This window comes from Amaranthus tricolor, chromosome 1 (genome assembly GCF_026212465.1).
Source record: "Amaranthus tricolor cultivar Red isolate AtriRed21 chromosome 1, ASM2621246v1, whole genome shotgun sequence".
Classification (NCBI taxonomy): domain Eukaryota; kingdom Viridiplantae; phylum Streptophyta; class Magnoliopsida; order Caryophyllales; family Amaranthaceae; genus Amaranthus; species Amaranthus tricolor.
Window position 1 is genome coordinate 6,274,880 of NC_080047.1, and position 136,195 is coordinate 6,411,074.

Genomic DNA, 136,195 nt, shown 5'->3' on the forward strand with positions numbered 1-136,195 from the left:
TATTTACTGCGGTTTTTAACAAAACGCAACATTAAATAGCATAAAAAAATTAGAAAAAAAAAATAAAGATTAAATGCTGCGGTTTTATATAGCCCGCAGCAAATAAGCTTTTTTCTACTGCGGTTTTAAACAGCAACATTTAAAATAGGTCATTTGCTGCTATCACTATTGCTTGGGGCCAAAACCGCAACATATTATGGCCAAAAAATCGCAACAAATAAGATTTTTTCCACTAGTACATGAAAGTATACTTACTATTTAGTAATTATCAATTAAATATTACTTATAATTTAAGACCAAACTTTTTCATTTTTACTTGCTCGTAATTTTAATTATCTATATCTTAAATTATACTTTATAAAAATTTGATATTAGAAAATTAGTATGCAATTAGATGATTAAAACAAGATCTTAATTGACTATATTATTTCTTACACATTAGCCGCAATATATAAAATAAGTTTGATAGATGAATAGCACACTAAGTCTAATGTAGCGAGCATTCCAAAATGGAGGAATTATATTAATTATTAATTTATGTAGTTTAATGAATTAATGAAAAACATCCTTTTCCTTTCTATATCTATTTTTCAGATGATTTTACCTCTTTAACCTAAAAAAGTAATAACAAGGGACAAGATTTCATTAAGAGTAATTAGAGATTATTATTCATCAATAAGAGAGAATTAAGTAAATTTTTAGGGATAAATATGCATACATGTGATGCCTTTTTTCCAAAAAAAGATGTACCATAATCAAAAGGATCAAATGAAAAGAACTTTATACATTAGAAATTAATTTACAATTTAAAAAATAATAATTATAACCTTCAAAAATTTTGCCTCCAACCTTTTATAATTTTTTTAAGGAAATTTTATTAAAAATAATCTCACCTATGAATTATTTATCAAGATAATCCTTATTTTTGATTAATTTAAAATATTTTATATTATTTGAATCCATTTTTCATAATAATCCGAAATTTTATCAATCTTCTTAAAATACTCCTAATTTTTATTAAAAAAATAATATATTTAATTACTCCCATAATTTTGTCTCCAACCTTTTACTTTTTTTTTAAGGAAATTTTGTTAAAAATAATCTCATCTATGAAAGATTTTTTTTGCATTCAGTTATAATTAAGATTATTTTGAACAAATTTATTATATTGATTAACCTATCCTTGTCATTAACTTTGTAAATTTAATGATTCTGCTGATTATTGTACAGACCTTTATGAAGTATATATTATTTATTGGACAAAGTGCAACGTATGAATATGATGTATGAGATTTGAAGTAATTTATAACCAATTTAAACTATTATTTTTTATATTTTCTCTGTTTCTCCATTTAGAATTTTAACTTTAATTGAGAAATTTGATTAAAATTTTTTAGACATATATAAAAGATAAAATATATTTATGTAACTCGTGAGATCTCGTTAGAATTTACTTAATGTATACTTTTTAATAATTTTTTATGATACACATTAGAGATATTAATGCTCAAAATTTGCTTTTAAAAACTATGCAAATTAATAAACGATAAAAAAAAAAACCAAAGAGAGCTAGTAATATCCAATATTAAAACTACAATTCAAAAAAAAAAAAAGTAAAGACGCATTGAGATAAAACTCCAAGCTTAGAAAGTGAAAACGTACTTTGATTATTAAGTTTTATTATCATTTTCAAATTTAAATATATAATACTAGTTCAATTTACAGTTTACTAGCAAGGTTTATATAAACCCTGGAAAAGCCTTCGGTCTTCAATTTTACATTTTTTATATATCAAATTTTTCATTAACTATGTAAATTAAATTATTTAATTAAGCTAATTATTATAAGAACTTTCATTATTTACAATATTATGAATTGGAGAGGTACGATGTGTGATTGTGAAGTGTGAGGTTTGAAGGAAAACATGACATACTACTATTATTATCATCGATCAAAAAATTCAATATTTATTCGATAATACAAAAAATTAAATATTAAAATATAATACTTTTGACTAAAATGAAGCATGGTGATATAAAAAAATCCAAATAAGCATGCCATAATTCAAACTTGTTAGTCCAATCAAAATTATATTATTTAGGAAAATTAATTTTAAAGTGATCGATGACGAATCAAATTGTTACGTGGGGGTGACAATGATAAATATAGAGATATACTCTATATGGAAGTGCTAAATACTATTCTATTTCTATTCTAAGATGTTTGCTCCAAATTGTATAACATTAAAATTATGAATTGAGTCATATTTTTATTAGAATATACTCCATATATATCATTTTTTTAAAATTGGATTTTGATTTCGTTTCTCACCTCATTTCATTTTCTTCACTACTCATTTTCAAATTGTATATCATATTTTGTTAGGCCTATTAGGCGTAAATGATCTGCAGTAGCATGATATTGTAAGCTTTAGGCCAAATTCAAACAAATTTAGTTTTGAACACCTTTCAAGGAGAAAATTTTTTTAAATGATTTTTTAAAAAAAAAAAATCCAAAAGCAACTTCGAAAAATTTTAATTTTCAAAATAAACGTCTTTGTGTCCAAGCCTATGATCAGAGCTTGTTTTCTGTTAATAATAGCGAACAAAATTAGAACAAGTTGAAAGGCAGTGCCAAAAACATCACTACGAATTTGTTTTTGTTAGTAATAGCGAATAAAAAGATGACAAAATTATAATTTTTAAAAGAAAAAAAAATCGAAAAGCAATTGCTCCAAATAATTAAAAATCTTTGATTCCATGGAAATGATGAAAGGTGGTAATCCATTTTTAATTGTGGTTCAAACTTCAAAGTAACAAGAATATCATTGATTGTTTAAAGAGTCAAGAAACCTTGTTACTCATCTCTTTTTTTTTATGGAAGTCTTAATCACGACTATATTATACTCCCATCATTTTCTAATAATCTTCCCATTTGAAATATTCCACTTTAAGACGAGAGAAATTTAATCAATGCTTTTAACATATGAGATCTCGTTAGATTCGTCTTAATGTATACTTTTTTATCATGTATTTTTTATAATTTTTTATTATGTGCTTTTAAAGATATTGAGATTCAAAATTTACATTAAAAACTATGCAAAAAGTAAATTAAAAGAAGAAAAGAAACAGAGAGAATAGATAGATGGTTAGATAATAATGCAGTGTTGATTACGATATTAAATTTGTATTAACTAACTAATCTCTTGACAATCTCCTAGAAATCTTTGTCAAAATCATTAATTAACGTTAAACTCTTACATTATTTATGGAGTTGCACATGCATGCTAGGTGTTAACCCAGGCTAGATCCTGTTGGATTCCTATAAAAAAAAAATTAAAAAAAAAAAAAGAAAACAGTTCATCCAGGTTAAATAAAGCACTAAACATGCCTGTTAGAGTTAAAAGAAAAAAAAATCAATTTTAAATAAATAGAGTTCATTCCAAAATTATAAGCATTAAATATGGTGAAATGAAAAATGTTAAAAAATTTCTCACATTAGATCTCACATTTCATGAAACCAAAGTCCAAGAAGACATTACTAACCTTTCATATTCTAGAGCTTGATTTTGTGATCCTTGTAGATAGATTTTATGAAATTGAAAGTCAATTTAGAGGATTTAGGGTCAGGCTTTAAGGAAACTGGGGGAATTGTAAGGATGAAAGATAGAAAAGTTTCAGTTGGGGAAATGAAAATTCATCGAATGCAATAGCCTGGAGCACCAAGATAATGTTTGCTAACGTTTTTTGCGTAAAAAAGTCACGAAAAAAGCGTTTGGTAACCTTAGGGTTACCACGTGGATTTTTGAAAAGTTTTGGTTACCATATGAAAAATCCAAAACCTTAAGGTTACCATGCTGAAGTTCTCAAAAATTTTTATGATTAAATTTTCACTACTATAAAATTGGTATTAAAACATACTACAAAAATTTACACTACTAATTATGCTTGTTACTAACAATTAGTAACCAAATCGATTCTAAGAGTATTTAGTGAAAGATATTTATTCCGCAATTGTGGTATGAGCTTATGAGCATGACTTTTTCATACTCCTAAAAGCAAACACGGAAGATATTTGTATTACATTAGTGGTAATAAATATTAATATTAATTAATATGGTATGACCCTTCGTTCTCTCAAAAGAAACATGAATGATATTTGCGAAAATGATTTTTCATAAAATAATATCATAAATTCTAAAATAAAATTGTTTTATAATAAGATCATGAATGATTTAGTCTATTAAATTGATCATTACAATCTTAAGGTGATCAATTAAACCATTAGCTAATTATATGAGTCCATCTCATAATAAGACGATCTTATATAAGACGAGCTACAATAACATTTACAGATTTACTAGGGTCCTTTTTAATTATAAAATTTTTTTCTATTATGAGAAAGTTTTTTTAGAGAATGCGACAATTTAAGAAAAACAATAAAATAATAGTGTATCACACTTAAAAAAAATTATATATATAAATTATATTTATCATTTCTATCCAAAAGTCAAAATATTTATTTGAAAAGCGACTAGCCTAAAAGTGAATAAATACAACTATTGCATTAAAGGATCAAATAAGTCGGTTAAATTAACCAACAAACAAGAATTAACAAACACTATCCAAATTCGAAACACATATATATTAGTTGTTCGATTTATGCGGCATTCGACAAATATCTGATAGCTAATAAACGTTATTTAATTGGAGTGACAATTTTAACCAGTTAATTTTATCAACTGATTTTAAACACATTTTTAAGAGCAATTTATTTAAAATTAACTTATACATAATAATAAATTATTTGAATCAACTAATTTATTAAACATCAATTGATAGCTCATTAAGTAATTTTAACTTATTTTGCCAAATAATCCTTAATTATTAGAAATTCTTATATGAAAAATTTCACCATAAAACACTGCTTATTTATTTTATGGATGCGAGTGTGAAATATTTGGCGGGCGTCTAGATGTTTATGCCACAATATTCTTATGTTCATTCGCATCACTTTTGTCACACTTTTTCTCCAACAAGTGTTGAAACTCGTATTATTTTTCTCTTTTGTCGACTAAAAAGCCCATGTGATGATAGCCTTCGACCCTTTTTTTCTAGCTCAAATTTGAGTAATGGATTTGTGGGGTTTATTCTCTAGATGCTTAATTTACGTATGAGTTATCCATAATAGTATATAATAATATTTTAAAGTTTATAGAATAGTTTTTAACTCTTTTGATGAGGGTATGGATTATCGTCACTCTTTCTTTAGTATAACTTAAACATAATTTTTAAGTACACATTCTGAACATATTTTTGAAAAATGTGTCCCGTAAAAATAATCGCAACTTTATGAAAAATCTTAACCTTTTGTCTATCAAGTGAAAAAGTTAAAAGTTCAGGATAACCATGCGAATAAGAATTAAAAAACGTTTGCTACCATGTGAAAAAGTCAAAATTTCAGGGTCATTATGTAACTTGTTCCTTCTTTTACAGTGAAAAAACATTTTTAATCCACAAATTCTTATATGAGAAGGTCTTATTGAGATGCACCTCATATAGAATTAAATAGCATATATTATAATACAAGTTGATTTTTAATCTTCTAATCAATACAAAATCAATTCTTTTGCGGTCAAAAATAGATCTTATAATGTTTTAAATCCAAATGAAAAGTTTCCACATCTAAAACAGTTACTCCAGTAAAAAAATCACTTGAGTGCTTTTATTGTTTCCAAGATTGGCCTATGTGCTGAATGATGTGTGAAAATTTGAGAAGGATAAAACAAATTTTCTAAAAAATAAAAAAAAAATACAATTTTCAACTTTATTTCAAAACTAAGCGTGAAATTTTTAAATTTAAGGTTTGGGACTGTTTGCAGTTAGTAACTGCGAACAACTATATTACATAATTTTTCTTTTCCTAATTATTGAGTTGTTATTTGTTGTATTTTCATTAGAGACATTAAAATAAGTAATTACAAGTCAATGTATGTTTCAGGCGAAATGATTCATCGCCAAAACTCCGAACATTCGTAAGTCAAAACTTGAAGGCTATGATAAAGTAAATAAATATATATATACAACAAAATATATACAAATGTTTGAAATATATAACTAAATAAACACACACACACACACACACACATATATATATATATATATATATTCGATCTAAATACACAAAAGGGAAACGTTAACGCTCACGACCCTCATCTACCCTATCCAACTGCGTTGGTCTCCTACGCCTCCTTCGGTAATAAGAGGTGTTCAGGTTTCGCTCTGGCAGTGGAGGGAACTGGTACCGTGATGGCTGTGATGGCTCAGCCTGCGAGGTCCCCGCAATGTCAACAGGGTATGAAAGGTCCATCTCCTCCAAATGATAGTCATAAGCAAGAGATGAGACGTGCGTATGGGCGATAGCCGGTGAGGACTCTGCAGCGACTTCCGGTATGAAGTGCTGGAACTGCGTGCCGACGAGCATGCCTTGCGCAATCTCCCTTACCGGCTCCTCGTGGCTGTACCGCATCACTGCTGTCGTACCTTGTGCCTGCAATTAATATTTAGTTAATGTAATATTATATTATGTAATCGACAACTTAATAATTTAAATACAAATAAAGACTTACGAATTGGGTCATCGTAGGAGCAGCAGGTGCGTAATGTGCTGCTGCGATGATGCCACGCGGTGTCATCCATCGGCGAGTGATGCAGAGGAACCACGGCAAGTAGTCTGGTGTAGTAGGTGCGCCATGAACATTGATCGACGCAGCTTGGGCCAGCAGCTCTAGTCTACGATCCCAATGAGCGATGTGGCGCCAGTTGATCTCCATCCAGTTTGCCGTATCCTGATTTTTGCGCGAAATCAGGTACAGCTCGGGTTCAGTGTCACATGGCGGCGGAATGCCCTGTACCAACCCATATTGGCGCAGTACGCGCTCTAGTAGATGTACTTCGACAATGTCGAAGCATATGAGTGGCATAGAAGCCCTCCACGTACCTGAATGAATCCCCGAGTGCTCGGGTACAGCTGCGTAGGCTTCCGCAGGGTACGGGTCCCACAAAAACTAAAATACATGTTATGAAAATCTAAGTAATGTGTTAATTAAATTGCACTAATGTTAATGAGTACTAAAATATTTCTGGTTGGATCGTAGCAAGTCTAACTGATCTCGATAGAATTCGAGACCGGTCCCGGTGTGCTTGCGTGTCCGGCGTGCAAAACTTCACCTTGAACCATATGCAGCATCTGGTGGGGGTTGTTGCGGAGGAGCAGCATCACCATGACCAACGGTTCTGTAAGGTTGGCCGATAAGAATATGCTCCCACGCCCACAGCTGAACATTGGAAATGTAATTAGTATGTAATTCAACAACAACGAATTAGAATTAAATGCAATCTCCTTGACGTTCTTATCGGCAGCACCACATAGCCTCCTGTACAGGTCTCCTAGGGTTGCGGAGCCCCAGCTATACTCGGCGATGCGCTCCCATGGGTCGTCAAGTAAAGTCAAGTATAGAAGCTGTATTTGGTTGTTTGTTTTATCGGTAAGCAATAAAGCTCCTATCATATATAAGAGGTACGCCTTGCGTACCTCGAAATGGTGCCTTCATCAGCATCTTCGGGGAGATGCGAGAAGGTCTGAACCAACCATGTGCAGTGCAAACCGCTCCCCCTGATCCTGGAGCTGCTGGATCCATCTCCTCTACTGCTGTATTCGCAGTAATTTTTTAGTTAATATTCCTATTATGTAATTATGTATCACTACATTTGTCTTGTAAGTTTAACATTATTATATATGATATAGAGTATCATACTAGTATAATATATATAGTATATGTCACTTGGAGTTACATGTTCTAGTGTTGTGACCTTCACTCCCACAACGACGATAATTATTTCGTTTCTTTCTACCCTCATCCATTTCGTTGGCAATTCTCTTAGACTTAGGCCTCCCTTTACCACGAATTTGATCGGGATCATGTCTAAGTTCAAAGCCCGTGTATTGCGGCCATGACCTCTTATCGATCATTGGCATAAAATAATGTTTGTATGTACTTGCATAACTTTGAGATGTATAGCACGGATCCACAAACCGCTCATATAAAATAATGATGCCATTTTCTACATTAATACAAACAAAATCAACATCATCATCAACTTCATACCCATACAAGTACATTATATTCATTTAATTATAATCTTTTTTGGTCTAAAAATTATTAAAGTCCATAATGTAACTAAGTTCATACATATATAATGTACATAAAATCCAAAAAATAAATCAATTAATAAGTTCACAAATGATATTTCTAATACCAACATCAACATCAACATTTCTAATAATATTATCAACATTGAATTCAACTAATTCAATAAGCTCATCAACAACAATACTTCAAAAAACAACATAAAGCTATAAAAACAATTAAAAATTACCTTGAATAATTATGGATAATTAAGAAGAATCTTGATTTAAGAACTAGTAACCTACATTTGAAAAAATAAGCAAATTTGATTAAAACCCTAAAAAACTACATATATACTAAAAAACGCAAACAAGTTTACCTTTGAGCAAGCTACAATATCCCAGACTAATTTTGAGGTGCCAATTTGAAAGAGGAATGCAAAAATTGATGGATTGAATCTATGGTTTTAGAGGGAGAATGTCGAATGAAAGGTAGGGTTTTGAGAATTGGAAAAAATGGAAAAATAGGAAGCTGATCTGCGTATTCGTGGAGCATTCTGTTCGCAGTAACTAACTGCGAAGAGGTCAAACCAAGTCAAACAGCTGTTCGCAGTTAGTAATTGCGAACAGCTATTTTTTCTTTTTTGACCTGTTTAGTGACTGCGAACAGCCTCAAACTTCATGTTTGGGAATTTTACGCTTAGTTTTGGAATAAAGTTGAAAGTTGTATTATTTTGTTTATTTTTTTGATAAATTGGATTAAACATTTCAAATTCTCATGATGTGTTGGGTTTGGATATTCAGCTGATGAAAGTAGGCCCATTGCATACAAAAGCCCAAATTCTGGTAATAAATGAGCATTATAATTGTTTGCGACCAATGGTTCACAACAAAATTTTCGAAATGGAGCTATTCAAGATGCTTGAGTCTGGAGTACACTTCTCTACAAATTTTCACCCCCAAACTGACGAACAGACGGTGGGGGTGAATGCCTTGCTAGAGCTTTACTTAAGAAATTTTGTAGGTGCCAATCAGCAAAATTGGGTAAGTTCATGAATGTGGCTCTATTCTCTTATAATCTACAACTCTCCAAGTCGACCCAACAAACTCCCTTTGAGGTTGTAATGGGGAGACAACCCTTGATACCTCAAGCAGTGGCATCTGGCTACATGGATAGTAGCCCGACAACTTGCGAGCTAAAACGAGATTGGCATGAGCAACTAGATGTGGTAAGGTTATACTTGGATTGAGCATCAAAGATGATGAAGTGGGTGCCTAGGTGGATAAGCATAGACGCCCAAAGGACTTCGTAGTAGGAGACCTTGTCATGGTCAAGCAACTACCCCAACAATTGAAGGTCTTCCGCAAGGTGCACAAGGGTCTTGTATGCAAGTATGAAGGACCATTCAGGGTCCTTCACGAGGTCGGTAAGGTATCCTATACACTTGAGTTGTCTAGCAAGCTCAAGATCCATCCGGTCTTCCACATGAGCATGCTCAAACACTACAAAGCGGACGAGGAAAACCCATCCATGGGTGAGTCACATCGTGCCCAAACAGCAGTGGTGACTTCATTTGATAAAGACGACATTGAGGAAATACTAGGTGACTGGGTCGTTGCACACCAAGCTACAAGGAGTACTTGGTTTGTTAGAAAGGCGAACCGGACAGTAAGGCAACATAAGAGAAGTCTGAGGATTTGTGGCAATTTAAGGACAAAATTGAGGAATTTGAGGGTTGTGCTTAACGGGGATGTCAAGGATTCGTAGTGGGAGAGAATGTCACGGGACGCATTTTTATGCCGCAAGGACCGAGAATGGTGGTCCGAAAGATTGCTATCCAAACAGAAGGTGAAATTAAATCACTAGAACTAGTAATATATCATTTAACTCAATCACTTAATTTGAGGAGATTTTTGCAAACTAAAGAATTCTATACTGTTATGGTAACATTTAATTGTTTATTTATTTAATAATTATCATTGTGAAACTACCTAACTACCCTTTGACTTGTTGTTGACCTTGACTCTTAATCAAAGGGCTTTTATGACATTCCGTTCAATCTACTTAACCGACAAGTAAATAACTTCCTTAAACCCTAAAATACTACCCACTACTATCCATCACACCCATGATGACCTACTCTCTCTCAAATATAACTTCCTCTCTACCATTATAAATAGAGACAACCAGCATCATTTATCCCCAAGTACAAATACCATACCAAAACTCAGCCAAAATCTCTACTCAACATCATCTTCATCAACTCACCAACTTATAAATAACCCATATTCTGATATATACATTCTGGCATTCAACTTATTGTCATTAATTCATTGATCTCTCATCTCCTATCTGACTTGAGCTCGGAGAGATTTTTCGGGAGATCACCCTCGAACAAGGTTAACGTGTTGTGTTGCAGGATTTCAAGTAGCTTCCGCAGAAGGATCACATCTCACTTCTAATTCGTTGACCGTTAACTTTAATAACACTTCCATTTTAAATATTTTAAGTGTCTTTTGCACTTTCTAGATTCATGGAAACATATACAATTAAAACTTGGAGACATACCAAACAATGATACAATTTGTGTCGGTCAATGAATATTAACTTACTAATCTCTCACATAACAATCCATCTGGAGGGATACTCAAAATATATGAAAATATATATTTTAGGTGAAGTTTACAACGAATTAACGGTCCAATTTCTTGAGATGAATAATTACTTATATAGCGGTGAAATCTGAATTAGATTTGTCATGTAACTAACTGTGGACTTCTAAGTAAATGTTAAAACGAAGCAATTTGTTTATATAGTAGTCTATTAGTTCTTTTTTAAGCTTATCTCGAGCTATCACACTTACTCCACTTAAGAATCTAATATCCTCGTTGCATCTTAATTTCAGGAAATTTTTTCTACTTGATGCACTAAACACACTATCAGTCACAATCACAGAATAACTTTGAGCCTGTGATACCACTTATAACGCCCCGATGGTCTAGTGGGGCTAGAGTGTTACATCTTAGGTGGATTCCAAACCCATCTGTATCAATATAATAAATTTCCCCTATCTTTAAATGCAATACTATAAAAGTGATCGTCGGTTTCTTTGAGAGAACATCTTTAATTGTTCAGGCCCATTATATATTTTTTAAAATATTATAAGTAAATATTTAAGATATTGAAAATAGGCATTAAGAATACGATAAATAAGCATTAAAAATAATGTAAGTATTAAGAATATGATAAATAGGCTTTAATCTTTAATAAGCTGAACTTGAAATATGTCTCTTAAAGAGACGGTCTCTCAAGAAACTAACTCATAAAAATATTAGTAATAGTAATATGCACTATTTCAATGTCTTTTTCTCTTACATGATTCTTTCATCAATTAATGCAATGTAAAGTGTGTCCCTACTTTTTTTGAAATTAAATGTTTATGGTCTCTATAATGAGATGATTTACAATTTAGCTGCTTCGAAAACTATAATTAAAATAATATTATAAAAGTATGCGATTAAACAATTCATACAAGATTCCACTTGACTATATTTCTTGTTACACATTAGCCCTTTTATATAAAATTAATTTGAGAGATGAATAGTACTTCTAACTCTGATGTAGCAAGTATATGATAGATACTCCTAAAAAGTCCAATAATATGAGCTATCAATTACTAAACTGAGTTAGAATTCTACTATAAACACATTTATTATATAATATACGTCATAAAACATTCTGAGTTATTATTTATTATAAATCCATTGACAATCTCAGTGATTATATTTTGGTATTGTCAAAAAAATATAAATTTTGCGATTATATTTTGGGAATAGTATACGTATTTATTTTGGGAAAAACAATTATAACCTCAACAGAAAGGTAATAGTGTGCTCATTGATTACTTTTAATATGACAACATTTATGGTTGATGGATCCTAGAACAAATACAACAATTAAAAACAGATTTCCTTTTCCTCTAGACTCAAAATGCATCAGAATTTCCTACCATCGTCAATTTATCATGACAATTCAATGCCAGCCGAAAATAACAAACAAAATGAAATAACAGGCAAAAACTGTTCGTGATAGAAGCGAATACCAAGGTAACCGGCTCGAATCATAATCTGGGATTTTCTTCAAAAGATGGGTGATGTCACTTCCGATTGAAAATTTAAGCTTCAGGTTGAAGTTGCTTTAAGCGGACACTTAGAAGATTTTGAACAATAAACCACCGTGGGTAGCAAAGAATGGAGCAAAAACAAGGGACTCAACGGCCATAAGTTTGATCAAAATGTTCAACGAGGGGCCAGATGTGTCCTTGAGTGGGTCACCAATGGTGTCTCCAATCACAGCTGCCTTGTGTGGCTCAGATCCCTTTGGTCCAAGAGTCCTTGCATGCTCTGAAGCACCAGCCTAACATAGAATCACAGAAAAATATTAGTTATTGCACGTTATAAGCTCCGCATAAAATCTGAACTTTTTAAGGTCATCGAGTCCCAAGAGTAGTACCTCAATGTACTTCTTGGCATTGTCCCAAGCACCACCAGTGTTAGAGGCGGATATTGCTATCTGTTACATGGCAGTCAGAGATGTTAATAAGCAATAACAGAAACATAGAAGCTACATCTTAATACGTATAAATGGTGCAACAAGACCAAGCATTACCTGGACTCCAGAAACAAGGGATCCAGCCAAAACACCAGACAGGGTCTCGACTCCAAAGAAAGTTCCAACAATGAGTGGAGTGAGCATGACCAAGGCACCAGGTGGAATCATCTCTTTGATAGATGCATCAGTAGAGATTTTAACACAGGTCGCATAGTCGGGCTTGGCAGTTCCTTCCATCAGACCAGGGATACTGTTGAACTGCCTACGAACTTCTTCCACCATCTTAAGAGCCGCACTACCGACACTCTTCATGGTCATGGCAGAGAACCAGTATGGAAGCATGGCACCGACAATCAATCCGATGAAAACTTTGGGGGTCAACACATCAACAGTTGAAATAGATGCCCGACTAACAAAAGCACCGAACAACGCTAGTGAAACCAGAGCAGCAGATCCAATAGCAAAACCCTGGCAGCCAAACAAGATATCACAACAACCCCATAAACCAGCAATTTCTCATACAAGACTATAGACCAAAGAAAAGATGTGCATACAAATGGATCTCTAGGAAAAATAACCAAAAATTTCTGGAATAATATTAACAAATTACTAACTTATAACCAATCCAGTTACCACACAATTGTAAGGCAAGAGTAAACAAAGCGTGCTAATACAGAAATTAACCAATGTGTATCATAGCAAAGAAATGATACCTTCCCAATGGCAGCAGTTGTATTCCCTGCAGCATCTAGGGCATCTGTTCTCTCGCGAATACGGTGGCTCATCCCTGCCATCTCAGCAATACCACCAGCATTGTCACTGATTGGACCGTAGGCATCAATCGCAAGGCCAGTGGCAATGGTGCTCAACATTCCAAGGGCAGCAACAGCAATACCATACATGGCAGCAAAGCTAAAACTGACAAAGATGCTAACAGCTATCGCAAAGATTGGAATGATGACAGATTTGTAGCCCAAAGCTAAACCAAAAATAACATTGGTGGCAGCTCCTGTGCGGCAGGAATCAGCAACATCTTGTACAGGACTGCAACAAAGTTCATTGAAAGACTTTAACGTCAATAGCATAATTACATTTCACAAAGATTGAGATGATTAAGACGCTTTTTAAGATGATTACCTGTATGCATTACTGGTGTAGTACTCTGTCACAAAACCAATGATGAGTCCAGCCCAAAGACCAACACAGACACATAGGAATAGTTGCCTGCAATACAATTTAGCTCTGAGTCACATGAAGCAGCAAACGTGAAAATCCAATACTCTTTCGAATTAAAACTTTATTACTAAAACTCGGGACACATCCGAGATTTTAGATCTACTTAATAATTCAAACTCGTAACCATCTTTGGTAGATTTTCCAACACTCATGTATTGAAAATCTAAAACCTGGCAAAATGGGGACTTCTTAATATCTTTAGAGCTTTAATTTCCAATAATATTAAATAAGAGGATACGCCAAACATGTAATCAACATATTGAAGTTAAACAAGTAGCCATGACTCATGAATACGGTAGCTGAAAACTCAAAGCCAGAACATAAGCAAGCTCAAAATGATACTAGGCACAGTCATTCTTACCAATTATGCACAACCTTCTGAGTGCCAAAATTGAAGATGGTGAAAGAAGATGGGAGAGCAATCCAAGAGATGATAGCAATTCCCACAGTCATAAGAATAGTCGAGATGATAAGCTGCTTCTTCAATGCTGGCTCAATTTCTTTGACAGCTTTGATTTCAAAGAAATCAGTAGCAAAGAGAGTTGTGATCAAACAAACAATGATTCCCATGGAGCTGATAAGCAGGGGATAACACATGGCAGTAAACTCATGGTTGATGCCAAAGGAGGATATTGAGGCAACAACAAGGGCAGCACATGAAGATTCAGCATACGAACCAAAAAGATCAGAACCCATTCCAGCAATATCACCAACATTGTCGCCAACATTGTCAGCAATCACCTAAAACAACGGAAATGAATGGTGAGAATAAAGAACAGAGATCAGCCAAAAAAGAGACCTAATTCATGAAATAGTAAGATGATGCTTACAGCAGGGTTTCTTGGATCATCCTCAGGGATGTTTCTTTCAACCTTTCCTACGAGATCAGCACCTACATCAGCAGCTTTAGTGTAAATTCCTCCCCCAACTCTTCCAAAAAGGGCCATTGAAGAACCACCAAGACCGTAACCAGTGATAGCCTCAAAAAGACCTTCCCAGTCATCACCATAGTACAGCTTAAATAAATTGATGGCAATATAGAGGACCAATAGACCATTTGCAGCTAGAAGGAAACCCATAACAGCACCAGATCTGAAAGCTATAATAAAAGCCTTTCCAACACCCTTCCTAGCTTCCAAGGTTGTCCTCGCATTTGCATAGGTAGCAATCTTCATTCCTAGAAAACCAGATACAACAGAAGTGACAGCACCAAGCAAGAAGGATGCAGTACTGAAGACAGCTGTAGCCAATGCGGGCTTGCACTTCTTAAAAGGATTGTAAGTGCATGATCGGCTTTCCATACTGAAGCCTTCCACAGATCCCAAAAAGAGGAAAATGAGGACAGCAAATGCAGCCATGAATACTCCAACATACTGGTATTCCGTGAATAGAAAAGATGTTGCACCTGATTGCGAATCCAAAAATACAATTCAGTAATATCAACCAAGGTTTTCACCTCGAGAACCAAAAGACTGATAATTGAAGGTGGATTGATCGTCTTTTAACATGCTTCATCATCCGTTTCTTTTTGAATGTCTTTAGTTGCTTTTGAATTACTATTCATCAATCAGTCTTAATTAATATTTTATCTTGCATTATTCGTCTCAACGTAAAGTTTATTTATACTTCATTTAGTTTTTATAATTTTTAAATTATACATACTTATCACTATTAAGTATTGAAATAGTGCATTGATAATTATCACTATTAAGTAGGGATGGCAATGGGTACTGGACCCGACCCGGATCCGTGGATCCGTATCCGTCTTCACGGATCTGGGTCCTAAAAATATAGATCCGTCGGGTCCGGGTCGGATCCGGATCCTGTTAAATTTCACGGGTCCGGATCCGGATCTGAGAAAAATACCCAGACCCGGACCCACGGATCTAGAGGACCCGTTTTTTTTTTTTAAATTTTTTTTATATCAGCAGCCTAACTGCCTAAGTAACCCTAGCCCTGTTTTTGACTTTTGAATACCCACCTCCCCACTCCCAGTAGCCCGTCTCCCTCCCAATTCCCAAAATCCCATCTCCCTCCCAGGCTCCCACTCTCGCAGTCTCGCTCTCTTTGTCTCTCATACTCACAGTCGCAGGCTCGCAGCACGGCATTCCCTCGCTCCCAGACTCCTTCCCTCAGTCCCTCTGCCTCGAGTACTCCTCCCACTCTCCCAGTCTCGCACCGCCAGTCCAGCACCATCACAGGAGGTAATGAACTTATGAACCCTAATTTTTTTGAGTTTAGTGGTTGATTTATTTTGATTTATTTGAGTTTAGTGGTTGATTTATGTTGATTTATTTGAGTTTAACGGTTGATTTATGTTGATTTATTTGAGTTTAATGGTTGATTTATGTTGAGTTCAATGGTAATTTTTGATTTATGTGGATGACGACGATGATGATTCGGATTCAGATTCGGATTCAGATGATTCAATCGCTGCGGAATTATCAGACGAAAGCGATTTCGCCGATGACCCACTGGCTGAAGTTGATTTAGATAACATCCTTCCCTCGAGAACTCGCCGGAAAATTATTAACCCTGGAGCTTACCTTGCTACTGATCTCCCTGAAGAGGATTCCGATGAGATTGATAACCCTGATGCTTAGAATTTTCAGTCATCAATCTGAGCCACCTATTTTTTTTCTTTTTTTCTTTTTTTTTTTGAGTTATTGAGGAAAGTATATTAGTTGCTAGTTCTTGATGAGTGGATGTTTTATTTTGTTAGGTATAATCTAGAATATATGTTGTCAAAATAACACAATTTTTAGTTTTCTAATTAATTATTAATGGATTTTCAGCTATTATTATGTATCTAAATGTTTTATGATCTTGTTTGTTTTTCAATTTGTTTTGCTGATGAAATTTAGGTTTTACATTCAAGTTTATATCTTTTTTATGATGAGAGGGGACAATTGTTAGGTTTATAGGAATGTTGTTATCCTTGTCTTATGGATGACAGTGAGCTTAGGAAAAAACCAATCAGACGTCTTCAATTGCTGTGTTTCAAAAGATTTACATTAGGCTTTGAGAAGATGTGATCATTTGTTGGAACTTTTTTAAGTACATTTATCCTATTTCTTTATTGCAATCTAAACATATTTAAAAAAACAAAAAAAAATTTAAAGCTGGACCCGTTTTGGACCCGGATCCGGTACTGGATCCGCAGTATCCGCGGATCCGGATCTGGGTCCTTCAAAACTAGACCCGCGGATCCGGGTCCGGATCTGGATCCTGTTCTTAAAAACGGATCCGGATCCGGGTCTACCTGGACCCGGTCCAGATCCGTCCCGTTGCCATCCCTACTATTAAGTATTGATAATTATCACTATTAAGTATTGAAATAATGCATTGATAAACAGGGGGCGTATTGATAATTCAAGAAGTACTTATGTCCTCTACCCTAGGGAGTATTAATAAATTCAGAGAATTACCCTTGAGAATTTACAAGGGCAAACAATTACAAGTAAAAAATAGTAGGAATAATTAGACTGAATATAATTAAAAGCGATAGAAAATGAAAAAAATATGTTAATAACAATTATAGAAAATAATAAGTACACTAATCAAAATATAAATGTTGTAAAGTAGAAATTACAGACCAAAGTAAAAATGTTCATGAAATCACATGACATAGTGAGTACGACTAATGAGTACCTACATAATAAAATCAATATCAATATGCAAACGAATTTATCACCACTATTCTGAAAAAAAAACTAATGCTCATAAAGATAGACCTATAGTCATATTGTACGATAATCCCTAAAAAAAACTCCGATTTACACAAACCCACCAAAATCAGGGTTTCAGTACGCATAGCATAACCCACAAGGCCACAAACAAAACTTTCAAAAGCCCAAGCAAGTACTAGTACTAGTTTATCACCACTATTCTGAAAAGAAACGCACGTGAATCACACATGCACAACATAGATACAAGTATACAACAAATAATAGTAGTACTTTTATTTGGAAAGTGACAACAATCCTAAGCAGTAAGTACTCCTGTACAACAAATAAACATGACCGACAAAAAAATTTCTTTCAAAAACAATGTGAAGTGTTATACAGAATTTAAAATTTAAAAGTATAATAAGCAGATCAAATCGACTTTTCAAAATAATCTAGTAAATTTTTTTATAAGACATAAAATAAATATAAGAACATTAAATATAAAATCAGATCTATGCACTAATCTATATGATTTCAACTGTTAAAATCGCATCAATGACAATAAACACAAAATTAATCAATCCATATAAAGATGTAATCATATAAAAAAACTTAAATCTTTCGACATTTAGATCTGATAAAAGTAACTCACAATAATAGAAGTAGATACTGAAATATAATGAACATGGAAGAAGTAATAAATTAAAAAAATTAAAATAAATTCAAATCCAGAAAAATGTTTCACCTTCAGAAATGGCATTTTGAATGTCGGCACATTTAGCGACGACATTTTGGTCATTGACACCTTCTTCTTCCTCAATCAAATAATCATTGTAACCATTCTTAGCATTTCCGCCATTGTTAACGTGTCTCTCCGAAGAAAGCTTAACTTTCGCAACGAGGAACCATTGAACAAGAGAGAAAATGATTCCGACGACGGCGCACGCCGGAATCACGATCTCTGCAGCTAGATCTGAAATCATCTTCTTCACCAAAACCCTAATTCTCGCCGGAACCCTAGAAATCGGCGGAAATGAAGTAGTGCTAAGACACGAAGCGGCAAGGACAGTTATTGCGTGCAAGTGTGAGTGTGTGAGAGACTGCAGGGGATTTTATAGTAATGGAAAAACAGAGAAACTAAAGAGGAGTTTTTATTGGGTGATATGAAGTCTAGTGTGGTTACTGTGGGGATGCGATTTTGGACTGTTGACTTGAGGATGATTATTTGGTGGGTGTGATTTGTGGATATGATATCGCAATCAAGAAAGGGATTTACTACTTGAAGTATGGCATAATATCGGCTTCTTTATTCAATTATTATAAAAATAATATTACTTCTTTAAAATAACAATGTTTGTTGGTATTATAAAATAATCTTTAGATTCGTTAATAAGAGTAATATTCTTAATTGAGAATCGGATTTTATTTCAATTAGAGTAAGTATTGTCTTCTTCAAGTAAGTTTTGATATTAATTCTCACCTATTTCACTCTTTCGATGTACTTAGTAATTATAAAATACTAAAATAAAAACTCGTGCAATGCACGGTTATTCTTATATCGACATATATAAACAATGATATTAAAAAATAAAGACATTTATAATGCAATAGAAACACTCAATTTGACAGTTATATGCATAAGTTAACTCTGTAATTTTGAAAATTAACAACAATATATTATATTGTAGTCTCTAATTTACTCAATTTAATAATAAATAAATGCTAGTCATAGACTTATAGATACTTTAATAGTAGAGATATTAGTTAAGATTAAATGTCATATCATTTTTTCTTCAATCAATAAATAAGTTTCATTTCGAAAAGTCCTTCTCCTTCTAACCGTAACACTTAGAATTTCCAATACTTTTATATAATGTATGATATAATATTTTAAAAATATTCTTGATGTATGATATGATCTGATTTCTAACACATTTAACAATTTAGAAATTGTTTTTATTTATTAATTGGACAAAATTATAAAATATGTGAAGCAGAGGATAGAAAATCATAAACATTAATTAACGTTGGAAGACGAAAACTTGTTCGAAAAGGTTTATAGTTTTACGGTCCTTATCGTAAATCGTGGATAATACGTCCTTATCTACTCCAGCCAACTTGGATTCTCAATTTTAACGTTGTTTTTGTTTTTTTCCTTTCTGTTATATTCAATCTTCATGGAAATCAATTAGAAAATTATCTTTTGTTATTCATAATGTGGAAATTTTTCACAAAATATATCTGGTTGGAACTCTGAAAAAATATAACTAGTTATTTTTATTTATTTATATGTATTTTATCTATTTATATGTTTTTGACTATTGAGGTTTTATCTGAGGATTTATTTATGTATTTTTTTTGAGTAAAGAGATTCTTTGACCGCACTTTTTTTTTTGGGTATTAGTTGCGCCTTTCTTTCCTCTCAGATTCTAATTATAGTTTTCTATGAACGGAATACTCTGGGCATGATGATGTGATGATGATGATGATGGATGATTTGGATCAATTAGCCGGTTTTTTAACCGGATACCAAATCCAGAACAATATATTTGCAAAACTAGGTATTCAAGTTTTCTTTTTAAATTTTATATATTTGTATATAACAAAAAAAAAAAAAACCTATTCAGTTAGTGGAATTTACTAATATTACAATTTTTAACTACAATTAAGTTGCATTAGTGATTAGTTGTAATTATTTTGACTTTTGAAAATTCAATTATATTCTCAAAATGATTTTATTTCAAACTTTATAAAATAATTTTGATTAAAGAAAAGGAAGAGAAATAACTTAAATATAAGCGCAATAATTTTTTTTAAAAACATGAATTTAAAAATTGAATATTCAAATAGAAACCAAATCATAATTTTTAATATTCAAAAATTTAAATACGATAATTTAAATTGTCCGGTATCCAATTTTAAACATCCTAATTAAAATTTTAAAACTATATGGGCAAGCAGTGGAATGTATGCCAGCCTGCCACTGCTACTCAGGTGCATTTGTCTTTCCTTTTGTTTACGAGTTTGATTAAGTTAAAACATAACATATTCCAAATTCTACCAAGCAATAATAATGTGGAGAACATAATGGATTATTTTTAGCCCCGTAATCATGTTTTGTTTACAATTATATTTTTATTTAAACTAATTGTAAAAGGTGTTCAGTGACGAAAGTTATGTCTAGGCTGGATTGATGTGGGTTATTAGTCTATTAACTTGTTTTGTCCCACCTGATTTATTTCATAAATTCATTAATAAGATGATTTTATGGTGAAATTATTTTTATTGGGCTGACTTATGTACATTTAATGTGTTTAAATAATAGGAATAACTTGTAATTTTTAAGTAATCAACTAGAGAAATGAATTAATTATATTGCCCGTTTCATGATGAAATAATCTTATACAAGACGAGTTGTATTTATTCTAGACCCATTTAAAATCAGTTAACATTTCTTAGATGGTATTGTTGTAGAAAAATAGTTCCCAATGACACTTGTGATATAGTAATTAAAAACGTAATTTTATAAATATACACACAACTCAATTTACAAGAAGGACAATTTATAATTTAGAGGACGCACACTCGACACAATTATTTTGGGACACTTACACTTACACTTACACTTAGATTACAACTTACACACTCACCGACTAATACTCTCACTTTGTGTTTTCAACTCATTCTTAGTTGTGTCTCTCTTCAACACACAACACACTAGAGACACTTCCTATTTATACTAGTACTAAGTGGGCTAAACTATGTTATCTAGACTACTCCACAAGCTCCTACATACACTTAACTAGAATAGTCCATGAGCTCTAGAATTCTCTACATCAATTTTAGTCATTGACTTTTAGAACTTACACATAAACTTTTTAATTCATCTATTAGTTAATCTAGAATTTTCCTTATTATACTCCAAGTTTACATGTAGAAGACTTTTCTAAATTATCTTAAAAATATATGTTACAAACTTATTTGTTACTTTAAAGCTTAGATTAGATCTCTACCTTGTATCTAGGTCATAAATTTCTTCATCGTTACTACATTGGTTCTACAAATTGATCGTGAATTCATGATCGAGCATTATTGATGACTAGAGGCAAGATATTTAAGAAAATCATCGGTGTTGTACTATTTGCAGTTTTATTACATTCAATTTATATATATTATTATTAGGAAAATTTATCCAGAATAATTCAACTTATTTTTTATTTTCCTACAATTATCTCAACTTTCAATTAACCATGAATAATCTCATGTATTGTATATTTGTATCAATTTACCCGGAGTGCTGTTGAATCCATATTTACCTATTGTTCTGGTAAAGTTTTTGTAGCCTTTAAGCTTTTGTTTAACACAGCTTCATCATCATTTTACCATGAATTCTTTCCTCCATTAAAACCCACACCCCAAATCCTCCATTAAAACCGAAAAAAATCAGCAACAATCTCTGTTTTTTTTATTTTTTTCATGTCTCATGCTATAAAGAGCATTACCACATCTCATTCTTCAACATCAAGAAGGTCAATTGCAAGGAAAAGCCCTAAATGTGAACATGGTGTTCTAGCAAAATTGCAAACTGGCTAGAAAAGGTTCTAGAGTTGGCCATCGATTTTATGGTTGTGGTCTTTGGCCTGTAAGTTATGGTTTAATTTTTGTGGTTATGATTTATTTTAGTAAAGTAATTTAGTTTAGCTAATTTTGATTGTATTTTGTTTATAGGACTTAACTTGCAAATTTTTCAAGTGGGAGGATGATGTAATCAAGTCGTAAGCATTTGGAGGAGCATATTATTTGGAAGAACAAAATTCTATTTTACTTGAGAAAATTGACAAATTGAAGATGAAGAACCAAAAATTAAAGGAGAGTGAAACTTTGTTGAAGATTGAACTTGCTAAACAAATTAATGCAACAAAAGCTTTAGGATTTGTGCTTGTTGCATCATGGTTATTATTTGTAATCTTCTTATTTATGTTAACATGATTAGTACAATGTAATGAAAATCTTACAACTATAAGACAATTAATGTAATGAAATTAGATCCCATTTCCTAATATATTGTTTTACAAAATATTTGGTAAAATATCACTACTGTGTGCTCCATTACATTGACAAAATATCATTACCATACTTAAACGTTTGACAAAATATTTAGGTTTACAAAAGTGACACTTAAGTCATTAACAATACATTAATTAATTATACATACGCTTCATTGTTTACAAAAGCTCTTAAGTGTTATACTAACTATTAATCTGAATATTAATAAAGATTCTTCATTGCTTGGTTGTTGATGCTTGAGTTGAGAATACGTCTACATGAGTTTGTCTTCCCTTGCTTGGCCTTCCTCTTTTTCGTTTGCACTGTTAAAAAGGAACATAACAATTATTAGATTGACTGAACTTTTATTTGATGTGTAATAACTTTTTGGCATAAAGTTTAACTAACTAACCGTTTCAGCAGTTGTAATAGAACTATTGGGTAGGGATGGTCATGGGGCGGGTCTGGAGCGGGTCTGGCCAGACCCAGACCCGGACCCTATTTTTTTTTTGGATCCAGACCCGGATTTGGACCCTAAGGGTCCAAAATTTTCAGACCCGGACCCGGACCCTACGGGTCTGACAGGGTCTAGGGTCCTTAATGGGTCTTATACAAAGCCTCTTTGATTTGTCAAAATTGAACCTTTTTCGAGTTTTTTTGTATTTTTGTAAGCAACTTATTATCGTATTACTAATACTTGTTCGAGTCCATGAAATTCAAATACAAAATAATTACTAAAGCGTAAAATTATTCCACTGAGCTGTAGCATGTCATGAATATGACTTACCACATTCTGTAATGATTGAACATTAGATGTTCCAGAAGCCAATGCAAGAAGTCTAGATAGCTCCTTTCTCAAAATTGATGTATAATCACTCTTCTGCAAGGCTACAAGTGGTACCATCCTACATAATTCAGAACTGAAAGTAATTAGATTATATCCCGTCAACAAAATTGTTTGAAAAAGTTACCATATCTTGAACATTTCTGAACAAGAAGGATATGAAAATAGAGAAAAGCAGTCAGTGGAAGACCAACACTGTAATCTCAGTAAGAGGAGGCAACGTAAGGCTTATAAAAGTAAATAATTGAGAATGAGAATGACCCACTCCCACACCCATCCATTCATAATATCATAATTCAAAAATATAAAATTTAAAAGTTTAGGGTCCGGGTCTTCACCTTAGGACCCGGACCCGGACCCGTCAAAAAAAATTTGGATCCAGACCCGGACCCGGATCCGACGGGTCTCAAAAATTAAGACCCAGACCCTTATAAAAGGGGTGGGTCCAAGGCGGATCCTACAGGGTCCTGGACCCATGACCATCCCTACTATTGGGATTACCACCCTTGCTCCCTTGCCCTGTATGGATTCTTCTTCCGCCTCTACCTATTACCCTAGGATGTGCAGTTAGCTGATGAAGGGCTGGTTGACATGGTTGTGATTCTGGGTTTACTCTTCTTTCACTAACATCTTTTCTTGGTCTTCCTCTTCCTCTCTTAATTGGTGGTGGTGTAAGGTCAGCAACTTTACCCTTTTCTGGACAATTTTGTTTATTATGTGCAGTGGATTTACAAATGGCAGAAGTCATCTGCATGCCATGTCTTGTGAGTTTCCCTGGTTTTTTTGGGTCCTCATGAGCACTTTTGATTCGTGACTTTCTTGGTCTTCCTAGACCAATTTTGATGGGGGTGGATCGATGGACATATCAATTTTAGGCCAATGACGTTCTCCAAAGTAAGGAGCTATGCTACCTGTATAAGCCCTTGTGTATGCATCTTTGGTGTTACATTCATCCACAAATAACTCGACGTCTTTATGTAGGTAACTAATTGAGGCAACAACATGACAACAAGGAATCCATTTAAGATCCCATTTCATGCACGTACATGTTCTTCTTTCTATGTCCACCTCTAATACGTCAATGTGATGAGCAACTTGGAATACTGTAGCAGTAGACAGTAGAACAGTGCAATTAGATACCTCTTCTTTCTCTTTATCCAACAAAACTTGTACTTTCGGACATAATAATCCACTCCACTTGCTTGCACACTCCTCCCTCTTTGTAGCTATCCTCTTCATTAGCATTGTTCGAATATCATCAAGCATATCAATCAAATGTTTTGATCTAGCATGCATGATGTAATTGTTAAAAGTTTCGGCCATGTTACTCAATATCACATCACACTATGTATCAACCTTCACAAAAGCTCGACAAAATAAACAAGGATTAGCAAAGTTAAATGCTTCAGCAGCAACATGGTTTACTTTCTTCATTTCTGTGATTCCATCATTAAAATCAGCTTCATTATAAGCTTTTGCACACCTCCAAAATAAAAGTTTTATTTCTTCATCCTTGAAGGTTTTGTTCCAATTAGTATATATATGTCTCGCACAATGCCTATATTCGGCATTTGGAAGTTCAATTCCCACAGCCCTTACAATGCTTTGTGTAGTACATCCAATTAGCATATATATATATATATATATATATACACATATATATATATATATACATATATATATATATATATATACATATATATATATATATACATATATATATATATACATATATATATATATACATATATATATTGTATATATATATATATATATATACATATATATATATATATATACATATATATATATATATATATATATATATATATATATATATATATATATATATATATATATATATATATATATATATACAAAGCAATACACACCATGTTCACTAGCTCATATACAGCTAAAACAGTAGCTCATCAGCTCAAAACAGCTAAGAATAGCAAAGCAGCAAATAATGACTTGATTTAACAAAAACCAGCTCAAAACAATACCAAAACAGTAGGTAAACCAGTAGCTGAACCAGCAGAAACAATACCAATTACCTGAATTTCAACAAAACAACATGTAATGACTTGATTTAACAAAAACCAACAGAAAACAATACCAAAACAGTAGCTAAACCAGTTGAAACAGCAATTAATGACTTGATTTAACAAAACAACATGTAATGACTTGATTTAACAAAAACCAGCTTAAAACAATACCAAAACAGTAGGTAAACCAATAGCTAAACCAGCTAAAACAACAACTAATAACTTGATTTAACAAAAACAACATGTAATGACTTGATTTAACAAAAACCAGCTCAAAACAATACCAAAACAGTAGGTCAAAACAGCTAAGAATTTCAATAATATGGATGCAAATTTGACCAACTCTAAACAGCTAAGAATAGCTTGAAATCATACCTGATGTTCATCGGAAATCAAAGTCCATCCAGTGCCATTGTCATGTGGAACGCTTTTTTTAAGCTCAGAAATAAACCATTGCCAAGATTAATTATTCTCACCTTCAACCACAGCCCATGCCAAGGGATACATTTGCTCATTTGGATCCCTTGCAACTGCACTTAGTAACATGCCACCCAAGAAGGTTTTTATAAAGCAACCATCAATACACAAAACCTTCTTACACCCTTTAACCCGACCTTCCTTCACACCTTCAAAACAAACAAACATTCTTTGAAATGTAGGTGGATTTGTATTCCCATCAGTGACAATTGTAAAATGGCTTTTTGGGCTACTTTGTTTCAATGCTTCCATGTAACTCATTAGCTTGGAGTAGTGTTGCTTTATTGAACCATGTAACTTTCTGTGAGCAGCATATTTAATCTTATATGCAAAACCCATAGTAATAATTATCCTGTAATTCTTCCTCACAATGTCTACAATTTCAAATGATGCTATGTGTGGTCTACTTTTGAACAGATCAAGTAACTCCTACGCACACCAAGAAGCCTTGAATTGCCTACTTGAATCCATATTCCTTTGACAAGTATGTTGACCATCCACTGTTTTCACAACATATGAAGCCGTCTTCCTATCCCAACTAGCAAAAATCCTAAATGGACACCCTTCAACACATCTTACTCCAATTCTTTGCAATCTTTTTTTGTCACTTGCACAAATTTTAACATTTCTCCCTTGAGCAATAGCATATCTAGTAACAACTTGTCTAAATTCAAGCGAATTACCAAAACAATTCCAACACACCATTTAAACCTCCTAAAATCTGTCGTATCATTTACTATAGTAGGTGTGACAATTTCATCATCACTATTTTCATATTCAGACACAACATCATTGAAAGAGCACTCACCAATCTTCAAATTCGATTGAACAACACCTTCATCCTCCTCCACTGACAAGTCCTCACTCAAAACAAGCTTAATTGACTCATCTCCTTCAGTTTCATCCTCATCTGATATGATATAGTCTGGATCTGTGCTATCACCATCATCTTCAAAAGCTTCTTCATCACCCTCAATTATCTCACCAGATGCAATTTTACCAGGCCACGTCTCATACCAATCATAAGTAAAATCTAGCTCATCTTCAGATAAACCTTGTTCAATGGGGATTAACTTATAATTCTTTTCATGTTGCGATTTTATAAGGCTGTTTGGGGTATGAAGAAAGCAACTTTGGTTTTCAGATTCATTACAAATATCTTAAATATTAGGTGGGTTGGGTTTTATAATGAGGTCTTGGGGACCACTTGTCTCACATGTATCTTTATGTGCTTTCCTAGGTGTTAATTTCTTCCTTTCACCCACAAAGCCATGTGCTTACCTACATTACTGACTTCTTTTTTCATTTCCAGAGACAAATTGTCATCGTCTTTAACATCAACAACATATACATCTACAACCCTAAAGTCAGTACCAACATTACCCATTTCACTTACAGAAACATCATTGATTAGTTTCTTCAACCCTTCCTCAAAAGTCATTGCCTTAGGATCTAAGTAGTATAAGCTAAATGGAGACTTGAAACCAATGTCTTCCTCAACTATTCCCTTAAGTTCAAACCAAGATAACTTGTCAGGTTCTATGCTCATGGATTTACACATACCACCCACATACTCTAATTCAACCTTTGTTTTTTTAAACACCCCACCAAACCACCATTTTATTGTAAAGGAATCGCAAAGACTAGCCTAGCATAGATCAAATCAAGAACAAAATTTAGAATGCATAATTGGAGATGAAAATTCGAAACCCTCAATTTAACTTTACAAAATTAATAAAACTTACCGTTGATGGCTATGGTCACTGGAAATGGCGGAGTTGCGATTATATTCACTGGAAATGGGAGCTGAAAAGAGATGGGCTTCTTCACTGCTGCGTCATCAAGTTGATTATCAAAACTACCAAAGCTTACTCCAAATTAATCCTCTTCAATGGAATGGGAAGAAACAACAATGGAGGAGATGGGTGGGAAGTCACCGCAAATGAGAAGTAGAAAAGGATGGGTAATTAATAGGAAGTCCTTGGAATTAAACTTCAACCGGTTTCAGGTCATCCAACAGCACTACGGGTAAATTGATACAATACATGGGATTATTCATGGTTAATTGATAGTTGAGATTATTGTAGGAAAATCGAAAATAGGTTGGATTATTCTGGATAAATTTTTCTTCTTCTTCTTATTATTATTATTAAATAGATTTCCGTGTAAAACACAAATACTATAAATATTTATTGAAATCAATAATGATATTATTTTATAAAATCAATTAGTTTACAACATAAATTTAATTATTAAATCTTTGTATTTGTTATGATGTTATCATTATTATAGTGAATAAATAATATATTATACAATAATATTAAAACATATATACTCAGAGTAATTATTGATAATTAAAAGAAATAAAATTTAAAGTTCTTCAATCATGATAGATAGGAGGAAGGATTTAGTTGAAAAAATAGCTGAATTAGTTAGCTTATTCATTATGTGCGTGATAATGATTTATTTAAGGAAATTAGTATCTCAACAGAATGACAGATCATCACATATAGTTCTAGTCAATCAACAAATGTTACGTGCTTTAATGAGTTAATTATTTCCTTAAATATAAGTCAAACATTAAAAGTTTATCTGTCAATGGTAGAAAAAGCGAAATCTTTTTTTTAATAATAATGTGACACGTGTCTCAAATCGTTTCTTCATTAGTATATTTATTAATATTGATTGATATTGATTGTTTCTATATCATAGATTCTCATTTAACATGGTTTTATTATAAGACAATTTTAAATTGGATAAATAATGCAACTTAAATTATTTAGAACATTTTGTATTTATTGTGCTCCATGTATTGAACTTGTTCATCGTGAAATAGTCTCATACAAGACGATACTATCAACAACCTTCGTTTCATATTAGTTGCAACATTAACTTTAGTGCCAACGATTAAGGGCGACTTAACTTAGTGTATAGTAAAAAAGACGATACTACCACTGCCGAGGATGAGTTAAGCTTGCCTAAAAGGGTAATGGCCTATTATTACTTATTAGGATGATTTATTCTACATCACTGAATAAAAGATAGGTGCACACTTTATAAGCCATTAGAGCTTTTTTCTCTCATTGCCATATGATTTTGGATTGATATTCCATTGTCTTATGACTTGTGTGCATCCAATATTTTCCTGATCATATGTTGACATTCACAATAAGTCCAGTCCAATTTTACTTGGTATCAGAGGCGACAATTCGATTAAAAATTAAATGGTAGGTTCGAAAAAATTGATGCTCTCACCCTAAATGATTACTCTCGAACTTGAGGGGATTTCACATGTAAGGGGGTGTTGGGATAGTTTGCCACACATCAATGATATGAAGCATATGCATCCAATATTTTCTAATCATATATATGCTAACATTCACAATAAGTCTATCTCAATTTAATACATACACAAAGAGCTAGTGCTGATGGAAATTTATCCATATATATAATTAAAAGAGTAATTGTATAATTAAAGAGAGTACATAAAGAGAATAAGTAGAGAGAGTAGGAGTGGGTACGGTGTTGAAAGAATAAACAACTTCATCCATATAATAGATTATCTAAGGGCTAGTGCTAGTGCAACTAACCAACTACCATAGGCTCGCAATTTGGACTAATTCTGTTTCTATTAAAAATAGGAAACAGTTAAAGAGAATGGTACTTTTAGGTGGTTGGGGGTAGTACGTTGGTTGGCCGGAATCACAGATTTCATGTAAAATAATACCAAAAATTCACATATTAGCTATATGATGAAGTAGTAGTGTTTAGAGAGGGAAAATTTGTTCTCTTTTTAGTGAGGTAGAAATTAAATCACTTAAATAATTAGTATATGTAAAGACTTTAGGTTTAAACTAATTGGTCTTTTGTAGTGAACTTTAGCCTAAATAAAACATAAACTCATATTTTATATACAAACACTCAAAATTTGTTTAGACGGTTCCGGTTTTAGATCGATTCGAGACGAGTTTGGATCCTATAACCTAACCATGGCCATCACTACACATGGATAAGAATAATTAATAAAAAGAAAATACTTCATCACTCTTCAAAAGTCTTCAATATCCTTGACTATGGTTAAAATTAAACAATTATCCATCCACGCAAGCATTGACTCAAGTACCCAATAATCCCGCAAAAATATGCATATGAGATCCACCATTATTATTGGCTAATACAGCTTGGTCAACCTTTTCCCACCTTCCCACAATAAATCCAAAAAATAATATCCTTTCTTACACCCGATTCCCATTTCATCATCCTTCACATTGATTTGATCGAAACAAGGAAAGAGAAGAAAATATGTCAAAAGAATCAGAATTTTTTATTGGATCAATCGATCAAGGAACAACTAGTACTCGATTCATCATATATGATGGATCTGCAAAAGCAATTGCATCTCATCAGATTGAATTCACTCAGTTTTACCCTGTTGCTGGGTATTTTCTCACCCATTTTTCTGCATTGCATATCATGTGTTTGTTTAATTGTGTATTAGGGTTTTTTTTGTTGAAAACTTTTGATGGGTAATTTTTTTTTTGTTTTTAATGCCGATTATTATGTTTTTGAAAATTTGAAAAGGTGGGTGGAACATGATCCAATGGAGATATTGGAAAGCGTGAGAATTTGTATTGCTAAAGCATTGGATAAGGCTACAGCTGAAGGTTATAATATTGATTGTGGGTTGAAAGCTATTGGGATCACAAATCAGAGGGAAACAAGTGTTATTTGGAGTAAATCAACTGGGCTTCCTCTTTATAATGCCATTGTTTGGATGGATGCTCGTACTAGTTCCATTTGCAGGTTTTTATTATAATTTCCTGTTTTAAAATTTATATTGGATTTATATTGCTTTATAATGGTATATGAAATTGTTGTTGCAGTTGTTTTGTTCGGTTTTTTAGAATTTATAAATTGATTTTATCATATTTCTTGTTCGATTACAAGGTTGAATCAAAAACAATATCTTTGTTAATAGTGACAGGATAAGATTGCTTACGTCCAACTTTCCCCAAACTCCCGTGGGACCCATTTCAATTTACATGGGGCTGGGTAATGAAATGGTGTATCTTTCTTGTCTGTTTCATGGAGCACCCATTGATCATGTTACACAATTTTTAAATTTCTTGCTTTTCTTGTACATTTGTTTGGAGTCAGAGTCGGATTTTGGGCGTAAGTTAAAGGGTCAGGGTGAATATCCAAACAAAAGATTTGAGCTTTGAATGTCTATTTCAATAACCATATTACTATTGAGATTTTTAAGACAATATTTTGGTTTTAGATGATAACCAGAAAATTTTCAGGTAGGCCATACCCCTTTGCCCCAAATTTAGATTTGGCTTTTGTGCTTACTATTGGTTTGCCGGTTTCCACAATTAGATATGATATTTTCCTTTATTTTATCAAAAATGAAGGAGCAACGATTACTAATTTACTATTAGCTTCATCTTTGGATTAGTTGGGAATCTGTGATGGATATGATTGAATATTGGAATTGGGTTAATGCCATATGGCAACATGGTAATTGATACCTCAATCCTACATTTTGCAAGAACATTTATGACTAAACAAGGGAAGAGAAAAGATCGCAAAATGTTGATGATTTCTGTGCCATATTTTTAGCCTATTTCCTTGATGTTTAAACAATTTTGAGGTGTTGGTTAAGTACAAAATAGTCTCTTAAGGTCAACACATACATTTTTATAATTTACACTTGCAATTAGTGGATTAGGATTGCTTAATTTTTTATATTTTTGAGGAGCAAAAGATAAACTTTGTTAGAACTATTGAATAATCCATTAAAAATTCTGAAAAATCTGACCTTTTAAAGGAGGTGATTGTGGAGAACAACAATGGAAGCTGAATAGATTGGGTTGCTATCTCAATGTGATCAACAATTGTTTATGTTGGGTGTTGGGTAGCTCACTCACCCAGTAATGCAATTAGGAAAAGAGATTTATTTTATTTGTCAATCACAGTTTCACATGATTCACTAATCTCTTTGCTAATCGCGAATCGAAAAAAGTGAATTATGGTCGGTTTTGGGATATTTTTGGGCAAATTTAAGCGAATTGTGAATTCAAGAAGTGAATTAGCTAGCGAATTATATTACATTGATCAATCATGGGATTGGATTTCCTCCATTACTGCCTTAATTTGTCATATAATACTCGTTACCAATGACAAAACAGAATGTTGAACTTGATCAGCACTTGTTAATCAGTACCAGGAAAATTGACAAGAAACTTCAGATTCCGGTCCTCTATTACTTGAAAAAGCAATTTTTGGGTTCGTTACGCTTGTGTTAATGACTTTACGTCCAATTGTTTGTCGCTTCTGTTTATAAGCAGCCATTAAATGTAATTCTGAACATACTAGTATATCATTAATGCAGGAAGCTCGAGAAGGAATTAGCAGGAGGGCGTAATCATTTTGAGCCATCATGTGGGTTGCCTGTTAGCACCTATTTCAGTGCAACTAAGTTACTATGGTTATTAGAGAATGTAGAACCAGTTAGAGATGCTGTGAAAAAGGGCGATGCCCTTTTCGGAACAGTTGACTCTTGGTTGATTTGGAACATGACTGGAGGTGTGAAAAATGGAGTACACGTGACTGATGTATCGAATGCCTCACGAACTATGTTAATGAATCTAAAGACCTTAAACTGGGACGAAGATACGTTGAAAACCCTCAAAATCCCCCCTGTACTTTTGCCAAAAATCGTAAGCAATTCTGAGGTAATTGGAAACATTGCTACCGGCTGGCCTATCCCAGGTGTTCCGATTGCTGGATGTTTAGGTGATCAACATGCAGCAATGTTAGGGCAGGCTTGTAAAAGGGGTGAGGCAAAAAGCACTTATGGAACTGGTGCTTTTATACTCCTCAACACTGGTGCAGATCTCGTGCATTCAAAGCACGGGCTATTAACCACACTAGCATTTAAACTGGGGCCTTCAGCACCAACAAACTATGCTCTAGAAGGGTCTATTGCTATTGCAGGTGCTGCAGTTCAGTGGCTTAGGGACGGTCTTGGTATTATACAAAGTTCCGCGGAAATTGAAGAGTTGGCCTCAAAAGTTGATTCAACGGGTGGTGTATATTTTGTTCCGGCCTTTAATGGACTGTTTGCTCCTTGGTGGCGTGATGATGCTCGTGGTGTTTGTGTTGGAATGACAAGATTTACTAACAAGTCACACATTTGCAGGGCTGTGCTGGAGAGTATGTGTTTTCAGGTCAAGGATGTTTTAGATTCCATGCATAAGGATGCAGGGGAAAAAGGTGAGGTTAAGAATGAGAAGGGTGAATTCTTGCTTAGAGTAGATGGTGGTGCTACTGTGAACAACCTCTTGATGCAAATTCAGGTTATTTTTCTATCCTATTGATTGCATTGCCAAATGATGGTTCTTTTTTCATATTTCAATTTACATTTGTTGGAAAACTAACCCACATGTGATCCCACATCGAATAATTAGAGAGAGGTTGACTAATATAAAAGCTTGATGGGCTATTCCTCATATTATCAATTGGTTTTAGGATGGAACCTCATCGGGTTCATGTGTAGTCAACTCTCCTCTTGTATGAGTATTGTATATAAGTCTAAATTTATTATGGTATCAGAGCAAACGTTTCCCAATCAACTAGAAACAAAAAAAAGTCTTCCATAAAGGTTTGAAAAGAATGACGTTCCAGCTCAATTAAAATATAGGCTCACATGTAAGAGTGTTGGAAAATAACCCACATGTGATCCCGCATCGCAGAATTAGAGAGAGATTGACTAATGTATATATTTGATGACTACTCGTCCTAATACCAATTGGTTTTAGGATGGAACCTCATCAGGTTTATGTGCAACCAACTCTCCTCTTATGCAAGTCTTGTGTAAAAACCCGTTAACACATCAACCTTACTAATACTGATCCTGTTCTGTGATGCTGTCAGGCTGATATCCTGGGCAGTCCAGTGTTAAGACCTGAAGACATCGAGACAACTGCACTTGGAGCAGCATATGCAGCAGGATTAGCTGTTGGTGTGTGGACCCAAGATCAAATTTTTGCGACCGAGGAGAAAGCTAAGACTGCCCGCACTTTCCATCCAACATTAGATGACGACTTACGAAAGAAGAAGGTCGAATCCTGGTGCAAAGCTGTGGAAAGGACTTTTGATTTGGCTGATCTTTCTCTGTGATATGTGGTTTGATCTTCTTTGTCTTCTACTTATACTTCTCATATTGAAAATAACAGTCATTAGCTCACATTTAAATTTTCTTGAATACATCTTACATACATATCTATTATCACAGTCTGTTTCCGAGCTGACAGCTCTTTGGCTACATCGTCCTTTATGATTATAGTTTGACGTCTTTTGTTCTCCCCTTAGACCCTGATTATAGTTTCTATGAACGGAATATACCGTGTATTATCTGTATAACAGTGAAACTAATGAATAATGGATTAATTATTGGTAATAATATTCTGTTATGAATAATGTCATGAATGGTGTGACTTGAGTGCACAATTGATGTGTGCATTTATGTGTGACTCTTGGGATGGAATCCAAAAGTGTGTTAATGTGGGTGTATTAAGTTGAATCTTGATAATTGTGGTTTATGATGGTGATTAAAAGTATGGATTAATAAGGTAATGCAGTATGAGTTAATCATAGGAATATGAGACTTAATGAAGAAGTTCAAAGGTTTAATTCAAGATACTCTACTATGCAAGTCGAGCAATGCTGTCAGAAGCTCTCTGAAGTGCCGCTTTGCTCGATCGAGCGAGCTTCAGGGTGGATCGAGCGTGCAGACAGAATGCAACCAGAAACTTCCTGTAGCCCACTCGACCGAGCGAGCCCCTGTTTTGGTCGAGCGAAGTCTCTGATACTTCTAGGATGTTGTTTTTGACTCTTCGAGTACTTGGGGCTGTTTCATTATCATTTACTTAGTGTGATCTCTCCTATAAATGGAGAGCTCTCATTCACACATAAAATACATAAAAACACAACCGCGAAGCCAAACACATAGCCTTTTGATTTATATCTCTTACTCAATTGTAATACTTCATTTATAAGGGTATTTTTACTCCTTTGATATAATATAAACAAGAAACTACACACGACGGAGGACGTAGTCATCATTGGGTGAACCTCCTTAAATTTTTGTGTCTCTTTGCAAGTTTTACATTATCAAACATTGTTTAGTTCATTGTTATTAGTGTCGTATCAATCTTGGTAAATTATTTCATATTCTTTATCTTTTTAAGCCGGATACTACAAAAATGTTTTAAGTAAATAAATGTATTTATTTTGACATTTGTAGTTGTACTCTATTAAAGTTATATTGGTATAATTTTCTTGTTTAAATAAAGTGTAATGTTATGTATTGAATGATGAAACTAGTTGTTGTTATGTCAATTGTTTTTTTCTTAGCTATTTTATGATCAATTATTGGACAAAGAATAAAAGGGTCCTCTTTAGTTTCCTTTCTCTTTGTCTTTATGAACAATCAGCAAACTAATAATGTTGGTTGTTGTATTTTATTCCTTAAGTTTGTACTCATCCGTTTCTTTTTGTTGTTCCTACTCCCTATAACGAGCAGTTCTAAAGGTTAAGAAGCTCCGGGAGAAGTTGAATATGTATCTATAGTCATTAGTATTGTGGGGATTGGCGGGTTAGGGAAAACTGCGTTTGCCCAACTTGTGTATAACGATGATGGGATAGAAGTAGCATTTTAGTTGATATTCTGGGTTTGTGTTTGAGATGCTCAGGTCAGCCACACGGAGCAAATTCGAGAAGTTCAACATGCATTTCATTATTCCAATGTCATTGATGCGAGAAAAAAATGCTTACTTGTTGGCAGTCCACTAAAGAAGTCCATCTCCATCATTTACATACCTGTTGGATATCCTGATCCAGTTAAATTTTGTGATTCTGTGAATGGTATCCTAAATAAACATTGAACATTGCTTGATGACAATGTTGGTGAATGGATGTACTCACTGCTTTTGACCAATCGAGATTATTTTTATGATTAAAAAATGTTAGTTAAAACAAAGGCGTTGGGTGGGACAGTGGGGTAGTTGATTTGCGTGTATACCTTAAGATTTTGTTTAATTCGACTTAATTATCAATTGTCGCATCTTACAATGTTCCCATTGGTCACCTTGTTGTAAGTTGTAATTAGAGCTGTGCATCGGGCTGGACCTCCATTGGGGCCCTTGATCCGCCCCACTATAACAAGGGTGACTTTAGTCTTATTTATATTTTTTTTACATTTTTAATTTCATCAGGACAATCCATTCTCTAATCATATATTACAACTTTCTCAAAAAATTAGCCTCTATTTTCTTTGTTGCAAATCAAATGGAACAGATAAATAATTTACAAATCAGTCCTTTTTAATTTAGATAAGCTACTCTCTTTGTTTCTTAAAGTTATTTCCATAATGTTATAGAATTAAGAAAATTAGACTCTACAATGTTGGTTATATATTTATGGAATAAGAAATTTAATAAATTTTATTTTGAAGATAATAAATGTAATAAATTTTGTCAATTACAATTTGTCATTGTCATTTTGACCCATTAACAAATAACATGATTTTCATAATTATTAAAATTTATTTAAATTTTATATAATATTTCTTTAACAATTTATCCATGCTTGGCACGGGTCTCAAACTAGTAAAATCATAAAAGATAAATTAAAATAACAAAGCTCTCATCCTATTAAATCTTATCACATAAGCGTAATTTGTTAACCTTATAAATAACCGTTATTCATTAAGATCTTCTCTTAAAACAATTCGAGGGGGCATAATTGACGTATCAATTTGAATAGAATTACTTGAATATTACATATAGTAAGAGAATAGTGAAAAAGTTACATTAGAAAAAGAAAAAGGAAAAGGAAAATGAAAAGGGTATACAAATTTAGATGGTGAAATAAAAGAAAAGACAATGAGTTTTTGGAACCATTGTGTTAGTGATGGTAAAATATTATATTTTTTAAATGAAATTTGAGTTTGATATTTATTGATCCCTTTCTTAGTCTATCATGTAAATAAAAGAGATTGTTTTATTGGATGATAAGGTTGTCTTTATCACTATAAATTTATGAGCAAATTATTATAAAACCTTGAAACTACCAAAGTGAACATTTGACAATATAAAAATGCTTCATGAACTTTCCAAAACATCAGGAACAACTAAAAAAATATCTCTATTTTATTTTTTTTTATTTGAGAATCGATTAAAGAATCTTTACATGATGTAAGGGAAGATGGAATTAATCTTCATTTACGCGATAGGAATTAAACTTTTGTCATAATAATGAAAGAAAAGTCATCAACCAAATAAAAATCCTCATTATTAGACTAATTTATGATTTTCTCACATTTTTTATAGTTGTTAAAATATCAACACTTAAAAATTGGTTCTAAGAGATGAATTTAAATTATTCTAAATTGATATGAAGAGTAATATTTTTTCTTAGAAAAATATTTTTAATTGTACAAAAAATAATGATATATATAATGATATAACAAAATAAAGGGAATATTTGTATAACAAAAAAATAATGATATAATAAAGAAATTAATAAAACTTGTATCACATAAACGAATAACTTTCTCAAAAAAATTAATGATAGAAAAAAACTTAATGTGATGTTTAGAAATGAGATTTCATTTGAAAATTTAAAATTGGCTTAAATTTATTGTTAGCAAGTTAAAAATTTTCAAATTTGAATTTGGATCAAATTCTACGATTGTTTTTAAAGTAGTTAAAGTTGAGATCTTGAGAATAAATACCCAATCCTTGTCATTCTCAAATTCTTCATTTATGATTTTATGATTGAAATCCATAATTTAAAATGAAATATTTATTTTCAAACACTACATTAAAGTAAATTTATAAGATGTCTTAAATTTTTTGACCATTAACAAAATTGTCTTTTGTTTTGTTTATGTCTTGTTTATAGGATGTCTTAAACTTTTTAACCATTAACAAAATTTTAATTATGCCTTGTTTAATTTCTTTTTAAACATGTTGTTTAAAGTTATTGTATAATCTTTTTAAATTTGTCATGAAAGAAAATTGAGATATGCTAGAGAAACACGCAGGACGACCAATGACAAGAAAAATGGATAAAAAATTAATACAGTTATTTAACAGAAAAATTCTAAAATAAATGAATAAAATATTTAGATTAACAAAATATGTAGACAAATAAAAAGAAACAAAAAATACCACGATTTCTATGTGAATATGATGCTCAAAATTAAGGATATTTTTAGTATATCCAATTAGAATATAATGTAAGGGAAATACTTCTACATCATAATTTTTATTTGTCTCATTTCCTTGTCTTTGTTCTTCAACAGAAACCAAGAATCACAATTTTCTCTTATTGAATTTTAATGGAACTTACATAAAAACTAATTTTCTATTACTATTATTGTACGTAGTTACGTAGAACACTAATTTGTTAGTAATTACGTTATAATGTACACTTCTAATTATATAATTGTCCTATTTTGACCAAGTAAAGCTTCCACAAAAAGAATTTGTATATATAATTATAATTATGATTAAATACAGTAAAACATTTTTTAATTTGTGATATAAATTAAAAATGTTAGGATAAACACAATTATCAAAGATAAATCGAAAAACAATAAAAATCACAAACTACATGGATTTAACATGGTTTACTAACACTCTGTTAGCTACGTTCATAGGCAGAGAAAGAACCAATTTAATTTATATGTGGGAAGAGAATCAAAAACAAAATATATGATCATGATTAACAGGTATGTTAAGAAGGATTTATATAAGAGTTCGAGAAAATCTAATCAGAATAGGATTTTAGAAAACCTAATTAGAATACGACTGGTTCTAGACCAGCAAGGATATAACTCAATTATTTTAAAAAATTAGATATTTTAACTCATATTATCAAAAAAAAAAAAAAGATAAATAATTAGAATTAATTAATAACACGTGATCAAGATATCACTAATGACAATGGTAGTTGTTATCGAATGACAATGCCTTAACGTTTTTTAAAGAACAATATCCAATGACAGTCTCTTTCTTTCAATATCTTCAATAACCTCTAATTAATAATATTGTCTTTCTTTCAATGTTCTTATTAAGTAATCAACTTTGAATTTTTTATTTGGATTTTTCAATGTTACGTAAACGTCAAGTATATATACTTAACAAAATTCAAAATAACGACTATTCTAATTATAAATTATAATTACTACAATATTTAGGTTCAAACACGTAACATTATTTTGAGTTAGATTAATCAAAATTGCATGGTTTTGACCAAAATCACCATCCAAGCACATATCATTAAATTGCATGCATGTCGATCTACAAGGCCCAATCTAGAATTTTAGTATGGAATAATGGGCCAAATACAGGCCAACTTGACTATTATTTTTTTTTTATTACAACTATAATAAAATTAACTTTTTGTGATATAGAATTTAGTTACATTAAAAAAATATTACTGATTTATATTTTGTCTAATAATTATTGGTTTTTTTTTAGGTTCCACTATAAAGTGATTTAGTAACACTTTATTTGACAATTCTTGACATATGTAATTATTACTAAATGTCATTGGAATCTATGTCGCGAAAAACTTGAGTATGATTATTTATTATACTACTAAAGGATCTAATAAATATTAATGAATCTACAATATATTCCAGTACAAATTTAAAGTAGTAATATTTAAATTAAATGTCACAACGTATCCCTTTAAAAGTATATTATGTTATAATGTATAAATAATATAATTTAATATTTATAAGTTTTTAATCAAATAATTCGAGTCATAGCCTAAATAGAACACTGGAGTTATACAATTTTTAATTTCATCCATAAATTTACTTACTCTTATCATTCATCTCATCCATTCATTTCATAGCCATCATCAACATTTGATTTGTCTAACTACAAATTAATATTAGAACAAAAGTACAATTTCATAGGTATACACATACATCATTACTTACATCTAGATATCTTACTTATTGAACATCCTATACATATATATAGATATAATCTAGCATGAATCCATTAAAACCATACCAAAGCTCAATACATACCACCTTAAAAGAAAAATAAATAAATAAATGAAAACCCTAAACTCTAATTTGATTTTTCCATTAATCTTAATAATATTTTTTAGCCACTCTCAAGTGAATGTCCTAGCTTCAAACATAGACAATTTCCTAAAATGTCTTCCATCTCATTCAAATCAATCAAACCCAATTTCTAATGCAATCTACACTCATGAAAACCCATCTTTCTTAACCATTTTACAAAACTACATAAGAGAAAGTAGATTCAACACATCATCAACCCCAAAACCCTTAGCCATAATCACAGCCTTAGACGTGTCCCATGTCCAAGCAACCATTTTATGTGCTAAATCAAATGGGTTACAAATTAGAATTCGAAGTGGTGGGCACGATTATGAAGGTTTATCGTACGTCTCGAATGTTCCATTTATCATCTTAGACATGTTCAATTTTCGATCTATTGAAATCAATATCGAAAACGAGCATGCATGGGTTCAAGCTGGGGCAACCCTAGGTGAACTTTATTATAACATTGCTAAAAATAGCAAGGTTCATGCATTTCCTGCAGGAGTATGTTTTACTGTTGGGGCAGGAGGGCATTTTAGTGGAGGTGGGTATGGAAATTTACAAAGGGAATTTGGATTATCTGTTGATAATATTATTGATGCTATAATTGTTGATGTAAATGGTAGGGTTTTGGATAGGAAAAGTATGGGTGAAGATTTGTTTTGGGCTATTAGAGGTGGTGGTGCTGCTAGTTTTGCTGTCGTTTTGTCGTGGAAAATTAAATTAGTTCGTGTTCCTGAGACTGTTACGGTTTTTAATGTTCCAAAGAGTTTGGAGCAAGGTGCAACGGATGTTGTTCTTCAATGGCAGCGTGTGGCTTCAAAAATTGATAGGAAGCTCTTCATTAGAGTGCAACCACAGGTAATATTTATTATCTCGTGAAATCGTCTTATTATGAGTAGGACCCATATAATTAATTAATTTTTCTAATTTATCATTTATTAAGCCGTGATAATGCGTCATATAATTTCATAGTGGCCCACAAACCCACAGGTCAAGAGCGTTGACTTGCACATACACTTGGTGAAATTCATTATTTCCTAAAACCATATGGTAGTAGGAAGATTAGTTCAACCAATATATATGCAAGTTAATAACCCACTATTTTATCGATGTGGGATCTTGCCATGTGAATTATTTCCAACATTATTTTAATAGATTAAATGTACATTGATCAGCGCAATAAAATTAGTCTCACTATAAAACCGTCTTAATTTAAGAATTTGGAAATAATTAAAATCGTAGACTACTATTTTTAATTCCTCCGATTTTAATTGTTATACTTCTCAAAATACACATGCCAACACCTATTTTTATAGGTAAAGATTTCTGATTATACACAAGTAAAAGTTATTAAAATTGAACTGTGTATTGAAATCATATGTATAATGAGATAAAATTGGTGGATCTAGGTTTTATATTAATTGTGGTTAAAAAGTTAAGGTCAAAGTCAAATTTTACGTCAATTGTATGAATTAAAATTTACAATATAAAAAATTTAGTATATTTTATGATTTATTAAATAATTAAACAGTCTGATTAAATTAAATAACAACTAAGTTAGAATTTTTTTTTTTAATATAATTTTCCTCGACGTGGTAGGTTTAATTTTATCTTGAAATAGAATTTTTTAAAGCTTTCTGTTTATTATTTTTTTTTAAAAAAAAAATTTGTACTACAATTCAAACTAAATATTTTTGCTATGTTTTGGACAACTGAAATTTTAATTTATTCCAAAATTTTATTAATCAGTGGGGTCAATTGAATCTATTTCCATGCACCTTCCTTTGCCGCTAGAGATGAGTCAAACGACATTCCACTCGATTTTCAAAATAAATATTTTTGCTATATTTTGGACAATTGAAATTTTAATTTATTCCAATATTTTATTAATTAATTAGTGGATATATAATATCTCTAATTACACATTATAAAAAAATTGTAAAAAATATAAAATGAAAAAAACATATATTAAGATGAATCTAACGAGATCTCACATGGATATATTATATCATCTATATATGTCTTGAAAATCTTAATAAAATTTCTCTCTCAAAATAAAATATTTTAACCGAAAAAAATATAAGAAAACAGAGGAAGTAGTTGATTTTCCAAGTCAACATAAAATCTTAGCTCATGTAAAGATATTCCCTCCATTTCATTTCTAAGTAAATTTGGATTAATGGATGGATAGTCTCAAAATGCAAATAAAACTTAATTTGTAGTGAAATGGAGAGATTACATTTTTTGGAAACTATTTTTTATTTTAAAATATTTTATTTATATTTAATTATTCTTTGGTAGAAAAAAACCAATGGATCATATTCTATCATAGAATAATCAACATTTGAGATTGCATATTATAGTAGTAGATTTTGAAAATGCAACTACCGTAGAATTATTTTTTATTATTTATCATCATCATCATCCAACTCAGTATATCCCGCTCTTAGAAAGTTAAGGCCAGGGTCTGGGGAGGGTAAGACGGCGGCAACTCATACCCATAAAGGAGAGTACGGCCAAAGGAGTCCCCCGACTCGAGAAAGATAAAGAGACGCGAAAAGCACGAGTAAGACAACTTTAAGACCTATAGATAGAAAAACCACTATAAAAGAGAACAAAGAACTAAAAAGAAAGGAAACGGTAAGGGTAAGGGGTTGAGGGTACTAAGAGGTCAAAGAACGGACATCAGTAGTCTAAGACGTGGATATGAAGTCTCCAACTGCTCCTATCCCTAGTCAGGTCCGCAGAGAAGTTTAACTCCTTCAAGTATACTCTTATTTGCTCACCCCAAGTTCGCTTTGGTCTACCTCGACTCCTCTTACCCTCTACTATAATGCTTTCTACCCTCCTCACAGGGGCGTCGAAAGTCTTCCTCTGCACATGACCAAACCACCTTAATCTTTTCTCTCACATTTTTCCAGATATAGGGGCTACCCCTAGTTTGTCCCTAAGCTCTTGGTTCCTAATTCTATCCATCAAAGTGTGCCCACACATCCACCTCAGCATACGCATTTCTGTAACTTCCATTTTATGTTCGAAAATCTTCTTTACAGGCCAACATTCGGTCCCATATAGCAAAGCAGGTGTGATTGCCGTCCGGTAGAATTTTTATTTTAACTTGCTTGGGAAATTCCTATCACATAACACTGCGGTGGTTGCTCGCCACTTAAGCCAACCCGCCTGTATACGGTGCTTTATATCCCCGTCAATCTCCCAATCACTTTGAATGATCGATCCCAAATATTTGTACCTGGTTGTACTCTTAACTACTGTATCATCGATGGACACCTCTGTTTCACCTACCGGTGATGTCCCACTAAAGTCACATCGCAAATACTCAGTTTTCGTATGGTTGATGCGCAAACCTTTACCTTTTATAGCTTCCCTCCACTCATCCAATTTGTTACTAGCCTCCTCTCTGGTTTCTGCTACCAGCACTATGTCGTCTGCGAATATCATACACCACGGCACTGTCTTCCAAAAGTATCCGTTTGACATGTGAACTAGTTAATTTTTTTGGATAAGATTGTGTATGTGTAATCCTAGCTACTAAACTCTGCTTAGATAGGAGTTTACGTGAAAGTGATCATTTAAAAATATTAAATAATAAAATATTTTGTTGTACTTCAGGGTAAAAGATAAAAAAGAACCCTAAAAGCTACTTAAGACGTAATGAAAAATATAATATTCCTATTGTTTTTTATATTTGATATTTGAATTACTTTATACAAAAAGGACTAATAACACAAATTACTTAGAAAAAGTGTAAATTATATCTAAAAATGTAAATAACTCATAATTTTTTGAACCCTAAAAAATTTTATAAATTTAAGGTCATGGGTGATAACCCGCTTCACGCTTACTAATTAACAACCATAGTTATTAATGATGAAATGTTTTGTTGATATTATGGAAATACTTCCAAAAGGAGACGAATGCATAAAGAAAAGGACTTTTGATCATAATATGATTATTCTTTGTAACAAATATAAAATATTTTTATTATTTTTTTTTCAGCTAATAGAAGATGAAGGGATGAAAACTATTGAAGTATCATTCATAGGATTATATCTAGGAAGAGCAGATGAATTGGTTTCATTGGTGAACAAAAGCTTTCCACTTTTAGGGTTAAAAGCAAAAGATTGTAAAGAAATGACATGGATAGAAACTACCTTATTTTGGAATGGAAACTCGGATGGAACTCCAATTGAAGTGCTATTAGATCGGACGCCTTCACCCTCTTATTCCTTCACAAAAAAGAAGTCAGATTATTTCAATAAAGTAATCCCAAGAGAAGGATTGGAAACAATATGGAAAAAAATGATTAATTTGAAATTAAAAAATGCTACGTTATCGTTTCAATGGAATCCTTATGGTGGCAGAATAAGCGAAATTTCGGATAAGGCAACCCCATTTCCTCATAGATCCAAAAACCTATTTTTGATGCAATATATTATGACTTGGAAAGATGATAGTGCTGAAGTTACTCGAATAAATATTGAAGCTACTCGTCAACTTTATGAAACATTTACTCCATTTGTGACTAATCATCCAAGGGAAGCTTTCTTGAATTATAGGGATATTGATATTGGGACTAATGCTAATGGGAGTTTGGTTTTTGCATATGAATTTTTTAAGGGGAATGTGCCTAGATTGTTGCATGTCAAGGCCAAAGTCGATCCAACTAATTTTTTCACTTATGAACAAAGTATCCCTATTTTAAATAAGAAACCCTAAAAACATGGATGCTCCATCACGATAATAGTATATTTGGTTTATATATCTATTTATAATTATGTTATTGGTTTGTAGTTTAATTACTTTATTTTTAAGCTAATAAGTAAAATAAGATACTTTTACAAGTTAGGATGTCATATTCTGAGAAGATGACCTTATATGTATGTTGCTTATTTGTTCCATTACTTGCTTTATTTATTTGTGTATAAAAGTTGTAGAACTCAATAAAGACGGTGTTTGGTATATGACAGTTGTGTGTTGGTTGTTTACATTTTTGTTTAACTTGTTTGATGAGCGAAAAAAATTGTCTATTTTGCTGGTTTTTAAACTAGTTGAATAAGTTAGTTGTTTAACAAAATGAATGGTAAGATTATGTATAGGTTGTTGACTGTTTATTGAAGAAAAAATGATTCAACAAGCCAACAAGCAATTGAAAAACGTCAATCAAGTTAGCCTTTGTCATTTTGGCTTTCAACCATCTTTCAATTGGCTGAAAAAACCTTTTATCATATATGTTCTTTTTTATCAATTAAAAATCCAAAAGCCAAAAACCAACATAAAGTTATTGACAATAGCAACAAAAATTAAAGTGATATACGATGATTGTCGCCATCCTGTCGCCAAAACAAGTTTTGCAACAGGATGACGGCAGTTCTTGCCTGTCACCCGATACAACACTTTACTCCTATAAACAAGTATCATACATAGAAAGTCTTTATTTTCATTCATGATTGCTTACATGTCTTATTTATTCAGCATAAAGAGCTAGAAAGAAAGCATAGAGCTAACAAGGAAGTTAAGCACACATCAAGATGAGCAAAGATCTGGCTTGCTAGCTAGCTATATACTCATTTGTCCCTTTTAGTTTACATCATACGACTCAGAAAATTATTAAATAATAATTGTGTTTTATAATGAGTTGAATACTACTCATAAATTATTATTATTATTATTATTATATATTATAACAGTTATAGTCTTTAAATTATATGTATTATTTTTCTTTTTTGTCATCTCATTCTCAGAGATAATTAAAAGTGAAAACATTAAGATTAATTACTATATAGAATACATATTAATCTAGAAAATCTAATTAATATTATAATCTTGTTTTCCATATTTTTTCTGTGCAACGAAATCACGTAACCTTCGGCTTTGCTATTCTAATTCAACATAATAGATGATACTTATTATTGGTTTCCACCATTTTTGTCCCATTTAGTAATATCGATCGCTATTTATGTTGGATTATTGGGAAATTGTTTTACTTTATTATTTTTCTTTTCACCGTTAGATATTTTCTTGTGGGTTAACTTGTGGGATCCAGTTTTTTGTGTTTCAATTTCCATTCGTTTTCTTATCCTTTTACATCCATATATAATGGATCTTTTTTTTTTCTTTATTTACATTGCTTTTAATGTTATTGAAAATAAGAAAAATGACAATTTTATATAAGCTAGACTCTCGAGATGATTTTGTTAGATTATATAACACATTCTGGGGCCTCGACCATCAGTTTAAACTTTTGGTTGAGTTGATTTCTTAATATGATATCAGAAACCAACGTGATAAGAGATCACGGGTTCGAATCTCAACCACCTCTCATTTAAATATTTAGCACCAGGTATGAGGAGAGTCTGTACTGCATCTACACTTCTAGCCCAATGGACTCTCGTGTGAGGAGGTATATTAGAATATATAACATATTTTGGGGCCTCAACTATCAATTTAAGTTTTTGGTTGACTTTGTTCCTTAATAGATTTAGTTATACAATAACTCATCAAAGTAACTTTTTTTTTTATCAAAATTAAAATATTGATGGTATAAAATTAAGGACGGTGCATATAAACTATATTATTATTGCTAGGATCAAAACAAAGTCCCTAATAAAACAATTATGTGATTTTTTTGCGATAAACATGTGATAATTATACAGATTTACATGTGATTATTTAATCGACTCAAAGAAAGATTTCATAAAGATATAAAGGTAATAATAGTATTAGAGAGTACATGTGCATAATGGAAATGTATCATCTAGCTTCAAAACTCAAACATTCTCTAAGGTTTTAATAGTGTACTTGATTTTGATATCTCTTCTTGCAAATTTTAACCTGTTCAAGGTGATCTATAACTGTCAGAAAGAGACTAAACCTCTAAATGTGCTCATCTCACCATGTGTACAGGAAGTTGAAAGGTTGAAAATAGAGAAAACTAAAAGTGCTCGTCTTATCTTTACTTCAAAATCTAAAAGGAAAAACCCAAAGAAATTAGAAGCTGCAAATAAATAAGGAACATCAAAACAAGCAACAAAACGATAAATCAACCAATGTTGAAAATAAGGGTCATTTCTTATGTGGAAATCCTAATCATCGAAAGAAGCAATGCAATAATTTTCACAATTGGCGAGCTAAGAAAGGTATGCTTATTAATTAGTTTGGTTTGTTCCGAGGTTAATATAATTTAAGTGCCTAGACACGCATGGTGTATAGACTCTAGTGCAACCACTCGAATCAATGTGTCTTTGCAAGTTGCCTAAGTTGTAAAAAATAAACTAATGGTGAAAGATACATCCATGTGGGAGACGACAAGACGGTTTAAGTAGAAGCAATTAGAAATTAACGAAAAGACGACAAAATTAATTAAAATGACGTGAAACAGGAAAAAAGCCTATCACTCTTGTTCTTCAATACGTTTTTATTCATAAAAAAAGTATCATACAAAGAAAGTCTTTATTTTCATTCATGATTACTCACAAGTCTTATTTATTCAGCATATAGAGCTAAAAAGAAAGCATAGAGCTAACAAGTAAGCTAAGCACACATCAAGATGCACAAAGTGTTCAAAGATTATTACTCTTTCGTCCTTCTAAGTTTACTTCATACGACTCAAAAAACTATCAGCTGATAATTGAATCATATGTTGCAAACTCAAACGAACTAAAAAAGTACATATATCGTTGTTACATTTCAAGCCACGCATACACCACCGACAATACCCCACGGCACACATGCGAGCTAGTTGGTACAACAATCTGGCCCGAACCAAGGGTTAAAATACCAGCCCTGATCCATACACTGTAAACTTTTCTTGTCTTGCTTATAGGGTTGCTGCGACATTATCATCATTTTATAGTATCCCATTGGGGTGCGCCTTTCTTCTCTAAATGTTGTTGGTATGCTTCCAAACACTTGTTACAATAAATTAGATAAATTATACATTTAATTAGTAAATTTTATAATATATTTACGTATTTTTAATATCACATTAATTAAACACGTACGCATAGTTGCTAGATTTATAAATTAATTAATACTGAGTAATACTACAAATTAAAAGGATATGCATAAACAATACATTTGTGAAAAATAACTCTCTTTATTTTCTTTAAACACTATAATAGGGGTAAGAGGAGACGAGGAAAATCAAGAAGAACGTAGGATGTGCAAATAAAAATTAACTTGCACGAGTTAAACTTCTCTGAGGACTACCGGACCAGGGATAGGGGTAGTTGGAGGCACCTTATCCATGTTTTAGATTACTAATTTCCTCTTCGCTTACCCGTTGGTGTTCTTTTTATCTTGTTTTTTCTTGTTTCTATTATTATTATTATTATTATTATTATTATTATTATTATTAGTAATATTGCTTTCTTTTTATTTTATATTTTAATTTTAATTTTTTTTAATTTTTTTTAATTATTTATTTTATCTGTATGCTTTTTATTTATCATTCTCATTGCAGAAACTTATCTTAGTCCTCCTCAAGTCGGAGAACTCTTTTGGCCGCGCTCTCCCTTATGGCTTATGAGTTGCCGCCATCCTTTCCTCTCTAGACTCTTATCATAGTTTTCTATGAGTGAAAGATTGAAACAACTAAGTATTGTAAAAATAGAATTAATAAGTTAAATTTATTTAAGTAAAATAAACACTAATTATTAGTTTGCTTGAATTTGAGATCATTTTAAGTCAAAAATTATTATGGTCACTATATATTAAATTTGGGTTATTGAAGTAAATAAAACTAGAACAGTCGATTAATAATAAATAATAATATAGTTAATAGACGATTAAGTCAATCAATCAATAATTAAGGTTAAAGTTATATAAGACACTAAACCAAACACCAAAATCATGTTTATTAAACAAATATTTAAGAAAAGAAATTCAAAAATGGAATTGAATAAAGAAATTAAATAACCTGTTTTAGTATTCAGCAATAATAATATTGCTAAAACAGCAAGAACAAGTTTGTTAAATAAGCCCCTCTCCATTATTTATCTGTATTTTCTAGCTCTGAGTTGTATTATTACTTGTTTGTATACCATTTCCTTAAGTGTTGCCCAATTTATAGTACTAAATTAGTATTCCTCGTTCCAGTTAGTCGGTTAGCTTTAGTCATAATGTAACCAACAAACTGAAACAGAGAATTTTAAATTTAGCTGGATTTATTGTCAAAATAATCGAGAAAATGTCCACGAGGTACACATATTTCATAATAACTCAAAGAGATATTATTCCAAAACCATATGATAATGAGAGAAAGATCATCAATGACTTATAAAGTGTACATATCTTTTTTAAATAATCAATATGAGATAAATTATTCCAACCGACAATATTGTTTTAATTGTAAAAATATGCATGTTGTCATTTTAGTAAAATGCATTACGCAAATAAGGTTATTGTTGTATAAATAAATTTTCTTAAACGGAAAGATTCATAATGAGAAAAAGCTTTGGATAATTTTCATTTGAAAAAAAACAGAAAAAAACAAATAAAAACATAGGGGACATTTTTTTATTACGTAGTAGACTAGACAAGAGAAGGTTAGATGAAATCGAATTAATAACTTATATCATTGAGTTCAAATTATATTAGAGATAGTGATCTCAATAATATTTTATATTGTTATGTAAAATACCTTTAGAGATAATTTTCTAGTATAAAAATTAATATTTGTCATGATTATTATTGATGTATTAGTAGTAACTAGAATAATATTAATTCACGAATAGTTATTATTCCTCGATTTAAGCAAAGTCTGTAATAAGTAATAACTACAAATTATTATTAGTTATCCTGTTATAATTTATCCAAATAGATAAAACTAGCCATAGAGATATGATACAAAAGAGTCTTTATTTTCATAATTTAACAGTACAATACACATATACATTAACACACATATACAAGTCTTTATTTTCATAATTTAACAGTACAATACACACATACATTAACACACATACAAAAGAGTCTTTATTTTCATTTATTTAAGAGTACAATACACAGATACATTAACACACGTTAATTTTTGCTCGTTTACACGTCTTATTTATTATTAGCATTATTTCTTCAACATACGTGTATTTAAGCCACGCACACACCACCAACAAGACCCCACGGAATACAAGCAAAAAGATTAGAACAACAATCTGGCCCAAAAAAAGTGTTACAATACGACCCTTGGCTTGCACACTGTAATGACCCAATTTCTTCCTTGTTTTGAGCCTCATCTTTAACTTGAAGAATATGGGGTCGTTGCGACATTATCATCATCCTTGCCGCGAAATTCTCCATTGCCAGTTTATTAAAGTTCATTTTCGTCGGCATTTCTTCTTCAGAAGGTGTAGTTGATGATATCTTTCCTACAACTGGTGCTGCCAATATTGCCAGATCAAATTAATATTTTTAAATGAATATAATAATAAAAAACTGAATTGTGAATGAATATTTTGTTAAATTTAAGCTGGACTTATTGTGAACGTTAGCATATAATACGGGAAATTTAAGGTACACACCCTTCATTGTTATGAAATCAACTCAACCGCAAACCAAAGCGTTATTTGAGTATTTGGTCTAATTTACGGTCTAAATCGTCTGGTCTGGTTTTTTTAAAAAGAATTATGGTTTATAGTCTAGTCTCAATTTTTTATTTTTCAGACCAGATCAAACCGCAAACCTTACTATAATCGAAAACCATAATTTTTTTTTGAAAAATAGGTTGTACCTAAATATTTCAAGATGTAGTTATTTTTATATCGTAATATGTACTTGAATGGTTTTGATGCAATCTGCTAATTAAAAATTATTATATTTATTGATTGTAGTTACGAAATATTTGTACTAACATATATTAATTTGGAAAAGATATTAAAATTATAAATCTTACATTAGACCATACCAGAGCAGATCATTGTAGAACGGTCCGGTCCAGTTAAGATAATTTCAAACCAGAACTTTTGGTTTGGTCTGATTTTAGTGTCATACCAGACTAAATCGGACCGTGTACACCTCTACTCTAACACACCCTTTCATACAAGAGTCGATTGGGTTAGAAGTGTGGATGCGTACACACGCATAATATTCCACTCTAAATGAATGGTGGTGGAGATTCGTACGCATAACCTCTTATCACATTAGATTCTGATATCATATCATTAACCATTGACATACCATCCCAAAACTATATGTCAATCAAAAAAGAAGGGTTCCAATTACAAATTATTATATTTGGTGTTGTAGCCTGTAGGTGCGAAATATTTGTATAAACATACATATTAAGATGAAAATAATATAAAAAGAAAAACGTAAACCATACCAAACTAAACCATTGTAGGATGGTTTGGTCCGATCCGATCTGGTGATTTAAACGGTCCAGTTAGAAAATTTTCCAACCCGAAATTTTTGGTTTGATATAATTTTAGTATCAGACTAAGACAAATCGGACCGTGTGTACCTCTAATTCCTAACATATGGGTTTATAATTTAGATGATTATTATGATATGAAATTAAAATGACAAGATAGATGAAAACCAAAATTAAAGTAGTCGAAATTGTCTAGGTAAAAATCGAGTTTTAAATCGTATTTTTTTGTCCCTTTTAATTTACTAGATTCGACGACTTAAAAAAAAGAATTCAAGAAAAAAAAAAAAACCTGTTTTAGTAGTGAGCAATAAGAGTGTTGCCAAAACAGGTAGAGCAAGTCGATTAATCTCCATTTTTGGTCTTTCTAGCTTGACTTGTATTAATACTTCTTATTTTGGGTTTTCTTCTTAGCTAATTAATTAGGGTTTTAGTTTGTATACCATTTCTTCGGTAAGCCTTCCCTATTTATAGTACTTGATCATCTTTATGTTTCACTTTTTTTAATTATTCTTATTACATAGCGTATTAGAATGGTCCTCCCCTATATTTTTAGGGTTTATATTTTATATACATGATAATGTTAATTTTATGGTAAAATTAACATTTAAGATTTATTTTCTCTGTCTCACTAATCTTGTCCTATTTAAAATTTAAAAAATGGTAAAATAAAATAGTATTTTATGGAAAAAAAATATAAGATAAGAATTATAACAATAGTGCTCGTTATAGTCAAGAATAAAATTGGACTAACTTTAATGAAACGGTACAAAAAGAAAGTATATATGCTAATAACCATGCATTCCCCGAGGAACATTAACTCAAATCATTGTCATGCAATGCCTCAGCTAGTAATAGTATGCATGGTATTATATAAATAACATCAATTATATATGGATTAATCTTAATCAACTTTGTTCTTATAAGATTTTTTTGTGATATACAAAAACAGCTAGCGAAAATTTTGTGTAAAATAGACTCAAAATATAACGGTGTTTGATTGGAGCTATGTTTAATGGGTATCCAAACATTATATTAATTAAGTGGGTTTAAAAATTTCGAGTCAATCTTAATTTGTATGATCGAAAGTTTTGCGATTAATATTAATATTTAATTTTTTATATATGTCCAATAGCCATAAACAAATAGGGTGCAAAATCTGTTAAATATATGAATGTTTTTAAATTTAAATTTAATCCTCGCCTATTATATATTTATATTTATTCAAATTAATTAACTGAAAATTTTCACCCTAGTAATATACCATTTTCAAATTTATATGTTTTTCAATTTTCAATATGTCAAGTGTAGCATTATATAATTTTTCCCTAATTACGTACACATATTTTCAAAAGTAAAAAGAGTTAAGCGGGAAAAAATAGCCCTATAAAACAATGCAATTGGCTCCGCCTCTAATTACACCCTTACCCTTCTTGGAAACCTACTTCGTCTTCTTGTATTGATTGATCAATTTAAAAAAAAATACATTATTCACTAAATAATATATTTAAGTGAAATTAGTGGAAGTTTCAAAACAAAAAAAAGTGCAAGGATTTTAGGACCACAACACCACAATCCACAAGCTAGCTAGCTAGTCCATAGGCTACGTAGCTATCTGATTCATATAAGTATTTCTGTGTTCTATAATACTTGCTACTAAGTGCGACATATTGTGTGGAAAAATATTACTATCAGTAGCAAGTATTATAGAACGGATGAAATATAAAATAAAGGAGGTACATGCCAACTATTTTTATTCAAATACATTAAAATTTTTACAAATAATGTTCAACATCCTTTGGACATTACTAAATTAAAATATTAAACCTATTTTAAGTTTGTCCATAAACTAATAACTACTTTTGGCGATATAATGTCATAAAGTGATATTTACTGCTCCCTCCGTTATTTTAAGTTTGTCCACCTTACTACAACGGGTAGTTTTAAAAGTTTGTCCACTTTAGAATACTTTTTATTTTGGAAATCTTTTTTTCCTAATATACCCTCATTTCTCTCTCTCATTTCCTTATTTCTTTAGTATATTCACTCTCTAACTCCTTTTTTGTTCTTTAAATTTTGTTTTATTTTAATTTTCTCTCTCATTTTCAATACAATCATTACTTTAAACTACTATTTATTTAAAATAATATTTACTACAATAAAAAATTCTATTTTTCTTAATAAGTGTGAAAAACTCAAATTGGACAAATTTAAAAGAACGGAGGGAGTAGTAAATACTCCACCTTCAAAGTAGTATAAATAAGAACTTTGTTTGTGAAGAAACGAATTAAGCAATAATCAACACCATTAATTAAGATTTGTGTTTATATAATCTCTCGGTGAAAAAGAGATTAAAAGCAATAAAAGCTTATAACAAAAATATATTTCACTTGGTAATAAAGACCTCAAATGTGAATGGACCTTTTAATTTATTATATACTAAATTTTTTTGTAAACAGGGCATTGGAGATTAAAATTACAATTTTCACAACTATCTACTAAAATCTCTACTACTCACTCACCTATGACTTTGACACATCTCAAAAGTATATATTAAATTTTTAAATATCTTTTTATTATCACTTATATTTTTATATATTTTATACTCTATATTTTATTTTATTTTATTTTATATTTATTTTGTAAATTACTTTTCATTATTCTTATTTATTTTAATTTTGAAAAATTTGCCGAGAAAAGCCCACCTTTCACCCGTATATTTTTCTACAAAGATTCCACCTGTCGATTAATCCTATATAATCTCAACTTTAATTTGAATATTTTAATCTAATTAGATGAATTCCGTATCAACCTCCTAGCTCTTGCAATTTTTGCATTATTAATAATTAATCCTGGTTTGTAGTATTTTTAATTCTTTTTCTAATTTTATTTTAAATACTATAATTAATAAAATAAACTCAATACAATTTCTAATTTTATTTATATTGATTTTATAAAAAATAACTTAAATTAAGTAGTTTAAAATTAAATTTTCATCTTGAATGTCAAAAAAGAGGAGAAAAAAAAAACAGCAATAGATCAGATTGATGGCTAATAATAAGAATGATTTGCTTAAGTAAAGTTTGAAAAGAAAATAATTCTTATTTTGGTGCTCGGTTAAAAAAATTACCAAGAAGTGTTCATATATGTAAGACATATTACTAAGTTATTTTACTTTAACCATAAAATAGTAGGTCTAAGTAGAAATAGAAAAGAAAACAATATATTTCTCAAGTGTTCACTAAAATTTATTTTCTAAAATAGTTTTTAGATAGGAAAGCAATTTGACCAATTCATCTTAATTTAATTTGGAGGATTCAAAAACATAAAAATGAGACCGAAAAAATAACTGTATACACTTCCTATATAACATATGCTAGATAAAATCAATTATGAAAAATTTGAAATTGCAACAAAGAATTAAAATTAGTTTTTTTTTTTTCTTTAGATATAACTAAAAATATCATTAAATGTTATGGGTTGGGAAAATTTTTAAAAAAGGGATTATATGGTTAATATAATTAGGCCAGGGTTGGGGGAATTTAGAAAAAAATAATTTAATTAAATGGGTAATATATATATATATATATATATATATATATATATATATATATATATATATATATATATATATATATATATATATATATATATATATATATATATATATATATATATAGCTAAAATAATTGTATATTAAGGATTGAAGATTGTTTGATTTTAAATAAATTTTTAAAAATTTTGTTTTCTAAATTCCTCAAACCCATTTCATCAAATGATATTTTTAGTTATATCTGAAGAAGATAAAGAGTTTTAGCTTGAAGGATCAAAAAATTAAGAAATAAAATTAATAAATTTTTAAATGATATTTTTCTTACGGTTCGTTTGGTAGGTAGTAATAAACGGTGGTGATGAAAATGAAAAACTAGTGTAATTTTAGTTGAAAAATCTCTTGGCTACATTGATAGCCATGCTTGTCCAACTTCAATTATCTCATTTTCTTCATAAAATTCATTCCAATGCATTACCATTGGGAGAGGTGATATTAAGTGGTAATGGAAATTTGTAAACAAAAAAACTTTTTTGTGATCAAAGTTTCATTATCATGGAAATAATATAGAACATTTAATGAAATTTTACAGAATAAATCATTTTCATTATCACCATTTAATAGCATTAATCAAACGGAACGTTAGAGTCCATAAAAAGGGGCAATCAACAATATATACTTATAGAATCAAATTGATTGCAAACTTCAAATTGGATTTTATCGGCAATCACGTATAACACGAGGAAACTTTTTAACTATACTACTCAACATTACAGTGGAATGTTGTGTCAATTAATATTATCATTTGGTGGATCGGTGCATTTTTTTTAAATATATATAAATTTCTCTGTTATGGGACCTTAATCATCATCATAATCACATGATTGGTCAACTCCAGCGCATACAATTAAGTAATCCAATCCCGTCAAATTTGAATATGATCTAAATTAACCTGGAATATATACAATCGAAAATCACTAATTATAACTCGTAATTTTTGACTAATAACTCCAAAATAATCCAATCTGAAAACATTATATGTTTTCATGAAAAAATTATTCTGAATAATTTAACTTAATGCCCATTGCCTATAAATAATCACACCTTTTTAAAAATTTTAAATAAGTTGACGTTTGCCTTCATTTATTGTGAATGAACCCTCGAAAAAATAAATCGGCTATTTCATGTTACTACTAATTGTTACATTCAATAGGTCATCCTCCTCCTTCTTTATAAGATTCCTTTCATAGAGTAACACCATATTCAAGCCCAAAATTTAACAGAGAGAAAAAAAAAAATTTTTGCATCTTTAATTTAGTGAAAATCTTTAAAAGGTATGAACTCTAATTTCTCTTCTTCTTGAATTGTTGGTTCTATTTTTAAAAATTATGAAATGTGAGCATGGTTTCTCAAAGAAAAGTTGCAAAGGGAGAATAAAGGCACCCAAGCTAGTGAGAAATTAGAAATGAAGAGGAAGAGATAGATGGAGACTTAAATGAAGGTCAAAATGATATTTCAATTAGAAAAAATAAAAAAGTGTTTCATCATCATCATTATCGTCCTACCCAGTATATTCCGCTCAGAATAATAAAAAGGTGTTTGAATAAGTTAAAAGAAAAAGGGATTTGTCAGTTATAACCAGTTCTATGCAACAAAGATCCATTCACAACAAAAGGTATGCAAAGGCTAGATTTATAAAAATTTTCAAAAAATGAAACTATTAGCAAAGAATTGGTAATAAATTGAATTATTCAAGACAATTCTTTCTTAATTTTTTCCTATGTTGTATTGATTAGTTATGTTAAAATTGTGATGGTACAGTTTCTTACCAAAGAACCAACTCAACCAAATACACGTTGATGGTTGAAATTCTAGTATATATTCTAGGCTCTAATACGCCTATATATTGTAAATTCAAATACACATAATCTCCTTAAATTCGACTCGAAATATTCAAACACAACAATAAAAAACAATTATAAAGGATAGGAGTAAAAACTAGTGGCATCTATGATCTAATGAGCAAGAATTAATATAGTTGACTAAACTTTTGAGCTTATCTTTTTTATAAGTCCATCACTGATATAAATTTATTTAAATATTAAAATTAACCCTCTTTAAAATCATTAATTTCACTTTACCTAAAACCATAATATATAGAAACGGACGCTCAACATTATATAATTCTTTATAATTAAAAGTGATTGCAATCTTAGAATTGGATTTTACGGCAATCACGTATAACACGAGGAACTTTAACATATACTATTCAACATTACAGTGGAATATTGTGTTAACTAATATTATCATTTGTTGGATTGCTGGGAGAATATATTGGGTGCATTCTTTAGGTAAAAAAGGTGTAAATTATCGTTATATGAGAACTTTGAGAATTAATTTGTCTTACAAAAAAATATAAGTTACTTTTTTACTAAAAAGGTGTTACTTTTAGGTAAAAAAAAGTGTTACTTTTTAAAAAAATAAAATGATACTTTTGATCAAAAAAAATAATTTTTTCAGAAAAAAAAATTCCGAACAAAACTTATATAAAGGTGTTACTTTTTGAAATAAACATATTACTCTGTATTATATTTTTTTTTGAAAAATAAATTCTTTTCCTTAAAATAACACTTTTTTGCTAGAAACTAGAAAGTATCAACTTTTCTTTTAAAAAAATAACATTTTTTGCCCAAAAGTAACACCTTTTTAATAAAAAACATAAAAAAATTTTATTAGGTAGATTGATTCTCACGGTTCTTATAAATTTAGTTCTCACTTGTATTTGACCCATTCCAACATATATTATACTCCCTCCGAACCAATTTAGTTGTCCCATTTCCTTATTTGGCAAAGTCTTTTTAGTTGTCTTATCTCTATTTTTGTCAATCTTTTTTTACCTAAATATCCTTAGTTCACACAAGTAATTACGAATATATCCCCATATATCTTATTTACCCAACTACCCTTCACTACTTACCTTTTATTACTTATCCTTTTTAATGGACCCCACACCATCCTTAATAACCGTGTCCAAGCAAATGAGACATCTAAATTGATTCGGATGGAGTATATTTCAATATGCCGCTTCACACAAAAGTCCTTTAAACTAAAACGTAAATACATCACACCCCTCCGTATAAGTAATGCGAAATATTCAAATACAATAAATAAACAATTATAAAGAATAGGGGTAAAAGTTAGTGAAGAAGTAGTACCATTTATACAGAGAAACTCATTATTTGATAAGACTTAACACACATTATTACACACGCACATTCTTGCTCGCTTACAAGTCTTATTTATTTATCATTTATTCTAGTACTTATTTAGTTTTACTTAACTTAATGTAGGAGTATTCTACATAAGCAAAACTACATAGAGCAAGCGAAATAAATATGTAAATTTAAAGGGACAAAGTAAGTCAGAGTACGATGGTTGCTCTTAGTGTTTCAAGCAACGCACACACCACCAACTAAACCCATTGGCACACATGCGAAATCGTTAGTACAACAACTTGGCCCAAACACAATGTTACAATACGAGCCTTGGCTTACACATTGCAAATCTTTCTTAATCCCAAATGCTAATTCTTGCTTAATTTGAGTCTCATGCTTAATAACATCAAGATCATGTTGTAATTGTTGCGAGATTAACATCATCTTTGCTGCTAATTCATCGTCTATCTTCATTTTATCTTCGGATATTCTTATCGGAAGTATATTCTTTCCAACTACTGGAGCTGCCAAATTTTAAATATAATTTTGTTAGCACTAATAAGAATAGTACATATAAATAACAAATTGCTAATTTTTCATTGCACTTATAAAACTTGAATATGATATTAACTTAAATATAAAAAACTACTAACCAACTAAACAAAAAATAAAAAATTTATTTGAATTATTGACGTCATGTAACCAAATAACATACTGACTAACAAAACTAAAAATTAGAAAATTAGCTAACTCTTCAATCATAGAGTAATAACCAACAAGCATTGAATTATAAACATGGGGAAGGGTACTCATAACCAACAAGCACCGTAGGGGTGTCAAACAGATCGGATTGGGTCATTTTCAGGTTCGGGTCATATATAAATGGGTCGATAGGACCCTTAACCTAAACCTAACTTGTTTAATTAAATGGGTCAGAAATTAAAACCCCGACCTAATCTGTAGCAGATTGAGTCAATCTGCTAAATACTCATTTAACCTGCTTTTTTTTGTTTGATTTTATTCGGTTTTTTCAGGTCATTGGACCCATATATTTCAGGTTATTTGACCCATATACTTCAGCTCATGTGACCCATTTTTTTAAAATTTTGAAATTAAACACATAAACATTCACATTTCATAATAAACATGCTTCAAAGTTCTTGAATAGCAAAATCAAGATCATAACAAGATCAGAACATTAGAGAATAGAAAAATCAGAGGCAGAGAGGCTTAAGGTTCTTGAATAGCAAAATCAGAACAAACCCAGAACATTAAAGAATAGCAAAATCAGAACAAACCCAAAACATTAGAGAATAGCAAAATCTAAACAAACCCAAAACAAGACATAGCAAAATGCCGAAATGGATTTGTTCTTATCAAGATCAAAGAACAAAACATACAAGCAAAATCAAATCCAGAAGAAAATCGAAGAACAACAACAAACGAAAAAAAGAAAGAAAATGGAAGAACAAGAGAGAGAAAAAACTAAAATAACATACCTAGAAATAGAAGAACAAGAGAACAGTGGGTTAGGGACTTAGGGTTCTTATGAAAATGCCGAAATAGGTTTTATGAAAATCAGAAAATGAAATAAAAAGGGAAGGGAAAATGCCGAAATGAGTTTTAGTTTTATGAAAATGGAATGACTAATGAGTAATCAGTAAATTATAAAGAATTAAATATGAAGTTTTAGGTTAAATATTAATGGGTTAATATCATATAATATGGGTCGACCTGACCTGACTAACCCATTTAATAAATGGGTTAAACAGGTTTTTTTTGGGTTTAAATATTCAACCTGAACTTAACCCATTTAATAAACAGATCAGGTCGGGTTGACCCATTTAATTAATTGGGTCAAAAATCTAAATCCAAACTCGCTAATTTTGAGTCGATTTCAAATCAGGTTAACAGGTCGAGTCAGCTTTTGCCAGCCCTAAAGTACTGGCTAACTTTCACTTATTTTTTAAAATTATTAGTCTCTCTGTATTTTTTCTTTCTATTTGATATATGGGAAAGAACTAAAGAAATTATAAATGAGTGATAAGATTTCATTATGAAAAATTATTGATTGGAATAAGTAACACTTATTGTTACTTGATATCATAAAAATATCTAAAAGGATTTAGTTAAAGGGGAAAATAGTTATATATATAACGAGAAAAAGGTACCATTAATATGAAAAAATAAGTAAATTTTGAAGGTTAAAAAGGTAATGTAGACTGTATTAGAGATGGGATCAACAACAAGGGGGGGTGAATTGTTGTTTTAATAAGTTTAAGTGTTTTTGTCCTATTTTTGCAGAATCAGATAAAAGAAATAAAACTTAAACTTAGAGCGAAATAATGAAAGAGACAACTCGATTTTACGTGGAAACCTTCTAGGCCTAAATATAAGGAAAAACCACGACCCCACGGGATTTTAGAACTCTCTACTATGTTTAAGGCAACTCGTTACAATTACATTAAACACCTTGCTTCACTCGAAGCGTACTCCACTAGGCCAACTTCTCTTTTCAATTGCTTCACTCAAAGCAACTCTCTTAGCTCTACTCAAAGCTAATCTCTTCTCTAGCTTCACTAGAAGCTATCTAATTCTTCCCTAGACTCACCCAAGTCTAGTTACAATAACTCTCTCAAAAACCCTTACACAAGGATAAAATTCTCTAAAGATAAAATCAATGAGTTGCACAAGAAAATATTGTAAGTTAATTGGCAATTTTTGAACAAAATATTTCTTGTTGATTTTCCAAAAATAACGTATGAAGTTAATAGCTCATACGAATGCATAATTTGAGGAACAATCGAATCCTCTATTTATAGAGTCAATTTTCCTAATAAAATGGAGGTAACTACCCACTATTCCCTTCTCCCAAATAAAAAGGAGAATAATATGGATCTCAATTAGTAAGGTCAAACCTACGGTTATTACCTTAACAAAAGGAAAAATAGGCGTACATTTGATTAAATCAAAGCCACGGTTTCCTAACAATAGTTACCGTTCCCATTTACTAATAATAGGCAAATTAGTTATAGTTCCCCTATACTAATAATAGCTTACGGTTCCCTTTAACTAAAATTAGCTATGGTTCCCTTTTCCAATAATAGACACGGTTACCTTTCACTAATAATAGCTAAGGATACCTTAAAATCAGCTATTGTTCCCTTCACTATATTTAGCTAATTAGTTATTCACTAAATATAGATCCGAAACAAAAGCCTAATAAAAAGGATTTAGAAAATCATACGTTAAGTGGTTAGAAAATATTTTTCCAATTAACTTAATAATTAATTAAATAATGCAACAAACTAATTTTAACTAATACATCAACTAAAAATAAGAAAATATAATAATAATCAGAATTTCAGCAGACGTATTATCTACATTTGACATCAAACTTGGGAACAGTAGACCTCCTGTCTACATTTGACATCCTAAGCGATATACCTTTTCTAACTTATTTGGATTCCTTAGACAAGTACATGTTCATAGACCAAGTCATAGGTACCATCAACGATCTTAATCATGACCAGATATCGACCTACAACCAATCTCTAAAAATATATTTGTTTACTTAAAGTGTAGTCATCATTAAAACCTAAGAGGTCCAACAGGTAAATATGTGATATTCTTAAATAGCTAGGTTATTTTTGTACAAGATCTCTCCAAAATGGAAAGATTTAATATGAGAATAACATTGTGAAATTTTCATTTGGAAAAAATGAAAATAACAAACAAGGACAAGGGCAGTATATCTTTATTATGGTGTAGGTTGGGGTGAGGGAAGAGACTAGGTGAAAATTAAATCTGATATTCTTGAAAAGTGATATTTATTCTCTAATTAAGACAAGACGTGATATGCATTTTAAATTATTATAATGACATCAAACTGACAAGATGCATGAAAACTAAAACATAGAGTGTAGTCGAACAATTGTCTAGGTGAAAACAGAGTTGTAAATGACACTTTTTTGTTTCTTTCAATTTACTAAATCGACAACTTTACAAAAAGTAAATTCATAAAAAAAAAATGAAAAACCTGTTTTAGTAGTGAGCAATAAGAGTATTGCTAAAACAAGTAGAGCAAGTTTGTTAATTGAGATCCTCTCCATTTTTGTCTTTCTAGCTTGACTTGGACTAATACTTATTTTGGGTTTTCTTCTTACTATTTAATTAGGGTTTTAGTTTCTATACCATTTCCTCACTTGGGATGTACCCTATTTATAGTACTTGATCATCTTTATGTTTTATTTTTTTTTATATATTCTATTTCCTAGCTTTTTAGAATGGAGGGCCTACATTTGTTAGGGTTGATATATTATATATAATAAATTAATAATGTCTTTTTTATGGTAAAGTTAACATTTAAAGTTAACATTTATGATATAAGTTACTCTATCTTATCAATTTTGTCTCGATAATTGGTGGAAAAATTTTTTAAAAAAATAATGAATCAAGTGATTTTTTATGGAAAAAATGTGGTGATTAGAATTAAAGTAGTGTTGGTCATGGTTAAAAATAAAAATAGATAAATTTAATAAAACGGTATGCTCCCTCCACACCAATATAAATGTCCCATTTTCTTTTTTGGCAAAACCATATCATTTGTCCCATTTTTATTTTTGTCTATCTTTTTTTTACCTAAAAATCCTTAGTTCACACAAGTAATTACGAATGTACCCCCATATATCTTACTTACCCAACTACCCTTTACTACTTACCCTTCACTACTTACTCTACTACCACTTTTTCAATGGATCCCACACCACTCTTAATATCCGTGCTCAAGTAAATGGGACATTTATATTGGTGTGGAGGGAGTAAAAAATGGTGAGGTAAATTTGATTAGACACTGAAGTTGTATATACTATCATATATGCTAATGACCATGCTTTCCTGGGGAACATTGGAGTAGTATATATATTTATGATTTGGATTCGATCATAAATCATAAATATACTTTGTATTGAATTGTTTTTGTGATGGTGCTTCCACGAGTTTGAGTCTTATATCCGCCATTGATTATGCATTGCCTTAGTATGCTTGGTATTGTCAAAATAACATCAACTATAGATTAATCTAAATAAACTTTTTTCTTTGAGGATTGTTTGTTATATATAAAAAACAGCTAGCGAAAATTTAGTGTCGTGATGGAATGTAATATGAAAAAACTAAAATAAATTAGATTAAATTGAGCCTAAAAAATTAAAATAATGATAGAAAAATCTAGAAGAGTAAATATATAAGAATATTCTAGAGAAATATAAATTTGTATAATAAACTTCTCAAACTCCCTACACTTTAGTATAAATAGATTGTTTGGCTTACTAGGGTGGGTGTGCATCAATGATGTGCACAAGAGATGTACATCTTATAATGAGAGATGTGAGAGATAAAGTGAGACATGAGCTCACATGAAAACATAAGCGAATAGTGTATAGGTGTGGAACAAGTGTTCCACCAAAAATATTCTTGTACAAATTATGATATAATCAAATATTTGTATTCACTTAATGCAATACAATATTTATTTGGGTCCAACTATAAATTTCCCATGCGCTCAAAACTTCTATCAGTAATTAATGAAAGCAATAAAGACTCATAAATTTAACAGTGTTTTTTTCGATTTTTATGTCAAGTATAGTACTATATAATTTTTCCTCAATAATAAATTTCAAAAAATAAATATATATTTCAAAGTCAAAAGAGTCAAGTGGAGCAAAATATGAGGATAACATAAAAAGTTAAGTTTAATATGTAGATGAAAATACATAAAATATATATATCATAATCAAAATAAACACTAAACAAATTTAATAGGCAATCTAAAAATATAATAAGGCGAACTTTATAGAAAAGGGGTACTATATATATTAAATATTAATTTATAGTCCTAACGTAGCGTAGGAGATAGGGCGGAGGGCCTATGAGCTCCACTAAATTTTAAATATTATATGAACATTATTCGGGTTGATTTTGAGCCTACGCAAAGTAGCTATTTGTGTAGGGTTTAGAGTTTTAACTCAACGATACTGTCATGTAAAATATAGAACATCATGTTCTAAAAATGATTTGTAAAATTATAACTTTATTATAGCCCAATAATTATAAATGTTAATAATATAAAATACAAACAGTTATTTTTTTATTAGGTGTAATTTTTAACTTCAAAACTTACTTTATTATTTCAATGATTAAATGAGCAAAAACTAATATATGGGCCCACTACTATGAAATTTTAGTTTGCCTAGATACCTAAAAGATAAGAAACGGTCACTAAACATTATAAACTTATATAACTGAAGTGATTGCAAACTTAGAATTGGATTTTTTGGGTAATCACGTATAACACGTGGGAATTTTAACAAATATCTAACATTAACTAATATTATTAGCATTTTCTAATTAGTGTACAACTAAGAGCTACTTACTTCCTTAGCTACCCCATTTACTCGTGTATTTTTTGGATCAATTAGTGCATTCTTTCAATATATCTCATTCCTGAGCATATAATTAACCAATCCAATCCCGTCAAATTTTAATTTAATTCACTGATTATCACTTATAATTTTAAAGTGGTTACTTATTACAAATTTAATGTGATCACTTATAACCTACAGTAAGCACTAAAGGTTTATAATGTGATTACTTAACCTTATAATGATTATTTATAACCTTATAGTTTCAGTTTATAAAAATCAATTACAATCTTTAAACTATAAGTGCTTACCATAAGTTTATAAGTGATTACTTTACGTAATTAAATGAACATTTTAAGGTTTTAAGTGAGCATTTTAAGGATATATATTTTGATTGTGCATTTTTAAGCAACTGTTGTAATCTTGGTGGTAACGGGTATAAGAATTTTTTATTTTTTTATTTATTTGTTTTTTTGGCTTCACTTACTATGTTAAAGCTAAGTAGGAAAATTATAAACTTAGAGGGTGTTTGGTATAGTAATTGTAATGGAAAGGGAATCAAAACTAATAAAAGTGTGGTAAGGAAACCAATAGTGTTACTTTGAAATTTTATTTGGTAAGTATACTAAGTAACGGAAATAAACCAATAAAAAATTTGTTTCACTGGATCATTTGCGGTTACAAAGTAACGTAATCCATTACCGCTTGATAATCTATTATGTTACTTTTTATGTCAAACAAACAAGTAGTAACGGCATCCATTATTTATTTCCGTTTCCATCTTAAAATTTTACCAAACCAAACACTCCCTTAAACTAATCACATATAACCTTAGACTAATCGCTTATAATGTTCAAGAGAGAATTTATAACCTTAAAGTGATTAGTAACAACCTTAAAGTATTCACTAACAACCTTCAATCAATCACTTAAAACCTTAAAGTGATCCCTTATAACCTAAAATTTATCACTTATTGTCTTAAGTGATCACTTATTACTTACAAGTAGACATTTTAATAAGATTGTTAGCGATAACTTCAAAGTGAGCACTTAAGTGATCAATAACATCCTTAAATTATTCACGAAGAACTTTAAAGTGATAACTCACCGATTAAAAGTACACAGTTAATATCATTTTTGAATGTTGATGTTTTAAACGATGAAGTAGTTACACAGTTACACTAATGTAGTTTTTTTGTTTTGATTAGTTTTTCCTATTTAACCGCTAAACATTATTTTTCTTCAAGTTTTTCTCACGCGCAAATGAGAAACTAGTTATTTTTAGTTTAAATTAAACGGGTTGTTGTTATGAATCCGTATGATGAGATGATCTCATATAAGACGAGTTATATAACTTTTGTGTTACAATTAACATATTTGGTTTAATAGTTTTCTATGTTTCTTGTTTCATCTAATTTGCATCAAATTTCAATTTTGGATTATATCACTTACATTACACCAACTATCTTTTGATAATGATTTCACAATTCTCTTTTATTCGCATCCATAAATTAATTTTTCTCTTTCAATCTCATTCACTTATGTTTTATTCGATCCATTTGTTATTATTTATCTTATTCACCAATAAAAATAAAAATAAATGGAACAGAAGAAGTACCTTACAATTTTCATAGATAAGAGATACAAGACTCCAAAAGTGATGATATACATGGAACAATAGCCTAATCAGAATATTAGAAGGAAAAAAAAAAAAAAAAAAAAGTCATTAGCCACAAAATACAAGTTCCAGGCATATGAACTCCAGAGTCCAATAATATTGCATTACTTAGATAACCATCTAATGAAACTCTTTTAAGTATTATTATTGTTCATTATGATTCTCCCAAATAAAAAAAAAAAAAAAAAAAACTAGTATTGAGGTAGTAATAGATTGCATCATAATAAGCAGGCTTTAAATCCCTTTTCCAGTTCGTGAGCGTCCAAGTTCTTTCCGATGAATACTAATTTGTTGATGCGTGTCTCATTCGGTCCCCATGGTCGATCTGGTGAACCCTGAAATATGTCATGAACACCCTGTACAAATGAACACACTAGTCTTCAGCTTCCCACAGATCACAGCAGAACGACAACAACATTTGTAAATATACGCCACAACGATTAACCGTCGATATAATGCAAAGCTCACATGTATGTGTATCATTCGCAGTCAATCCAAAAACATAATTCTTGATACAAGAGAACAAAAGAGGCAAAATTAAGACAAGTTTGCACCAAGCGGCATGTTGGGTCAAATCAACTAAAAATAGTGTTTGGTAACTCAACTGATTCGGGGTGCTTATTGGGACAAAATCAGCTAAATTTGAACAAATTGCACTAAGCAGCATATTAGTTGGTCAAATCAATCACCTCAATCAACTGTAAACTATCAACTATCAGTTATTTGCCAAACACCCCAATATTTTCCTGCCATTAGTACAAGCTATTCCCTATAGTTTTCACATTTTTCTCATCTTTTCTTCAATCATACGAAAATAGCTAAACCAATTCATTACATTATGTGGCTTAATATAGAAGGACAATATACCTGAAATACAAATCTTTCATCCATACCCTGAACAGACAAAAGACCTTTCATCCTATATATGTCTTCACTTCGTTCAAGTAATAAAGTGCCTAACCACATATTGGCCTGAAAAAATGACAGCGGATTCAGACAAGCTAAGAATTGTAAAAGCAACCGGCTTTTATACATAATATCACAAGAAAAAATGTCGGCCTAATTTGTGCGTCGCTAACCCCAAACACTAACCTTATCAAGGTCAAGACTCCCTTCACAAACAATGCTGACTGAAGAAACCCCCGGATCATGAGTGTGATCATGTGAATGATGATCGTGATGATGTCCTGCAGTTGGCATTAAACATGAAGCACAGATAATTACTCATCGATTTCTTTTTCTGTTCAGATTTGTGTAGAAAGCCCATAAAACAAAGAACGATGAAGGAAAATTCAACCGTTACCATGCTCATGTTCAGATGTGTGTTCATGGTGATGATCATGATGATGATGGTGGTGGTGATCAGGATTTTGACAATCATGATCATGACAATCGTGATCTTCTTTCGAACTTTCATCTGTAACTGCACTCTCTATCCTGTCAATCGTCCAACAAAAACCAGTTGAATAAATACTACTAGAAATAATCCTTCTTGCGACAAAAATATTTTAGGACTTATAATTTAAGCATCTTAGAACAAGGTCTCAAAGCATGATTAATAGATGCCTAATTTCAACTATAAATAAAGAGTTTCTAGCAAAAAATGTTATTGCAGCCATCACCACCACCACTAACCCCTGCCCACAAGACAGCTGCAAGCACGAGCAGCTTATGGCCACCCCTTGCACAAGTAACTTGCCGCAACAAGGCAAATCAAAGACAGTTTGCATGAAATACAATGCCTTCTTCTGAATTCTAAAGATTTACAAATGTACAAATGACTTCGCCCCCGACAAGCAATTATTCAACCCTTACTTATCCAACTTTAGGCCAAAATCATTTACATTTACCACTATGATTTCTTAGATATAGATTTAAAATTGCGACAAATTATCTCTTTAGGTTGATCCAGTGAGCAATATAGAAGATTTTACGATAGAATGGAGAAAGATGACAAGTAGGATGCCAAAGGCTCTTCAGAAAAGTAAAAGAGCAAAATGATCTAAGGGAAAGGTGGTCTAGATGCATGTAGTTCCAAGTTGATGTGAGTATTATGAAAGGATTCTGATAGCTTAGAAGGGTGATTTCAATTTGATTAGAAATGGAATAAATAGAAAATTACTCATTAAGATATAGATAACACGAGTTCACGACCAAGTCCATTATTAATGGATAACAACATTTCAACAACACTTTATTAAGGACGATTATATTGTGACAAGTATGATAGTTTATAATATCAAGCAAACTCTCGGTAACCAAATACAAGTAGCCAGGATACAGTAAACAGTACAATCCAAATCCCATTTAAAATAATTATTGACATTTTGTCATATTATTGTTAAGCTGCGAGACATTTTACAAAACATCCTCCCTTTGCGTTATTAATATGATTAAATGGTTATGCCTCTGTTGATATCTGTCAAATTTGTGGAAGACTTTCTTCAGTATTGTCTTACTGAGCGAGATTCATTCCAATCATCGTTTCAAATGAGGGCTTATTATTTGGTCTTCAAGCTCCTTTCTGTTTAATTAAGGACAGCATTCGTCTTATATTAGTAACTTTTTATTAGCGAGGTTGAGGGGTTCAGGGAGTCACAACAATAATAATGTCAAAGCCTAAATACCAAAAGATTGGGGTCCGCTGATTGTTTCCAATGATCATCCATATGAAGTATTTTTTTCTATTCATTTCGATTTTCTACCAACTCAAATCCTTCATATCCATGATAATTGACATTGAGTATGTTTTAGTCAATTCACTAAACCACAATAAACATACGCTGTGGTTGAACTGTTGAAGTACAAAAGATGAAATAAATCCATATATGGGGTATCAACTATCAATTTATTACTACACACAATGGTCAAAAATGAAATAAGGACACGGAAGAATTTATATTCACAAAGTATACATAGATGAGAAGAAGAGTATCACCTTTCCAAGTCAAAACCACCAACTCCAAGAACATAATCCAGGTCAACTTTTCCGAATTGTGTTCGCCTTAAATTAGCCATACGGTTAATTTTCTGCATGATTAACAATCAGCACATTCATCAAAAATCTGAAAATTGTTGAAAGCTAAAGACATAAAGATAAGGAAAGTATACAGACCTTTATTCGTTGTGTTAAAGAATTAATATCTGGCTCTTCGACAAGATCAGTCTGGCACAACAATTCATGATTAGAAGATTATTAAAATATAAAACATTAGCAGGCTTCAATTATCTTGACCGACAAACAAAAACTTAATGACCAAAAGTAAAACAAAGTAAGGAAAATTTTTATTAACCTTAAACTATTGGTGGTCATTTTCTAATGATGCTCACTTATTTGACATTGTCCATACAAACAGTGACTGAACTTCAGAATGTAACATACAAGGAGAAACTACTACATTCACACAAGACTACATATAATTTTTTTGCAACAAAGTCAGGATCCTATATATATATATTTATGATAAACAGAATAATCCAAAATCAAAAGAAAATGCAATGAAAAGCTATAGAGAAATAGAAGATGGAGATGATACAAATAATTGAATTATTTTTTATAAATACTATAGTACCTTATTCACTATTATACGATCAGCATAAGCAATTTGTTCTACAGCCTCATTTACAACTCCATCAGGCTTAACCTCGTCTAAGTGTAATCCCACATGTTTAGCATCAACCAATGTGACAACACCATCTAACTTCACGTCGTTAAATATTACATCTTCGGCATAAAACGTCTGAATGATAGGGGCAGGATTTGCCAAGCCTGTATAGTGCAACATAACAATGGAACAAAGATAAAATATAGCCCGTGATATTGTAAATCCAATAGATAAGAGTATAACCCAGACAATTCATTTGACACGTAAATGTAACTGATAGTAACGTAATAAATTTATAAGTGAATTTGTTTTATAACCCATACACATTGTCGTAATTGTCCATCCCCAGTTCCCTGTTTCCGACCTAATTTACATTTAACTTTAAGATCTACTCATTTCAACTACAAAATTGATAAGTGCAATTATTTGCACTTATTCATGGCATTTATACTCTTTTTTGGTGTAGTATTAGGTCCATTTTGCTTGATTTTGTGATATATTTGTGTAATTTCACCTAATGATCATAATTGTAATATTTTGTTGTGTTTTGAGGTGAAATTAGAGGAATTATGACAATTAACATGACCATGGAGAGTTATAAGAGGGTGAAGGCTTCAAGAAATGACCTAAAACTCCTAACAAGTGAAGAAGGCGTGAGCGCCACAGGCCCACAAGCAGCCCAGTTGTCGTCAAGCTCATGCAACAACAGCCACGACTCACCGCCCAAGAAAAAGGCGCGACAAGTCACCGACTCGCCGCTAATCTTCTAGAGTCATCATTCAAGGGTGGCACCAAAGCGACGGCGGCGACTCATCACCTTCCTAGTTAACTTTCATGATTTAGTTAGTATTGACTTATTTTCTTTTATTTATTTTTATTATTTCTTAGGTTAGATTTAGGGCTTCTCAAGTAACCTCCCTCTATAAAAGAGGATTTACGTCAAGGGTTTAGAGAGTGTATTTTCAATCTTTTAGCGACATTTTTCATGTCTACAGTTTTCCTAATCACTCCACTAACACTCAATCAAACAAAGAAAGAAAGGAAGATGTAAAAATATTTGCATAACTTTAGTATACCTGTGGTTTCAATCACAATATGATCGAATTTTCCTTTCTTCTTATTAACTAATTCTCCGATCATCCTCACTAGATCACCCCTCACAGTGCAGCATAAGCATCCATTATTGAGCATAACAATGTCCTCAGCTCCAATAGCTTTAGCAGCAACCAAAGAACCATCAATGTCTACTTCACCAAACTGTCACGTTCAAAAGGAACAAATATACGATAGATCAAATCATATAATTCACTATCAAATAAAATTATCATTTTCAAGAACTTTAATCAACAAATGTAACCTTCTTCAAAAACAAATTGACATTTGCTGCACTGGGCAAGCATGAAATAAAATTTTCTTAATACTATTAAACAGAACAGACATTGCAAAGCATCATTGATGCAATAAAAGTAATCTAAAATGTATATGTACCTCGTTCTCGATAACTGCAATACGCTTCCCGTGATCAGCGGTCAATATATGGTTCAACAATGTGGTCTGCCATAGATAAATTATAAATAAGTGTCTGAAAACAATAGGTGGCGATGTTATAAAGAACGGACTATACAGAAAAATCTGAGCATTATTTAGCTCAAATTACATGCAAACTTAAACTAGAAAACCCTTAACAAGCTATAGCCATTGGACAAAATTAAAGCTAGACGAGAATTTACTTGTCTATTAGACTATATCTGTTAATTCCTATATGCAAAGTCAAACGTTATCGTATGTGAATGTTGACCTATATGTGTTGATCAGAACTTACAACTCATCAGGAGAAATGCATTACAACAACATTGTGACTAAGTGGCTAACAACTTGGGGTTTTGTACCCACAATCAAGTGCTTACAAGAACTATAAAAAGTAAGAATAATTGAAGAGTAAATGAATAAGAAACAACATTTATAGATGAAGAACAAGAGAACGAGAACAAATTTTGGGAGCTAAGAAAATTTGTCGAGCAAATCCAATATGGAGTAAAACCCACCCAAATAGGGGAACCAATTGAATTAATGATTGCTTAGTGTTTAAATGAGATGACACACAAGAATCTCACTAATTTCACTCGCAAAGACCCAAGGATTTCCAGGAGAAGTACTAACTCAAACCCTAACTTATTGCTTTTACTTTTCTCTACAATTTCTCTCTCTTTGTGTTCAGCAAGGCTTGGGTAAATATATTTTCAAGAAATAAAACCGGATTTATTTCTCAAAAACATGCAAGCAGGGACTCTTGCTCATCTGGCCACACAGTCCGCTCATCCGAGCACTTGCAAGAGCACTGCAGAACGCGCACTGATTAACTGCTCGCTCGAGATGGCATACCCTCCCGATCATTGTGGCATGCTCATCTAAGCTTCGTGCTCAAAACCAATCCACCACTCCAACCTACTTTCCTTCTAACTTCTAAGCAACTCATTCGAGCATGGGCACACCAAGATACCAAGCCTCCGATGCAACACCAACACTACAACTAGCTCCCATGCATCCACAGCGCAATGCCAATGCTCACACTCATTCACCAACATATCCAAACCTCCATCATCAACACCCAAGAGTTATTTATCCAGTCACAAGACTACAAACATGATATTGTGTCAATAACACTAAAGTGATAACTGCCTATACGGCTATGCCTATACATGCTAAGGGTCGCTCAATCAGAGATAAATCATATGTTGGAGTATAAAATCCTAAGCCACTGTCTTCCATAAGAGAATTAGGGTTTTCAATAGTTCTGATTGCAATAAACTATCCAACAACAAAGAAGCACCCATTCCCTATTTCAAAAATAAAAATTGCCCACATACTTTCATTCAACAAAGATAGTGAACTTTACCAATAAAAATCCCAGAAAATGAAAATTGAATATAGAAAAGCAATCAATAAACAACCATAAACAATAATATAGCATAAGAAAGCACCCGTTCACTATTTTAAAAAACCACAAAAGGAGTAAAAATAACCAATTAAAAAAACCCCACAAAAAAGAAATTGAAAACGATCAATAAACAACCAAAAACAATACCTTTCCAGAACCCAAAAACCCAGTAATAATAGTAGCAGGAATTCTATCGTCAGGGGGAATTTTAGTGGCAACATCATCAGTACTCTCGGTAGCAGCAGTAGAAGAAGCAGAGACAGAAAATCTGCGTGTTTTCTGACTGAAACTATAAGTTTTAGAAGAATGACGGGAAAGAGAAAAAGATAGAGACTTTAAGGGTTTATAGTGAAAAGGGGAGAAAGAAAATCTAGGTTTACAAAGAGGATAATGGAAATTGGTACGTTTAGTAGCAAGGGTTAAAAAGGTTGTAGCTTTGGCAATGTCCATCGACAGATATGACGCCATTTTGGTTTCTGCTAAGGTCTATAATCCAATTGTTTAGATGGGAATGAATTGCCAGAACGATATTTATTCTTGCCCAAATAAACTTTTTTGTTTTTATTTATGTTTGCCCTAAAATCCAAATGTATTCAAACAATATTCACGAGATGTTTATCCAAAATTGTAACCAAACAAATTTAACATATAAATTTAATTTGACTTTAAAATGAATTTAAAATATATAAAAATTAATAAAAATAATATATATTGAACTTGATTTAAACTCACCTGATACGTCTGACTTTAAATCAACCTGATAACACAAACAATCATCTCTAGCTCTATAGCCCTTTCAGTCTGTAACTTGGGCAACGTGTTTAGAGGTTTGGGCTTAGGGCCTAAGCTTTGGGTTTTGGATATTGGAAGCACTCCTATTAAGTTTTTTGATTGAGAAACCATAAGTGCAAATACAATAGATATAAATTGATATAAGATTTTTGATGATATGAGGTACAAAGAGAACATTACAATTTACAAAGATTTATTTAATTTAATAATAATAAATGTAATGAGTATGTTTGGCAAATATTTATTACCTAAAATTGTTAACTGGAGACCTAGAGTTGCAGGCTGATTTAACCAGCCAAAAAATATTAATTGATTTGATAGTTGTGTTAAGTCCTATTTCACAGAGATGATGTTTGGTAAAACAAACAGGGGAAAATATGTTAAAAAGTAAAAAGCTAATATAAGTAATTTTTTTGCTTTTAGCTTAAAAGTTATTTATCAACTATTTTACCGACTAAAAAGACAAAAGTCAAAAGTTATATTAAAAAATAAAATATTCATTTGCCAAATCTTATCATAATAATATGATGATAATTACTAACTAAAATAAAATGTTCAAATAATAATGAGAGGTAAATATAGAGATAACTAATTATTTTGGGTAATAAAAAATAATGTGTGAGTTTAATTTCATCATTTTTATCATCCTACCCAATATATCCCACTCATAAAAAAAATATAGACAGGATCTGAGGAGGGAAGGACGGTGGCAACTCATACCCATAAAAAAGAGCGCGACTAAAAGAGTCTCCCGGCTCGAGAAAGAAACGGAAAGAAACGAAGACGTAGCTACACAGATAGATAAAATAAAGGCCTATAAATAAAAATAAGTAGACCTAACTACAAAATAAAAGGGGACAAAAAAACTAATAAAAGAAAAGAGAGAAGCAAGATGGCAAAAACACAAAGAGGTAAACTACGGGTACATCAGTAGTCTAAAATATGAATATGACGCCTCCAACTATCCTATCCTAGTAAGGCCGTCGGAGAGATTTAACTGTGAAAAATTCACACTCTTGAGTGGCTTAGTTCAACTGCCCTTATCCACACTATTCAATTTATACTCCTTAAATTTAAGGTTAAATACACTAATTTAAAATGTATTCATAGAAGATCAATTGTTGAAATCAAATTAAATTTGTATTAAATATTCACTTCTTATAAATGATCAGTTTTTTAATTGGCAAAATATAAAGAAAACTTTTGCACATAAGTTATCATCAAATTCTTAGTTTTTCCAAGATTCTTAAATAACAAATCACACACACGAGGGAGGTTTCAAATGACTTTTCTCCTTTTTGCCTCCAAAAATATATTAAATTCGTTAATTACTAAGAAGAAAATATTATAATGTTATATATTGTCATCATTTGTAGTAACACTTAGAGAAAATTGTGCGAGATTTTTGACTAAATTATAACCATATCTATAATCTTATTTGGAGAAATTATTTGCTTCAAGTGAAAATAATTATTAAAAGAGATTAATTAATAAACAAGTGAAAATTGAAAATTAAGAGATCTATTAACTACTTTAGTGATTGAGGTCTACTCTTATTTTCTAATTTATATTCTTCACGATTATGTTATTTTAATAAACTAGTGATAATTGAAAATTGGGTACTATCTCAATTGAAAATTCGATTTTAACCTATTTATTTTATTCTTAAGCCTACCTTATAATAAAAAATTAAATAAATAAATAATTTTAAAAAATAAAGTATTCAAATTTTGTTTTAATCATGTCCACATATTTATTATATTTATTATATTTTTACACAAATTGAGCTAAGGCAAACTCGTTAAAACAAAAAAAAATTAAAAAAGAAAAAATAACAAAAGCAACAAAGCGTAAGTAGATACATGAGACTCGAAATATGAATTGAAATTTGCAAAAGCAAAGGTACTTTTTATTTTAAACGCCACCTTTTTTGAGCAAAAAGTAAAAATAATTTTACATTGTTGCTATAAATATTAATAAAATTCATTAAATAAAACAAGTTTTATTTAGTGAAGGTAGATAAAAAAAAGTTTGTTTTGGCAAACTTATGGCAAGTAGAATCACTCTACTCTTACCAACAGATGCTTCATCTTTTCATATAAAAGATTCATTTTCTGTGATGGGCAACTTCCAACCAATATGTAGCACACAAAGTGCATACTTCAATCTCAGAGCAAGCTTTTATAAGCTCAAATAATAATCTTTCACCAAGTTAGCAGCTACAAAACTTGGGTTTTAACTGGAAAATATCTTGTCCCGGCTTGGAACTTGTCCTCAAGCATAAATGGCAGTACGAAGAAGTATCTTCAAGACGGGATTATTTTGTGAGCATTGAGACATGGGAAATATCGATTGCACCTTTGCACGTCAACTATAAACCAAGAAAATACAGTGTTCCGCAAAATATAGACCAATATTATGGTACAAACTGAAACACGTCTCACAAAGGAGATTATAAGATTAGATTCTAGAAAAGATTTCGACAACACAAGAGAACACTTGAGAATTGATACTCCTGTATATACTTTTGAGTTGCTACGACTTAAACTTGTTAAAACTCTAAACGAACTTGAGTAGATACATATACAGGTGAAAATATATAGCCTGAGGCTGAACCTACACCTGCATGCAGGTGAAATTGAGGAAAAGGTTGGATCATTTGAGAATCGAGTCACGTTCTCAGCTCAGAGAATAATAATTGTGTCAAGCTGATTGACAAACACGACAACGAGAAAAACTGATCATACCTAAATGGAAAACATGCCAGCAAAAAGAGCACAAGAAAATAAGTCATTGTATCATCTTTGTTGTTGATCTGAGCCTGAAGGTCCTACGGAAGGCGTGGTTGGCACACTTCCTCCAGATCCGTTTTCCATGGGAGGGGGTATACCCCATTTTCCTTCAGATTCGAGTGGCTCAAATACATGAACACCACCGTCTGAAAGTCCCACCGCAAATTGGTTTGCTTCTTGTGGGTGTGCAGCAATGACAAGCGGATGGACATTAGAACTACTGCAATCATAATTTTGTAGAAATCAGATGAAAAATATAGCGGTTACTCGTAAAATAACTAAAGTAAAACAGAAACATTCATATTTACATTGTTCACACTATTGGCTGGCAAGAGCATAAAAGTGCTAATCATCATGTGACATAGATTACGATGTACCTGACATTGGCTGGAAGATATGCGGAAGGATTTATCCGACATCTGAGTCTGAGGTTTGACGCACTGAACACACAAACGGTTGCGTCCAAGAAGCTGGCATACACTAGTTGACTATCACAAGAAAACGCAGCATGGGATATAGGAGCAGAAGACTCACGAGGAACCCACTAGAAACAGAAATTAAAGTTCAAAAAGAGAAAGGAACATTAGTACAAGGCATAGTACATACCACCAAAAGTTTCATGCAAGAGAGATGACGCACCTGCTTGACACATTCTAATTGTTTTGTTTCAAAAATTGCCAGTTGTGTTTCGTGTACAACCAGGAAATGCATCTGATCTTGATGAAACTGGACACGGGTATCCGATTGGGCAGTTGGCTCTCTGCCCGAAGGAAGTTGCAAAGATTTAGATCGTTGCTTTTCCCAGTTATCTGAGCTCCACAAACATATCTAGAAATCACAATGTAATCAAAAGATGGTAAGCACGAAACAGGGTACCACATGTTGTTCAGACAGGTTTAAATTCCGCATGTCCCACATTTCCCAGCCAACTTATTCACTCAGGCCTGAGGGAGGATGGAAGAACATTTTACTTACTTGAGCATCTGCACCTGATGAAACCAGCACATTTAACAAATGTGAGAACGCCAAACCAGTTATTCTTTTCAAGTGACCTTTTAATTTGCTTTTAACCTGCACCAAATGAGAAGCTTATCAACCATTAATTTTCGACCAAGTTACCTTCAAAATACAGACTTTATATAGATGTTGGTTACCTCGTCTACTCGAACGTTATATATCTGGATAGTTGAATCATCCATGCCAATTGCTATTATATTGTTATCTTGAGGGTGAAAAGCAAGAAATGTTGCTGCCGGTGGTGGAGGCATAAAGACCGTCATTGTCTGCACTCAACGGAAATTTAATTACATAAAAATACCCTAAATTTATAAAATAAGAGTATAACTGCCAAAAAGCTGGATGTTATAAAATTACTAATTCACTACCTTAAATGTCATCATATTAAAAAGGGAAATCTTTCCTCCTGATGCGGACATGACGTATGAATCGTTTTTGGACAAGGCAAAGCAAGGAACAGTCTCATCCGGATTTGCATCAGTTACATCATTTGTCATCAAAATGCCACTAGAGGGTTGCCAAAGCTGAGGTGGAACAGTAGATGATGCCTACAGAGACATATTCAATTCAGATACAGACACTAATAGTAGCATATAACCAACCTAAGAGTGTTAAATGGGTACATTGAATAATTGAAGCATACCTTCCCACCAGAGTTGCGTTCATTTCTCTGCCATTTCCAAAGCAAGTGAATTGCATTTGAAGCTAATGCCAAGATAGCATTACCTGAGTTTGTATAGATCAGTCTTGATATCTGCATCACCATCCCAATACACAATTTGATGAATAATAATTTAAAATCAGCGAACCTGTTTTACAAGGCCACAAGCATCTGCTTACCCATATTCACACAGTATAAAAAAAGGGACAAACGTGACAATAATAATTTAATATACAAAAAATCCTACAATCTAAGTAAAGAAGATGCATAAAATTCTCACTCAAGTTGTATTGCTGCAGTACGTATACATAGGAAATCTTGTAGACTAAGGATCTCAAATATATAAAACATTGACCGCGCATCAGGGAAGACCAACATATCCCTTTTTTTCAAAGAGACCTCATTGGTTGAGTTTGCGTTCGCACTTTCGCAGGCATTAAACCCAAAGTACAAATCAGATCCAAAGATTTTCAACTTCCCACCCAATGGCATCAGATAGTAAGATTTCATCAAAAATGGTTATAGTCAAAACTTCCAAATGCTTCAGCACAACCCTTTTGATGCTTCGGCAATCCAATCAGGAATACTTATTAACTGTGATTTTGCAATGGTGAAGAAACTTTACAGTTCTTTGTACCCTTCAAGTAAATGAAGGCTCTTGAAAATCAACCAAAGCTCACAAGAAGCATCCTAAACGATACTTACATGTTTGAATGAAAAATACGGAAGCAGCAATAAGTCACAAGACAAGATTTTATGGCAAAGCATCAAGAGCATGCTAAAAAAAAGAGAATAAGATAGATTTTATCTAGTTTCCGAAAGTAATTAAAATTATACCTTAGCCGCTCTCATGTGTTCCGGGAGCCTCAATGACCGACACTGAGACGGTTCACTTATTTCGCAAAGCTTCCAAATTTTAGATTTGTCGTTGGTTTCTTCAAGAATTCGTGATTTCACATCTCCCATACTTCGAGTATCTCCATTCTGTAAACATAATCATGGGTCCATAAAGAACAAAAGTTTTGTTAGCAATGATTAAGGCAAAGACATCTGTAAAAATGCTGAATCATAAAAGATCTTGCAATGATAAAAATCATGGTGAATACAAAGTTCAAAACAGTGCACTGAAGCCAGCTATTTTCTGTAACAAAACTGCATAATAGTGCTTAGGAAGCCAACACAAACATACCATCATGCCAGCCATGGATACCATAGGGCCGCTTCTGTCAGGGAGTCCAGAGCTAGTAGCAGCAGAAGCTGCTGCTGCTGCTGCTGCAGAAATGGGATTTATTGAAGGCTAGAAGAGATGTCAAATATTAGGTGTGTGGTTGTCCAACAGCAATCACATGTAACAGTAAAAAAATTTCTCAAATGCTACCTTCGTCAAAGATTCAGATGCTCGAGAAGAATCATAAGAAAGATTTTCACATGTCCGTAATAGCCGAAGACCTTCAGAATTTGCCAAAATTTTTATTCCATTCTCACTAGCAGAGACTGCCAGAAGTGTACCATCTTTGTTGAAACGGATACGTGGACTGGCCTTCAGAAAATTAAAAATTGATGTATATCAGAAAGCGAAATACTATGATAACATTCAATTTCACCAAGGCCATTAAAATGGCTCCCACCTCAGCGAGGTTTTAGCAAAATCGGACTTACGCAACCTTATCCTTATGGTAAGGGTTGTTTCAAATTGAACCTTACCCGTTAGAACTTTTGTAATCTCACACATGAATAAGTACCCGTGATTAATTGAGTCCTTTCACTATAGGTTTACAGTCCATTATATAACAAAATCAAATAACTATGAAAATCTCGGGCCCCATCGAGACATACATACTATTGAAGAAAATATTTAGTTCACAGCTAGAATAAACAAACTTACTGGGAGCCCTCCATCAGCTTCAATAGTAGTCATTAGCTGCACATTGTCCATATCCCAGAATTTAATGGAAAAATCATCTCCAGCAGCCAAATAACGATTCTTAGTTGTGTCAAACTGAATGACACCCAGAGACCTTTTTCGAAAACCTTGATAGGTTCGCTTCACAGCACCTTCGCTTTCATTCCATTCAACTATATGCGACTCACCATCTTTACTTGTACCACATGAAAAAAGCCTATGACACCGCCAATATGGAGGTGGAGGAGAATGAAATAATCAAGCAGCATTAGCTAGAGCACAAACAAATGACACAAACATAGACCCTTAAAGAGATTCCAGTGAAAAAAACCTGCTCCCGTCTTGACTGTAAGCCATGGTCGTACACCAGCGACCTGGGGCATCATAATCCACTCTAGAGCCCAGATTGTCATATAACCAAGCTTTTATTTTCCCATCAACAGCAGTTGAAAATATGAACTGGACCATAAAATGAAATGCACAACAGAATCATATCACATAAAACAAGCAAGAGTTCAAATATTTAACAGCAAAGATCATTATAGCATCCCAACCTGTATGTTTTCTTTGTAATGTGGGCACACTGAATATACAGGGGCCTCATGGCCCTCAAACGTGTACTGCTTGGCACCCGAAGCAGCATCCCACACCTACACAACAGAAAAATAACTATAAAAAAGAGAATAGCAAGGACCCAAAATCCAACTATGCTGAAACGAGGAAGACTGAGAAATGTAACATGACGGACCTTGATTGTCTTGTCATCCCCACACGTGATAACACAAAGTTGCTTGTTGGGAGTAGAAAAGGCAATATCATTCACTCCTCCAACGTGCGCATCAACCTGCATTAGAAAAAGTTTGCAAATGTGCACATAAAAAGTTGGATAAAAAGAAAAACTAAACGTTCGCCTTATAATCATAATCCTGGCTATTTCACATACCTCTAAATGTTGTCGTACAGCTTCACCGCCGTTATATGAATATATTTGCACAATATGCCTTGAGTAAGCAACCCCTGTAACACAATAAATGAAATAACATATATACGTGCTACAAATAATACTTCTAGAGTTACAATCTAGCACCATTCAATATAATGCATCTAAAGCTCACCAAATAAGTTTCCATCAGGACTCCAAATAACCCGGTTAACAGACACTGCAGGATCTTTCACTAGAGCTGCCTACAAACCAGAAGAAACAGGATAACATTACAGAGGAACAACGAGCCAACTCATAAGATGACTGAATTACAACTACAAGAACCAGTTACTCAAAGAAGTTTTTCTCATCATATCATGCGAATCCAAAGGAGCAAACCTGAAGAGGCATTGAACACGTACTGAGATCCCAAACTTTAAAGTTTCTCAAAACCAGCCTTTCACGGGAGCCAACTTCCCATAATGCTATGTCTCCAACATTTGTACCAACTGAAGACAGACAAATCTAAGAGCAATTAGAAGTCAATTGAACGAACCAAACAACAAAAAAAGAAGACACCAACCTCCAAAACAATTTTTAATGAAATTGAAAGAGACTGACCCAGCAATAATGTCAACTGAGAAGGATGAAAATCCATGCTCGTCGGAGATGACCCTTGGTTCAAAGTTCTAGCCGCTGTTTTGGGTAAATCATCAGGAGCATTGAATGCCTGACTATGACCATGGCCTGGGAAAGACACTGGCAGTACATTCACCGGAAGATTAACCTGCATAAAAGATATATATTCTGGTCATCAAAAACATAATCTAGCAAAAAACTTCATCCATAGGATTAGTATATATTCAAAACACCTCATCCGCGATTCCTAAAGGTCTTGTTCTTTTGGCAACATGATCGGAATCTCCAGATGGATAATCCATGGAAGAATTTGTTGGAGTCCTTGGATGCTTTAGGGCAGCTAGGAAAAAATTAAAACCATACCAAGAATAAGGATTAACAATAAGTAAATGTGACAGTGCAAGAAAAAAGAGCATTGGATTTTCCAACAAGTCCTACAAAACAGAAATCAACAGTGCTACCAGGAATAGACGGAGCACCAAGCCCAATAGGACCCCCAGATACGGCAGGATGAGGCACAACAGCAGGATTGGACATCCATCCAGCAAGAGGAGCTGGTACAGGCGAAGGTGTCGGTTGAAACGGCTGATGGCATAAAAAGATAAATTATTATGTGCACATACCAGTTAAAGAATTTAAAAGGCTAACAACCATTTACCCACCCCATGTGCACCCAAAGGTGGAAAGCCTCCTGATTTAGGCAATGCTCCTAAGAGAGGATTATTTGCAGGTGATGGAGCACGAGCACCATTTGGTTGCCCACACGAGTGATCCACAAACAGGGTCTTAATATCAGGATTTGGCCTAGGGTTCTTACAGAGTTGATGCTGCCAATTTAAGCTGCAAATAACAGACAATTAAACAAATATTCAATTAATTAGGTCATTACAAAGCATCCAAGCAAGGAAGATCTAACGAAGTGAATCACCAGCAGACCAAAAACATCCAATGGGCTAAGAGAAGCCAAACTTAAGTAGTATTCTTCTCGTTTTTCAATGTCAAATAAGTTTCCTGATAAGCGAAAGCAACGATTTGGTTTCATTATGTCAGATGAGAATCCCTTACAAACTATTTTACCAAGTTAAAATTGCAATACAATTCAACGATCACCTCACCACACACCAGAAACACATCTCCAACTCAGTATAGTACCTTTGATTAATCAATGTCCGCAACCTTGAATTCTTAAGGTTTGGGAACTGCAATTTGTCACGAAACAATGGATTCGCTTCAATAAGCTTCTTGAGCTCAACAAACATGATTGCCCTTGCAGATTTTGTATCACCATACTTCGATAGCTGCTCATTCTCCCTGCAACCAATACACAACCAATTCAGTACATAGTGCCCAAAACATACAATAAACCCACCTATCAATTACCTGAAATTCTCCAATGTTAACAACTGAGTAATTTCCTTAAACAACTCTTCATTGAAAGAAGAGAAAACTTTAAGATCCTTCACAAGTATATCCACTGCTTTCGACCGATCGTTCCTACAAAGATTCCCAACCCACAATTTAATTTTACACCAACAATATAATGATTCAATCAATCTAGATTTTATAGGCAATTAAAAACTTACTTGTCCAATGCCTCTAAATACTTTTGTTTTCTAATTTCAAAGAATATCTTCATGGAATACCTATTATCATCAACTTTGGTAAAACCGGATAGATACTTCTCAACCTCATCCCAGTTACCATTATGTACTTCATCCTCAAAATACTTCATATTAAAGTAAAACCCTGATTCTTGTTCAAGCCTTTTTGACAAAATAACAATAAAATATCAAAACCCATTTCATTATAAACATCAAAACTTATTTTGATGTACAAAAGTATATGAAATAAACTTACTTGTGTACAGTTTCTTTGAACTTTTCTTCATCTAAAAACTGTAAAATCAAAAAAACAAGTTCCCTACTAAGAGAGGACATCTTTGATTCCTTTTTGTTTTTACACCCAGAATTCAGCTATCGGTTTAAATGCACTCAGATCTGTCAAACCAACTTCCACGGAGATTCAAATCAAAAAAAAAGATTAAATTCATACAAGGAAAGTAAAATTAAATTAAAATTAACTATAAAATAAAAATAAAATAAAGCAATAATTAATAATTCATTATACACAATATCTACAAAAAAAAATATATATATATATATACCCATATCTTAACAAGATAAACAACATTTTTACTTTTATATATATTTTTATTTTTATATGTATAATTTTTTTTTTTATATGTATCATTTATTTTTTTTATTTTTATATACAATATCTACAAAATTATATGTATAATTTTATTTTTTTAATTACATTAATCCAACTTTACCAACAAAATAAAAAAAAGGAAATCTTCCTTCAAAATAACCAAAAGAGGTAAACAACATTTTAAAAATCGCCGACATCCGCAAAAAGAGGCAAGAAAAACTAGGGTTTTATAAAAATCATCCGAAAAATCACAGAAAGAGTAATAATCTCCTATAAATCTTAAACCCTTATCAAAATTTAAAGATACAAAACTAATTTAAAGAAAAAAAGGACAAAAAATCTCAAGAAACTAAAAAAAAAATTAAAAATATATATTGTAAAAAAATTAAACTTGAACTTACTGGAAGAGATCCATACGATACAGAATTTCAAAAAAGGAGTGAAAATAAAAAGAAGAAAATAAAAAGGATGTGTCTTAATTCCTCTCTCTTCGTTTTCTGTATAGAAAAAGTTTGAGATTTTTAGAGAGAGATAAAATGATTAAAATATTACAAGTTGAAAAAAGGAAGAAATATTTGCATAAATTTGTGATTTTTGTACAAAGAGAAACAGAAAGCTTATACGAGGGAATTCATGACATTATGATAAGTAAGTGTGCGTATAGAGTTATAAGTACACTAACTTATCACTTAAGCGAATTTATTTTAATGAGTTTATCAGTGCGGAATTCTGGGTAAAACAAGTTGTCTTGGAGTAGTAGAGAATTGTCTCACGCAATTTGCTATACTTAGAGCATTTTTAGCCATGTTAAATTTTAAAAGTTCTTGACATTATTTATAATTTTCTCAGTTTCAAAAATTCATTTTTCAACTTATTTTTATTATATTTTTTGGTTTTTAAAGATGTTTTTATTTCTTATTTTACGCCGTTTTATTTGTTGTTTTCTTAAAAAATATTTCTATTGTATCATATATTTTGGACATAATTATATTCGTTTATCTTAATTTTATTATTTTATTAATGTTTATGGTCTCATATACTTTCCACGAACTTTATCTTAATATTTTAATACAACTTAATTTGCTTTATTTTAATTTTTTAGTTATAACCTGAATTCTATCTTTACTTATCATCCACACTAGGGGAGAAATTTGTTCGAATAAGAATCACAAACTAAACCGAATAAAAGAAATGATTTAGACTTTTTTTTATTTGTTTGGTTTTGGATTGAAATTTTCAAAATCGGAATAATTTAATTTGGATTATGTTTGAGTATACTAAAAATCTAAAATCGAAATTCTGAACTGAATTAAATTAGAAGGTCAGTTTTTACATTAAATTAAACTACTTGTTGAGTGAATCTTGTGCAACTTGACGTGTAAATAAAAGATTTTAATTGGCGATACTAACAAAAACGACGTAAGCGTTCTTATGATAATAATCTACCTTAATTCAATAATTTAAAATTTTATTTTGTCATTTCCATTTTTCTACTATGATTTCAAATATTTTTGCTTTACAATCTTGGTAAATATAATTCAATTTGTAGTTTAGATTTGTTTTTAGTTAGAAATTTGGTTTACATTGGACTGAAAAATTCTAAACGAATTAATTTGGTTTTGGTTTGATTTGAATTGTGGTTCAATTTGTTTTGGATTGGATTGAAAAAATAAAAAATTGAAATAATTTGGTTTGATTTGGTTTTATGAAAAAACCAAACCGCAAACCGAACTTTCCCCCCTAATCCACACACTTAATTTATGTTTTCATCTCATCCTTACATTTCTACAATTTTTTCATAAAATACCACTTCACCTATTTCTTTAAAAAAATATTCACGCCTATTACCAATTACTTCCTCCGTTTCAATTTACTCGCAACATTGGAAATACTTGCACTATTCACTTATCTCCCTTAATTTGTAATTTATAAGTTAAAATATAGTCAAATGAGATCTTGTTTGATTCATCTTGATGCAATGATTATTGATATCAAATTTTTATAATACTCTATTATACATAATTATATATATATTAAGGATTAAAATTAGTACATTAAATTGTGTGAAAAAGTAAATATTACAACTTCCAAGTATTTTGAAATGGAGGAAGTAAGAAAGTTTTCATAGGATGATATTTGTCATTTTCAATTTAATAATGTATCGTGTCAAACCACTATAAGTTATTTGTTTATTGTCTTATTGACTAGTTCAATTATGCTTTGACCGAGTGCTTATTATTAGATATATTTAATAATAACACCAATTGTTGGTTGTTTATTTTTAAAAAGTAAGTGTTTGAATGCACAATAAGTTGTTCCTAGCAATATTCCATTTTATCTTAAAATCAAAATTTCGCTTGTTTTTAAAGCATTTTAAAATAACTTTTTGGCTATAAAATAATTAATAAGTCAAATGAAAATTAAATTTTATTTCAATTAAATCAAGTATTACATTTTCTAAGTAACATTATAAGTTCGTTTCTCACGTAATCTTTCTTTTCCTTCCCCTCAGCTATCCCTATAATTAAATAAAAAGCTAAAATCAAAATTCAATAAGTAGGCTAAATTTTCTGGTTCAAGATGCTTGTGATCACATGTAACACCTTCCAAATACCAGAGTGTAGGACCCAAAGGAGTTCATTGACTTGGTTGATGTCAGGTTGAACAAGTAGTTGTATCATTTTCTTAAGTAGGGTAGCCTACAAATTCATTAATCTTATCTTACAATAATTCTCCAACATAAATACTCCTATTCCACTTAAATGTCTTATTTCAAATTTTATATTCATTTTATTCTTAAATCTATGAGTTTAAGAGTTAAAATATAAAATGAGATTTTTCTTTGATTCGTCTCAAGATAAATTTTATTTATTAAAATCAAACTTTTTAAAAATTATAAATCATGCATATTTAAAAATATTAGTTTTTAACTTAGAATATTGACAAGTGTGTAGAAGCAAATGAGACACTTAAAATGAATCGGACAGAATGAAGTATGATATTTTCCCTTTCATGCTTTGGGTTATGATGACTGAAATTTGTATTCAAATTAAAATAAAAACACAAAACTTTCAACTTTCACATACAGAGAATATGTTGTAAAAGAAATGCATGGTTTAAGAAGAAGGTATATTAACAAATGCAATAGATTACTTTACATGTTTTTAAAGTGAAAGATGGGCTCGCTCATTTATTAATGTTTGAAAGCAGAAATCTAAAGAAGATCGTCAGCACATCTTACTTCATCACTCACACCTGAAATTGCCAATATGAAAAATCTACAAGTTATATCATTACATTCATTATAACAATCTGTTGTATGTCACTTCCTAAAATAACTGTTCACTACTCCTGCTTCATAAATATTATCTCCATGAACTACCATTAATCATGTAACCATCTCCAAAATCCTACAACAAATTGCTATAAATACTTCCTCCATTTACAGAATCAGGTTATGCAATGATATTCTCTAATACCGAAATTCTATCCAAATATTCTATTGTCATACTTTTCTCTTTCACTTACCATTCCTGATCTGACTTAAGTATCAGAAAGGCTTTCAGAAAAATCAACCCCCGGACCAATATTTCTTTGTGGTTGCAAGTATCAGCTTCTAGCAGCTAGATTGTCATTCGCACTTAAACGCACATGTGTTTCATACCTTTCATCATCATCATACCCAGTATATCCCGCCCATAAAAAACTATGGCCAGGGTCTGGAGAGGGAAGGACGGCGCCAACTCATACCCATAAAGGATAGCGCGGCCAAAGAGTCTCCCAACTTAAGAAAGAATAAGTAAGTTTCTGCAACTGATAAGACCGAGTGAGGCTAAAGCTAACTCCGCAAATTTGACAATTTTTTAGCAGAAACACCTTTGATTCATCCTACATGTCCCATTTGACTGTGTATGTTTGCCGATGCTTTATTTCTATTTTTATTATTATATTTAATTGCGTATAATTAAAAATTATAAAAAGTTAATTAATAATCGTTGTATTAAGAAAAATAACACAATATCCCACATGACTACGTTATAATTATAGATTGAATATAATACAACTTAAGAGTTATTAATAAATAATATTAAATTTCAAATGAGACACTTATGGTGATATGATTTACTATTAATGACCATTTTTTTGTGGACATCCATTGTGTTTACTCTAAGTATTGCCCTATGGGTGAAGAATTTGTGAGACCATCTCCAATGGTGAGTATATTGCCCATTAAATCATCAATTAAAATTGATAATTTTGATTACTAATGGTGGGCAATAAAAACTCATTCCATGGATGAAATAAAGCGTGAAGGTCAAACTACGTGAAGAAATGGACCATATGAAATTTCTTAGCTCCATTCCAATTTATTTTAAATAATATAATTACTTTTTTCTCTCTTTTGCAACAATATCTATGATCATTAGTAGTTAGTAGAGATGTACATTGGGGCGAGTAGGGTCAAGGTTTGAGTAATTTTTAGAATGGTTATTAATAATTCGGGTTAATAACAAGTCGTGATGTTATTATTGGACTTAGATTTAAAGAGTTGGGTTAGGTTGAACCGTTTGGTCACTATTGGGCCTAGTTTCCATATTAATAATCTCATGATTTTTTTAATTTTTAATATCACATTATTTTATATATATATATATATATATATATATATATATATATATATATATATATATATAGACGGGTCAACTCAAAGGGCTACAAAATCAAATTAAAAGATCATTGAATTAACTTTTTTAATGTATTGGGCAAGTCAATCTATACAGGATCGCCGGCCCTTTTAAAATTTCATTACGACCCAACTAATAATAATTTTGACCTGAATTGATCGGTTTAAAGCTCTATTCACGAGTGAAATTTTTACTCAAAGTAGTGCCAAAATTTAAAAGCACTATCTTTGTTTCTTTTTATTTGTCCATTTTAAGTTTTTCTTATTCTACGAGAGAGAAATTTAAATTAGATTTTGAACTATATATATTAAAGATAAAATATATTCATATGGATAATGTTAAATTTATCTTTATGCAAAGTTTTTAAATATATATTTTGATGCGTGTATAAAGATATTAATACCAATTTACTTAAAAACGCGTGCAAAAAAGAAAGTAGACAAATAAAAAAAACAAATTTTACTAAAACTAACCAAAATTTTCAATTAACGTTCACTTAAACTATACAACACCTAAAATATGGTCCATATAGATTCAGACAGTTATTACTTTAAGAAAAATTTAGTAAGGTTAATTTAAAATTTATAATAGATTTTGACATTACTTTGAACACACTTCTAAAAATTATGATCTTAAAGGACAAAAAGTACTTTTGATGATGTTTAGAAGTTATACTCCAACTACATTTATTGTGCATTTTTTAAAAATCTTTCATTTAAAAAATTTTTACTAATCATTTTCTACTTTAATTATTCACACTTCCTAACTTGAGCTTCTTAATTTTAATCACTTATATATTATTTTTATCTAGATTAAATTCATTCAAACCTACTTCCTCCGTTCTGAAATACTCGCTATATAAGGGTTTTTAACACTATTCATCGTTCAAGCTTATTTTATATATTGCGGCTAATGTGTAAGAAAATATACAGTCAAGTGGGATCTTGTTTGAATTGTCTAATCGCATATTTTTATATTAACTTTTTATAATTTTTAGATGTGTATAGTTCAATATATAAATGATAAAAAAAACACATTAAATTGCGTAAAAAGTCAAATATAACAAGTAAGTGGAACGGAGGAAATACTATATTTAGAATAGGTATGCTTTTGTGCGTTCTCCTGGGCACGTACTTACCGTGATCAAGCATGATATCAATCAGATATGCCATGCGTTGAATCTCACGGATTCAGTTGATTTTTGAAGCTGCAGTGTATAGTTCTTATACTTTGTTTATTTCTCTTTTCCTTATTTTGCTAGCTGTGGCTTTGTATAGTTTGCTTTAAGCTTTTTTTTTCATTCCTGGCCGTGCATATGAAGAGTGAGCCTTAGATACCCTTCCTAGAAAATAGGCTTTGATTTTCATACTGATGCAGTTCAGTCAGGGTGTATCATCAATCTGATTCTGTATTGTTTTGATTTTTCTGGTAAATAATAAAAAATTATATTTGCCAAAAAAAAGATTGATCTATACAATTTATTTCAATTTTCTTTTTGGACTGCGTGTGCAGTACATCCGTGCAAATATGACATCCACTCTATAGTCCTGAGTCCTGACTCCACAATCAATGAGTAATACTTTTTTAAAGGTGCGTTTTATTTTTATTTTTGGCGATAACTCACATTATTTTATGTAATCATTTTTAATTAAATTGACAAATTTTGAGGAATAGAGGGAATATATATTTAATTAAAAATTTTAATATCTATCACGCCTTTCTTTACATTTTTTTTATATCTTATGATAATATGTTGTTAGCCTATTTAACAAATAATTGTTAGTTGAATCTTTCTGTTGGTTCAATTAGAGACTATTGATTAATTAGCTAGTTAATACATCAATTATGTAAGATGAAAATATTAGGTAAAACATTATTCATTATTGATTTTTTTTTTATTATAAAAAAGGTGAGTTAAAAAGTAAAAATCTACTTCCTTCGTTACATATTAGTAATTAGTTGCAACATTAACAAAAATAACACTATTCATTCATCACTTTTAATTTGTGATTAGTTTTTAATCTATAAGTTAAAATATAGTCAAGTGAGATCTTATTTGATTTGTTTCATTGTAAAGATTATTAATATTAAATTATCGGATATTTCTTGGTATACCACTGAGTTTCTTGGTATACCACTGAGTTTCTTCGAAATTCACCATATACCACACGAAATTTTCTAATTCACCATATACCATTGAGTTTACGTCCGTTAGCACAGAATATCATTAATGACAACTGCTGTCAGTGTGCCGTTTGTGGTAAATTACCAGTATGCCCTTACGCATTCAATAGGCGCCATTGTTAGGCTTGACTTCCCCAAACACAACGTATTTCTTCAAAAAACTGATCCTCCATCTTTCTTCTTCTCCATTCAAGAAACTTTGTATTCGTCTACATTGATCTAAAACCCTTAAAATCCATCAAAAATCCTTAAAATCGATTTGTGTAAAGTGAATTGCAAGTTTGTGAAGTGATTTAGAACCCAAACACAGGTGGTCGTGACTGAATTTCGCACAAAGTTCGCTAATCGGTGGATTAATCATACGCAAGGTACCTATCCTTATCCATTTGCATTTCGAGTTCTGATTTTGTATTTTTTTTGCAAAATTGAGTTAGGGTTAGGATTAAGTGTGATAAGTTCCATGCGAATTTGAATTATGCTAAAGTGATGTGTTTTTGTTTTTTATGCAATTTATAATTTGGATTGTGATGTAATGTTTTGTTGGTAAATATTGTTGTTAGGATGAGTACATTGTGGTTGTTAGTTCGTGCTCCAGGGGGTACTTTTGATGTGAGGGTGGATGACACTGAAAAGACCAATTTGATGGAGTTAGTTGAGTATATGTTTGAGGATTCAGTGAAACAGAATGTATATCTCCCTAAATATTTCACCCTGTTTGTCACTAAACCTAGAACAAATCGTAAATTAGAGTTAGTTGATGATGGGGCAATGTTAAAATTATGGGAGTGGAATGAAGGGAATAGTGAAATTAAAGTGTATATAGAAGAGACAAAAACACCATCCCTTGTGTTTCAGTCTGCAGAAGCTAGTTAGGCAAAAACTTTGAAGAACAGGGCTGAAAGTATTAGGCTAATGGAGGAAGAGAACAGAAGGATGGCAGAGGAAGCAGAAGCTGAGGAGCAGCTTTTGACCCAGCAGGCATATACTTTGGCTGTAGAGGTCCCTATTTTAAATGTTGATGATGATGGGATTGAATATGTAAAAGTGTTTGCTACCCCAGCAGCAGATGAGGTTCTTCCAGGAGATTCACAACCTCAACCCTCACAACCTCAATCCTCACAGATGAGTGTCATTTTTTTGGTGAACATTGTTATTGTCAAGTTGTTTTTGGACAAAATGTTAACTACTTGGTTTGTATGACACTTCTTTTGTTTATTATAATTTCAACGGGTAAATTTTTTTAAAAAAATGGTATTTGATGCAAATAAAAAAAGTAAATGGTATATGGTGAATTATTAATTTACCACAAACGGCACACTAACGGCAGTTGACATTGATAGTATTCTATGCTAACGGACGAAAACTCAATGGTATATGGTGAATTAGAAAATTTCGTGTGGTATATGGTGAATTTCGAAGAAACTCAGTGGTATATCATGAAATATCCGTTAAATTTTTATAATTTTTTATTATACATAATTAGAGATATTAAGGATTGAATTAGTGCATTGAATTGCGTAAAAAGACAAATATTGCAAGTAAATTGGAACGGAGGAAGTAATTAATAAGCTATTTACAATAGTTGTTTGTATTGACTTAAAATCTTATTTTTCAGCTAATTTACAATTTATTTGCTAGATATTTTTTTTGAGCAACTAATTAAAAGCCAATTAAAACTTTTTGAAATATTTTCTAACACACTCAATAATTAAATAGAAAATCATTTTTAATTGTTAGAGCTAACAAACATATCAGAAAATTATATAATTAAAATAAAATGATAAACTAAGTGTGAACAAGGATGAAAGTCAATAATATAATAATAACTATAAATAACAATGTAGCAAAATAAGTAAAATAATTAATCAAAATAAATAATAGAAGTAGAATAAATAAAGAGGAGTGAAGTAGATATGGGTAATAAATAGCGAATGTGGTGTATGGTCAGACATATAAGCTAAGTGCACCCAAAAAAATCTACTTTTAGGAAGGATCACACAGTCACACCCATACAACTCTATACAAGGCACAAAACTTCAGTATGGTACGGCCAAAATAATTTAATCTTCTACTAACTTGACAATATTTGATGACATACTAATATGTGGAATAAAATAAGGTTGCAGTATTTTATTTAAAATTATAAATTTAATTATAAAATTTATTAATGAAGAATTTGGGAATGATAAGATTTGAGAAATTATTCTTAAATTTCCATCTGTAACCAGTTTTATAACATTGATGGATTTAACTCAAATTTAAATTTAATTTTTTTATTTGCAAAAACACTAAATTTAAGTCAAATTATATTTTCAAATGAAATCATCATTGTCAAAATAACATAAAAAATTTTGCATGCTCTACTCATTTTTAAGTATGAATTTTATGTTACATTCATTATAAATATAATCTTTGTCTCATAAAATTTATAACAATTTTTTTTATCCGACTTATGAATGAGACCCCACATTTTCTATTTAATTCTTACCCTCACTTTTTCCTTATATTTGCATTTTGGGTTATTTTATGCCTATACAACATGTGCATAGACTAATTATCTAATTCTTTCAAAATTAATTATGGTATAGGCATGCATAAAGTGGTAGCAAATAATGTAAATTCAATGAACGAAATAAAAAAGATATAAATAGTTTATAAAAATACTCTTAATAAAATATATATTTTTAAGCGAACTATAATAATCTAAATAATTTAATTCATTTGTAGGAATTGAATAATAGTGATTGAATTAACATGTTTTGTGCATTTGCAAGGAAAGCTAAGTACTATTTTAGCCAAAACCAAATAATAAACTAATAATGTTGTGTAAACAATAATTTCTTTCTTTTAATATTCTAGAAATATGTTAAAGTTTAATATTCTGTACCTTTCCTAATATTTGTGCCCATTATTCGTTTAGTAATACATTTCAGAGGTTTAAACGGTTCAGTCTGGTCTTAATAATTTCAATAGTACTAAAATTATTTGTCTTGTTTGATTTTAGTATCTGAACAGATCAAATCGGACCATCTAAGTGTGTGACCCTTATACGGTATCATAAACTAAAAATTTTAATATTAATTATTTTTCAAAAATTATCTTAGAAGATTTTAAAACTTGAACATAGACTTAAGGATTACCAGGTGGCTTACATATGAATTATGATGTGTTTGTTGAAATTATTGCTTACTATTAAGAGAATTATTGTGCCATTCAATAATCTCAAACACTATTCACCTTTTTTATTCTCCAGTTAAGCATGCTCTTATGATCAGTTCAGGACTGATTTTAGATTTAAGTTGGGTTACTTTCTTTTAGGTTAAACTCTAATAAAACTGTAAGATTCATGTGATGGTTTCCGCAATTCTCAAATACATTTTTAAGCTTTAAATCATCTCAATCTATTTTAACATATATATCTTTACAAATATGTATGCCGTATGCAATATTTAATCTCTCTCTCAAAACTCGATTACTAATTTTATTCATCACGTGTATGCACACATCTACCGTATAAGTTGCACAAATTTTTAAATAAAACGGTTTCATGGTGAGACAGCTGAGACTAATTCTATTGGGTTGACCCAATGTGCATTTATCATTTTAAAGCGATTACTTATAGCCTTAAATTAATCACTAATAATTTTTAAGTGATAATTTTTTAGTATTAAAATGATCACTTATAAGCTATAATCTTAAATTGATCACATACAGCAATATTTAAAATGATCAAATAGAAAATGGTACAAATTATTTGAGCTTGTCTTATAATAAGACGATCTAATCCCAAACTAGCTGTATAAGTTCAAAGATAAAAGGACTAGAAATCAGCTTACAAGCACACTTTACAATAAGCTCTTGCTACTTTTTCGGTATTTTTATTTTATATTACTTTTCATTTTAATTTGTCTTATTAATTTTGCTCTTTTTTTTAGTAATGTTCTCATTCTTGTTCTTTAAATCTCATCACAAATTTATATCATCTATATCCATTCTAACCACTCATTTCTATCCTTTAATTATTTTTTGTCTTAATTTTCCAACTCAATTTTCATTTTTACTAAATTTCACTTATTTTACATAAATTGCAAAATAAAAAGAAAGAAAAGTAATATTATATAAATCATAGATTCATAACCCTTAACAAAAAAAATTACAAGATCAAAAAAACAATAAGTTGAGAGAGACGTACTTTTTTAATTTGTCTTTTCTTTGTGCAATAAAATCATTGATAATGACGCTTTACATATGATATTGTATACAGATTTTAGGTTAATTAGCCTAGTAGACTAGTACTCCCACTAGGATTATATTTGTAGAATAAGAAAACCAAATATAAAAGGAAAGGAAATAAATAAATAAGGGAAAAGACAACTTGATTGATAAAGCCACCCATTTACTTACATAAAGACGTGTTACATAAACCATTGATTTGAATGTACTTTATTTATTTTATTTAATTTCACTTTCACATATTCAAATCAATTATTACACTATCAAGCACATTAACTATATACTTTTTTTGTTTCAAATTAATTGTAATATTAGAAAAATAGTATTATTTATTCATTACTATTAAATTGTGATTAGTTTTAATCTATAGATTAAAACATAGTCAAGTGAGATCTTGTTTGATTCATCTCATTGCAAAGATTATTAATATTAAATTTTTATAATTTTTTATGATACATAATTAAAGATATTAAAGATTGAATTAGTGTATTAGACTGCATAAAAAAACAAACGTTACAAGTAAATTGGAACGGAGGAAGTATTTGGTTAATAGGCCAACTCCCTCTCTTTTTCTCTCTTCTCTCTCTAAAAAAAACTCCATTTTTATAGTTGCTTTGAGGCTATTATCAATCTTTTGATTAAAGTTGTCATGTACTTCCTAATTAATCTTTATTCTGATGTAAATGTCATATGACTCTTTAATAATGAATCAGGTATTATTAAAAAAAAAAATCAAAGGACATTACCTTAGCTACTTCTTTCTATTATACTTCATATTAGATGATTCAAATAAAATTTTAGATAATTATATTTTTTTTCTTACACATTAATCATAATATATAAAATATACTTAAATAATAAATAATATCAAAAAACTTGAATAACAAGTATTTCAGAATAGTACAACACTTCACTATATTAGTCGCTCGCCCACTTTGATCAATCCTTATGAGTTGTGCCATCCCCTAAGGCTATGAGATAATGAAAACTCTTTTAATAGGACTATTAATTCTAAGTAAATCAATTTTTGTGACCAAAATATAATAATAGTTATAAGTTCAAATTATCAAAAAAGAAAGCATAAAATATAAAGAAAAAACTTTAACCCAATAAGAATAAATATTAAGGTCATCACTTATTTTTCCCATTCACATTCATACAATTCTATTATGGTAGATTTCTGCAAGTTAGGCTCAAGTTAAGCATGCATGTCGCTGTCAGTGTACTCATTATTGAGTACAACTATTGTCTAATAATACTTACAACATTACAGTTATTAATATTTTCTTACTATATTATTAAATATTAATGATATTTTTATTTATTATTTATGACTGTTTTATTTGTTGTTTACTTAAGGAATTTTTTTTTGTCTCATAAATTTTTGACATAATTACTCTTATTTATCCTAATTTTAATATTTTATTAATGTTTATGGACCCTACATTCTACTAATTTATTTTTATATGCTGTTCTTCATATGTTTTACACTAATTTTATTTGAATATTATTTTAATTATTGTGGTTCCCAAATTTTTTTTTACTATATTTCAATATTTTTTAAATGATTAGGATATACAAATTTTCGCCATTCACTTTATTATTCAATAAAATAACATATACACCATCTAAACTATTTAAATTTTTTCAATTCTCATGAACAATCCTTATAAGAATATCAATAGAAAATATTGAAAGTATTATTTATCATTCAAACTTATTCAGTATATTACAGATAATAAGTGAGATAGTGTTTAAGATAAAATATAGTTAAGTGAAATTTTTTTAAAATCGTTTAATTACATATTTTTATAATATTAACTATTTGTAATTTTTCTTTATGTATAATGCAATATATAAATTATTAAAATAAATTATAAAAAAATCAAATATAACAAGTTTAACAGAAGATATAAAATGCCTAGCCGTATATGTAGTACATATGAAGATTATACACAAATTCAAATGTATTTGTGATCATGTCTTTTGATAAATTATTATGCGAGAAATGAATAAATGATGTATTTATCGTATCACTATTCTCATACACTCCTTTTACTATTCGCAATGTAACGATAAATTGATTTGATATCGCGAGAAAGTATATTCAGAAATGGTCACTTGCTGGCTTCTTCTGCTCCACCAATTGTTTCTTTGTAGTTGTTCGTCAAAGGATTATTTATGGAGTACTCCATTATAAGAGTAATCACTTTTGTTTTACATTGACTACATTTTTTTATTTTAAATAGACTATTTTCTCATCAATTAAGATAAGAATATTGTTTATTGTTTTTTGCATTTTCATATATTCTTTTCAAATAAGATTAAACGAATTTTTTAGTGACAAACTTTAACTATGTTTTTTCTTTTATTAATCGATATGAAAACACATATTTATGTGGGATTTTGATAGATTCATCTCAATTTATATTTAGTTTATATTGGAATCCACGAAAAAAAGTAAATGGGAAGAACAAATTAATGAAAACAAAAGGAGTACTCAAATTAGCACTCAAATTAATCCGGTGTTTTTAATTTTAGATTTTTTTAAAGACAAATATAGTTGATATACTAGTAAAGATTTATAGTCAAATGACAAATATTTTTAAAAATTATCGTCTGTAAACTATACACCAATAAAGGATTTTAGAATAAAAATCAATTTATTGTTAAGATAATCTATCTATTACTAAAAAAATTATTGTCAATTGACTATCATTAGCAAAACGGTTAATACAAAACCACATTAGAAGTCTATGTTTTGGTTTAAAGTGAAAATTTTTATAATTTGAGACTTGAAAAGTAATGAGGTTGTAAAGATATCAAAAAGTGTTGCATGAGTGCTTTGAAAGATAAATTTATGCTAATTTATTTTTACTAATTTAACCGCAATATTTTACTTGATTTATCTTAATTATAAATTAATAAGAGAGACCAAATTAGAAATAAACTGCTTATTTGAATCTAGTGAACTAGTGAGCTATGCCTCCCTTGACCCATGTAGTTTTGCCCCATTTGGTAGGCATCTACCTTCTTGATGCCACTCACAATTGAAATACACAAATTGTTAAAATGAGAATATTTTATGTCAAAATCATCTCTATTTGACTGATCTATATAGATTTAGTATATTAAAATGACCACTTAATAATTTTAAAGCGACCACTTAAATCAAATTGATCAATGCGCTAATTATATAAAATCGTTTAATAGTGAAACGACCTCATACACGATAAGCTAGTTAGAAAAAATATCTCTAATTGAGTATACTCTTTGCGAAAATTTAAAATAGATAAGTAAAATTATTAAAAAAAAAGCATACATTGTTTCAACTTTATTTCCGAATATAAGCGCCTAATTCTCAAATCTAAGGTATGGGTTCTTTTGCAATTACTAACTGCAAACAGAGTTTTTGGCTTTTTTGACCAAATATTTGTTCACAGTTACTAATTGCGAACAACTTGATTGATTTTTCTTTGACTAGTTTGCCTCTGTTCGCAATTACTAACTACAAACAGAATCGAACTTGAACTCTGGATTAAAGGCGCTTACATTTGAAAATAAGTTGAAATATATCTTAATATATACTTTTATTTTTTTTATAATTTTACTTATCTATTTCAAAAATTCACTCTTTGCTTCATTTGTCTTTTTGAATTAATTACTCAACACAAAAATTCTACACATAAAAGTTTTTTGCCTTTAATCATATTGATAAGAGTTTTTTTCTTATACCCATCTGTATATTTTTATTTAATATTTTATACACATTGAAATTGAAAAGGTATGTATAAATTAGAACATTTTTAAAGAAATATAATGTCCAAAAAAAAGAAACAGAACATATAACTATTGCCATTAATTAGAGAGCTTCCTGGATTCTCAGCAGAACGTTTAAATTTATTACAAAGCCAATAAGAAGACGCAAGTGTTTTATGGATAAGTACTTCAAAAAACTTCTTTTTCTAAGCTGAAAGCAAAAATTAGTTTATATTATCAAATAAATTTAATAGGCTTAATATGGTAGAAAAAAAACTCCGTCTATTTAATTAGAATACGAGGGAGTATAATCTTTCAGACTCGGGTTTAATTGGTAAAATATTGCTCCAGCTCGGATCGTATGCTTGAGCGCAGTTTGCAGTACGGAACAGTAAGAAATGGGAAATATCGATCGAGCATTAGCACGTCAACTCTAATGAACCATGAGAATACATTGTTACACAAAACATAGACCAACACTATGGTACAAACCACGAACTAAATAAGTCCGGCAAAGGAGATAAAAAAATAGGGTTCTACAAAAGATTTCGACATTAACACGAGAACACTTGAAAATCAATACACCTACAGTATATACCTTTAAGTCGTTCAGACTCGAACATGTTAAAACTAATGAACTTGAGTAAATACATATACCTTGGTCCTCGGCTGCACAATCGATTGAGCCAGAGCGTATGCCTGTGTACAGGTGAAACAGAAAGGGTTGGATCATATGAGAAGCGACTAGCTAGCCATGGGAGCGGGAGAAAACTACGCATACCTATATAGAACTACTGCAATAAAATAAATCACGCTCTGACAGCCACTGCATCATCTTTGTTGTTGATCTGAGCCTGACGGACCTACTGAAGGCGTGGTTGGCACACTTCCTCCGGATCCGTTTTCCATGGGAGGGGGTACACCCCATTTTCCTTCGGATTCGAGTGGCTCAAAAACATGAACACCACCATCTGAAAGTCCCACCGCAAATTGGTTTGGTTCTTGTGGGTGTGCAGCGATGACGAGCGGATGGACATTAGAACTACTGCAATCGTTATTTTGTAGAATCAGATGAAACATAACGGTTACTCGTAAAATAACTAAAGTAAAACAGTACATTGTTCAGTCACACTGGCAGTAAATTATACCTGACATTGGCTGGAAGATATGCAGAAGGATTTATCCGACATCTCAACCTGAGGTTTGATGCACTGAACACACAAACAGTTGCGTCCAAGAAGCTGGCATACACTAGTTGACTATCACAAGAAAACGCTGCATGGGAAATCGGAGCAGAAGACTCACGAGGAACCCACTAGAAACAGAAATAAAAGTCCAGCAAGAGAAAGGAACATTAGTACAAGGCATAGTAGATACTATCAAAGGTCTTATGCAAAGGAGATGACGATGACGCACCTGTTTGACACATTCTAATTGTTTTGTTTCAAAAATTGCCAGTTGTGTTTCATGTACAACCAGGAAATGCACCTGATCTTGATGAAACTGGACACGAGTATCTGATTGGGCAGTTGGCGCTCTGCCTGTGGGAAGTTGCAAAAATTTAGATCGTTGCTTTTCCCAGTTATCCGAGCTCCACACACATATCTAGAAATCATATGAAGTCAAAAGATGGTAAGCATGCAACCGGGTACCAAATGTTCTTCAGATGGGTTTAGATACCCCATGTCTCAAATTTCAAAGAAAGCTAATTCATCGGGCCTCGGGAAGGGAGAAAGAAAAAATTTACTTACTTGAGCATCTGCACCTGATGAAACCAGCACGTTTAACAAATGTGAGAATGCCAAACCCGTTATTCTTTTTGAGTGACCTTTTAACTTGCTTTTAACCTGCACCAAATGAGAAGCTCAACAACCCACTTAATTTTCAACCAAGTTACCTTCAAATACAGACTATATATATAGATGGTGGTTACCTCGTCTACTCGAACGTTATATATCTGGATAGTTGAATCATCCATGCCAATTGCTATTATATTGTTATCTTGAGGGTGAAAAGCAAGAAACGTTGCTGCCGGTGGTGGAGGCATAAAGACCGTCATTGTCTGCACTCAAACGGAAATTTAATTACATAAAAATACCCTAAATTTATAAAATAAGAGTATAACTACCAAAAATGCTGGATGTTATAAAATTATTAATTCACTACCTTAAATGTCATCATATTAAAAAGGGAAATCTTTCCTCCTGATGCGGACATGACGTATGAATCGTTTTTTGACAAGGCAAAGCAAGGAACGGTCTCTTCAGGATTTGCATCAGTGACATCATTCGTCATCAAAATGCCACTAGAGGGTTGCCAGAGCTGAGGTGGAACAGTGGATGATGCCTACAGAGATTATCCGATTCAGATACAGGCACTATCATAGTAGCATATAACCCACCTAAGAGCGTTAAATGGGTACATTGAATAATTGAAGCATACCTTCCCACTGGAGTTGCGTTCATTTCTCTGCCATTTCCAAAGCAAGTGAATTGCATTTGATGCTAATGCCAAGATAGCATTACCTGAGTTTGTATATATCAGTCTTGATATCTGCATCACCATCCCAATAAACTATTCAATAAATACAATCCACAAGCGTCTGTTTACCCACATTCATACACCAAAAAAAGAACAAAAGTAACTATTAATTTCAAAATGCAATCGTCCAAAGTGCACCAAAATCCTACAAGCTAAGAAGAAAAGATGCATAATATTCTCACTCAGGTTGTATAGTGTAGTGGCGTATACATTGGTAATCTTGTACACTAAGGATCTAGTCTAGAAATATGAAAAAGTGATGAATATCCCTGCCTGCAGACTTTATCATCTTCAGGTGTCGGGAACGACCAACAGATAGACCAAATGCCCATGGGAATTTGCAATGATGAAGAGCCTTCAAAGGAGAGCAAGTATCTTTCATTGTCCCCTTAAAGTAAAATAAGGCCCTTGAAACTCAACCAAAGTTAACTAGAAGCATCCTACAGGATACTAATTAACATGTTTTAAACTTGAATGCAAGATATATAAGTGAAAGAACAAGTAGATATTATGGCAAAGCAGAACAGCTATCTATGTCAAATATTGAGAACATGCTAGGAAGAAAATATGACAAAATTAATCTAGTTTCAGAAACTAATTACAAATATACCTTAGCTGCTCTCATATGTTCAGGGAGGCGCAATGACCGACACTGAGACGGTTCACTGATTTCACAAAGTTTCCAAATCTTAGATTTGTCATTGGCTTCTTCGAGAATTCGAGACTTCACATCTCCCATATTTCGAGCATCTCCATTCTGGAATAATAAATTATAGGTCCGTAAAGAACGAATCTAACAATTTGCCGGAACAAAAATTTATGACAGAAGCATACCATGCCAGCCATGGATACCATAGGGCCGCTTCTGTCAGGGAGCCCAGAACTAGTAGCAGCAGAAGCAGCTGCTGCAGCCGCTGCAGAAATGGGATTTATTGAAGGCTGGAAAAGATGACAAATATTAGATGTGTGGTTGTCCAACAGTGATAACATCTAACAGTAAAAAAAATCCCGGAAAAAATACCTTCGTCAAAGATTCAGATGCTCGAGACGAATCATAAGAAATATTTTCACTAGTCCGTAATAGCCGAAGACCATCAGAATTTGCTAGAATTTTGATTCCATTCTCACTAGAAGAAACTGCCAGAAGTGTACCATCTTTGTTGAAACGGATACGTGGGCTTGCCTTCAAACATTAGAATTACTAATAAGTCAGACTGTGACATACTAGTACAACATTATTTTACCTGAAGGCCATTAAATGGTCCCCCCCTACGTGGGGTTTGGGAAAGTGAGACTAATCAACCTTATCCTTGTGATAACAAGCATCATATGTAATTTCACATGAATAAGCGCACCAAAATCAAATAAATATCAAATCTTTGGCCCATCGAGAACAACAAATTATTAAGAAAATATTCTTGAATAAATAAACTTACAGGGAGCCCTCCATCCGCTTCAATAGTAGTCAATAGTTGCACATTGTCCATATCCCAGAATTTAATGGAAAAATCATCACCAGCAGCCAAATACCGATTCTTAGTTGTGTCAAACTGAATAACACCCAGAGATCTTTTCCGGAAACCTTGATAGGTTCGCTTCACAGCACCTTCGCTTTCATTCCATTCAACAATATGTGACTCACCATCTTTACTGGTGCCACATGAAAAAAGCCTATGATACCGCCAAGACGGAGGGAGAACGAGCAAAAGCATTAGCTTGAGCATAAATAAATAGCACAAACATAGACCATTAAAAATCCCAGTAAAAAAAAACCTGCTTCCATCTTGACTGTAAGCCATGGTCGTGCACCAGCGACCAGGAGCATCGTAGTCCACTCTAGAGCCCAGATTGTCATATAACCAAGCTTTTATTTTCCCATCGACAGCAGTTGAAAATATGAACTGGACCATAAAAGGAAAACCACCACACATTGATATCACATAAACCAAGCAGTTAAGTTCAAATATTACACAGCAAAGATCATTATGGCATCCTAACCTGTATGTTTTCTTTGTAATGTGGGCACACTGAATATACAGGGGCCTCATGGCCCTCAAATGTGTACTGCTTGGTACCTGTAGCAGCATCCCACACCTATACTATAGAAAAGTAAATGATAAAAATAGAGAATAGCGAGGGAATTCAATTCCAAGATTGTTGGTAAGAGGGATGAATAAGAAATGTAGCATGGCGGACCTTGATGGTCTTGTCGTCCCCACACGTGATGACACAAAGTTGCTTGTTGGGAGTAGAAAAGGCGATATCATTCACTCCTCCAACATGTGCATCAATCTGCATTATAGAAGTTAGCACAAGTGCACATTGAAGTTTAGATAAAAAAAGATTGAAAACTTTCATCTTCCACTCATAATCCTGGCTACTTTACATACCTCTAAATGTTGTCGCACATCTTCACCGCCATTATATGAATATATTTGCACAATGTGTCTCGAGTATGCAACCCCTGTAACAAAATCAATGAGATTAGAGATATTTGTGCTGAAAATAATACTTCCGTGATATTCAATCTAGCATCATTCAATATAATTCAATTGAACCTCACCAAATAAAGCTCCATCAGGACTCCAAATTACACGGTTAACAGAAACTGCAGGATCTGTGACTAGAGCTGCCTACAAAGCCGAAAAAAGGGAACAAAATAACAAGGGACCAAAGAGCCAGGTGATAAGATGACGAAAAAACTACTACACACACCAACATTACTCAAAGAAGGTTATTTCATCATGCAATGCAGATCCGAAGGAGCATACCTGCAGAGGCATTGAACAGGTACTGAGATCCCAGACTTTAAAGTTTTTCAAAACTAGCCTTTCACGGGAGCCAACTTCCCACAATGATATGTCTCCAACATTTGTACCAACTGGTATAGAAAAATTTAAGAGCATCTACAAGTTAATTAGACAAACCATGCATCACAAAAGAAGACATTAAGCATCAAAATAATTCATAATGAAACAGGACTTGAAAAGAGTCCGACCCAGCAATAGTGTCAACTGAGAAGGATGAAAATCCATGCTCGTAGGAGATGACCCTTGGTTCAATGTTCTAGCAGCTGTTTTGGGTAAATCATCAGGAACATTGTACGCTTGACTATGACCATGGCCTGGGAAAGAAACTGGCAGTACATTCACAGGAAGATTAACCTGCATGAAAGATTAACATTTTGATCATCAAAAATGTAATCTAGCAAATACCTTATCATCTGAAAATAAGAATAGTAACACCTCATCAGCAATTCCTAACGGTCTTGTTCTTTTGGCAACATGATCGGGATCGCCTGATGGATAATCCATGGAAGAATTTGTTGGTGGAGTCCTTGGATGCTTTAGAGAAGCTACGAATAAATGTATCTCCATGAATAAGGATTGACAATAAGAAAATGTGACAGCGCAGGAAAAAAGAGCATTGGATTTTCCAACAAGTCCTACAAAACAGAAATCAACATTGGTACCAGGAATAGACGGAGCACCAAGCCCAATAGGACCCCCAGATACGGCAGGATGAGTGACAGCAGCAGGATTGGACATCCATCCAGCAAGTGGAGCTGGCACAGCAGCAGGTGTCGGTTGAAAAGGCTGATGGCAAAAAAAGATAAATTACTATGAGCAAAAAAAGATAAATTACTATGAGCACAAACCATTTAACCCACCCCATGTGCACCCAAAGGAGAAAAGCCTCCTGCTTTAGGCAATGCTCCTAACAGTGGATTATTTGCAGGTGATGGAGCACGAGCGCCATTTGGTTGCCCACATGAGTGATCCACAAACAGCGTCTTGATGTCGGGATTTGGTCTAGGGTTCTTACAGAGTTGATGCTGCCAATTTAGACTGTAAATAGACAATTAAACAAATATTTAATTGATAAGGTCGGTACAAAGCATCCAAGTAAGCATGAACTGAAGTGAAATTATTCTATTGACAGTGGACCAAAAACATCTAATGTGTTTAAAGAAGCCAAACAGGTTTCCTAAAGAGCAAAAGCTATGATTTCGCTTCGTAATGTAAGACATATGTATCTTACAACACTCATATATTAAGCAAATCCTCCAAAAACAAAATTGCAATAGAAGCATGGCCGTCCATTATCATGTGCAAAGCAGTCTAATGCACAGGGCCCCATCATCAGAGGGGCCCTAAAAATCCATTTTTATACTTACTACATATATTTGATTTATTTTTTCAATTAACGCAAACACATGTATATTATTTTACACAAGAGTAACCAAGTAATAAAGAGGCAAATATTATTAGTGTAATCAATGGAGAGATTTTATCGTATACTAATATTTTGATTTTTTTTTTTCCTTTGAATTGTAAGGGTCTAAAACGGGACCCCAAAATTTACGAGACGACCCTGAATAGAAGCCTACATTATCACACTCATCTCAAGTGGCTTCACAACAAAAATGAGACCTTTGCAACATCACCAAGATCAACAATTTTACAAGACAAATCATTTTTCCAACATGACAGACAAAGTATACAACATGATCACCTCGCCAAACACCATAAACAAATCTCCAATTTAGTACAGTACCTTTGATTAATCAATGTCCGCAACCTAGAATTCTTGAGGTTTGGAAATTGCAATTTGTCACGAAACAAAGGATTGGCCTCAATAAGCTTCTTAAGCTCAACTAACATAATTGCCCTTGCAGATTTCGTATCACCATACTTCGACAATTGCTCGTTCTCCCTGCAAAAATACAAAACCAATTCGGTCCATACTGCCCAAAACATTAGAAAACAACAATCACTCACAATTCATCACTACCTGAAATTCTCCAATGTCAACAACTGAGTAATTTCCTTGAACAATTCTTCATTAAAAGAAGAGAAAACTTTCAGATCCTTCACAAGTATATCCACAGCTTTCGACCGGTCATGCCTATAATTATTCCCAAACAACCACATTTTCAATTTACACAAATAATATCATAAAATCATAAAACAAATTTTCATTTGCAATCAAAAACTTACTTATCCAATGCCTCTAAATACTTTTGTTTTCTGATTTCAAAGAAGATCTTCATGGAATACCTATTATCATCAACTTTAGTAAAACCAGATAGATACCTCTCTACCTCATCCCAGTTACCATTATGTACTTCATCTTCAAAATACTTCATATTAAAGAAAAACCCAGATTCTTGTTCAAGTCTGTTTAGCAAAAATAACAATAAAATATCAAAACCCATTTCAATTTAAACATCAAAATAACAATTAAGAAGCAAAATTCATAAAAATTAATACTGTAAATATACAAATGTATCATGTAAACTTACTTGTGAACAGTTTCTTTAAACTTTTCTTCATCTAAAAACTGAAGAATTAAGAAAACAAGCTCCCTACTGAGAGACGACATCTTCAATCCTTCGGTGTTTTTCCACCCAGATTTCCAGTTAGAGGCTTAAATGCAACCAGATCTGAAAAACCGACTTCCACAAATACCCAAATCAGAGAAAAAAAAAAAAAAAAAAAAAGAAAAAAACAAAAGAAAAAAAAAAGTTGAATTCTTATAGAGAAAGTAAAATAGAGTAAAAAAAATAAAATAAAAAAATTAATCGAAAAATAATAGAGTAGAATAAAATAAAAATAGTAAAATAAAATAAATAAAGCAATAATTAATATCCTATTTGACTATATTTTAATTTTAAAAGGGAAAAATTTAATCAACTTCACCAACAAAATAAAACAAATAAAAAAAAATCTTTCAAAAACCCAAAAGAAAAATTAAGACCGTACACCAGATAAACAAAGCAGATTTGTGCTTTAACTTTACACAAAAAAAATTATTTTTCGAAAATCGCCGACACCTACAAAAGAGGGGAGAAAATCTAGGGTTTTACAAAAATCACCCAAAAAAATTTAATCTTCTATAAATCTTAAACTCTTACCTAGATTTACGATGCAAAACTAGTTCAAAGAGGAAAAAAAGAAAAAAGTACAGAAAAAATCTGTAAGAAAATAAATTGAAAAAAAGTAAAAGATTAAAACTTTATGATCTCCAGATTATATTCTGCAAAAATTAACTTAGTATTACCTTCAGAAGAGAAGTTCCATACAAAAATTACAAAAATATTATAGAATTTTAAAAAATTCTATTAAAAAAAAAAAAACTGATGGTAAGAAGAAAATAAAAATGGTGTGAGTCTCACTTTCTCCCTCTAGAAAAGGATAGATTTTTGGAAAGAGAAAAAATAAATAAAGTACTACAATAGAGAGAGAAATGTTTGCAGGAATTTGTGATTTTATACTCTTGTTGGTTATAATTATCTTTTATAACTTCTATTGATTTTTTTTTCAAAGTGGAGAAGCTTTTTTGCCGCATTCTTGGTTATGAGTATGAGAATAATTTGTTATCTTTTTTTTTTCTTAAATCTTGTTTATAGTTTTTCAATGGGCAAAATATATTAAATATTAATTTTTTTATTTTATAGAAGAGAAATTTAATTTAAGTTTTATAAATATATATTAAAAATAAAATATATTTATATAAAATTTTATTAGATTTGTCTTAATATATAATTTTTTATAATGTATATTTATATTTATAAATATTAAAGCATAAATACATATAAAAAAATAGACAAATAAAAAAAACATAAAGAGTAATACAAAATAAATAAGGAGGGATTATTATATAAAGAGGGAGACAAAAGCTAAGATAAGTGTGATATACAATATTTTGATAAGTATAAAGCCTTATATAGCGATAAGAACGTTTGCTTATAAAAACTTGTGTGTATTTTATTACGTGGGGCCCACTTGGCCGAGTTATGAGTAATTTTGACGAGTTTATCGGCGCGGAATCTTTTGGTAAAAACAAGCTGTATTGTAGTAGTGGAGAAATACTAGGGTACAATCATCCCCATACAAGGAAAGAGGATAATTTTATACTTCACTCCATTTAGATTGTTTTATGGATTAATTATCAAATTTTGTCCCACTTGTATGATTATTACTACTGCCTTTATTTTCTAATGTTTTTTCTAATTAAAATATTTTAATTTGAAAAAAAAAATTTGATGAACTCTTAAGACATATATAGATGATAAAATATATGTATGTGAGATCTCGTTAGATTTGTCTTAATGTATACTTTTTTCCTATATAGAAGTTTCTTTTTATAATTTTTTATGATGCGTATTTAGAGATATTAAGGCTCAAAGTTTACTTTTTAAACTGTGCAAAAAGTAAATGAGAAAAACAAAAAAAAACGGAGAGTACTTTTTAATTGAGATTTTGATATAATTCTCCCCTATTTTTTATTTTTGTAGTCGACCTTATAATAAAAAAAATTATTTTGGTGATGATGGAAACTTTGGACTAGGAAAATCTAATGGGTTAGGGTTATGGTTAACTTTAAGAGTGTTTTTATAGTTTTTGGGTTAGTTAGCTTATTAGACTAATTGATTATGTGAATTTTTTTATTAACTGTTTTTAGTTAATTGTATGAATTAATTAATAATAGATGTTTAAAAAAATTAGTTGATGATTATTTATTTGTCAAAAACTTTACTCTCTTCGTTCTCTAGTTGATTAATTTTTACCTACCTTTGCTTTTTAACTATTTCATTATAATTTATTTATTTGTTTTGTTTATTGATCTAATGGGTTTTTGTCCTAAATCAATTTGTGAGTTTTGCATGTTGCTTTTGCTATGCGGTTTAAATGTCACCCATGAGGCCATGACCCATCTCTATCTTTGCATTGTGTGGCACTCTTTATCTAGGTTACTTGATTGTGTGCATTTATTTTTATTTATTTTTATTCTTTTTTTGGAGGGATATAAGTATGGTATATCTGGTATCCTTCATCTCTGAACTCTGGCTTTACGCGAAAACACTACGTAAAAGACTAAGACTAAGATCTCGTGAACACTCTTTTCTTTAGTTACTTTTTTCTCTTTTGTTTTATTTTTTATTTGAAAATATTTTACGATACTCTCTTTTATTTTAAACAAATATTTCATTTGATTTTACACTAATTTTGAGAAAAGTGAAAAAGGACATAAAAGAACAAAAATAAACGAAAACTAAACATTTGATATGAATACGCTAAAAACACATAATATTTGATTTATTATAATAGAAATGGTTACTAAACTGAAATTATAACTAAATCAATGGAATCAAATCATACAATACTATAAAAATCATCATATAATACTATAAAAAAGTTGAAATTTTTCAAGTTTCATTCTTTAAGGAGGCATAACAAATATAATTATTTTAGTGAATGATAGTTGATTACATGACAATATTTACATAATTTAGAATTTGATTATTTCTAAGATTATAGCAATTCTATATATAACCTAAAATTTGATATATTTAATTCAATCAAAAGTAATGTATTCAACAAATAATTTTTTTAAAAAAAAGTTTTAAATTTTTGCTATAAAAAATTATCTATTTAATAAATTTAATCACGATAATATATACTTGTATTATTTTTTAAAATTATATTTTTATGTATTTTATATTTATAAATTCGTTTATCGCACGTATTTTTATACTTGTTGAGAAAATAATTAACTACGAATGTTTTGCAGTGGGTACTTCATTAGTTAAAATTGTTTAGCTTTGTGTAAGTATTTTGACCAAGTGAAAGGACATAAAGTATTGCAACAATAACTGAAAGTGATAATACAACTGGAATAAATATTAGCCGAAAAAATACATATAAACGGACCTAAAAAATTAGAGAATAAGGTAATTATTTTACATTCCCTCCTTATTTACTACATCATTTTTTGTTTCATTTGTTTTTTACACTCTATTTATTGATTACTCTTAATATGTATTTTATTTTTAATCTATAATTAAGTTAAAATATAGTCAAGTATGATTTGATGCATTTCACTATAAATTTTATTAATATCAATTTTAAATATGTTTTTAATCAAGTATAATTAGAGATAATTACAATTAAAATTGTGTAATGGAAAAAGAGAAAAAAACACATAGAACAATACTCCTTCCGTCCCATTTAATTTGCAATATTTTTCATTTTAGTTCGTCCCACTTATTGTGCATCTGATGTGCAAATTTTAATTAACCGTAAGTGCGCGGTGTACGTGTAGCCGCGGGTCGAACACAAAGAAGTTAGGACAAGAAACTTGCTAATTTCGATTAATTATATTGCTCAAAGAGAAAATTATTTGGTTGGTTGTTTTCTAGCAAACTACAAATGCAATAAGAACTATGGACTAAACTATATGATGAAGAGATCTAGGGTGTTCGGAATCCCCTAATGTCTCATATGATCAAATTCTCATTAGTGTCTATGAAAGCTCGGATTAGTTATGTGGTTAAACATGATCTTGTTAATCTCAAACTCTCGCTCTGTTGATTAACTATTAGATTTAGGCACTACTAATTCAATTTTCACACGCTAGTTTTATTGAACAAATTAATAAGAATTTAATTAAAATTTACCCTAAGGCAAAGTCAATCCTAATCTCACACGCTAGTTCTATTGACTAGTCCGACAAAACATGTTTAATTTAGGGTTATTAGCACAATTTAACCACTTTAACCCTAATTTCATAGACACATTCAAAAATAAAATTCTACTTGACTTATAGGTTCAAACTCTAACCTATAAAATGGATCTACTCACTAATCATGGTAAAAGCAATAAACACAAACCTTAGGATGATACTAGACATGACTAAGAATGAAATTAATGACAAACTCAAGAAAAACAACAATTAAATTCCAAGAACACAACAATAAATGAATAACAATAACTAGTTTTTATTAGAGAAAGATTATAACAATGATTAAAGTTCTGTAACACCCCGAGATTTTAATGACGTAATTATTTAATATTTTAATAGTTTTAAAGATTTTACAATTATTATATATTTATTTTCAAACTAGTTTTAATAAATTTCTTTTCATATAAGAATTTCAATGTCGACTTATATATATATTAGAAATATAGTTTCGATTTCTTAAATAAAGAGGTTCGAATCAAAATGATTATTTTATTAAAATGTGTGAGCTTACGAAGGTGAGTCTCTTAGTTGTGCCTCGTAAAAAAAAAAAAATAAATAAATAAATAAATAAATCGAGATGAAAAATAAACATAATAATAATAATAATAATAATAATAATAATAATAATAATGATAATAGAAATAACGAGTATAAAAACCGTGGAAACCCTAATTACTCAAGCTTAGCCGTCACTCCCTCACTTCTCTCTCTTAATTTCTTTCCCTCACTCACGGTTCAGCAGCTGCCCATTTTCCTTCTCCCTTCTCCTCTGCGCTGCCTTCGCCTCCCTCCACAAGCAGCAGCCTCGCGTTCGCCTCCCTCCACAAGCAGCAGTCTCGCGTGTTCTCCTCCTCGCAAGCAGCAGCAAGGCTGCGTTTTTTCTTCTCCCCTTCTGCCGAAAAGGGCTGCCGCCACAGCAGCCACGGTCCGGCCACGTGGAGCCCTTCACACCATCTAGTCTTCACTCTTTTTTTAATTACCCCATTGTAAGCCCTCTCAAGTTCACTCTAAGTAATTTTGCTAGTATGTAATCAGAATTTCACTAAGTTTATGAATTTAGTGTTAAATTTGTATGATTTTTTTTCATTGAATCTTGTTGTGGGTAAGAAGTTGATTGATGACTTGAATGTATATGAATTGGGTTTTTGAAATATGGATGAAAAGTGTTAAACTTTGTATGATGGTTATTAAATCTTGCTGTGAGTGATAATTAGATTGGTGATTTGAATGCATTCATGAGTTAGGTTTTAGAAATATGAATAAATAGTGTTGAGCTTTGTATTATTTTCATAGAATCTTTTTGTGGGTAAGAGTATGTTTGATGAATTGAAAATATTTTTGACTTAGAGTTCGAAGTATGAATGAAAATAATGGTAGTGTGCTATTTTGATGGTGTCTTAGTACATGAGTAACCTTATTTGTGTTGGGTGTGGGAGTTTTGTTAGGCATGGTAGTCTTATTTGGCCTTGTTGAAGTAAAAGAAATTTTTAATGTTGATTACAAGTGCCCTCGTTAGATTATCAAAGTATAATTAAATGATATTAGTAAGGCTATGAGCATAGTGTCAACTGTTGAGAATTATTAAAGCTACTTGTTATGATGCTTGATTTTAGTTCTTTCTAACCTTAGAGAATATAATGAATGATGCTGTGATGTGATAACTTTAAGACTCGTCGTTGTCATCATATCAGCACTACATCAACATTAAGTGTGAATCGTCGCCTTATATTAAGATGATGTGAACCGTTATAACTCAAAGTTAGTTGGCGTAATGAAACAGTCGACATGATACTTTTATTCTTTGCCGATGGAAAAAACTTGTGTTATTGTTGAATTGACGATTATGCTTGAAGTTGAATGAGATGTGTACGTGCTAGAAGTAATTGAAAACTGGTCGTGAATGGATGATCGTACTTACTTGGTTTCTAGCTGGTATAACAAAGTAGTTAAGAGAACTTATAAGTTCTATTCCTAATTTGTATAGGTTTCCAATTCATAAGAGGAAAGTAGACCCTTAGTTGGGTGATTTTTGTACTTGTGGTCGTGCAGTGACGCTCGCAGGTAAGTACACGCAGTAACTGATTCTTGCATGCATCTTCAATATATTTTCCTTGCGTGATAATATTATACGAGCTAGGTTGAATATGATTTGCTATTTAAATACTGTTAAGTTTGTGTTACAAGTGAAAATCAGTTGTAAAGATGGTAGAGATTGAGTTCTGATATCGCGAGAGTAGAATGTTGGATTATATGAGATGGAATGGGAATGAGTCCCTTATTGATGAGATATTAAGTTGGATGTTACTGTGACTCCACTGGATTGGTACCCCAGTTGGTTTAGTTCCCGGAGGCATGGATCATCTATATATGGTCGCTGTACGGGGGTATGATCATACTTTGCCATTGGGCGCCGGCATGGCCGTCACCGCCCTTGGCTGAGGTGTTGCCATGTGGGTCTTGCAAACCCCAATATGGTGGCCTCTAGTCACAAAAGATGATACGTGGAATTAAGGAAGAAATAGAAAAATGGTGAAGGCCTTGAGAAGTGCACAGAAGTGAGGAATGGTTGGAGTAGATTTTTATACATTGGAGTGTCTTTCTTCCCTCGTTTGTTGAATTGATTGTTGGTTGCATATATATAACTTGTTGCTAGATACTGACGTGTACTGCTTGTTTCCTTGTTGACGGCTTGTCTCTGATGGCCCTGCTATGACACGTTTGGTCTATGACTTTACGTTGAGCAGCAGGGGCGTCGTAGATAGGTCTTGCAGGTTTTGGAGTTTCCTTGCATTGCATATGGGGGGGGATCGAGTGAGAACCTTAACGCGTGCCCTGTTCGAACCATTTTTGACGCTACATGTGATTTCGAATTGAAAGTGTGTATGTTTTGGTTGAGGCATGAGTCCTCCTTTTGATGTAATTCGTTCCGCTGCAAAGATTTATATCGTTTTATATTTTGTTATAGTATCTTGAATGGCTTGTACAGTGGATTATCTTTTTGCTTGGAAAACCCAAGTGTTTACATGGGAACCACGATCCATGCTTAGCATGTCGACAGAGGTTTTGGCGATGACCTTTCCGCCGTGATTCTGTTACGAGGTCATTGATGCCTCTTCATTATGATGATTTATCGTTTGTCTAAATCTTTGGCGCGTCAAATTTCAAGGCAGATGCTGCCGAAATTTCCGTAGGATTTTGTTTGGAAGTTTTCAATCGTCATCTCTTTCTTTTTTCCTATTTAAATAATTATTTATTTCTACAAGTGACACCCTTGAAGGGTCTGAAATTCAGGGGTGTTACAGGTGGTATCAGAGCCAGTGGTTCCTATCTTTCCCAAACACTTCGTGTTTTCTCTAGTACTTATTCCTGTTTTGTTTTCGAAGTTAAACTGCTTTGAGAGTATGGGTAGACATGGGTTAGGTGCATTTATATATGCATGCATTTTGAGTATTATTGCACATGAATTTGCACGCTTAGGCTTACGATCCTTGCAATGATTGGAATGCATCTTTGTAATGAATTTGTGGTGACTTAACAGATGACGTTTTATTAATTGAAATTTTAAGCATGAATTATGTTTGTAGGAGCAAATGTTGCAAGTTATGGGTTGCGTAAGAGGCTACATTTTTTTTTTATGTGCCTGCCCTAGTTAAGCTACGAGTTGCCGTACTTACCTTCAACCTTATATTAGTTGATTATGTGTTTATGTTTCATTGCTTAGTAGTTTATGTCAAAATTATTTAGATAAGCTTACTAGATCATTTTTTTTTTCTTTTTCTTTAGTGAAGTTGATATATTTCAAAATAAGGATGAATTCCACGCAAAACAAGAATGTATGCCTGGTTGGAATTTGCATATAAAATGTGTTTTTGGCGATGAAGCACGTTATCTTAACGAATGGTAAACATCTCTCGTTTGTGAAACTCTTGTTTGCAGGGAAATGCCTCCGTTGTCTAGTCAACGTTTGAAGAGACGCTCGAACAAGGCCTTACGAGAACTGGTCATGGAGCTAGCCGAGGAAAGGAGATCTAGGTCTGCGCCCGAAGTTGAGACGGCAGCCTCCATGAGCAAGAGCATCTCACAGAACAAACCCCCTGTGTTTACAGGAACTGGAGAACCCGCAATCTTAGAGAACTGGTTACGGGAATTTGACAAGATTTTCAACGTGGTGCAATGCCCGGAGCACCTGAGAGTGGACCAAGCCGCTTTCTACCTACAAGAAGAAGCTGATTACTGGTGGTCCAATGCTAGAGATAACTTGATGAGTGATCCTCAGGAGCCGTTGCAATGGAAGGAGTTCAAAAGGGTGATTCGGGAAAAATACTACCCACCTCATATCAGGAAGCAAAAGTCCAATGAATTTTCGAAGCTCGAGATGGGGGATTTAACGGTTGACGAATACTATAAGAAGTTCATGGAGTATGTGAAATATTGCCCTGATGACGTCCCTACCGAGGAGCAGAAGATGCAGCGTTTTGAATTGGGGCTGAGCAATGAAATCCAAGTGCATGTTGATAGTGACCGGTACACCACTCTGGATGCGATGTACCAAATAGCTGCTCAAGTGGGAAGTCTACTATACAAAGATAAGGGAAAGAAGCTTGAAACTAGCAGTGCAGGTGTCAACAGTGGGGATAAGAGAAAGGAGAGCTTCCAGCAGCAACACCATTCCCAGCAGAATAAGAAACACATGGGCTTTTCAAGCCTCGAAAGAAATGGGAAGTCGCACCATAGGGGGTTCAGCAATCAAAAGAAGAATGGAGACAGTAATAATAAGGAAAGAGTTTATTTCTGCCGCAGGTGTCCAAACAACCACCCAGGGAAGGATTGTAATGGGAATTTAGTAGAATGTAATGTTTGTGGCAAGTTGGGTCATCGTGGCTTCGAATGTTATGCCAAGCATGGGCGTCCGAATCAACAGAATGGGGGACAGCAGCATTTTTATCAGAGGAATTTTGGGAATCAGAGGAATGGGAGTGACTACCGTGGTCAAAACTTACATCAGTCGAAGAACGGGAACGGATATCGGCCTAGTCCAAGCAACTATAAACCCGGAGAGTCGAATGGTCGAAGTAATGGAAGTGCGGGAACCAGTGCGCTAACTACTCAATCAACACCTGGAAAATTAACCGCCATCAGCACAAGGGAAGCAGAGGATGCAAAGGATGTGGTGACAGGTACGTTTCTTGTGAACTCCGTGCCTGTCAATGCGTTATTTGATACTGGAGCATCAAATTCTTTTGTATCTGCATCAATAATTGAAAGGTTAGGATTAAAGGATCCCGAACCTTCTTCGTACGCCGTAGCAGTTCCTTCAGGAGAGTTGTATCAATGCACTAGAGTTTATAAGAGTGTTCCTTTGACCATTGGGGGAACCATTTTTCCTAGTGACCTATATGAGTTAAAGATGTGCGACTTAGACATAATTCTTGGGATGGACTGGTTGGGTCGGTTTAAAGCTATTGTTGAATGTGAGAGGCAAGAAGTCAGACTTGTGGGGCCTAAGGGAAAGAAAGTTAAGTATTGCAAAGCCACTTCAGGTATGCAAACGAAGATAGTATCGTCCCTGAAGATGAAAACATTATTGAGGAAGGGACTGCCAAGCTACCTATGTCATGTACGTAAGATAGAAGACGAAGAGTTGATTCCTGAATCAGTGCCAATCGTAAACGAGTTTATGGACGTCTTCCCAGACGAAATACCAGGAATGCCACCTACTCGGGACTTTGAATTTACCATAGACTTAGTACCGGGGGCGGGACCCATATCCAAAGCGCCCTATAGGATGGCACCAGCAGAGATGGAAGAATTGAGAAAGCAAGTAGAAGAGTTGTTGGAGAAAGGGTACATACGACCGAGTGTTTCGCCCTGGGGAGCACCTGTGTTGTTTGTTCGCAAGAAGGATGGGAGTATGAGACTATGCATAGATTACCGTGAGTTGAACAAGGTTACTGTGAAGAACAAATACCCTTTACCGAGAATTGATGACTTGTTTGACCAGCTTAAGGGAGCCGGAATGTTTTCGAAGATTGACTTGAGGTCTGGCTATCATCAATTGAGAATAGCAGAGAGAGATGTACCCAAGACGGCTTTTAGGACTCGCTATGGGCATTTTGAGTTTACAGTGATGCCATTTGGGCTGACAAATGCACCAGCAGCATTCATGTGTTTGATGAATCGAGTATTCAGTGCATGTCTTGATAAGTTCGTCGTAGTCTTCATCGATGATATCTTGGTGTATTCAAAGGATGAGGGAGAGCACGAACAACATCTGAGGCAAGTATTGCAGATACTTCGGGAGAATCAATTGTATGCCAAATTTTCTAAGTGTGAGTTTTGGCTTGAGAAAGTATCATTTCTGGGGCATTTCGTATCCAAAGAGGGAGTTACCGTGGACCCAGCTAAGATCGAGGGGGTGAGGGATTGGCCTACACTGAAAAATGTGACCGAGATTCGAAGTTTTCTGGGTTTGGCTGGTTACTATAGAAGATTTGTGAAAGATTTCTCGAAAATTGCCCGACCGATGACTAATTTGATGAAGAAAGACAAGAGATTTGAGTGGACCGAAGAGTGTGAAGGAGCCTTCCAAACATTAAAGGAGAGATTGACTACTGCACCGGTTTTAACCCTTCCGGACAGCATGTCTGAGTATCTTGTGTACAGTGATGCTTCGAAAAATGGGTTAGGGTGTGTGTTGATGCAAGATCGAAAGGTTATTGCTTATGCATCACGACAACTTAAACCGCATGAAGTCAATTATCCGACTCATGACCTGGAACTAGCAGCCATTGTCTTTGCTCTGAAGATTTGGAGACATTACTTGTATGGAGTGAAGTGCAAAATTTACACTGACCATCAAAGCTTACGATACTTGTATACACAACAAAATTTGAACATGAGACAACGAAGGTGGCTAGAGTTGATTAACGACTATGACGTGGAGTTTAATTACCATGAGGGTAAGGCCAATGTGGTAGCCGATGCTTTGAGTAGAAAGACTTGTCATTCCTTAGCTTCCTTGACTGTTCCTAGGGAGTTGCAGAGAGACTTGGAAGGGTTGAATCTCGAGATTGTACAGCATGGGGAGCTAGAGTCCCGGTTAGCAGCCTTATCCATTCGACCTTCAATTTTTGAGGAAATTTTAACAAATCAAGCGGGTGACTCCTTATTGGAGAAAACAAGAGAGCAAGTTAAAGAAGGGAAAGCTGAAGGGTTCATGATATTTGAGGATGGTAGCATTCGATATAAGGGTCGATGGTGTGTACCGTCTACTTGCACAGAGATTAAGGAAAAGATCTTGACAGAAGCGCATAGCTCAAAGTACTCTATCCACCCGGGAGGAGACAAAATGTACCAAGACTTGAAGCAGACATTTTGGTGGTCGGGAATGAAAAGAGATATTGCTGAGTTTGTTTCCAAGTGTTTGACTTGCCAGAAGGTAAAGAGCGAACATAAAAGGCCTGCAGGTTTGCTCCAACCTTTAGATATTCCTATATGGAAGTGGGATGACATATCCATGGATTTTGTTTTGGGTTTACCGAGGACTAGGTTAGGAAATGATACGTTATGGGTGATCGTGGATAGATTCACCAAGAGTGCTAAGTTCATTCCGATGAATAATCAGTGGGATATGGATCAGTTGGCTCGAGCTTACCTTAAGAATGTCGTACGATACCATGGTGTCCCTAGATCTATAGTGTCTGATCGCGATACTAGATACGTGTCGAAATTTTGGGAAGCATTTCAGAAAGCTTTGGGTACAGAACTTCTTAGGAGCACATCTTTTCACCCGGCTACTGATGGGCAAACTGAACGCACGAATAGAACACTTGAAGATATGTTGCGAGCAGTAGCCTTAGATAGGCAAGGATCTTGGGATGAGTGTCTTGACATGGTGGAATTTTCATACAATAATAGTTACCAGGCAAGCATCCAGATGGCACCTTTTGAGGCTTTGTATGGTCGTCGTTGTCGTAATCCTGTATGTTGGGACGATTTCAGTGAATCGGTCACTCTAGGACCGGCTATGTTAGAGGAGATGGCTGATCAGGTAAAAATGATTCGAGAAAGACTTAAAGCGGCCCAGGATCGACAAAAGTCCTACGCAGATCTTAAGAGGAGACCTGATGAGTTCGCCGTAGGGGATTATGTGTTATTGAGAGTTTCACCAATGAAGGGAGTTATGAGGTTTGGCAAGAGGGGGAAGTTGAGCCCAAAGTTTATAGGACCTTATGAGATCACAGAGAAGGTAGGAAAGGTCGCTTACAAACTAGCATTACCCAATGAGTTGGGTAAGGTCCATGATGTGTTTCACATCTCGCAGTTGAAGAGATATGTTTCCGATAAATCTCATGTGCTAGATCCCGAACCCTTAGATCTGGATGAAAATTTATCTTATGAAGAGAAGCCTATTAAGATCTTAGATTCTAAGGTGCGTAGTACGAGGAGAAAAGATATAAAGATGGTGAAAGTTCTATGGGCTAACCAGCGCACACAGGAGGCAACGTGGGAAACTGAAGATTCTATGCGTGAGAAATACCCACACCTTTTTCTTGAGGTTAGTAAGTTACGGGGTCGTAACTAAGTCCTTAAGGGGGGTAGAATGTGATAGAATTTCGCACGTTTTGCACGTATTTTCTCCTCTATGATACCGACCTATTATAAATTGCATGCTTTTGATTGATCGCGTCGAGTCAATTGTATGATTTTTTTACATGCTTTTGATTGATTATGTTAAGTTAATTGTGTGATATTTACATGCTTTGTTTGGGTGTTGAGTTAATTTAAATGATTATGAATGCTCGGAACGAAATATGTATGAATATTTGGGTTGAGTGAGTATAATAGTGTCAATAAGGTCACGATTTTTGAGTTAATTCCTTAGGCTTAAAATCGTTAAGACACCTTCTTGATTTATTAGAAATATAAATTTTCACTTTTAGCACCTTGGTTGCTCTAGTTTCGGGGACGAAACTCCTTTTAAGGGGGGTAGTCTGTAACACCCCGAGATTTTAATGACGTAATTATTTAATATTTTAATAGTTTTAAAGATTTTACAATTATTATATATTTATTTTCAAACTAGTTTTAATAAATTTCTTTTCATATAAGAATTTCAATGTCGACTTATATATATATATTAGAAATATAGTTTCGATTTCTTAAATAAAGAGGTTCGAATCAAAATGATTATTTTATTAAAATGTGTGAGCTTACGAAGGTGAGTCTCTTAGTTGTGCCTCGTAAAAAAAATAAATAAATAAATAAATAAATAAATAAATCGAGATGAAAAATAAACATAATAATAATAATAATAATAATAATGATAATAGAAATAACGAGTATAAAAACCGTGGAAACCCTAATTACTCAAGCTTAGCCGTCACTCCCTCACTTCTCTCTCTTAATTTCTTTCCCTCACTCACGGTTCAGCAGCTGCCCATTTTCCTTCTCCCTTCTCCTCTGCGCTGCCTTCGCCTCCCTCCACAAGCAGCAGCCTCGCGTTCGCCTCCCTCCACAAGCAGCAGTCTCGCGTGTTCTCCTCCTCGCAAGCAGCAGCAAGGCTGCGTTTTTTCTTCTCCCCTTCTGCCGAAAAGGGCTGCCGCCACAGCAGCCACGGTCCGGCCACATGGAGCCCTTCACACCATCTAGTCTTCACTCTTTTTTTAATTACCCCATTGTAAGCCCTCTCAAGTTCACTCTAAGTAATTTTGCTAGTATGTAATCAGAATTTCACTAAGTTTATGAATTTAGTGTTAAATTTGTATGATTTTTTTTCATTGAATCTTGTTGTGGGTAAGAAGTTGATTGATGACTTGAATGTATATGAATTGGGTTTTTGAAATATGGATGAAAAGTGTTAAACTTTGTATGATGGTTATTAAATCTTGCTGTGAGTGATAATTAGATTGGTGATTTGAATGCATTCATGAGTTAGGTTTTAGAAATATGAATAAATAGTGTTGAGCTTTGTATTATTTTCATAGAATCTTTTTGTGAGTAAGAGTATGTTTGATGAATTGAAAATATTTTTGACTTAGAGTTCGAAGTATGAATGAAAATAATGGTAGTGTGCTATTTTGATGGTGTCTTAGTACATGAGTAACCTTATTTGTGTTGGGTGTGGGAGTTTTGTTAGGCATGGTAGTCTTATTTGGCCTTGTTGAAGTAAAAGAAATTTTTAATGTTGATTACAAGTGCCCTCGTTAGATTATCAAAGTATAATTAAATGATATTAGTAAGGCTATGAGCATAGTGTCAACTGTTGAGAATTATTAAAGCTACTTGTTATGATGCTTGATTTTAGTTCTTTCTAACCTTAGAGAATATAATGAATGATGCTGTGATGTGATAACTTTAAGACTCGTCGTTGTCATCATATCAGCACTACATCAACATTAAGTGTGAATCGTCGCCTTATATTAAGATGATGTGAACCGTTATAACTCAAAGTTAGTTGGCGTAATGAAACAGTCGACATGATACTTTTATTCTTTGCCGATGGAAAAAACTTGTGTTATTGTTGAATTAACGATTATGCTTGAAGTTGAATGAGATGCGTACGTGCTAGAAGTAATTGAAAACTGGTCGTGAATGGATGATCGTACTTACTTGGTTTCTAGCTGGTATAACAAAGTAGTTAAGAGAACTTATAAGTTCTATTCCTAATTTGTATAGGTTCCCAATTCATAAGAGGAAAGTAGACCCTTAGTTGGGTGATTTTTGTACTTGTGGTCGTGCAGTGACGCTCGCAGGTAAGTACACGCAGTAACTGATTCTTGCATGCATCTTCAATATATTTTCCTTGCGTGATAATATTATACGAGCTAGGTTGAATATGATTTGCTATTTAAATACTGTTAAGTTTGTGTTACAAGTGAAAATCAGTTGTAAAGATGGTAGAGATTGAGTTCTGATATCGCGAGAGTAGAATGTTGGATTATATGAGATGGAATGGGAATGAGTCCCTTATTGATGAGATATTAAGTTGGATGTTACTGTGACTCCACTGGATTGGTACCCCAGTTGGTTTAGTTCCCGGAGGCATGGATCATCTATATATGGTCGCTGTACGGGGGTATGATCATACTTTGCCATTGGGCGCCGGCATGGCCGTCACCGCCCTTGGCTGAGGTGTTGCCATGTGGGTCTTGCAAACCCCAATATGGTGGCCTCTAGTCACAAAAGATGATACGTGGAATTAAGGAAGAAATAGAAAAATGGTGAAGGCCTTGAGAAGTGCACAGAAGTGAGGAATGGTTGGAGTAGATTTTTATACATTGGAGTGTCTTTCTTCCCTCGTTTGTTGAATTGATTGTTGGTTGCATATATATAACTTGTTGCTAGATACTGACGTGTACTGCTTGTTTCCTTGTTGACGGCTTGTCTCTGATGGCCCTGCTATGACACGTTTGGTCTATGACTTTACGTTGAGCAGCAGGGGCGTCGTAGATAGGTCTTGCAGGTTTTGGAGTTTCCTTGCATTGCATATGGGGGGGGATCGAGTGAGAACCTTAACGCGTGCCCTGTTCGAACCATTTTTGACGCTACATGTGATTTCGAATTGAAAGTGTGTATGTTTTGGTTGAGGCATGAGTCCTCCTTTTGATGTAATTCGTTCCGCTGCAAAGATTTATATCGTTTTATATTTTGTTATAGTATCTTGAATGGCTTGTACAGTGGATTATCTTTTTGCTTGGAAAACCCAAGTGTTTACATGGGAACCACGATCCATGCTTAGCATGTCGACAGAGGTTTTGGCGATGACCTTTCCGCCGTGATTCTGTTACGAGGTCATTGATGCCTCTTCATTATGATGATTTATCGTTTGTCTAAATCTTTGGCGCGTCAAATTTCAAGGCAGATGCTGCCGAAATTTCCGTAGGATTTTGTTTGGAAGTTTTCAATCGTCATCTCTTTCTTTTTTCCTATTTAAATAATTATTTATTTCTACAAGTGACACCCTTGAAGGGTCTGAAATTCAGGGGTGTTACAGGTGGTATCAGAGCCAGTGGTTCCTATCTTTCCCAAACACTTCGTGTTTTCTCTAGTACTTATTCCTGTTTTGTTTTCGAAGTTAAACTGCTTTGAGAGTATGGGTAGACATGGGTTAGGTGCATTTATATATGCATGCATTTTGAGTATTATTGCACATGAATTTGCACGCTTAGGCTTACGATCCTTGCAATGATTGGAATGCATCTTTGTAATGAATTTGTGGTGACTTAACAGATGACGTTTTATTAATTGAAATTTTAAGCATGAATTATGTTTGTAGGAGCAAATGTTGCAAGTTATGGGTTGCGTAAGAGGCTACATTTTTTTTTTATGTGCCTGCCCTAGTTAAGCTACGAGTTGCCGTACTTACCTTCAACCTTATATTAGTTGATTATGTGTTTATGTTTCATTGCTTAGTAGTTTATGTCAAAATTATTTAGATAAGCTTACTAGATCATTTTTTTTTTCTTTTTCTTTAGTGAAGTTGATATATTTCAAAATAAGGATGAATTCCACGCAAAACAAGAATGTATGCCTGGTTGGAATTTGCATATAAAATGTGTTTTTGGCGATGAAGCACGTTATCTTAACGAATGGTAAACATCTCTCGTTTGTGAAACTCTTGTTTGCAGGGAAATGCCTCCGTTGTCTAGTCAACGTTTGAAGAGACGCTCGAACAAGGCCTTACGAGAACTGGTCATGGAGCTAGCCGAGGAAAGGAGATCTAGGTCTGCGCCCGAAGTTGAGACGGCAGCCTCCATGAGCAAGAGCATCTCACAGAACAAACCCCCTGTGTTTACAGGAACTGGAGAACCCGCAATCTTAGAGAACTGGTTACGGGAATTTGACAAGATTTTCAACGTGGTGCAATGCCCGGAGCACCTGAGAGTGGACCAAGCCGCTTTCTACCTACAAGAAGAAGCTGATTACTGGTGGTCCAATGCTAGAGATAACTTGATGAGTGATCCTCAGGAGCCGTTGCAATGGAAGGAGTTCAAAAGGGTGATTCGGGAAAAATACTACCCACCTCATATCAGGAAGCAAAAGTCCAATGAATTTTCGAAGCTCGAGATGGGGGATTTAACGGTTGACGAATACTATAAGAAGTTCATGGAGTATGTGAAATATTGCCCTGATGACGTCCCTACCGAGGAGCAGAAGATGCAGCGTTTTGAATTGGGGCTGAGCAATGAAATCCAAGTGCATGTTGATAGTGACCGGTACACCACTCTGGATGCGATGTACCAAATAGCTGCTCAAGTGGGAAGTCTACTATACAAAGATAAGGGAAAGAAGCTTGAAACTAGCAGTGCAGGTGTCAACAGTGGGGATAAGAGAAAGGAGAGCTTCCAGCAGCAACACCATTCCCAGCAGAATAAGAAACACATGGGCTTTTCAAGCCTCGAAAGAAATGGGAAGTCGCACCATAGGGGGTTCAGCAATCAAAAGAAGAATGGAGACAGTAATAATAAGGAAAGAGTTTATTTCTGCCGCAGGTGTCCAAACAACCACCCAGGGAAGGATTGTAATGGGAATTTAGTAGAATGTAATGTTTGTGGCAAGTTGGGTCATCGTGGCTTCGAATGTTATGCCAAGCATGGGCGTCCGAATCAACAGAATGGGGGACAGCAGCATTTTTATCAGAGGAATTTTGGGAATCAGAGGAATGGGAGTGACTACCGTGGTCAAAACTTACATCAGTCGAAGAACGGGAACGGATATCGGCCTAGTCCAAGCAACTATAAACCCGGAGAGTCGAATGGTCGAAGTAATGGAAGTGCGGGAACCAGTGCGCTAACTACTCAATCAACACCTGGAAAATTAACCGCCATCAGCACAAGGGAAGCAGAGGATGCAAAGGATGTGGTGACAGGTACGTTTCTTGTGAACTCCGTGCCTGTCAATGCGTTATTTGATACTGGAGCATCAAATTCTTTTGTATCTGCATCAATAATTGAAAGGTTAGGATTAAAGGATCCCGAACCTTCTTCGTACGCCGTAGCAGTTCCTTCAGGAGAGTTGTATCAATGCACTAGAGTTTATAAGAGTGTTCCTTTGACCATTGGGGGAACCATTTTTCCTAGTGACCTATATGAGTTAAAGATGTGCGACTTAGACATAATTCTTGGGATGGACTGGTTGGGTCGGTTTAAAGCTATTGTTGAATGTGAGAGGCAAGAAGTCAGACTTGTGGGGCCTAAGGGAAAGAAAGTTAAGTATTGCAAAGCCACTTCAGGTATGCAAACGAAGATAGTATCGTCCCTGAAGATGAAAACATTATTGAGGAAGGGACTGCCAAGCTACCTATGTCATGTACGTAAGATAGAAGACGAAGAGTTGATTCCTGAATCAGTGCCAATCGTAAACGAGTTTATGGACGTCTTCCCAGACGAAATACCAGGAATGCCACCTACTCGGGACTTTGAATTTACCATAGACTTAGTACCGGGGGCGGGACCCATATCCAAAGCGCCCTATAGGATGGCACCAGCAGAGATGGAAGAATTGAGAAAGCAAGTAGAAGAGTTGTTGGAGAAAGGGTACATACGACCGAGTGTTTCGCCCTGGGGAGCACCTGTGTTGTTTGTTCGCAAGAAGGATGGGAGTATGAGACTATGCATAGATTACCGTGAGTTGAACAAGGTTACTGTGAAGAACAAATACCCTTTACCGAGAATTGATGACTTGTTTGACCAGCTTAAGGGAGCCGGAATGTTTTCGAAGATTGACTTGAGGTCTGGCTATCATCAATTGAGAATAGCAGAGAGAGATGTACCCAAGACGGCTTTTAGGACTCGCTATGGGCATTTTGAGTTTACAGTGATGCCATTTGGGCTGACAAATGCACCAGCAGCATTCATGTGTTTGATGAATCGAGTATTCAGTGCATGTCTTGATAAGTTCGTCGTAGTCTTCATCGATGATATCTTGGTGTATTCAAAGGATGAGGGAGAGCACGAACAACATCTGAGGCAAGTATTGCAGATACTTCGGGAGAATCAATTGTATGCCAAATTTTCTAAGTGTGAGTTTTGGCTTGAGAAAGTATCATTTCTGGGGCATTTCGTATCCAAAGAGGGAGTTACCGTGGACCCAGCTAAGATCGAGGGGGTGAGGGATTGGCCTACACTGAAAAATGTGACCGAGATTCGAAGTTTTCTGGGTTTGGCTGGTTACTATAGAAGATTTGTGAAAGATTTCTCGAAAATTGCCCGACCGATGACTAATTTGATGAAGAAAGACAAGAGATTTGAGTGGACCGAAGAGTGTGAAGGAGCCTTCCAAACATTAAAGGAGAGATTGACTACTGCACCGGTTTTAACCCTTCCGGACAGCATGTCTGAGTATCTTGTGTACAGTGATGCTTCGAAAAATGGGTTAGGGTGTGTGTTGATGCAAGATCGAAAGGTTATTGCTTATGCATCACGACAACTTAAACCGCATGAAGTCAATTATCCGACTCATGACCTGGAACTAGCAGCCATTGTCTTTGCTCTGAAGATTTGGAGACATTACTTGTATGGAGTGAAGTGCAAAATTTACACTGACCATCAAAGCTTACGATACTTGTATACACAACAAAATTTGAACATGAGACAACGAAGGTGGCTAGAGTTGATTAACGACTATGACGTGGAGTTTAATTACCATGAGGGTAAGGCCAATGTGGTAGCCGATGCTTTGAGTAGAAAGACTTGTCATTCCTTAGCTTCCTTGACTGTTCCTAGGGAGTTGCAGAGAGACTTGGAAGGGTTGAATCTCGAGATTGTACAGCATGGGGAGCTAGAGTCCCGGTTAGCAGCCTTATCCATTCGACCTTCAATTTTTGAGGAAATTTTAACAAATCAAGCGGGTGACTCCTTATTGGAGAAAACAAGAGAGCAAGTTAAAGAAGGGAAAGCTGAAGGGTTCATGATATTTGAGGATGGTAGCATTCGATATAAGGGTCGATGGTGTGTACCGTCTACTTGCACAGAGATTAAGGAAAAGATCTTGACAGAAGCGCATAGCTCAAAGTACTCTATCCACCCGGGAGGAGACAAAATGTACCAAGACTTGAAGCAGACATTTTGGTGGTCGGGAATGAAAAGAGATATTGCTGAGTTTGTTTCCAAGTGTTTGACTTGCCAGAAGGTAAAGAGCGAACATAAAAGGCCTGCAGGTTTGCTCCAACCTTTAGATATTCCTATATGGAAGTGGGATGACATATCCATGGATTTTGTTTTGGGTTTACCGAGGACTAGGTTAGGAAATGATACGTTATGGGTGATCGTGGATAGATTCACCAAGAGTGCTAAGTTCATTCCGATGAATAATCAGTGGGATATGGATCAGTTGGCTCGAGCTTACCTTAAGAATGTCGTACGATACCATGGTGTCCCTAGATCTATAGTGTCTGATCGCGATACTAGATACGTGTCGAAATTTTGGGAAGCATTTCAGAAAGCTTTGGGTACAGAACTTCTTAGGAGCACATCTTTTCACCCGGCTACTGATGGGCAAACTGAACGCACGAATAGAACACTTGAAGATATGTTGCGAGCAGTAGCCTTAGATAGGCAAGGATCTTGGGATGAGTGTCTTGACATGGTGGAATTTTCATACAATAATAGTTACCAGGCAAGCATCCAGATGGCACCTTTTGAGGCTTTGTATGGTCGTCGTTGTCGTAATCCTGTATGTTGGGACGATTTCAGTGAATCGGTCACTCTAGGACCGGCTATGTTAGAGGAGATGGCTGATCAGGTAAAAATGATTCGAGAAAGACTTAAAGCGGCCCAGGATCGACAAAAGTCCTACGCAGATCTTAAGAGGAGACCTGATGAGTTCGCCGTAGGGGATTATGTGTTATTGAGAGTTTCACCAATGAAGGGAGTTATGAGGTTTGGCAAGAGGGGGAAGTTGAGCCCAAAGTTTATAGGACCTTATGAGATCACAGAGAAGGTAGGAAAGGTCGCTTACAAACTAGCATTACCCAATGAGTTGGGTAAGGTCCATGATGTGTTTCACATCTCGCAGTTGAAGAGATATGTTTCCGATAAATCTCATGTGCTAGATCCCGAACCCTTAGATCTGGATGAAAATTTATCTTATGAAGAGAAGCCTATTAAGATCTTAGATTCTAAGGTGCGTAGTACGAGGAGAAAAGATATAAAGATGGTGAAAGTTCTATGGGCTAACCAGCGCACACAGGAGGCAACGTGGGAAACTGAAGATTCTATGCGTGAGAAATACCCACACCTTTTTCTTGAGGTTAGTAAGTTACGGGGTCGTAACTAAGTCCTTAAGGGGGGTAGAATGTGATAGAATTTCGCACGTTTTGCACGTATTTTCTCCTCTATGATACCGACCTATTATAAATTGCATGCTTTTGATTGATCGCGTCGAGTCAATTGTATGATTTTTTTACATGCTTTTGATTGATTATGTTAAGTTAATTGTGTGATATTTACATGCTTTGTTTGGGTGTTGAGTTAATTTAAATGATTATGAATGCTCGGAACGAAATATGTATGAATATTTGGGTTGAGTGAGTATAATAGTGTCAATAAGGTCACGATTTTTGAGTTAATTCCTTAGGCTTAAAATCGTTAAGACACCTTCTTGATTTATTAGAAATATAAATTTTCACTTTTAGCACCTTGGTTGCTCTAGTTTCGGGGACGAAACTCCTTTTAAGGGGGGTAGTCTGTAACACCCCGAGATTTTAATGACGTAATTATTTAATATTTTAATAGTTTTAAAGATTTTACAATTATTATATATTTATTTTCAAACTAGTTTTAATAAATTTCTTTTCATATAAGAATTTCAATGTCGACTTATATATATATATTAGAAATATAGTTTCGATTTCTTAAATAAAGAGGTTCGAATCAAAATGATTATTTTATTAAAATGTGTGAGCTTACGAAGGTGAGTCTCTTAGTTGTGCCTCGTAAAAAAAATAAATAAATAAATAAATAAATCGAGATGAAAAATAAACATAATAATAATAATAATAATAATAATGATAATAGAAATAACGAGTATAAAAACCGTGGAAACCCTAATTACTCAAGCTTAGCCGTCACTCCCTCACTTCTCTCTCTTAATTTCTTTCCCTCACTCACGGTTCAGCAGCTGCCTATTTTCCTTCTCCCTTCTCCTCTGCGCTGCCTTCGCCTCCCTCCACAAGCAGCAGCCTCGCGTTCGCCTCCCTCCACAAGCAGCAGTCTCGCGTGTTCTCCTCCTCGCAAGCAGCAGCAAGGCTGCGTTTTTTCTTCTCCCCTTCTGCCGAAAAGGGCTGCCGCCACAGCAGCCACGGTCCGGCCACGTGGAGCCCTTCACACCATCTAGTCTTCACTCTTTTTTTAATTACCCCATTGTAAGCCCTCTCAAGTTCACTCTAAGTAATTTTGCTAGTATGTAATCAGAATTTCACTAAGTTTATGAATTTAGTGTTAAATTTGTATGATTTTTTTTCATTGAATCTTGTTGTGGGTAAAAAGTTGATTGATGACTTGAATGTATATGAATTGGGTTTTTGAAATATGGATGAAAAGTGTTAAACTTTGTATGATGGTTATTAAATCTTGCTGTGAGTGATAATTAGATTGGTGATTTGAATGCATTCATGAGTTAGGTTTTAGAAATATGAATAAATAGTGTTGAGCTTTGTATTATTTTCATAGAATCTTTTTGTGAGTAAGAGTATGTTTGATGAATTGAAAATATTTTTGACTTAGAGTTCGAAGTATGAATGAAAATAATGGTAGTGTGCTATTTTGATGGTGTCTTAGTACATGAGTAACCTTATTTGTGTTGGGTGTGGGAGTTTTGTTAGGCATGGTAGTCTTATTTGGCCTTGTTGAAGTAAAAGAAATTTTTAATGTTGATTACAAGTGCCCTCGTTAGATTATCAAAGTATAATTAAATGATATTAGTAAGGCTATGAGCATAGTGTCAACTGTTGAGAATTATTAAAGCTACTTGTTATGATGCTTGATTTTAGTTCTTTCTAACCTTAGAGAATATAATGAATGATGCTGTGATGTGATAACTTTAAGACTCGTCGTTGTCATCATATCAGCACTACATCAACATTAAGTGTGAATCGTCGCCTTATATTAAGATGATGTGAACCGTTATAACTCAAAGTTAGTTGGCGTAATGAAACAGTCGACATGATACTTTTATTCTTTGCCGATGGAAAAAACTTGTGTTATTGTTGAATTAACGATTATGCTTGAAGTTGAATGAGATGCGTACGTGCTAGAAGTAATTGAAAACTGGTCGTGAATGGATGATCGTACTTACTTGGTTTCTAGCTGGTATAACAAAGTAGTTAAGAGAACTTATAAGTTCTATTCCTAATTTGTATAGGTTCCCAATTCATAAGAGGAAAGTAGACCCTTAGTTGGGTGATTTTTGTACTTGTGGTCGTGCAGTGACGCTCGCAGGTAAGTACACGCAGTAACTGATTCTTGCATGCATCTTCAATATATTTTCCTTGCGTGATAATATTATACGAGCTAGGTTGAATATGATTTGCTATTTAAATACTGTTAAGTTTGTGTTACAAGTGAAAATCAGTTGTAAAGATGGTAGAGATTGAGTTCTGATATCGCGAGAGTAGAATGTTGGATTATATGAGATGGAATGGGAATGAGTCCCTTATTGATGAGATATTAAGTTGGATGTTACTGTGACTCCACTGGATTGGTACCCCAGTTGGTTTAGTTCCCGGAGGCATGGATCATCTATATATGGTCGCTGTACGGGGGTATGATCATACTTTGCCATTGGGCGCCGGCATGGCCGTCACCGCCCTTGGCTGAGGTGTTGCCATGTGGGTCTTGCAAACCCCAATATGGTGGCCTCTAGTCACAAAAGATGATACGTGGAATTAAGGAAGAAATAGAAAAATGGTGAAAGCCTTGAGAAGTGCACAGAAGTGAGGAATGGTTGGAGTAGATTTTTATACATTGGAGTGTCTTTCTTCCCTCGTTTGTTGAATTGATTGTTGGTTGCATATATATAACTTGTTGCTAGATACTGACGTGTACTGCTTGTTTCCTTGTTGACGGCTTGTCTCTGATGGCCCTGCTATGACACGTTTGGTCTATGACTTTACGTTGAGCAGCAGGGGCGTCGTAGATAGGTCTTGCAGGTTTTGGAGTTTCCTTGCATTGCATATGGGGGGGGATCGAGTGAGAACCTTAACGCGTGCCCTGTTCGAACCATTTTTGACGCTACATGTGATTTCGAATTGAAAGTGTGTATGTTTTGGTTGAGGCATGAGTCCTCCTTTTGATGTAATTCGTTCCGCTGCAAAGATTTATATCGTTTTATATTTTGTTATAGTATCTTGAATGGCTTGTACAGTGGATTATCTTTTTGCTTGGAAAACCCAAGTGTTTACATGGGAACCACGATCCATGCTTAGCATGTCGACAGAGGTTTTGGCGATGACCTTTCCGCCGTGATTCTGTTACGAGGTCATTGATGCCTCTTCATTATGATGATTTATCGTTTGTCTAAATCTTTGGCGCGTCAAATTTCAAGGCAGATGCTGCCGAAATTTCCGTAGGATTTTGTTTGGAAGTTTTCAATCGTCATCTCTTTCTTTTTTCCTATTTAAATAATTATTTATTTCTACAAGTGACACCCTTGAAGGTTCTGAAATTCAGGGGTGTTACAAGTTCACTAAATGACGATTAAGACTAGTACAAGGAATTAAAGATAAGGAAAATTAAACACTAAAGAAAACTTACATTGCTCAAGGGAAGATTAATGGTGGACTAAAAGAAAAACTAAAGTAAATGATGAATTAAAAGTAAAACTAATGAAAAAGGAGTAATAAAGTCTAGAGGAAGGAAGAAGAAGATAGGAAGTCATTAGGGGTCTATTTATACTAATGAGACCAATTAACCCAAAATTAAGTGAAAAACGGCTGAAAGAATAAAACTGGGCTTGAGATTAATAAACTTAGAGTCGGCTTCCACGAATACAATGCCCCAGCTGAGTCAGCTTTAACTTTTGGAAAGTTGCTTTTTGTTCAGCCAACACCGCTGAGTCGACGGTCCACTTTTCCTACCCACAGCCGAGTCGGCTTTTGCTTCTTGAAAACTTGGTGATTGTCAGCTTTTAACGCCGACTCGGCGGTTACCTCTTCATCTGTGAAGTCGAGTCGGCTTTTGTCTCTCGAAAAACTTTTGATCTTTCTTTTCACCGCTGAGTCGTCGAGGCCTAAGGTACCACCTCAGTCGACTAGGTTTTTGCCTTCTGGAGACACATGCTTTGCAAACTTAGTGATTGGATCTTTAAGTCGCGAAGCTCGATGAATTCAAAGGCCCAATTGTTTCTTTGAGTCCTTTAAATATGATTAGCCACAAAAACCCACAAAAACGACTCAAAAATGCTATGATTCACTTATTTACCAACAAATTAGCCATAGAGTACCGATATGGAGCAAACACGCCTAAAACGACCCTAAAAACGCCACTAAACACCCAAAAGGAGCATACAAATGATATTAATAAGTGCAAATAATCGCACTTATCAGCATCATTCCTATTTTTGGATTATGGTCCACCACTTCCTTTTAATCTCATCCATACATTTTAACTCTCTTTTATTTTTATCCACACAATTTATTCTCTCTCTTTTTTCATTACCATTTTCCATATTTTTCTTTAAAAATAACATTATACGGGACGGAGGGAGTAATAGTAAATAGGAGAGAGTATTATTTGAAAACATAATGATTTCCAACATAAATTTTAATGTTGTCATATGAGAGTCTCTTGATGGGACGATTTCAAATCAAAAACGGTTATAAATTTCCACTATCAGATTATTTAAACCAAATATGAAACATATTTCACGATGACACTGTCTCATACAAGACTTTAATAATCTAATTATTTGTTAATTCTGTTTTTTCTTTAACATTTATAATGTGAGTGTTTTTATTTTCACGTTGTTTTCTTTTTTAAAAAAATAAGTGTTATCATCTACTTCTATTTTACAGGTTAAATACAATGTTTCTTATTAGTCGTAATTTCTTTCATTGTGTCCTTTTTTCTTCAACTTTTAATTTTACCTCTCTTCAAACTCAATAATTGCTTAACGTAAATGCAATATATAGATTTTTATTTTCATTAATTTTGATTAATATAAATGCAACAAAGGCACAAATCTAAAATGTCAATCAATTAATTTCATTTAAATTTACATAAGTGCATAGTAGACAAATGTAACATGTCTAACGATTAATTTGAACTTTATTATATAAAAGACGTAAATGCAAGATGGACATAAATCTAAAATGCCAATAGATTTAAATTCAATTTAATTTTGAATTTGTTAAAAAAAGGAAATGTCCAAATTGTACGCTATTGGTCGCATTTCTTTAGTCCTCTTTTTGAAGGATGGATGAGATATTGAATTGATGATGACGATATTAATGGATAAAATTGACACTACAACCACACATAAAGCTGAATGGGTAGATTTTTGGAGAAAAGGGATGTGATACTTGTGGGTTCTAATGAAAAACAAAGTCTAACTGTAGATCGACAATTAAGCAACCAAAATACTAACTAAAAAATGGTAATTATATTGTGAATTCGTAAAATCTTGGTTAAGGCCTGTCTATGTCATATATGATTCGAGTCATGATTTGATAAAAAATAATATAAGTAATAACAATAATCTTAACGCAAAAGAAAAATAGTGGAATTAATTAAATATATATGTAAAGATAAATATTCCGGCATAATTTATAATAATATCATGAATTAGTTTGGAAATACTCCTATAATCCACAAAGTCATCGGAGAATAAGAATCTGCGTAAAGCTAGAGAGCACCCAAGTAAGGGAGAAAGAAGCAAGGTTATATGTTATATGGTATATGGAATAAAGTACACTTAGGGTAAAGATGTCATGTCTTAAAAAGGCTATTTTTACGCAAGATAATGCCCCTTAGCCTAAGTATTTTAAGGGTACTTTGAACTATCAAAATAGTTGTAACTCTAAATAGTTGTATTTGTATAATATTGGTTATTGGATATTTATTCATATAACAAAAATTAAGGAAAATTTTAATCATTAAAAAATATAAAAGTATTTGAATTATAAGGAAGATATTAAAAGAGAAAAGAAATATATGAATAAAATTAAAAAAAAACGACAAACTATTTTTATAAAAGAAAAAATAACAAATCAAGTAAGACAAACAAAAAATAAAAAGTGGAGCAAATACATAAGATGGAGAGAATATGAGTTATTACAATTGCCCTTTTATGTGTCGAATAAAATAAACCTAATTCGGTAAAAATATTTATGATTTAGTACTCACAAAATTTTGGGTGAGACCTTCTCACTTGTGAGAAGTGGTTTATTTGGCCGGTCTAATTATTTATATTTTTTAATAATTTTAAAATTTAAAAAGGTCGATTTCAAAACATAAAAGACCAATTTCAAGGTTTTAGAATTGACATTTTAAGTCATTAAGCTTGATACTTTCAAGACTGAATAGCTAATTTGAAGATTTAAAAACACTAATTCTAAAAACTTAAAGGAGTAATTTCAAGGCTTAAAATTCTCATTTTAAATGTTAAAATTGGTATTAAGTCTTAAAAGAACCTTTTTTAACCCTTAAAATTTGTCTTTTAACTCTAAAATAACTTTTTAAGTCTTGAAATTAACTTTATAAATCTTAAAAATGAAATGTCATATTTATTAAAAATTTAAATAAAAATGTCAGACTTTAGCCAATCGCACCACTTAGACCGTCTTACAACAGAGTAATTGTATATAACACCTCTGTTCTCTTGAGTTTGCTGCTTAAGACCCTAAGGATTTGCACACAAATTAAGAAATAGGGAGAAAGTGGGTATTTTTGATAATATTAATTATATTATTTGGAGTGTAATTTTAGGTTTTAAATTTTTGAAATAAGAGCGATAATTAAATTAGGGATTACTAAGTCATAGTGAGACATACTAAGTAAGATCACATCTAAATAGATGATATAACAAATTAAGTGGAATTGATCAAAATATAAAAAATTGCTAAATCACATCAATTGAGGCAACATTGTTTTATTGGGCTGAATTTAATCTTACTAAATCAAACTTACATTTCAACATGATATAATAAACAATTTGGCACGTAAATTAGCTGATGATTACTCCTCCGTTTTGTCCATTTTGCTCCATTTGCATTTGGTAAAGACTACAAAGTCATGTATAGTGGGTTATAATAATGAATATCTACAAATAAGAGAGATAACATAAAAGAGTATGAGTAATAAAGTCATATTCAAAAAAAATAAAAAAATTAATTCAATAACACATATTAAATCAGAAAATTTTGACTCACATATATACCTATAATCTACATTGTGATCTTATTGTTTACTACTACTGTCTGAAATAAAGTACAATGGGAGAATCTATTATTGTAATTTTATTAATAGTAGTATAATTTTTTAATAATTTCAAATTATTTATAATTATAAATATTAAGAATTAAACTAATATATAAACGCTACGCCACTGTACATAAACAAATAAGAGGAACTAATATAGTAGACATTTGCCAAATAAGAGGAAGTATTTTAATACTTTTTATTTTAACTTTTTTTATGTTTTTCTTTAGTCGTAAAAATATTTAAACATAATTCTTAAACATTGCCACCCTTTTTATTTTATCTTCACCCCTATTTTAATGAATTGACAATTTTGCCCCTTAACTTAAAATTTCTTATATATACTCCAACCTCACTAAATAACACCTTTATCACTCTTAAAACACTAAATTACAACATAAAATTTATGGAGCGAAAGCTAAGGAATTCAAAACGCAAGCAATAAATCGAGGTAATATTTAATAGAATTTAATTAAATAATATTTTTAAATTACACCCCCATACTTTATTTATTTTTCATTTTTTAAAATAATATATTTATTATTATTATTATTATTATCGTTATTAATTTTTTTGGTAATTTTTTTAAAATATTATTTTTATTATTATTATTGTTATTGTTGATATTATTATTATTATTATTATTATTATTATTATTATTATTATTATTATTGTTATTAATTTTTTTTGGTAATTTTTTTAAATATTATTTTTATTATTCTTATTGTTATTGTTGATATTATTATTATTATTATTATTATTATTATTATTATTATTATTATTATTATTATTAACTTTTTATTTTTCTTTTAAATATTATTTTTATTATTATTGTTGACATTATTA

The 136,195-nt window shown here is 32.4% G+C and overlaps 9 protein-coding genes across 16 annotated transcripts; 2 read left to right on the plus strand and 7 right to left on the minus strand.

Annotated features, from left to right (window-relative positions):
* Positions 1-5,389: 5,389 nt before the first annotated feature.
* Positions 5,390-7,681, minus strand: LOC130818483 (serine/threonine-protein phosphatase 7 long form homolog). Its single transcript, XM_057684673.1, has 3 exons — positions 6,629-7,681; positions 6,305-6,549; positions 5,390-5,486 (listed from the first exon to the last, which is right to left on the minus strand). Exons 1-3 carry the CDS (start codon positions 6,980-6,982, stop codon positions 5,390-5,392), a joined length of 696 nt encoding a protein of 231 aa, XP_057540656.1. The 5' UTR covers positions 6,983-7,681.
* Positions 7,682-12,065: 4,384 nt separating this feature from the next.
* On the minus strand, positions 12,066-18,933 carry LOC130812591 (pyrophosphate-energized vacuolar membrane proton pump-like). The gene is made up of 8 exons (XM_057678113.1): positions 18,449-18,933; positions 14,866-15,440; positions 14,397-14,776; positions 13,937-14,023; positions 13,513-13,843; positions 12,857-13,267; positions 12,701-12,760; positions 12,066-12,604 (listed from the first exon to the last, which is right to left on the minus strand). The coding sequence occupies exons 1-8, from the start codon at positions 18,684-18,686 to the stop codon at positions 12,398-12,400; spliced, it is 2,289 nt and encodes a 762-aa protein (XP_057534096.1). The 5' UTR covers positions 18,687-18,933; the 3' UTR covers positions 12,066-12,397.
* A 5,488-nt stretch (positions 18,934-24,421) lies between these two features.
* LOC130818545 (uncharacterized) lies at positions 24,422-24,916 on the minus strand. The gene has a single exon (XM_057684724.1). The coding sequence runs from the start codon at positions 24,914-24,916 to the stop codon at positions 24,422-24,424; it is 495 nt and encodes a 164-aa protein (XP_057540707.1).
* Positions 24,917-30,154: 5,238 nt separating this feature from the next.
* LOC130812606 (glycerol kinase) lies at positions 30,155-34,582 on the plus strand. The gene is made up of 4 exons (XM_057678136.1): positions 30,155-30,557; positions 30,700-30,921; positions 32,513-33,479; positions 34,057-34,582. The coding sequence occupies exons 1-4, from the start codon at positions 30,421-30,423 to the stop codon at positions 34,300-34,302; spliced, it is 1,572 nt and encodes a 523-aa protein (XP_057534119.1). The 5' UTR covers positions 30,155-30,420; the 3' UTR covers positions 34,303-34,582.
* A 5,562-nt stretch (positions 34,583-40,144) lies between these two features.
* LOC130812599 (berberine bridge enzyme-like 3) lies at positions 40,145-45,261 on the plus strand. The gene is made up of 2 exons (XM_057678124.1): positions 40,145-41,137; positions 44,297-45,261. The coding sequence occupies exons 1-2, from the start codon at positions 40,262-40,264 to the stop codon at positions 45,014-45,016; spliced, it is 1,596 nt and encodes a 531-aa protein (XP_057534107.1). The 5' UTR covers positions 40,145-40,261; the 3' UTR covers positions 45,017-45,261.
* Positions 45,262-50,141: 4,880 nt separating this feature from the next.
* On the minus strand, positions 50,142-52,105 carry LOC130812617 (uncharacterized). The gene is made up of 2 exons (XM_057678147.1): positions 51,955-52,105; positions 50,142-50,676 (listed from the first exon to the last, which is right to left on the minus strand). Exons 1-2 carry the CDS (start codon positions 52,016-52,018, stop codon positions 50,387-50,389), a joined length of 354 nt encoding a protein of 117 aa, XP_057534130.1. The 5' UTR covers positions 52,019-52,105; the 3' UTR covers positions 50,142-50,386.
* A 14,565-nt stretch (positions 52,106-66,670) lies between these two features.
* LOC130812624 (uncharacterized) lies at positions 66,671-73,580 on the minus strand. The gene is made up of 10 exons (XM_057678159.1): positions 73,214-73,580; positions 71,617-71,682; positions 71,205-71,385; positions 70,096-70,292; positions 69,639-69,689; positions 69,462-69,553; positions 67,827-67,960; positions 67,616-67,710; positions 67,391-67,495; positions 66,671-66,879 (listed from the first exon to the last, which is right to left on the minus strand). Exons 1-10 carry the CDS (start codon positions 73,532-73,534, stop codon positions 66,742-66,744), a joined length of 1,380 nt encoding a protein of 459 aa, XP_057534142.1. The 5' UTR covers positions 73,535-73,580; the 3' UTR covers positions 66,671-66,741.
* Positions 73,581-76,204: 2,624 nt separating this feature from the next.
* On the minus strand, positions 76,205-84,587 carry LOC130812647 (protein TOPLESS-like). Of its 5 annotated transcripts, none has more exons than XR_009042089.1 (27): positions 84,405-84,587; positions 83,650-83,801; positions 83,376-83,555; positions 83,173-83,286; positions 82,945-83,103; positions 82,455-82,632; positions 82,254-82,377; positions 82,026-82,132; positions 81,775-81,940; positions 81,553-81,662; positions 81,347-81,416; positions 81,175-81,248; positions 80,980-81,075; positions 80,786-80,881; positions 80,563-80,690; positions 80,214-80,448; positions 79,707-79,868; positions 79,518-79,625; positions 79,166-79,312; positions 78,311-78,421; positions 78,036-78,215; positions 77,805-77,933; positions 77,626-77,721; positions 77,290-77,478; positions 77,028-77,194; positions 76,606-76,870; positions 76,205-76,480 (listed from the first exon to the last, which is right to left on the minus strand). XR_009042089.1 is itself a non-coding variant. In XM_057678217.1 (26 exons), exons 2-26 carry the CDS (start codon positions 83,727-83,729, stop codon positions 76,657-76,659), a joined length of 3,417 nt encoding a protein of 1,138 aa, XP_057534200.1. In that variant the 5' UTR covers positions 83,730-83,801; positions 84,405-84,587; the 3' UTR covers positions 76,205-76,656. The 5 variants fall into 5 exon arrangements, 3 of the variants coding, with proteins under 3 accessions (XP_057534200.1, XP_057534175.1, XP_057534188.1); XR_009042091.1 differs by having other exon boundaries at positions 83,650-83,789; positions 84,405-84,572; XM_057678217.1 differs by having other exon boundaries at positions 76,205-76,867.
* A 14,676-nt stretch (positions 84,588-99,263) lies between these two features.
* On the minus strand, positions 99,264-107,673 carry LOC130812631 (protein TOPLESS). Of its 4 annotated transcripts, none has more exons than XR_009042085.1 (27): positions 107,469-107,673; positions 106,711-106,851; positions 106,406-106,585; positions 106,200-106,313; positions 105,963-106,121; positions 105,076-105,253; positions 104,878-105,001; positions 104,651-104,760; positions 104,404-104,569; positions 104,177-104,286; positions 103,969-104,038; positions 103,796-103,869; positions 103,602-103,697; positions 103,404-103,499; positions 103,179-103,306; positions 102,842-103,076; positions 102,427-102,588; positions 102,240-102,344; positions 102,016-102,162; positions 101,307-101,417; positions 101,031-101,210; positions 100,798-100,926; positions 100,616-100,711; positions 100,281-100,469; positions 100,013-100,179; positions 99,646-99,909; positions 99,264-99,563 (listed from the first exon to the last, which is right to left on the minus strand). XR_009042085.1 is itself a non-coding variant. In XM_057678177.1 (26 exons), the coding sequence occupies exons 2-26, from the start codon at positions 106,788-106,790 to the stop codon at positions 99,696-99,698; spliced, it is 3,420 nt and encodes a 1,139-aa protein (XP_057534160.1). In that variant the 5' UTR covers positions 106,791-106,851; positions 107,469-107,672; the 3' UTR covers positions 99,264-99,695. The 4 variants fall into 4 exon arrangements, 1 of the variants encoding a protein (XP_057534160.1); XR_009042088.1 differs by having other exon boundaries at positions 99,646-99,906; positions 107,469-107,672; XR_009042087.1 differs by having other exon boundaries at positions 106,711-106,863; positions 107,469-107,660.
* Between the last annotated feature and the right edge of the window lie 28,522 nt (positions 107,674-136,195).

What these genes read in the sequence shown, in the direction of transcription:
- LOC130818545 (XM_057684724.1), bottom strand. Translation starts at nt 24,916, where the DNA reads ATGGCCGAAACTTTTAACAATTACATCATGCATGCTAGATCAAAACAT.
- LOC130812617 (XM_057678147.1), bottom strand. Translation starts at nt 52,018, where the DNA reads ATGGAGATTAATCGACTTGCTCTACCTGTTTTGGCAACACTCTTATTG. An exon ending in ATTGCTCACTACTAAAACAG is followed by an intron (nt 50,677 to 51,954) that starts GTTTTTTTTTTT and finishes CAATATTGGCAG; the next exon opens with CACCAGTTGTAGGAAAGATA.
- LOC130812631 (XM_057678177.1), bottom strand. Translation starts at nt 106,790, where the DNA reads ATGTCGTCTCTCAGTAGGGAGCTTGTTTTCTTAATTCTTCAGTTTTTA. An exon ending in TTTAAAGAAACTGTTCACAA is followed by an intron (nt 106,586 to 106,710) that starts GTAAGTTTACAT and finishes TTTGCTAAACAG; the next exon opens with ACTTGAACAAGAATCTGGGT. An exon ending in ATGTGCGACAACATTTAGAG is followed by an intron (nt 103,698 to 103,795) that starts GTATGTAAAGTA and finishes TCTATAATGCAG; the next exon opens with ATTGATGCACATGTTGGAGG.
- LOC130812624 (XM_057678159.1), bottom strand. Translation starts at nt 73,534, where the DNA reads ATGGCGTCATATCTGTCGATGGACATTGCCAAAGCTACAACCTTTTTA. An exon ending in GGTTTTTGGGTTCTGGAAAG is followed by an intron (nt 71,683 to 73,213) that starts GTATTGTTTTTG and finishes TATCTATGGCAG; the next exon opens with ACCACATTGTTGAACCATAT. An exon ending in CACATCTGAACATGAGCATG is followed by an intron (nt 67,711 to 67,826) that starts GTAACGGTTGAA and finishes TGCCAACTGCAG; the next exon opens with GACATCATCACGATCATCAT.
- LOC130812599 (XM_057678124.1), top strand. Translation starts at nt 40,262, where the DNA reads ATGAAAACCCTAAACTCTAATTTGATTTTTCCATTAATCTTAATAATA. An exon ending in TCATTAGAGTGCAACCACAG is followed by an intron (nt 41,138 to 44,296) that starts GTAATATTTATT and finishes TTTTTTTTTCAG; the next exon opens with CTAATAGAAGATGAAGGGAT.
- LOC130812591 (XM_057678113.1), bottom strand. Translation starts at nt 18,686, where the DNA reads ATGATTTCAGATCTAGCTGCAGAGATCGTGATTCCGGCGTGCGCCGTC. An exon ending in TCAAAATGCCATTTCTGAAG is followed by an intron (nt 15,441 to 18,448) that starts GTGAAACATTTT and finishes ATTCGCAATCAG; the next exon opens with GTGCAACATCTTTTCTATTC. An exon ending in CAGAAGGTTGTGCATAATTG is followed by an intron (nt 14,024 to 14,396) that starts GTAAGAATGACT and finishes ATTGTATTGCAG; the next exon opens with GCAACTATTCCTATGTGTCT.
- LOC130818483 (XM_057684673.1), bottom strand. Translation starts at nt 6,982, where the DNA reads ATGCCACTCATATGCTTCGACATTGTCGAAGTACATCTACTAGAGCGC. An exon ending in CTCCTACGATGACCCAATTC is followed by an intron (nt 6,550 to 6,628) that starts GTAAGTCTTTAT and finishes TATTAATTGCAG; the next exon opens with GCACAAGGTACGACAGCAGT. An exon ending in GAGCCATCACAGCCATCACG is followed by an intron (nt 5,487 to 6,304) that starts GTACCAGTTCCC and finishes TCACTGTAAAAG; the next exon opens with AAGGAACAAGTTACATAATG.
- LOC130812606 (XM_057678136.1), top strand. Translation starts at nt 30,421, where the DNA reads ATGTCAAAAGAATCAGAATTTTTTATTGGATCAATCGATCAAGGAACA. An exon ending in CAGTTTTACCCTGTTGCTGG is followed by an intron (nt 30,558 to 30,699) that starts GTATTTTCTCAC and finishes AAATTTGAAAAG; the next exon opens with GTGGGTGGAACATGATCCAA. An exon ending in CGTACTAGTTCCATTTGCAG is followed by an intron (nt 30,922 to 32,512) that starts GTTTTTATTATA and finishes TCATTAATGCAG; the next exon opens with GAAGCTCGAGAAGGAATTAG.
- LOC130812647 (XM_057678192.1), bottom strand. Translation starts at nt 83,729, where the DNA reads ATGTCCTCTCTTAGTAGGGAACTTGTTTTTTTGATTTTACAGTTTTTA. An exon ending in TTCAAAGAAACTGTACACAA is followed by an intron (nt 83,556 to 83,649) that starts GTAAGTTTATTT and finishes TTTGTCAAAAAG; the next exon opens with GCTTGAACAAGAATCAGGGT. An exon ending in TTAACATTGGAGAATTTCAG is followed by an intron (nt 83,104 to 83,172) that starts GTAATTGATAGG and finishes TATTGGTTGCAG; the next exon opens with GGAGAATGAGCAGCTATCGA.